The 144,179-nt window shown below is 41.1% G+C and overlaps 6 protein-coding genes, 2 long non-coding RNA genes, 1 pseudogene and 1 gene segment (V, D, J or C); 4 read left to right on the plus strand and 6 right to left on the minus strand.

Annotated features, from left to right (window-relative positions):
- Nucleotides 1-3,074: 3,074 nt before the first annotated feature.
- SALL2 (spalt like transcription factor 2) lies at nt 3,075-17,099 on the minus strand. 3 transcript variants are annotated; one of them, XM_025296049.3, is made up of 3 exons: nt 16,806-17,099; nt 4,869-7,675; nt 3,075-4,425 (listed from the first exon to the last, which is right to left on the minus strand). In XM_025296049.3, the coding sequence occupies exons 1-3, from the start codon at nt 16,876-16,878 to the stop codon at nt 4,012-4,014; spliced, it is 3,294 nt and encodes a 1,097-aa protein (XP_025151834.3). In that variant the 5' UTR covers nt 16,879-17,099; the 3' UTR covers nt 3,075-4,011. The 3 variants fall into 3 exon arrangements, with proteins under 3 accessions (XP_025151834.3, XP_025151835.3, XP_025151836.3); XM_025296050.3 differs by lacking the exon at nt 16,806-17,099 and adding an exon at nt 8,055-8,355; XM_025296051.3 differs by lacking the exon at nt 16,806-17,099 and adding an exon at nt 7,789-7,974.
- Nucleotides 7,278-46,905, plus strand: LOC102404212. Of its 3 annotated transcripts, none has more exons than XR_006542935.1 (3): nt 7,278-7,416; nt 10,375-10,478; nt 46,043-46,905. It is a non-coding gene; the product is annotated as an uncharacterized LOC102404212 (long non-coding RNA). The 3 variants fall into 3 exon arrangements; XR_327866.3 differs by lacking the exon at nt 46,043-46,905 and adding an exon at nt 17,864-18,695; XR_006542936.1 differs by lacking the exon at nt 46,043-46,905 and adding an exon at nt 11,771-12,313.
- On the minus strand, nt 43,458-44,274 carry LOC102404772 (annotated as a pseudogene).
- Nucleotides 46,906-59,168: 12,263 nt separating the features above from the next.
- On the minus strand, nt 59,169-60,196 carry LOC102405094 (olfactory receptor 10G3). The gene has a single exon (XM_006062101.3). The coding sequence runs from the start codon at nt 60,108-60,110 to the stop codon at nt 59,169-59,171; it is 942 nt and encodes a 313-aa protein (XP_006062163.1). The 5' UTR covers nt 60,111-60,196.
- Nucleotides 60,197-70,605: 10,409 nt separating this feature from the next.
- LOC102407041 (olfactory receptor 10G2-like) lies at nt 70,606-71,706 on the minus strand. The gene has a single exon (XM_006062105.3). It carries the CDS (start codon nt 71,704-71,706, stop codon nt 70,750-70,752), a length of 957 nt encoding a protein of 318 aa, XP_006062167.2. The 3' UTR covers nt 70,606-70,749.
- Nucleotides 71,707-75,774: 4,068 nt separating this feature from the next.
- LOC102407342 (olfactory receptor 10G2) lies at nt 75,775-76,841 on the minus strand. Its single transcript, XM_006062106.3, has one exon. It carries the CDS (start codon nt 76,744-76,746, stop codon nt 75,790-75,792), a length of 957 nt encoding a protein of 318 aa, XP_006062168.1. The 5' UTR covers nt 76,747-76,841; the 3' UTR covers nt 75,775-75,789.
- A 15,874-nt stretch (nt 76,842-92,715) lies between these two features.
- Nucleotides 92,716-93,680, plus strand: LOC112588014. The segment is given in 2 exon segments: nt 92,716-92,915; nt 93,219-93,680. Coding segments are annotated over 2 exon segments (432 nt in total).
- A 24,277-nt stretch (nt 93,681-117,957) lies between these two features.
- LOC102390956 (olfactory receptor 1509) lies at nt 117,958-118,902 on the plus strand. The gene has a single exon (XM_025296538.2). It carries the CDS (start codon nt 117,961-117,963, stop codon nt 118,900-118,902), a length of 942 nt encoding a protein of 313 aa, XP_025152323.1. The 5' UTR covers nt 117,958-117,960.
- A 3,822-nt stretch (nt 118,903-122,724) lies between these two features.
- Nucleotides 122,725-123,774, minus strand: LOC102389731 (olfactory receptor 4E1). The gene has a single exon (XM_006053959.4). It carries the CDS (start codon nt 123,772-123,774, stop codon nt 122,827-122,829), a length of 948 nt encoding a protein of 315 aa, XP_006054021.2. The 3' UTR covers nt 122,725-122,826.
- A 5,478-nt stretch (nt 123,775-129,252) lies between these two features.
- Nucleotides 129,253-143,430, plus strand: LOC123328126. The gene is made up of 2 exons (XR_006542937.2): nt 129,253-129,333; nt 142,647-143,430. It is a non-coding gene; the product is annotated as an uncharacterized LOC123328126 (long non-coding RNA).
- Nucleotides 143,431-144,179: the final 749 nt, after the last annotated feature.

The following is a 144,179-nucleotide window of genomic DNA, read 5'->3' on the forward strand; positions in this document are numbered from 1 at the left end:
AGAGAGAGAGAGAAATTCTAGAGATTCAAAGATGTCAAAAAGAGATCCTGGAGAATGAAAGACTCTAAGGAGAGAGGTTCCAGCATTCCAGTCATTCAGCTGAGGGGCCAGAAGTGAGTGAGGCCATCTTGGATCCTCCAGCCCAAATTGAAGCTTCTGAGTGAGCTCAGCCCTCACCACCTGGAACACAAACAAGCCATCCTAGCTGAAGGCTGTTCAGACCCATGGACTCACAAGCTAATACATAATTATTTGTAAGACCCTAAGTTTTGGATGGTTTGTTACATAGCAACGGGTTACTGAATCATCCACCGTATTGACCAAATAGTACACATCCTAACTGGTTCTTTGGCCACATGTTTTCTTTCTTCAGTTTTGTCTTTACTCAGATTTTAAAATTATATAATCAAAAGCATAATGTCCATTGGGGCTAGTAAATCTGTTGTTAAACATTAAGAAAAACAAGGAAATGTAAAGGGAAGTCAAAGCTGGGTCTGAGGGAAAGTCATGTGAGTGAGATCTCTTCTGGGATAGATGTTTACTAAGAAGTTCCAGGGACAGTAAACCAGAATCCTAGGAGCAGAAATTGTGAGAGACGAAAATGTGCCAATAGAATTGAGATCTTTTTGAGGGGTGACACAGGTTGAAAACTGGGAGAAGCTGATGCTGAGACAAAGGAGTGCGGAAGTTTTATTGGGAAGTAACACTTGTTAAAGAAAAAAAGTGAGGAGGAGGGGTGAAGAAAGTGGGATTGGGTTGGGAGAGCTGTCCAAAGCTATCAATGCTGCAGCTGTGATGGTCACTGCCAGACCACTGGGGATTCCATGGTAAGAACTGTTCATTAGTCCCATGTTCCCTGGCAATGGCTAAGCCCTATACCACCCACCACCTTGCTTAATCTTTGACCAGGGGCTGGAGAGGACAACTGGAGGCTGTCCAGGCTCCTTTTTTTGGTCACTCTGTGAAGCTTGTGGGATTTTAGTTCCTTCAACCAGATATCAAACCTGGCCTTTGGCAGTGAGAGCGGAGTCCTCACCAGTGGACTGCCATGGAATTCTCTAACCAGGTTTCTTGAAGCTAGGTAGCCAGTTCTTTCTTGAAGGGACATCTTGGAAGTAGCGCATATCTGTTTCTGCCAAAGGGGACTTGATGTACCTTATATAGGTTTTTACATTGTAACTCCATTTGTCCTTAGGTCGTCATATGGATTCTGTTAATTTATTTCAGCATGGTTATTATGAAAGCTGAATGTAAGAGAACTGTATGTCCCCTCGCCTTTCTCTATCTTTGTATCATCAGTTAGTCATTTCCCTTTCTGGAATCCCACAGGCCACTGTGTCTTAGCACAGTATTTGCTACCACCATATAAAAATGTTTACATTTTCCCTCTTCTTTTACTGAGCTCCCTTTGGGGCGTAAGTATGTCTTCTTTACCTTTGTACCTACCCAATCCTCAAAACTGAACTGAATGAATGAGCTAAGAAACTGTCTCTTGCTTCTTATGATTAAGTCATCTGTTTATCCATCTAGTTCGAATGGAATCCACGATGCCTATTTCAGGTAAAGTGTTTTGCAGGCTGCATTTATTTACATATTTACTGCAGCAGGTTAGAGTTAATTCACTTTCCAAAGAAATGATCAAATGAGAAGTTATTGAGAGTAAGAAAGGATGGGGTTGAGGATGGGGATTGGAGTGGGCTTTGAAGAGGCTCTAAGAGAATAAGATAGAAAAGAAATAAAAGCTGTCAGAGGTCAATGAAAGAAGAAAAAGCAGGGGAGGAAAAGAATGAAAAGTAGATAGAAGGAAAAATAAAGTAGAGCTATGAAGGAGGGTGGGGAGTCAGGCTCAGGGCTGACCTGACCAAGGAAGTATCCATTAGTAGGAGCCTCACTGACAGCTGTTATCATAATGGGAACTGGCATCAAAAGAGAGGGCAAGTCAAGTTTAATTAGTTAAATGGCATTATCTATGTCCAGTGGGGGTGGGGAGGTAAGGGAATAGAAGGATTGGTGACCCACCTCCTTCCATAGGCTGAAAGGAAAAACAGATTTATAAAGCTTTGGTAGGGAATTAAAGAGACAGGAGCTGTTTCTTCCCCAGCCTACTTCACAAGATTGTCATGTCCTATTCACTAGTACCTTTAAAGGGGAATGGGTATGGCTCCAGGAGGCCATTGGAATTAAACCTCCGTTCAGGAACAAGTTTACTCACCTCTTCCCTTCAGTCTTCCAGCCAGCCTCACTTTAGGAGTCCAGTGATGGAACCGGAAGCAAGTACCACCCCTGAAGGTAGCAGCAGTGAAACTGAGTTTCTGCTGACCTGGGTTCTTAATCCACTTCTGCAACTGATTGGCTACATGTCTTCAGGCAAATCATTTTACCAGTCGTATCCCTTTAGCACATGGTTTCAGTGATATCTTACAAAAGCAAAAATTAGAAAAAATTCCAGAGAATGTTTTCTTTAGGAAAGCAAGGGTCTAAGAGTCTGAACCTTACCATATTGTGGAGACAAAACAAAAAAGAAAAAAAAAAAAAAAAAAATCTACACACACACAGACACACCCACCCCCAATGTACTTCCTCTGCTAAAAATTCTCCTTTATATTACCTTGTTGGTAGAAATTATTAGGGTTGAATTATTTTTTTTAATTGTTTATAACATTAGACCAAGGATCATAAAGATGAATTCACCTTCATTCTGCAGATTAACTGATGTCAGCTAGGCTGGCTTAGGTTTCAGGAAAGACTGATAGCGTTCAAACTCCAAACAAAACAAAAAACAAAATAAAATACAAAAGCCTGGTGGTGGAAGCATCTAGGCAAAGAGAAAACCTGGACAACGGCTGTAAACTGTGAGCAAATCCTCTACCTTTTGAGAACACAAACACAATTTCAACAAGGAAATTACATTCAGTGGAGGTTGTTTTAGGACAAGGCTGAGCAAATTAAATACTTCACCACCATATGTTCGGCTTTGGCAGATGTAGGTGGTAAGGGAATCTCAATGTTAGGGAATAACCATATCACACCCCAGCGGGCTATTTAGTCATGAAATAAGGAGAAACACACAAATATTTGGTTAAAACACCTTTAATGAAAAGGGAAAGACACTAGTATCTCCCTTGTCTGGTCTTCACATTTTACTATGTTAGGAAACTCTGGAGCCTACACCTTTGGAGGAGCCATCACTCACATCAGTCAATAGCAGAATCTTCACTCCCTCCTCCTCAGAACTCCTGTTCCAGATGATCCTATGTTAAGAGTAAATACTACATCTCATTACAAGACAGAGGCAGGGAGGACAGCACCTGGGCTCCTCTCCCAAAGTCTGGGACTCTATGAACCAGACAGTGGCAAAGACACAAACCCAGGTCCATGGGCAGGCACAATGGGGAGGAAGTGGACCTTGAGAGAGGAAGATAAGGAAAATACAAGGGGCTAGGGAATAAAGGAGGGAGTTATCTAAAACTAGAAGCACACTAGTGCTAGGAAACCCCTCTGATCCACAGTGCACTGTGGCACACTAAAGTCACCATGAGTCCAAAAGAACATTCATGAGACCCATCGACCCATCCAATCAAGAATTTGAGGTCTCCTCCTTTACATCTCGCCCCTTTATTAATCATATAGGTTTGTGGCAAGCCTTATGCTTTACAACACTCAACTCTCCATTAGTCCTTCAACTACCCTCATGAACAATGCTTGCTAAAGATATGAACTTCACATTTCCTTCCCCCAAATAGCCATCCCATGGGAGACCTCTCAGCAAGAAATCCACTTGTTTGCTAACTGTGAGAGGCAAAGATGAAGGATATGAGAAGCTCAAAATATCTTGGCATATTAAGCAGCCAACACCTTTGCCTTAATGTGACTAAGACACGAGTGCCTTACTAGCAGGAAGAGTGTCCTGTGCCTTTCATTTCTCCCTACCCCCTGGGGCTGGGCCACAAGAGACAGATACCGTTCCGTTTTCATTGTTGGCACGCGGAAGGAGAAGGAATGTACAATGTGCTACTTCTCGTCTAAGATGGGCTTCCCAGGCACTGTCTTGGATGCAAGAGGCCACAAGAAGAAAAGGGGAGCTCTCTTCTCCTTGGCTTCTCTGGATCCCACTGCTGGAGGCAACTTCCCAGCCTCAGTTCCTGGGCCAAACAGCACTGGTGGTGCAGGGCCTGAAGTGGCAGTGGAGATGGAGATGGAACTGGAAGTCTGGGGCTTGGTGGGCAGGTCACTTGACAGGAAGGTTGAGTCCTGGTTCCAAAGAGACAGCGGGCCCACCCTCACCAGCTGGGAAGGAATGCCCTGGGACAAGAAGTCATGCAGGTTGACCTGGTCACCAGAGAGGAGTGGCCCTAGGCCCTCCAGGGACAGGTGCTGCCCCCTTCGGGGTGGGCTGTAATTCCATATGTGGGTGCTCAGGTGCACCTGCCAAAGGGGAGAGGAGAGGGAAGAAGGGTCATTCTCAGGGAAGCTGGAAAGGGTTCTTCTTGGGAATGTAAAAGCTGTAGCGAATCTATTTTCCTCAGGTACAATGAATGAAGAGGGAAGAAAAGTTTCTCAAGGGGCAATTGCCATGAGCTCAGCAATTTCAAAGCTCGGGGATTAGAGAAAAGTCATTAAGGACATCTACAAACTCAGAGAAACAGACAAATAAAGGCTCATACATCTGGGAGGTCCTTCTACAGAGCTCTCACTTCCTGCTCCTTGGGTCAAGGGGCAGCAGGTACAGAAAAACTGGTTCATGGGATGGTGGGGTCATCTTTTCGGGGAAAGGGAGAGAGCCCTGGGGAAGTGATAGAGGGTGAGCAGCCTGGGACCAAGGAAAGAGCAGCAATATTCTGAGGGCCATGGGGGGCAAAGGGCTGTACCTGGTGGTGGGCCAGCAGCATGTGCTTCTTGAGGGTAGCCCGCTCGAGAAAGCCCTGCCTGCAGAAAACACAAGTGAAGAGCAGCCCCTCCTTGGGGTGGGTTTTCTGATGCTCCTCCAGAGCTGCCTGGGTGGGAAAGGTCTGGCCACACACTTCACAGGCCTTTCGGCCACTGCTTTCCCCGGGCTCCTTTCTCATCACTTCCTGCAGGCTCAGCTCCTCCACCAACGGGGTGCTGCTGCCTTCCCCTTCAAGGGCCGGCGCCGACCCTGGGCTGGAGCTCCTCTCAGGCTTTCCCCCTTCTTCCGTGCCTCCGGCAGCATCACTGCCTCCCTGCTCCATTGGCTGCGTCTGATCCAGGGTGTCAGGTGGTGGTGGTGGCAGCAGACACGGCTGTTGAATGGTCTTCTCATTAGTGTCCATCTCCTTCCCAGCTGTGGTCACTGCCGCCACAGTCCCCACTTCCTCCTCAGTGCCAGAGGCCTCTTCTGAATCACCTCGCACGGATATCGCCTTCTCACCTCCGCTTTCAGAGCCTCTTCCGGCCAGAGAATCTTCATCGGTCACATCTTCTTCCTCTTCTTCATCCTCTTCCTCTTCTTCAGACAACTCCTCCTCTGGGGATGGCTGCTGGGATGGCTGCTGGGGGAAGCCCCCGGCTCCGGAGACTGTCGATTGCTCAGAGCCGTTCTCCTGGGCAGCTCCCCCCGCTTCAGGGAGTACAGTGCCGCCATTGGGGATCTGGCCCCCCAGGTGCATCCGAACATGCTGCTGCAGAGTAACAGCGTTGGTGAACTTCTTCTGGCAAATGGGGCAGGAGTTCTGGGCCCGGGCAGCTGGACTAGCCTTATGGCCCACGAAATGTGCACGCAGATTGCCCCGGGTAGAGAAAGCTCTGCCACACACTTTGCATTTGAAGGGCCGCTCACCTCCATGCTGGCCGTAATGCAGGCGCAGTGCCCGAGGACAGCTTAGCACCCGGAGACAAATGACACACTGGTTGGGTCCAGATGAGGCTGATGATGAAGCTGCAGGGGCAGAGGTGGTGGGGGCACCCGAGGCAGTAGAGGCCACTGCCACAGCTCCTTGACGGTCAATCTTTTCTACCAGCTGCTGAAGCTTGGAGGTCTCGGAGGGTGAAGCCCCCAAGGGCTCCAGCACATAAGGGAAAGGGAAGCTACCAGTGGACTTCAAGTGGTTGGTAAGCAGGGCCCAGCTGGGTAGCGATGTCACCAGCTTACTTAGCTGCATTCGGGTTGCTGCGCCACTTTCTGCCACTCCGGCAATGGCTGAGCCCTCACTCCCCGGCGGGGTGTTTTCATCCGCTTTATTCTTTGGCTCTACCGCTTTCATGAGCACAAACTTATTGAAAGCAGGAAGCGCAGGGGCCGTAGTGGTGCCTGCACCAGTGGAGAGCAGTGTGAGGCTCTCTGTGGCACTGAGGGCGGCAGTGGAGGCCACCAGAGGCTTGCGTTCCACACCTCCACCCGGCACAGCTGCCTCCTCCTCGGCCTTTTCTGGTGGCACCGACATACCATAGGGCAGGCCGCTGCTGGTGATAACGTAGTCTAGATGCTCTGGCACCGGGTGAGGGTTCATCTGCACATGTGGGTACTTCTCCCGATGCCGATGGAAATGCACTTTGAGGTTGCCTCGCGTGGTAAAGCGGTTGCCACACACATTACACTTATAGGGTCTCTCACCTGTGTGGGAACGCAGGTGGATCTGCAGGGCACTGTCACTACCAAATACTTTGGCGCAGAAGCGGCACTTGTGCCTCCCACCGGGCTTCTCCAAGGGGCCCATCACTTCCCCATAACCCAACTCTCCACCTCCATTCTTTGGCTTCAGGAGCCCTGGGGAAGCAGCAGCCTCGAGGCCCCGGGCTGCCCCAAGACACTGCGCTGCCAGGAGTCCTGTGGTGCCTGGGAATGCCAGGTGAGGCGAGGCGATCAGCTGATCCGTGCTGCCTGACAGGGCCGGGGAGGGTGCAGGGGTGGGTTTGTGGCTTCGCCCGACCACACCAGCAGAAAAAGGGTGCTGTGACCCCAAGGGGTGGTAAAGGTGGAAGAAAGCCTGCTTGGGTGCTTCTGCCCCTGAGGAGGTGGAGGAAGGTGCCAGTGTTTTGCCAGTTTGGACAGGTTTAATGGGGCTGAAGAGAGGAAGCAGGGGCTTGGTGGAGGAGGCAGTCCCTGTCCCAGGTAGCTCCGAGGGACTGGAAGGGGTGCCCACTGTCTGGCCTAAGGAGCCTAGCAGCAGCACCTGCCGGCAGATTTGCTCAGTCATCTGCATCTGATGAATCTGGCGCTGCTGCAGCACCCGGAGTTCTTCCAAGATCAGAGGGATGTTCAAGTGGCCACTGCCTACCCCTGGGTGGGGAGGAGGAGGCGGAGGAGGAGGGGGTGCAGGGGTGGACTCCGGCGGTAATGGAGTTGCTCCCAGCTTGGGGCTGGCCAAGATCAGGCCCCCACCTCCCCCAGCTGCTGTACCTGTGGCAGCAATGAGGAAGTGCCCGGATGACTCCTCTCCCCTCCGCTCTGGGCCCCAGGTAGGATCTGTGGGTACAGAGGACGCGCAGTCCGAGGGGTTGCTTTGCTCAGCCTCCATGGCCTGCGGACTACTGTGGCCCTCAGGCCGGGGTTCGCAAGAGGTCGAAGAGTTGTTGGGGTTCTCCTGGCCCCCAATTATCACCATTACAGGGGGATCAGTAGAACATGCATTCTGGTGGGCGAGGAATTCAGTTGGGTCAGTGAATTGTGCGCAGCACTTGGCACAGACTTGGGGGTGGTCGTCCTCGCTCACATCACCTGGGGGAGAACACAAGGAGAGAGCGTGGGTGGTGCGGTTGGGATGGGTGTACACAGGCTGTAATTAACAACGAGCCCAGTAACCGCTAGTGGGGGTGGGGAGATGAGCTCACCATCAGGCCGTGCAGAAGGCTAGGGCTCAGGGCTGACCCGCCTGGACACGACACGCCAGCACTGGGGGCCAGGGAGGAGTGGGCATGCACAAGCTACTGTCCCCCTTCCATCCCCTCGCACCCCGGGTCACCGGCGGGCGGAAGGACTAGCTGGGAGGACCGGGTCCTGGGCAGAGAATCGTGCGTTTTATCTCGTCCACCGAAAGTCCTTCCCCCCTCGCCCCGCGCGCCCCCTCCACCCCTACCCCTGCCGGGCCCTACCGCACCTCCAAGCTCCGCCGGCTCCCCGCAGGGCCCCCCGAGACGAGAGCTCCTCCCGGCTTCGTGCGCCATGGTTGTGCGGGAGGTGCAGGGCCGGGTGGAGTGGGAGACAATGGGTATCCGGATTGGGGGAGGCGGCACTGGCCGCCCGGGCTGCAGCAGCCTCTGCACCCAGCGGCCCAGACTGCAGAGATGGAGATCGGCGGCGGGGGCAGGGCGCAGCGGAGGAGGGGGAGGGGAGCAAGGAGACGCGGAGGAGGGGAGGAGCTGGAGCCAGAAAGCTGGGAGAGGGGAGATGGGGGAGGAGCTGCTGGGAAGGGGAGTCTGTGGGGAGGAGCTGCTGGGGAAGGAGGCGGGAGCTGGGGAAGGAGAGGGGGGGCGGGGGATGGGTGTACGGGGGCGGGAGCCCAGAGCACAGGAGGGTTTCCGGTAGGCTCAGTGACAGGTGCTGTGGGGCCTGGTGGGGGTCCACCTATCCTTGCCCTCTGCTAGCTCCCCCCATCTCCAGATGTCTTTGCCCAGACCGGCCCGCCCACCTCCCCAGCAAGCTCAAGGGGGCACAGTAGGAAACAGCCTTGCTCAATAGAGCAGAGCGATAGGCTTCTCTTATTTTCCTTCGGATAAAGGATCCGCTGAGCCTGGAAAACGTGGACTCCAGAGAGGGTGGTCTGACGGCCAGAGTGGGAGGGGGGTCCCAGAAAATCCACCCCTTATCTACACACATTCACACCGCCCCTTCAAATGCCCCAAGTTTTGTCCTGTTTTCTTCACCTCCATTCCCACCCTACCCCCACACCCCCTCTACAATAGAAGCTTCTCAGGGTGGGAGGCTGCGAGGTAGAATTTCCAAGGAAGTCGATTCAGGACCCTTCTCTGCGGAACACTAAGCCCCTTTACTCCCCGCCCCTCCTCCCCCAGAATAATAGCTGAATGCAAGTTATTCCACGGATCACCCGGCCCACACCTCATTTATAGAGTTCATGCTTATTTAAGGAGCCATCTCCTATTTAGTTTCCTCTTCTCTACCCTTCTTCCTCCGTTGTCCTTCTCTAGCAACGCAGACACTATTAAGGACGTGCGGTTTGGGGAGATGCTAGCCTGCAGAGGCCCACCCAGCTTTAACCCTGGGGGGACGGGAACTCCTCCCCAAACAATGGGGAAAATGCAGTAGGAGGGAGCTACCAGGCAGCCTCTTGGGGCCTAAAGCCCCTTTTAGCCCCAGGCTGGGTTGAATGCCTAGAAATGATTTAACACCTGCTCACTGCACACAGGTGGCCTCCTGTTCGGAGAGAGAATTAAGGGGGTAAAATGCCTCCTGGACCAGGTACTCTGCATTCCCTTCCTATCTTGAAATGAGCCTTAATGGCTTTCCCACTTCGTTAAAAGAGCTTATCTTTCTTACAGGAGGTGACAACAAGTCCTTAGTTCTGTGGTTTGCCTGGGCATCAGTAAATCCACCTTGTTCTAATCCCAGTTCCGTTCTTGCCTGGCTGGTAAATTGAGGCCTGGTGGGCAGTCACACCATGACTACACTGCCATTTCCTTTTTTGTAAAGTGGTAATATTGTAGCTATGTTGGCTTCATCAGAGAAATATAGTGGGGATAAAATAATATGTATATATAGGACTTCAAATTTTGGGAGGAGTCCTAAATATTATGAATTAAAGAACTTACAGTTCAGTGGCAAAAAACCCCAAATAAGCTAAAATACATATATATTCAAATTAGGTCTGTTTTCATGTTGCCTATTAATTTCTTTTTATTTATTTATTTTTGGCCAAGCTGTACGGCTTACTCAGGATCTTAGTTCCCTGAACCCAGGTCCTTGGTAGCATAAGTGTGGCATCCTAACCACTGGACTGCCAGGGAATTAGCAATCTTATTCATTTCTGAGGCTAATATCATTGGCTTATATTAAGAGTAGGAAGTCTTTTGGGGTGGGAGCTGTAATAGCCATTTCCTTCTCCAAATATTAATGTTAGTGTAATGTAATATTAATATTAGGCTTTTCAGGTGGCGCTAGTGGTAAAGAATCCATCTGCCAATGCAGGAGAGGCAAGAGACACGGGTTTGATTCTTGGGTTGGGACGATTCCCTGGAGTAGGAAAAGGCAATCCACTCCATTATTCTTGCCTGGAAAATTCTATGGACAGAGGAGCCTGGCAGGCTACAGTCCATGGGGTTGCAAAGAGTCAGACATGACTGAACACACACACTGAGTTGTATATAATATAGACACAGTTGAATATTAATATTAGTATAATATAATATTAATAATGTCCACTTTCATTGAAAACTTTGTACTGAATTGTTTTGAAACTTCAGATAAACACAAGTGTCTTGACACTGTGGACAATGGCTCTGAAACAGAGGAGCTCCAGGCTTCCAAACCTGACCAGAGAGGGAGAGGGAATTCTGTGTCAATTATGGTAAGTCACAGGTTAACTGCAATGTTGTTTATTTTTACAGATAAGGAAGTTGAAGCTTGGAGAGGTTAAGTGACTTTTCCAAGTTCACACAGCAATTCAGTGCAGCAAGCATTCAGAGTTTTGACTCCTGTCCAATACTTTCCCAAGCACATCAACATTGTGTAGCTTCCCTAAGCTAGAGAAAGGGCCTTGTGTGGTTCCTACCTGCCATTTGCTCTGTGGCCTCAGTGAGAGAGAAGGAATCAGATGGACGCTTTCTACTGAGCATTTGTTAATTAGCATTGAACGTTTGATATCAAGTTGCTGTTTTGTCAAGTCTTCCAACAAGAAAAGAAATCCTTTTCTTTTCATCGTCTCCTGGGAAACACTGTCCCCTTTCTTGCTCTTTAATGAAACTTGCTTTCTGATGCGTAATTTGATCTGCACTCTTCTTAAAGGTAAATTCAGTCCCTGTTGAAAGGTGATGGATCAACAGCCACCTGTAAGAGGAGCCCTCTATTTCTCAGCACTTTGCACTCACTGCCTACCCTGAAAAGGGGGGTGGGATTCTTAGGCAGACACGAATGAAATCATAAACACAGGACTAAACAAACCTGGTAATGGTGTCCCTAGATAGCAGATAAGGTGAAGTAAGCTATCCTGGGTCACACGCAAAGTCTGGGATGGACACAGGACTGAGACCTGGATATGCTGGTTTAAATTTATAAAGAGCTGAAATAACAAGGAAAAATGAAATCAGGTGACTCTCTAAATCTGGTGGCTCATCAAACTTGGGAAAGGATGGCTCAGAAAACAGAAAAATCAGTAGGTAGCAGTGACTTGAACAGAGGTTCTCAAACTTTGCTGCCCACTAGAATTACTGGAAGAGCTTTTAAAAATCCCAGTGGCCAGGCTGTGTGTGCATGCATGCTAAGTCTGACGCTTTGTGAAGATATGAACTGTAGCCTGCCAGGCTCCTCTGTCCATGTGATTCTCCAAGCAAGAATACAGGTAGCCATTTCCTCCTCCAGGGAATCTTCCGGACCCAGGGATTGAACCTGCATCTCTTAGGTCTCCTACATTGGCTGGTGGGATCTTTATCACTAGAGGCACCTGGGAAGCCTGGCCAGGGTGGGTCTAGGCATCAATGTTTGTCATGCTCCTTAAGTGATTCCAATGTACAGTCAAAGAGGAGATCCATAGTGTATATCAGGAGTGCCTTTCCCAGCAAACCTTCCACCCTGCTTCTCACAAATCTTCAAAGTGGAAAAGTAGAAAGTGCTGTAATGTCTGACTGTTTTGTGACCCCACAGACTGTAGCCTGCCAGGCTCCTCTGTTCATGAGATTTCACAGGCAAGAATACTGGAGTGGGTTGCCGTGTCCTTCTTCAGGGGATCTTCCCGACCCAGGGATCAAATCCATTTCTCCTGTATTGCTGGTGAACTCTTTACTGCTGAGCCACCGGGGAAGGTCACAAATCTTACCTGTGTTCAACTTTACCAAAATTAGGACGTAAGTAAAATGAGTTGCTCCACGCAAAATAAAATCTGCCTGTCGGGTTCTCTCTCTACTCTGACCACAGGTACATTTTGACTCTCTTGTACCCTGCTTCCATGAACAGAAATTGACATGATATACACTCGACTATGAGTTTAAGTGACTGTATGTGCATCTTGAGCCATACTTCTAATTGTAAAATGAAAGACTTTGTTCTACACAGAGTTCAGGCACCATCCAACCATTAAAGAAATGAGCATACTATGTCAGTTCAGTTCAGTCGCTCAGTCGTGTCCGACCTCTTTGTGACCCCATGAATCGTGGCATGCCAGGCCTCCCTGTCCATCACCAACTCCCAGAGTTCATTCAGACTCACGTGTTGCCATCCAGCCATCTCATCCTCTGTCGTCCCCTTCTTCTCCTGCCCCCAATCCCTCCCAGCATCAGAGTCTTTTCCAATGAGTCAACTCTTCACATGATGTGGCCAAAGTACTGGAGTTTCAGCTTTAGCATCATTCCTTCCAAAGAAATCCCAGGGCTGATCTCCTTCAGAAGGGACTGGTTGCTCTGCCTAAACTTACTGTTAATGTTGGACCAACACCAATTGATAGTGTCCCCAATTATGAGTTGATTCTGTAACTGCTGCTATAGAGGACTTCTAAGGGAGAATAAATGATCTTCTCTTCCTCACTCCTCTCTCCTAAATGCATCCACATACCCCTCTGTCGCTCACACCTAGTAAGTGTACCCTTGACCTGTGCAACGCAGTGGACAAACAGGCACAGGTACATCTGGTGCTAAGTGAGAAAAATATATGTTTCCAGAATAAGAATATCTTAGATCAAACACACAAAAAAAGGGTTTTTTTTAAAACAGGCATTTTTCTGATATCAAAGGACTCGGCACTTAACATGGAATTCATACTGTTTTGAAGCTGGAAGTGACTTTAGAGATCTGACCTCTCACTGAGCACAGTGACTCAGTCACTCTGAATCAGACCTCAGTTAAAGTGCCAGCACTTTCTAATCTTTGTGACCTTGGGAAAAGTTTCTTAATTTCCCTAAGGCTTGGATTTCTTTTTAAAATGGGGGTATAGCAATAAAAAGGTATGAAATTCTTATACAGTGCTACAACATAGATGAGACTTGAAAACATTGTGCTGAGTGAAATAAGCCAGACGGAAATAAGCCACTCAAATGGACACATATTGTATGGTTTCATTATGTGAGATCCCTAGAATTGGTAAATTCACAGAGATGGAAAGTCGAATGGTGATTTCCTGGGGCTGGTGGGGTTGGGTGAAGCAAATGGGGAGTTATTATTTAATGGGTATACAGTTTCAGTTTTGCAAGATGAAAGAGCTCTGAGATGGATGGTAGTGATGGTTGCACAGAATTGTGAATATACTTAATGCCACTGAATTGTATGCTTAAAAATGAAAAATTTTGTTTTGTATCACCATAAATTACAGTCACTTTAATGGAGGTAATAATAGCAGAGAAATAAACAAAAAAATATATAAAGGGCATAGCATAGTACCTGACAAATAGTAAATGCTCTGCAAATATTAGCAATGAGTATTATTCTGTAAAGACTAAAAGCTGAAGCCTGGGAGAAGGCTGGATTTGTCCAAGGTCACAAAACTTCCAAGTCCAAGCTGGACTGAAAACCAGGTTTTGTGTTTCCTTATCCAGTGCTCTATTGTACCCTGCCTGAGTACTTTCCATCTACTCAGAAATGTTTTCTTTTTGACCCAGGAGTGCCTAGGGCTTAAAGGCTCAGGCATCAATACTCCAAGAGAGGATGTTGTAAAGAGAACAGGACCCTCACAACTCTATTTTTGCCTTCTTTCCCCTTTTGCTGCTCTTGATATCTGCCAACTGCCATTTCTCCCCCTAGATCTGTTTGGCTGTTGTCCTGGTTTCTCCTTCTCACTAAATATCTGGGTTTCCGATGGTTTCCTTTATTTCCCAGATGCACTAGTTTACATTTTCCCTATTCACATCCCTTATGTTCTCTATTCCCGACTTCTAACTCTGTAGGGAAGAGAGGAATTTTTTTTTCTCTCCAGAGTTTTTAAGTAAATAGACTATTTCCTTCTCATCACTTATGTGCAATTACTATTCTGTTAGGTTTTTGGTGTTCTGGTCAGGGAAGCTGAACAAAAAGAGGGCTGGAAAACAGGTTTTTCAGACTGTGTCTTGGTGATATCTTAGGTCACTGCAGAGATGAGGCTTTTAAAATGTTCAACAAAGGCTCAGCATTTGCTTGTCACATATGGTAAACATTGCTTAAAGGAAGGCAAAGACTCCTGAAAGCCTTAGTGGCACCCTAGCCTACTAAATAAATGTCTGCTGATGGTCATGATGATGCCCATAGCTCCACAGGTACACCTGTAAAAGGGCACACATAAGAGCCCCCAAATAACAGCCCTCCCTACCTAATCTGGGGGCGTGCAGAACAAAAAAATGTCCCTGGGGTAGAAGGAAAACTCAGGAGCCTGAAGAGCATGGGAGTGAATAGAAACCCTATCTGTATATCTTATGAAAGCATGAAGGAATTTTAGATTTGATCAAATATTAGCCACCTCATCTTACATATGAGACCCCATTACACCCCAGGTCATGCTAGTAGCGCAAGGATCTTTCACTCTCAGGAGAATTCTGAACAGAAAACCCATAGGCTTTCTTAAGGTTAACTACTGCTTTCTTGCTCCTGACATTTATGTTTTTAACTTTTATGGCTCAAAGGGAAAATTTCAACTGAAATTCTTTGCTGCCATTGAGTTCAAGCCTGTACTGTTTCCATGGGGACGGCTTTGCAGCAGCATTCCGCGCCCCCAGGTGTTCACAGCCACAAGTGGGAGCTACAGCTCAAGGGGGCTGGAGAATCCTCTCAGGGCAGGAGTGAAAGAATTTGTAGCTTCCTCCCAGACTCTTCCTCAGCAGTGGTGTAGGGAATGGGTGAGCTGAGGAAGTGGGGAGAGAGGGGAGAGAGGAGAAGAGGAGGACGCCTCTGGGGGGATTCAGTATTGTTCCGCAATCCAACCAGCAGGGGAGCAGGACTGTAAGGCAACTCCGAGGCTCTGGGGGGAAGTCTCCTGTAGAGCAGCGGGAGGAAACATCCGGCCTGCAGCCGCATTAAGGGGGGGCTAATGTGTCCCAGGAGGGAAGGATGCCACCAGCTTGAACCTCTTAATACTGGCACAGTGGGATCCCAGTAGAGCACTGACTTGAAGGGGATGTGTTCTACACAAAAGCCAGTATGTCTGTAGCATGTGGCACACTGACTTGATCTCAAGTCTTTTTTTTTTTTAAGCAGGTGAGAAGGTAAGTTTAATCCATGTTTTAGTTTTAGCCACTACAAATACATTATCCTAGAGGTTTCCATGACACATATCTCATAAAGAAATGCTGAAGTTCACCCAGAGTTCCCAGAGCTTTGGTCTTATTTCAGTATTTGCAGGAAGTGCCACTGTATTCACATATAATAATAATACTCACATATTAAGTACTTATTTATGCTAGGGACTGTACCACATGTATTAAGCACTTATTTATGCTGGTTATTTTTATAAGTGTACTAAAACATGTATTAACTCAATAACCCAATGAGATAGTAGTCAGTATATTCATCTCCATTTTACAGATGAGGAAACTGAGACATAGAAAAGCAAAGTAAATCAACAAAGGCTGCACAGCTAACCAAGAGGTAGAGCCAGGATTTGAATCCTGAAATTCTGCCTTCAGAATCCTTGTGTTTAATCCTATACCACATTGTTGGGTGAATCAGCTGTTTGCTAAATAAATAGTTTATCCCTGAGCCAGTGTGAAATACATAGCCATACCAGATTATCCAAAACTTGCTCAATCCTAAGTAACTGGATATTTGCAAAGATACAGATTCCCAGATGCTAGCCCACATCCACCCACAACCAAGCAAGCTTGGAAAACCCTAATTTAGGTGGAGTGTGTACTGCTAGTTCTGATTATCATGAAATCAAGGTTTCTTTCCTGATTATGCCTGTTTTTGAGACTGAGCAATGTCACTGCTCAGTATCTTAGTTGCTCTCTTGGCTGCCTCTTACTTACTGGAATGTTATAAGAATACATGAAAAGTTCCCCCCTCATAAAGAAAATCTGTTACATAAATGATAATATCCTCATAAAATTATATGCATGTATTAACATGAATGTATGTTAACACATACAGGTTTTTTTTAGCTTGGCTTTCCTTGAAGCACCCACCTAAGCCCCTCATCCAGACCTTTCCTCCAACCTCTACCCCAGGTGACACAGATAGACACTCCAAACCAGGCTGCATCTGACCGACATTAGCTCTCTCCCTCTGGGAGCTCTGATCTGTTCTCTGCTCAGCCCAACAATAAGAAACTTTTTTCTCCTCTCCCTCAGGGGAAACTTCACGTTCATCCAATTCATTCTCTTGCAACCCAACTCTCCAGAAAGAAAAGGGGGGAAAATCCCACCCCTAAGAGACGGGTCTTCAGGTCTGAGAAGGTTACTTAGCAACGGGCACAAAGACCAGTGAGCAAAGGGGGACCTGGGGAGAAAACTCTTGGGTGGGGAGACAGAGCCAGTTTGAAAACTCCATTTCATCCAAAGAAAAGCAACACGGAAAACAAACAGAATCAACCCTGAGAAAAGCCAAGCGGGGCTTCTCTCCAGTGCAGGTCATCATCTCCTTACTGCCTGCAACTCAACTCTTTCAACCCCCTAGTGACCAAGTCTTCCCCCTGGTTTCGCCCATGGCCCGGGTGCCCTCCCCTTGCCCTGGCCTGACCCACACAGGCTTGGACTCGGCCCCCACCCCCACCCCTCCCCGGCACCCACCGTTCTCAGACGCGCTGGGACCTTCGCAGTCCGAGATTAACTGTTGGGGTTTCCGCTGCTTTCGCCGAGACATTCCCGGGTAGAGAGAGGTGGGACAGGGAGGGACAACGCTCACTTAGTCTGAATCGGGGTGACCTGGTCTGGTCTCCCCCCTGGGTCTGAAGCCAACTGATGCCTCTCCCCCAATGCCAATCACTGTGAAGCAGAGATGGTCTCGCTTCCCAGGGACGGACAGACAGACACGCGCGCGCTCTGATTCTCAGTCTCTGACTCTCTCTCAATCTCTGCAAGTCTTTAAAGGGGAGACGCCCCCTTTTTTTTCTTCAGCTTCTTCCCTACGCTTCTGCAGCTCCCATTGTAAAAGCAAAAATCCTAATCTTTCCGCACACTCTTTTCTTTTGTACTGCAGAGGAAAGGATTTAACCCTCTCCTCCCTGCCCGGGTTCCTGGCCTCTCGCTCTGCTGTCTGTTCAGAAAATGTCCCTCGGTTGTTTCTCTAACTCTTCCTCTAAGCTCTTCACAGTGCTTTCTGGTTATTTCATGATTCTGTGCCACCTTGTTGGAAGATGTGACTGCTTCTGGGGTATAAGCTGAAATGAGAACTTTATGGTATATCCTGATTATAAGGCCAAGAACTTAGTTACTTGCCAGTCAAAAATGAGAAAGGCTGACCAAAAAAAAATGATCATTATGTATATGTAGATCTCTTTAAAATTTATAAGATATTTTCGTGTATGGGGCATATTTTGAGAAATACATCTTTGAGGTTAGCACAGCCAGTTTTACTACTCCTATTTATAGATGATCCTCTTTACAGCTGAACCAAAAGGCTCAGGGAGGTTAAGTAACTTGTCCAACATTGCACAGCTGTGATGTAACAGAAACAACCCTGGCAGCCAGGTGGATCTGACAGTAGTCTAGCATTTTTTTTTTTTTTTTCCTCTCTCAATATGCCACCAAACTCCTAGCATGTAAAATGAAAATGATTGATCTTAAGGACTCTCATTTAAAATACCTACAGGGTCAGGGGCTCTTCTGTGTCTCCTACTTCTTTCCAGCTCCCAGAGTTGAAGGGATGCCACCTTTGAGAATATCACACAGAAGAGTTCTGTGGTACTCCAGAGGAGACGTTGGCTTCCCCGGTGGCTCAAGTGGTAAAGAACCCGCCTGCCAATGCAGGAGACACAGGTAGGATCTCTGTGTCAGGAAGATCCCCTGGAAGAGGAAATGGCAACATGCTCCAATATTCTTACCAGGATAATTCCGTGGACAGAGGAGCCTGGTGGGCTACAGTCCATGGGGTCGCAAAGAGTCTGGCACGACTGAAATGACTGAGCATTCAGGCACTACCAGAACAGAAGTTACAAGGAGGCACCTTCAGCTCAGTATAAAGGAACTTTATAAAGTGTGATGGATTCTCCTGTAAATTTGTGAGCTCTTTGTGACATGTTCTCATAGAGACTGAAAACAGTTGTCAAGGATTCTGTGGAAAGAATTTCTTTGTGGATATTAAATTTGATCTTTAAGAACATATCATTTGGTGTACTTGCCCAGTGGTCCAGTGGTTTAAGACTCTGCACATTCAATGCAGGGGATGTGGGTTTGATCCCTGGTCAAGAAACTAAGATGTGATATGGCCAAACAACGATAACAAAAAACCATCGTTGCCAATGAGCCAACCGAGTCTCTCCTGTTCAGATTGCACATTTAAGGGTGATTGCTTTATTGTTCTTTAACTTCTGACGTTGCTGCTCCTCCCTGAATTTTCGGTGCTAATGTTACCACTTTGCATAGACTATCCAGATATGCCCTATCTTCTAGCTATAATGCCTAGGTCCTCTCTTTTAAACTTATTTATCTTTTACTCTACTGGCTAAGATAAGAAAGCATCAGAAACACCATCTGTTAGGAAAGTGGGAATTATTTTGCCCTTTGGAGTTGAGTGATGTAAATCTGATGGCTGTGTCTTCAGAGAAAAGCAAAGTTCACAAAGTGTTGGGTGCACACTTGGAGTTTCCTTCATTTCTTCCCTTACACAAGTGCAACTTAGTTTGGCAGTAATAAGAAAGGGAGAGAGAAAGACAGATGGTAGGGGGGTTGCTGGTGATAAAAGAGGCAGTTACCCCCATCTAAAGAGATTTGGGGAGTACTCTGATCTTTGCTTTGGAGTTCATGGAGTCTCCATTATTTTCCCAGATTTTTGGGGTCAGGACCTTGAGTGGCTCCCTCATGGGCAATCCTCAGAACTCTTGCTAACATTGTCTTATTCATCCTGTTAACCTCCTTGTGGTAGACAGGTGCACTCATCACTAGGTTATTGTGGAGGAAATGGGAACACAGAGGCCAGGAAAGTCCTAATTTCTCAGTGGAATAGACTGGGTTTTGTCACGCTATAATTCCACTGTTTCCATCAGGTACTTCCTCTTTGAGGAAAAGAAATGAGAGAAGGAACATAGCATTCTGCTTTCCTTAGGAGTCTGGAGATCTCCAAGGGCACATCTGGGGGCCCAGAATTCATCTCTTTCCTGAGTCTTGTCTGCCTGGTCTTTCCCTACTTTGGTCCACCCTCTTTCTTGCTGTCCTTATTGTGAAAGGAAGGGCTCTTTCCCCTCCTCTCCTTTCTTCCGCCCTCCCCCATTTACCATTTTTTCCTTTTACCTCTCCACTGTGGCCTCTTGACCTCCCCACAGAGTTACAAAAGTAAAATCCTTGAAGAGATGCTGCTGTGGGAATGTTAATGAGCCTTCCCCACAAAGGGGCAAAGACTTTACTTCACTGAGTTGGAAAAAAGCCCCTTTGAAAAGGGGTTTCTGTGTGTGGTGAAGTGGAGAGGGGAGGAGGAGGAGAGAGAGGGAGGGAGAGGGAGGGAGAGGGAGAAAAGAAGGGAGGGAGAGAAAGAGCAAGAGAATGAAAAGAGAGAGAAATAAGAGAGAGATTGGGAGAAATTTAGTAGAAGAAAACAATATGAAAACAGCACGTTTCCTTCTGTAATTGGTGATTTAATTTTTGGAAAATGTTCCATTGTCATTTGACCTTGTAAACTAAGCATTTAAGTTCCCAAAAAGCTCACGAGGCACACTCGGCATTGAAGATAATGAAGGATGGGAAAAAAGGACTTACCCTAGCACCCTACCCCCAGTTCCTTCCCCTGTGTGGAAACCTGAGAGGCTTTGGGGGTGGGGGGCAGAGTGGGAGGATATTTTGGGCAGGAAGTAGTTGGTGGTGAAGATGGACTCTTTATTCTGGCTTTGTGGTTCCTTTTTATGATATTTGCTAATTTTACCAGTATTTTCTATTTTGGCTTCCCTATTGACTTAAAATTTTTCCTCTCTTAAGGGATAAAATACTGTTGGGAGTTTACGTCATGGAGCCAAAGCAGGACTTTGCTCAGGACTCCTACTTTTCAAGCAGGACACTGTATCCTTCCTTTGTGAGCACAGGTTGCCTCTGAATTAGTTTAAATGGATGTTAGGGTACTCTTATTATCAAAAAATATGTCCTTAAAAAGCAAAGATATGTTGTTGCTTTTGGAAAAAATTGAAGTATACTTGAATATTACTGCTTGATCAAGCCAGTCATTATGTTTGACTCTCAGAGATTTTCCTGCACGTTGTTTTGTGATATCAGCACAATAGTGCAGTCAAAGAAGCCCAGAACTGTGAGAAACAAAGAGAAGGTGATTGGAATGAGATCCTCTGAGGAAGAGAAAGAAGAGGGCCCAGTCAGGGATGCTAATTCCCAGAGCTCTGTAACTCCTCTGGATTCACTGTAATCACAGGTAATCACATGGGGAATTTATGGAGAATTCACATTCCTAGCCTCTACCCCTGATCTCCTTAATCAGTCTCTGAGTCTGAAGCCTAAGATTTAAAAATAAACTCTTAAATGATTCTTTTGCAGTTTGAGACAGTTGAGCTTGACTGTTGCTTTTGAAACCAGGTTGTAGATACCTAGGGGATTACAAGGCAATCCATGTACACATGAAGTGAGTCCAGTGTGTGGTCCCAGTAAACAAGATGCCTCCCAAATATGCGTACTACTGTTGGCCAAATGTTTGTTGATGTGGTTGAGAGTAATACACTTTGAAGTCTCTGAAGAGCGTTTCTAAACTCAGAGTGGCTTTTGCTCTAAAAATACAACCTCAGTCGAATGGGGGTCCAGGAAATTCTTTGGCATTTCATTCAAGGCCTCTTCTCTCAGGACAATACTCTGCTGTTAGCATTCCTCTTTTTCTAGTTTGTAGAAGAGGAGGCATTGTGGAAGCACTTTCTGTACCTTCCTAGGAGTTGGAATCCCATGAGGAATTTGATTTTAATTGCAAGAGAACAAAACTAGGAATCTAGAAACCGTTCTATGATATGACATGTAACCTTTCTATGATAGCCGTAACAATAGCTAATCATAGCTAAGGTGCACTCTGCAGTATCACGCCCTTTGATTGTATCACACTCCTTTAATCCTTTAAATAACTTTGCAAGGGTTGTTGTTGGGTTTCTCAGTCGTGTCTGACTCTTTGTGACCCCATGGACTTCATCATGCCGGGTTTCCCTGTCCATCATCAGCTCCTGGAGCTTGCTTGAACTCATGTCCATCGAGTCGGTGGTCCTGCCTAACCATCTCATCCTCTGTCATCCTCTTGTTCTCCTGCCGTCAATCTTTCCCAGCATTAGGGTTTTTTCTAATGAGACAGTTCTTCGCATCGGGTGGCCAGGGTGTTGGAGCTTCGGCTTCATCATCGGTCCTTCCAGTAACTATTCAGGATTGATTTCCTTTAGGATTGGCAGTTTTGGTCTCCCTGCGGTCCAGGGGACTCTCTGGAGTCTTCTTCAGCACCACAGTTCAAAAGCATCAATTCTTTGACGTTCAGCCTTCTTTATGGTCCAACTCTCACATCCATACATGACTATGGAAAAACCGTAGCTTTGATTATATGGACCTTTGTTGGCAAAGGAAGTATTGATATGTATAAAATCATTTGTTTGGTTTATGGGCACACCAGCATGAAATACAACCTTAGGAAAAATTCTGTTGCAAAAAAAAAAAAAACTTTGCAAGGGAGCATTATATAATCCCCATTTTAGGCAAGCAGAACACCCTATTTTGCAGTAAAGAAACTGAGGCACAAGAGACAAAGTAGCTTTCTTATTCAAGGTCTGATAGCTGATAAGTGGCAGAGTGAAATTTGCCCAAGCAATGCCTGACTTGACAACCCGTGTTTTTCACCACAGTGTGATCATTTATTGCCATCCCCCTGATTTCTGTCTGTTATAGGCCTCACTTTCTGGGTGCAGACCTGTAGTATGACTTGAACTTTCAACTTGCAAGGAAAATTTGAAGACCCACAAGTAAATATCTACAAATTATGATTCTTTTAATTACATATATTACCACATGGTCCAATGGTCTTTCATTAGGGAGTAAGGCAATAAAAAGTAAGGGAAGAGTGCCCTTTGCAGAACTTTATAAAATAAGAAAGCACTGGCAAGCGATCCCTGGTCTTTTCAGCTGATTTCTGCGTGGCCTCTTTCAGGTGACAGTTGCCATGGTGTTTTAGGGGCAGAGGGAGGGAGTGAAGATCAAGGAGGTCATTCAGATTGAGTCCTGTCTGGGGTTTCTTTTCGGAGTTCATTTGGCAAAAGATGGCAGGGATTTAAACATTCATAAGAGAAAGGAGAGAAGTTATTCTTTTTGCTTTCCTTGGTTTTTCAATATTACTCTTGTTAAATAAAGGGGAAATGGAGTTTGTGAAAAGGTCAAGGTTGTGGAACAGGAGCAGGAGGTTGTGGGGGAAGGGCATGAGCCTAGTAGGCAGGGGGAGAAGCCTAGGGTCGGGATTGGTGGGTAGTATATGTGCCTGTGTTTTGAAGGAAAAAATTATAGGAACAATTTGCTAAAGTTCCAGAGAGCCTAAGGTTAGTTGTTTTAAAGAAAATCAGCAAGTCAACAAATGAGGTACAAACAGTGAGACGCAAAGGTGGGGTGGGGAGAATGATGACAAAGGCAAACAAACCAAGCCATGAGAAGGAGCAATTCAGAGTGCTGGGAAAGAAAGAGTCACAGATGAAAATCTTTGGAGGGATAGGAAAAAAGGGATTGAAATTATGTCAGAAAATGTGAATAACTGACAGCTATCATAGAAACATGGTCAGAGCCTTCAGAAGGCAACTTTAAGAACAAGTGGGTTCTCAAGGACTTTGGAGCTAGATGGGGCCATAGGGATCATTTCCAAATCTCTTGCTTTTCAGATAAAGAAACTAAGACCAAGAGAGGTTAAAAGACTTTTCAAAAGATTCTCCAAAACCAGATCTTATCTCAAGGAATTGCCCTTTGCACTATGTAAAGAATAAATGGCTAGAGGCAAGAATGAGAGAGAACCCAAGCAGAAGTAAAACTTGAAAAGATAGCTCTTAATTTCTCCATCTTCTCTAGAATTTATGAACTTTTTTTCTTGTGGGTACCAACGTATTTTAGAAGCCAATTTCATTCTGATAACTTCATACCTTAAGCTATTCAATTAAATAATAATCTATTTCCCACATTGGAGATTATTCCCAGGAATGGGATCCCCCAGTGACTAATTCTAGTATTAAAAAAAAGTGTTGATTATGTCAAATTGATTCCTAATTATATTTTAATTGCAAATCCTTTATATCGTCCCTTATTCATTCACACTCATTCAACAGATTTTTTTTTTTAAATATCTGTTTACACTAAGTACCTATTGCACAACAGAAAATAAAACAAGTGTTTTCCAGTTTATTATTATGCAGCTATTTTGTAATGGTTTGGACTTTAATCTTTTGGTGACAGGTCTTTATTTGTTTTGGACATGATTTCCAGTTCCAAACTATGCCACTGCTTTATCCCTCATCCATAATTCCATAAGTCCATAAGTCACCCAAGATTCATAGGGACTTCTGATGTGGTTCCTCATTTATCCTGGAACTGCTTTTATGGCCTTGAAATGAGCCAGGACACATGGTTCTCGTGGAGTTGATTAGAGCCAGTTTATACAGAAGATAGTTCAAAGTGAGGAGAGCTGATGGGGCAAATCAAAGCCAGAATACTTGAGGAGAACCAGGAAGAGCTGAAGATCCTGAAGGCAACCAGTGAGTCCAAAGGGGCTGGAATAGGAAATGAGTTAACAGAGAGCAAAGTGAAGAACTGGAAGAGTTGCTGTAAATATTGACTTTACTGAACTTGTAGGTTTGAGGTGAATAGCAGCCGGCTTAAACGTGGAAGTTAAGGATACACAGTGTACCTAGAAGAGAACATAGGTGAAACATTCTGGTACGTAAATCTTAGCAATGTGTTCTTAAGTCAGTCTTCCAAGGCAATAGAAATAAAAGCAAAAATAAACAAATGGGACCAATCCGATTTATAGGCTATTGCACAGCAAAGGAAACCATAAGCAAAAATAAACACACAACCTATGGAATGGGAGAAAATGTTTGCAAATGATAAGACTGACAAGCGCATAATTTCCAAAATACACAAACAGCTCATATAGTGAAGTGAAGTCCCTCAGTCGTGTCTGACTCTTTGCTACCCCGTGGAGTATAGCCCACCAGGCTCCTTTGTCCATGGGACTTTCCAGGCAAGAATACTGGAGTGGGTTGCCATTTCCTTCTCCGGGAGATCTTCCCAACCCAGGGATTGAACCCAGCTCCCCCGCATTGCAGGCAGATGCTTTAACCTCTGAGCTACCAGAGAAGCCCACAGCTCATATAACTCAGTAATAAAAACCAAACAACCCAGCTGATAAATGGGATAAGACCTAGACATTTCTCCAAAGAAGTCATACAGATGGCCTGCAGGCACATGAAAAGATACCCAACATTGCTAATTATTAGATGAAAGCAAGTCAAAACTACAATGAGGAATCACCTACTCTGGTCAAAATGACCATCACTAAAAAGTTTACAAATAATAATGCTGGAAAAGGTATGGAGAAAAGGGAACACTCCTATCCTGTTGGTGGTAATGTGAATCGGTACAGCTATTATGGAAAATGGGCTTCCCTCGTGGCTCAGTCAGTAAAGAATCCATCTGCAGTGCAGGAAACCTGGGTTTGATCCCTGGGTCAGGAAGATCTCCTGGAGAAGGAAATGGCAACCCACTCTAGCATTCTTGCCTGGAAAATCCTGTGGATAGAGGAGCCTAGTGGGCTACAGTCCATGGAGTCACAAGAGTCGGACATGACTTATCAAGTAAACCACCACTTGGGAAAATAGTATGAAGTTTACTTTAAAAACTAGAAATAGAGTTACCATGTGATCCAGCAATCCCACTCCCAGGTATATAACCAGAAAAGATGAAAACTCTAACTTGAAAAGACACATGCACCCCAATGTTTATAGAAACACTATTTACAATAGCCAAGACATGGAAGTAACCTAAGTTTCCATCAACACATGAATGGATAAAGAAGATGTGGTATATATACACAATGGAATATTATTCAGCCAAAAAAAGAATGAAATAATGCCATTTGTAGCAAAATGGGTGGGCCTAGAGATTATCATATTAAGATTATCATATCAGAAAGAGAATGACAAATATATGATACTGTTTATATGTGGAATCTAAAATATGATGCAAATGAACTTACAAAACTGCAGTAGACTTACAGACAAGGGAACACATTTAAGATTATCAAAGGGGGAAGGGGGTGGAGGAGGGATGAATTAGGAGTCTAGGATTAGCAGATACATACTACTATATATAAAATAAACAAGTATGTTGTACTGTACAGTACAGGGTACTATATTTAATATCTTTTCATAAACTATAATAGAAAAGTATACGAAGACACATATATATATCTGAATCATTTTGCTGTACAACAGAAACTAACACCACATTGTAAATCAACTAGACTTAAAAAAAATATTCATTGTGTACATTTTGGAGAATTCTGTGCCTCCTTGCAGTCAAGCATTTTTATGAGACTAGATTACTTATATTATAAGATAGTACTTATATTATTTAACAGTTATATACTGTTTGATTCTCTGTTCTTTCTCCATCTTAAAGTGCATTGTACATTTCTTGACCATTGTACATTTCTTGTACAGCTGGACTTAGAAAAGGCAGAAGAACCCGAGATCAAATTGCCAACATCCATTGGATCACAAAAAAGGCAAGAGAACTCCATAAAAATATCTACTTCTGTTTCATTGACTACGCTAAAGCCTTTGACTGTGTGGATCACAACAAACTGTGGAAAATTCTTAAAGAGATGGGAATAACAAACCACCTTACCCGCCTCCTGAGAAATCTGTATGCTGGTCAAGAAGCAACAGTTAGAACCAGACATGGAACAATGGACTGGTTCCAAATTGTGAAAGGAATACGTCAAGGATATATATGGTCACCCTGCTTATTTAATTTATATGCAGAGTACATCATGCAAAATGCCTGGCTGAATGAAGCACAAGCTAGAATCAAGATTTCCGGGAGAAATATCAATACTGGTAGATATGCAGATAACACCACCCTTATGGCAGAAAGCAAAGAGGAACTGAAGAGCCTCTTGATGAGAGTGAAAGAGGAGAGTGAAAAAGTTGACTTAAGACACAACATTCAGAAAATGAAGATCATGGCATCTGGTCCCATCATTTCATGGGAAATAGATGGGGAAACAATGGAAACAGTGACAGACTTAATTTTTTTGGACTCCAAAATTACTGTAGATGGTGACTGCAGCCATGAATTTAAAAGACACTTGCTCCTTGGAAGAAAAGCCGTGACCAACCTACAGCATGTTAAAAAGCAGTACGTACTCCTTTGCCAACAAAGGTCCATCTAGTCAAAGCTATGGTATATATAGTAGTCATAGAAAAGGCAGAGGAACCAGAGATCAAATTGCCAACATCCGCTGGATCATGGAAAAAGCAAGAGAGTTCCAGAAAAGCATCTATTTCTGCTTTATTGACTATACCAAAGCCTTTGACTGTGTGGATCACAATAAACTGTGGAAAATTCTGAAAGAGATGGGAATCCCAGACCACCTGATCTGCCTCTTGAGAAACCTATATGCAGGTCAGGAAGCAACAGTTAGAACTGGACATGGAACAACAGACTGGTTCCAAATAGGAAAAGGAGTTCATCAAGGCTGTATATTGTCACCCTGTTTATTTAACTTATATGCAGAGTACATCATGAGAAACGCTGGGCTAGAGGAAGCACAAGCTGGAATCAAGATTGCCGGGAGAAATATCAATAACCTCAGATAAGCAGATGACACCACCCTTATGGCAGAAAGTGAAGAGGAACTCAAAAGCCTCTTGATGAAAGTGAAAGTGGAGAGTGAAAAAGTTGGCTTAAAGCTCAACATTCAGAAAACAAAGATCATGGCATCTGGTCCCATCACTTCATGGGAAATAGATGGGGAAGCAGTGGAAACAGTGTCAGACTTTATTTTTCTGGGCTCCAAAATCACTGCAGATGGTGACTGCAGCCATGAAATTAAAAGCTGCTTACTCCTTGGAAGGAAAGTTATGACCAACCTAGATAGCATATTCAAAAGCAGAGCCATTACTTTGCCAACAAAGGTTCGTGTAGTCAAGGCTATGGTTTTTCCTGTGGTCATGTATGGATGTGAGAGTTGGACTGTGAAGAAGGCTGAGCGCCGAAGAATTGATGCTTTTGAAGTGTGGTGTTGGAGAAGACTCTTGAGAGTCCCTTGGACTGCAAGGAGATCCAACCAGTCCGTTCTGAAGGAGATCAGCCCTGGGATTTCTTTTGGAAGGAATGATGCTAAAGCTGAAACTCCAGTACTTTGGCCACCTCATGCGAAGAGTTGACTCATTGGAAAAGACGCTGATGCTGGGAGGGATTGGGGGCAAGAGGAGAAGGGAATGACAGAGGATGAGATGGCTGGATGGCATCACTGATTCGATGGACTTGAGTCTGAGTGAACTCCGGGAGTTGGTGATGGACAGGGAGGCCTGGCATGCTGTGATTCATGGGGTCGCAAAGAGTTGGACACAACTGAGCGACTGATCTGATATGATTTAATCTGATGGATATGAGAGTTGGACTATAAAGAAAGCTGAGCACAGAAGAATTGATGCTTTTGACCTATGGTGTTGGAGAAGACTCTTGAGAGTTCTTTGGACTGCAAGGAGATCCAACCAGTCCATTCTAAAGGAAATCAGCCCTGAATATTCATTGGAAGGACTGATGCTAAAGCTGAAGCTCCAATACTTTGGCCACCTGATGCCAAGAACTGACTCATTGGAAAAGACCCTGATGGTGGGAAACATTAAAGGCAGGAGGAGAAGGGGATGACAGAGGATGAGATGGTTGGATGGCATCATCAAGTCGGTGGACATGAGTCTGAGTAAACTCTGGGAGTTGGTGATGGCAGGGAAGCCTGGTGTGCTGTAGTCCATGGGGTTGCAAAGAGTCAGACACGACTGAGTGACTGAACTGAACTGATATATACACAGAGAGAGGTATAAAGGTATATGTCTTTTAAAATGCATATACAAAGATGAGGAAAGGGGATCAGTGGGGTTTGGAGCAGGAATTGGAGATGAGGGAGGATAAACTTAACTACCCAATTCTACTCCATGAGGTTTAGATCTTTCTTTGCACCATCTGGTTCAGTGACCTCTGGTTCCATCCTTTGGTCAAAGGATAAATGTCACCAGGATATGGGTATGTTTCCAAAAGATGAAAGTCTGAGAGAAAAGAGAGTAGAAAAGGAGGATTGGGAGAAACAAGCTTGTTATTCAAGGGGAGTTGTACTTTCCATCACCTACTCCCATCCTTATACCACAAACCTCCTCATCCTTCCATGCACACCATTTCTAAGCTGTCCATCTTTATTCACGCAGCTTGAAATCCCAACTATTAACTTTTTTCTTGAAATCGAAGAAGGAATATTCCCTCCCCCCACAAGATACTGGAAAATAACCTTAGAAAATAAACTCAATAAAATCACATTCAGTTCAGTTCAGTTCAGTTCAGTCACTCAGTCGTGTCCGACTCTTTGCGACCCCATGATTTGCAGCACTCCAGGCCTCCCAGTGTATCACCAACTCCCGGACTTCACTCAAACTCACATCCATCGAGTCAGTGATGCCATCCAGCCATCTCATCCTCTGTCGTCCCCTTCTCCTCCTGCCCCCAATCCCTCCCAGCATCAGGGTCTTTTCCAATGAGTCAACTCTTTGCATGAGGTGGCCAAAGTACTGGAGTTTCAGCCCCAGAATTATTCCTTCCAAAGAACACCCAGGACTGATCTCCTTTAGAATGGACTGGTTGGATCTCCTTGCAGTCCAAGGAACTCTCAAGAGTCTTCTTCAACACCTCAGTTCAAAAGCATCAATTCTTCGGCGCTCAGCTTTCTTCACAGTCCAACTCTCACATCCATACATGACCACAGGAAAAACCATTACCTTGACTAGATGGACCTTTGTTAGCAAAGTAATGTCTCTGCTTTTGAATATGCTATCTAGGTTGGTCATAACTTTCCTTCCAAGGAGTAAGCAGCTTTTAATTTCATGGCTGCAGTCACCATCTGCAGTGATTTTGGAGCCCAAAAAAATACAGTCTGACACTGTTTCCACTGTTTCCCCATCTATTTCCCATGAAGTGATGGGTCCGGATGCCATGATCTTCTTTTTCTGAATGTTGAGCTTTAAGCCAACTTTTTCACTCTCCGCTTTCACTTTCATCAAGAGGCTTTTGAGTTCCTCTTCACTTTCTGCCATAAGGGTGGTGTCATCTGCTTATCTGAGTTATTGATATTTCTCCCAGCAATCTTGATTCCAGCTTGTGCTTCTTCCAGCCCAGCATTTCTCATGATGTACTCTGCATATAAGTTAAATAAGCAGGGTGATAATATACAGCCTTTATGAACTCCTTTTCCTATTTGGAACCAGTCTGTTGTTCCATGTCCAGTTCTAACTGTTGCTTCCTGACCTGCATATAGGTTTCTCAAGAGGCAGATCAGGTGGTCTGGTATTCCCATCTCTTTCAGAATTTTCCACAGTTTATTGTGATCCACACAGTCAAAGGCTTTGGCATAGTCAATAAAGCAGAAATAGATGCTTTTCTGGAACTCTCTTGCTTTTTCCATGATCCAGCGGATGTTGGCAATTTGATCTCTGGTTCCTCTGCCTTTTCTAAAACCAGCTTGAACATCAGGAAGTTCACTGTTCATGTATTGCTGAAGCCTGGCTTGGAGAATTTTGAGCATTACTTTACTAACATGTGAGATGAGTGCAATTGAACGGTAGTTTGAGCATTCTTTGGCATTGCCTTTCTTTGGGATTGGAATGAAAACTGACCTTTTCCAGTCCTGTGGCCACTGCTGAGTTTTCCAAATTTGCGGGCATATTGAGTGCAGCACTTTCACAGCATCATCTTTCAGGATTTGAATTAGGTCAACTGGAATTCCATCACCTCCACTAGCTTTGTTCATAATGATGCTTTCTAAGGCCCACTTGCCTTCACATTCCAGGATATCTGGCTCTAGGTGAGTGATCACACCATCGTGATTATCTGGGTTGTGAAGATCTTTTTTGTACAGTTCTTCTGTGTATTCTTGCCATCTCTTCTTAATATCTTCTGCTTCTGTTAGGTCCATACCATTTCTGTCCTTTATCGAGCCCATCTTTGCATGAAATGTCCCCTTGGTATCTCTAATTTTCTTGAAGAGATCTCTAGCCTTTCCAATTCTGTTGCTTTCCTCTATTTCTTTGCATTGATCACTGAAGAAGGCTTTTTTATCTCTTCTTGCTATTCTTTGAAGCTCTGCATTCAGATGTTTATATCTTTCCTTTTCTCCTTTGCTTTTTGCTTCTCTTCTTTTCACAGCTATTTGTAAGGCCTCCCCAGATAGCCATTTTGCTTTTCTGCATTTCTTTTCCATGGGGTTGGTCTTTATCCCTGTCTCCTGTACAATGTCACGAACCTCATTCCATAGTTCATCAGGCACTCTATCTATCAGATCTAGGCCCTTAAATCTATTTCTCACTTCCACTGTATAATCATAAGGGATTTGATTTAGGTCATACCTGAATGGTCTAGTGATTTTCCCTACTTTCTTCAATTTAAGTCTGAATTTGGCAATAAGGAGTTCACGATCTGAGCCACAGTCAGCTCCTGGTCTTGTTTTTGTTGACCTTATCCACCTTTGGCTGCAAAGAATATAATCAATCTGATTTCGGTGTTGACTATCTGGTGATGTCCATGTGTAGAGTCTTCTCTTGTGTTGTTGGAAGAGGGTGTTTGCTATGACCAGTGCATTTTCTTGGCAAAACTCTATTAGTCTTTGCCCTGCTTCATTCTGTATTCCAAGGCCAAATTAGCCTGTTACTCCAGGTGTTTCTTGACTTCCTACTTTTGCATTCCAGTCCCCTATAATGAAAAGGACATCTTTTTTGGGTGTTAGTACTAAAAGGCCTTGTAGGTCTTCATAGAACCGTTCAGCTTCTTGAGCGTTACTGGTTGGGGCATAGACTTGGATTACTGTGATATTGAATGGTTTACCTTGGAAACGAACAGAGATCATTCTGTCGTTTTTGAGATTGCATCGAAGTACTGCATTTCGGACTCTTTTGTTGACCACCCAAGCCACAGAAATCCTTTCTTTCTTTTGGGACATAAGGACCAAGTGAGTCCTCCTACCTAGTTATAGTCTCAGCAAACATTTATCAAGTTCATTTAATATTTCACTCATCAGACCTGCATTTAGGGAGCAAGTAGAGTTAAAAAAATATATACTTCTCAACATAGAAGAGGGGAGATGTTAAACAAGAAAATTAAAAACAGACAATTCCCTGGTGGTCCAGTGTGTAGGACTTGGCACTTTCACTGCTGTGGCCTGGGTTCAATCCCTGATCAGGAAACTATCATCTATAAGTGTGGTATTAAAAAAAAAAAAAATATATATATATATATATAATACAGTATACATGTACATATATATAATACAGTGTGAGGAAATTTCATAGAGGATGTGTAAAGTTCTAGGGGAAGAAGAAAGGAGATTTGACTTAGATTGTCACCAGCAATAAATTACCCATTAATTCATCCATTCATCCATTCCTTTCTCTCTCCCTCGCTCTCCCATCCCAATATTAAACAGATATTCATGGTGTTTAGTTACTATATATAAAACACTGTGCTAGATGTCACAAAATGCTAAGAGAATAAAAACATCTTTCTGAAAGAATTGTTAACTTGGTATGGGAGACAAAACAGGTGAACAGGTAACGCTTAGTTTATGAGCATTATGAGCAGCTATTCTTTATGGGCCACTTTTTTGTGACAAGGTCATGTGATGCTTTGTCCTGCAGTGATCTTGTGAGGTAGATATTATTATCCCCATTTTACCAACCAGGAAATTGAGGTTTAGAGAGATTAGTAAATTGCTAGGGTCACGCAGCTGTGAATTATGGAGCTGAAACTCTAACACATTTACTTATAACACAGTCTGTATTCCAAAGACTGTATGGATTCCAGAGTGATTTTTTGGGTTTAAATTGCCTTTACCATTTATCAGCTGCATGATTTGGGGCATTTTACTTAACTTCTCTGAGCCTCAGTTTCCTCACACAAAAATGAGGTTAAGGGAATTCCTTGGTAGTCCAGTGGTTAATCTGCCTGGAATGTACAGACCTGGGTTTGATCTCTGGGTTGCAAAGACCCCCTGGAGGAGAGCATGGCAAGACTCCAGTATTCCTGCCTGGAGAATCCCCGTGGACAGAGGAGCCTGCAGTCCATGGGGTCACAAAGAGTCGGACATGACTGAGCGACTAAGTGACTAATCACCAGTGGTTAGGACTCAGCGCTTTCACTGCCCAGAGGCCAGGTTCAGTCCCTGGTGGGGAAACTAAGATTCTGCAAGCCATATAACAGCACCAAAATAAAATAAAAATGAGGTTAATATCATCTGTTTCAAAGGATTGTGGTAGAAGTTTAACAAAACAAGGAATTTGGCCCAGTGCCTGGCCAATCTTTCAAGATCACTACATTTGATGACAATTATGATTATGCTGGCCTGTATAGACAGTAAGTGGTGAGTGTGCTAGGAAATGCAGATCAAATGTGTGCTCATTCAGAGGAAGGAAAGGTCACTTCCAATTGAAGGGTAGGAGGGTGAATAGATTAAAGAATGGTGAAGAATTCACCTAAAATGGAATTTTTTTAAAAAAGTTACGACTTGAGCACTTAGACTCTAAAATTTAGACTCGAAGGCTCTGTGCGGAAAGCAGCAAGGAGCTTGTCACCTGTGGGAGGTGACAAGCCATAAAAATGTGTAAATAAATTAGATAATTATAGAGAGTGGTAATTAAACAGGGTAGTGAGAGAGAAAGCGAGATGGAAAGGTGGGGCTGGAAGGTAAGCCATTAGGAAAGAAAACTTGATTAGCAGAGAAAACCAAGTAGAGAGCTGTTCATATGTAGATCAACTGCTATCTGTGAATGGATTCTGAATAATAGCCCAAACTGACGGAAATGCAAATACTCCTAGAAACAGGGGCTATTAGTAAGACACTTTCCTTTTTTCTGATTAAGCAGAAAATAGCACCCCCCACCCTACAACTGATCTTTGAATGAACACATTCACATCCTCATGATTTTGACAAAAAGACATTTTTTCTTCGTCTTTAGTTTGCCCTGAAGCTAGAGGTAAGTAAAATCAATTAAAAGTAAAGCTATCACATTAAAACAAATTTTTAAAAAATTTTTTTGGCTGTCCTGTGGCTTGGATTTTAGTTCCCCGACCAGAGATGGAACCCAGGCCCTTGATAATTAGAGCATGGAGTCCTAACCACTGGGACCACCAGGGAATTCCCAAAGAGGCCCTATTCTTATTGTTCACTTATTTATTTATCCATTCAGCAAATATTTTACTGAGCGCTTTCCATGTGCCAGGCACTACACATACCTGGGGCATACAGTGGATGGTGTTTCCTTGTAGTGCTCTTCTCTTGCTACAGAGTGCTTTTGGAATAAGACACATAAGCACCTCAGGCAGGTTCTGACACAGGTCTGCTGATATTTTTGGATAGGGGTAGGAGAGGACTTGGTATTATAAGGGGCCGAAATAGTCTATGGTAATAAGACAATTGAAGAGTTTTGGAAAAGATTTTAATGTCCCCAAATTTTATTTGAACTGAAACATAATTTGCCTTTTACATTCCTCTGTGCACCCCATTCCAAGGTTCACCCCATCACTCCTTCTTCTATACCTGTCCTCATCTTTTGCTGTCCAAAGTTAGCAAATAAATCTCCTCCTTTCCACCCATTCCAGCGCCTGCTATTCTTCACAGCCAGTCTCTGGGCTCAGCCCCAAGCCTTGAGGGGCAGTAAATGGATTCAGAGTTGCTGCTTAAACACAGATCCCCATGGAAACCGAACGACTAAGAAAACAAAAAGAGAGGAAGAGGCAGCCACTGCCTGACCTTTTACGCTCTCTCTCCAAATTCTTTTCGCTCTTGGGCGTGAAGGCAAGTGCTTATTTGTATAACTAATGGAACCAAAGAACCTGACCCCTGTCCCCACCCCCAAATGTCTTGTCTTTGATAGTAAGTGAAGAGCAGTGGGACACCTCCACCTGGTGGTAGCAGTATGAAATTACCGCCAAGAAGAGCGAGAAATGAGTGAGAGCCTGCCAAGCAGGCTTAGTTGCAAAAGAGGATGAAAAGATGTAACATGCAGAGGCTACTCCTAGAAGTGTTTAGCATTTTGTATTTGCTCAGAGGTTAAAGCGTCTGCCTGCAATGCGGGAGACTTTGGTTTGATCCCTGGGTTGGGAAGATCCCCTGGAGAAGGAAATGGCAACCCACTCCAGTATTCTTGCCTGGAAAATCGCATGGACAGAGGAGCCTGGTGGGCTGCAGTCCACGGGGTCGCAAAGAGTCGGACACGACTGAGCGACTTCACTCACTTCACTCACATATATTTAAAAAATACTGATATCATCTTTATGTTGATGAGTCAGTTTTTTTTTTTTTTTTTTTTTTTGTATTTGATCCAAATATGGGTACATGAGGTCTAGTCTCACATCTCACAACTCCACAGTAGATATTTCCTACCTGAATGTTTTGTCACCACAAATTCAGCATCTTCCCAAAGCTGGATGGTGCTTTCTCTTCCTTTCCTTTCCCTTCTAGGGGGCAGCCTTTGCTAGTTTACAAAAGGAAGCCGAAAGGTGCTTCTTCCACTGTCTTTGATATATCCTCTCTGGCTGCTCCTTGGGGTGTGATTCTTTCTGCTGCCACTAGAGATAGTCTGTGCCCCCTGTCCCCTAGCACCCACCCAAGGTTGTCTCTCTCTCTCTTTCTCTCCAGGAGCTAGGAGGGAATAGGGATGGGCAGATCCATCTCCTTCCTCTTGTTTCTTGATTCCCTAAGACTTCCCAGGACAAATACAGCAGAGGACCTGTGATGTTCTTAACTGGAAAGTTAGGGCAATTTCAGAAGGGCATTACAACGTAAGAGAGATAAAAACTGAAGTTCTAGCTAGCCTGGATTTTCCTTTTCACTATGCAAGGGAAGGTATCTCAAGACTAGAATCCTTACAGGGGTGTCCCCAAGGGTTCTCCCTTCACTCCTGACCTGCCAGTGAAGTCTTCAGTTTCTGGATTCTTCAAGTCCAATCCTGAGTTCTTTAAATCCAATCTTCCTACCAGTGAGAGCTGTGAGCTTGCTGATTCCTATACAGCTTGACTTGTTAAGTCAGCCCATCTCTCTGGGTCTTTCATTATTACCATTATTAATTAGTTAAGTCAACACAGTCTGAATCTATACTAAAGATACTCTACTTTCTTTTTAGCAAAGCTCTGGTCTTTGCCTTGCATTGAGGATTATATGAGTCTTTCTTACTCTTTTGGGAGGGCCTGGTGATATTGTAGAAACACTTTATTCTTTTTTTTCTGGCCCTTTTTTTTTTTTTTTTGGTTTGGCTTGCATTCCCTGATGCTGGGAAAGATTGAGGGCAAGAGGAGAAGGAGGAAACAGAGGATGAGATGGTTGGATGGCATCACCGACTCAATGGACGTAAGTTTGAGCAAACTCCAGGAGATGGTGAAGGACAGGGAAGCCTGGCTTGCTGCAGTCCATGGGGTTGCAAAGAGTCAGACATGACTTAGCGACTGAACAACAAACAACAAAACCAGGGATCAAACTTGGGCCCCCTGCAGTGGAAGTAAGGAGTTCTAACCACTGGACTACCAGGGAATTCCTGGGTTTCAGTTTTATTTAGGGACTTACTGAGGACTGTAGCCTAGGAGACAGCCTCTCAGGCAGCTCTGAGGAACTGCTGCAAAGAGGTAAGGAGGGTCAGTGTGTCTGTGATTTTGGAGAATGGGGTGGGTACGTGCAATCAGGCGCACATCTTGGTAGAGGGCACAGATATCTTAGTTCATGATTTCAGTGCTTTCCAAGTATGGAAAGATATAAGCACTTGGGTTCATAAAATTTTCTCTTGAAAATATCTAATAATCTGAAGGATATTCTGCCAGTTTTCCCAGAGGATAGAGCGCCTCCTTCCTGAGCTCCATCCTGAACTCCTTTTGGGCTGTGTTGAAGGTCAGCTACTGCAGTGGCTGACTCAGTCCTTGTAGAACTGGGTGGCAAGCAACCGTTTTTATTGGCACTTAAAAAAAAACACACGGTCTTTCTTGAGTTTGTTACAATATTGCTTCTTTTCTATGTTTTGGTATTTTGGCTGTGAGCACTTGGGATCCCAGCTCCCTGACCAGGGTTTGAACCTGCACACCTTGCATTGGAAGGCAAAATCTTAACCACTGGACTGCCAAGAAAGGTCCTTTTCGGCCCTTTTAGTATCTGATTCTCAGTCATAATAGGTGCTAGGCTTGACAAAAGTCTTTTGACAACGAGTCCCTAGGATCAGAAGGGGTGAGAGATTGGAGTAGGAGAGTGACCCGATATTCCCTGCCACTATAACAGCATATCTTTTTGGTTTTGTTTTGTTTAGTTGCTAAGTCGTGTTGGACCTCTTTGAGACCCCATGAACTGTAGCCCACTAGGCTCCTCTGTCCATGGGATTCTCCACTGGAGTGGGTTACCATTTCCTTCTCCAGGGGACCTTCCTGACCAAGGGATGAAACCTGTGTCTCCTTCACTGCAGGTGGATTATTTACCACTGAGTCACCTGGGAAGTCACATCAGCATATCTAAACCACAAATAAACCATATCTAAACCACTGCTTCTCCCTTAAAGCAGTTTTGCCTCCCAACTTAACCTTTGTTGAAGGCACTTGGTTCAATTAATTAATCAGAATTTTCTTCCACTTTCCTTCTTCCTTAAAAACGCAAACAAAATTAGAAACCTGGAAAAAACCAAAACAACAACAACAACAACAGATCTATCCTTTTATTAATACTTCTCATAGTCATGTCTCATAAAATACTGATGAAATAGTCTCTGTGTCCACAGGCGCTTCCTAGTTTAGATCATCAATACTTCCCTGTCAAGAATCACCTCTAATCTTCGCACCCCTATTTTCTTACTTCCCAGCTACCCCATCTCCACCACCTTCCTGTTTTACTCCACCCTACAAATTGTTTGTTAAATATCACACACATAAGGTCCCTTGTCTGTCCCAAATCTTTCATTGTCTCTGAGATTTGCTACTACATGCAGTATAGTTCCCCTAGTGCCTGAGGACTCATCCTTACTGTCCTGCCTCTTCCTCCCGCTTTTGTGGTTTGGTCAGGCTAACTTCTGGCCCCAGAGTCACTTCTACCACTGTACTTCCTCTTGTCTCAGAGGCCTCCTGCCCTCCCTGACTCCTCCAGCTTCTATGGGTCTTTATCTCTTCTGGAAGGCTGCAATACTTTTAGTATCCCACAGTCTAACATGGAACAATGTTTGCTGCTTTTTATAATGTATATTAGCTTTGTCACTCCAACCTAATAGTCAGTCGACATCAGAGAGGAAGTCGGGGCTTTGATGCACCTTCTATAACGCCACAGCTCTGGGCATAGCCTGAGAATACTGTAGGTTCTCATTAAAGTTCCTGCTTGTATGTGAGTCACCTGTGACCTTTCCTTTCTCCATAATAGCACAGCACATTGTTTATACCTTGATTATATCACTTACCAGAGTTTTCCTTTTGTCAAAGGTGGAGCCGGTACTTGTTTCTTTGGCTGCTCTGGGAGTTCCTTAGGGATAGAGACCATATTGTTTTATTCTGCCTGGTTCACAACATTTCGTAGAGTGCTAGAGTAAGAAGAAGCTCAACAATGTTTTTTTCCAGCATAAATACTTCTATATAACTGAGGGAAAAGAAGTCACATATTTGGAAGACAGATCCATTGACAGGATAATAGTAAATTAAAAAAAAAAGATTTCTATAACCAATTAAGTATTCCATTTATATTAAAACACTTATAATTGTAGTTTAAAATTTTATTTTTAAATTTTATGTACAAGGAACTAATGTTTCTTCCAGTGGGTTGATGTTTTGGATAATCTATTTAAGGAAAATCATGTAGTCTAACTTGATGAATCCTCTTTCCTTCTTCTATTGTTATAAACCCTGGCTGCATATACTGAGGCCATATTTTTGGGTCAGGCTATCCCAGTCTGAGCACACTTGGCAAAAGTGAGAACCATGGGTGAATTTCTAAAGGTGGTTTCCATAGAGTTGCTGGTGATCCATCTCACTTTCAGGGGTGCAGTGAGGGAAAAGGTCAATTGCTTTTTTTGAAATTTTTATTTTATACTGGACTTTAGTTGATTCATATATATGGTTGTGTTAATTTCAGGTATAAAGCAAAGTGATTCAGTTATACATAGTGGTGGTTTAGTCACTAAGTCGTGTCTGACTCTCTCCAACCCTATGGACTGTAGCCCGCCAGGCTCCTCTGTCCATGGGATTTCCCAGGCAAGAATACTGGAGTGGACTGCCATGCCTCCTCCAGGGGATCTTCCCAACCCAAGGATCAAACATGTGTCTCTTCTGTCTCCCGCGTTGGCACGTGGGTTTTTTTTTTTACCACTAGTGCCACCTGGGAGCCTTAGCAGCAGCATTCTTTTTAAAATTATTTTCTCATTTAGGTTATTACAGAATATTGAGCAGAGCTCCCTGTGCTGTATAGTAGGTCCTTGTTGTTATCTGTTTTAAATGTAGTAGTGTGTATATGTCAAAACCAAACTCCCAATTTATCCCTCCCTGGCACCTTTCCCCTTTGATAACCATAAGTTTGATTTCTAAGTCTGTGAGTTTGTTTCTTTTTCTGTAAGTAAGTTGATTTGTATCATTTTAAAAAAGATTCCACATATAAGCAATATCATATGATACTTGTCTCTATCTGACATTTCATTTAGTATAATTTCCAGGTCCATCCATGTTGCTGGAAATGGTATTATTTCATTCTTTTTTATGGCTGAGTAGTATTCCATTGTGTGTATATACCATATCTTCTTTATCTATTCATCTGTTGATGGATATTTAGGTTGCTTCCATGTCTTGGTTATTGTAAACAGTGCTGCTATAAACACTTGAGGTGCATGGATCTTTTAGAATTAGAGTTTTTTCAGCTTTATGCCCAAGAATAGGATTGTTAGATCATATGACAACTCTATTTTTTAGTTTTTTAGGGAAACTCCATACTGTTTTCTGTAGTAAGTGTACCAATTTACATTTCTACCAACATTATAGGAAGGTTCCCTTTTCTCCACACCCTCTCCAGCATTTATTATTTATAGACTTTTTAATGATGGCCATTCTGACTGGTGTGAGGTGACACCTCATTGTAGCTTTGATTTGCATTCCCCTAATAATTAGCAATGTTGAGCATCTTTTCATGTGCCTATTGGCCATCTGTATGTCTTTTTTCCCCCTTGCTGCACAGCTTGCTGGATCTTAGTTCCTTGATGAAGGATTGAACCTGTGCCCTTGGCAGTGAAAGTATGGAGTCCTAACCACTGAACCACCAGAGAATTTACTGTATGTCTTCTTAATAAGATCTGTTTTTAAAAGAGAAAGAACTTGGCACCTTTAATCTAAAAGGGATTAATTTCTACTATGACTGTTGTATGTATTCTTTTTTTAATGAATATTTTGTTTTTTTTAAAATAATTTTGTTTATTTATTCATTTTTGGCTGTGCTAGGTCTTCATTGCTGAATGAACTTTTCTCTAGTTGCAGTTAGCTGGGGCTACTCTCTAATTGCGGTGTGCAGGCTTCTCATTAGGGTGACTTCTCTTGTTACGGAGCATAGGCTCAATAGTTGTGGTGCGTGGGCTTCACTGCTCCACAGCATGTAGGATCTTCCCGGACCAGGGACTGAACACGTGTCTCCTCTTACTGGCAGGCAGATCCTTTACTACTGAGCCACCACCAAAGCCCATATGTGTTCTTATTAGATAAGCATTGTTGTTGTTTTGTTGATAAGTTGTGTCCTATCCTTTTGTAACTGGATGGACTGTGGCCTGTCAGGCTCTTCTGACCATGGGATTTCTGAGGCAAGAGCACGGAGTAGTCATTGTTGAAAGTAAGTGTACTCTTTAGGGTTAGATATTAGTGTTTCAATAAGCATGTGATTATATTAAGGTGGTGGTAGCAGGGAGATAATCTTGATTCCATTGGGAATCTTAGGTTTTTGTAAATTTATTGGGAAAATAGTTTTTCCTGTACTGCTGACATTTCTTTTTGGTAAACAGTATCCTTCTAAAAGAAAAGCATGAAGGAGAAACTGAGGTGTGTACATTTCCTCAAATGACCAGCATTGTATTCGTGAATATTGTGTGTCTTCCAATGAATAATGTGGAAGCTGTTCATTTTCAACCTGAAGTAAAATACTTTCAAGAATTAAAAAAAAAATACTGGAGTGGGCTGCCATTTCCTTCTCCAGGGGAATCTTCCTTATGAGAGGGAAATAAGATGCATTAAATCAAAATGAATTAAATATGAATGTCCTTCCTGGTAGAGATTGTTTGTGAGCTAACTGATAACAAAGAACTTGCATGGACTTCCCTGGAGGTACAGTGGATAAAGAATCTGCCTGCCAATGCAGGGGACATGGGTTCAGTCCCTGGTCCAGGAAGATTCAACATGCTGCAGAGCAACTAAGTCCATGAGCCACAACTACTGAAGCCCATGCACCTACAGCCTATGCTCTGCAACAAGAGAGGCCATGCATTGAGAAGCCTGTGCCCTGCAACTAGAGAGTAGCCCCCACTCGCCATGAGTAGAGAAAAACCAGGCATAGCTACAAAGACCCAGTGCAGCTAAAACTAAATAAGTAAAATAAAACCTCTCCTCCACTAAGAAGAAAAAAAAAGAACTTGCATGAAAGTTTAACTGTATTCCAAATTTATGAATAGGTAAGAAGATGGCAGTTCCACAAAACTGCAGGTTGTAAGCACAACTTTAACACTGAAAATGCTTGAAGAAAACATTGTTTAGTGAAACTCATCCCAAAGTTGTTCAAGTCAATAAGGTTATTAAATTTATTGTTGTTTCTTTTTCTTCAAAACTTAAACCTAGTGAAGGAGACAAATACATCTTCAAAATTCACTGCTTTGAACTTAATCCAGGTTATTATTACCCCTTATGCAGGTCAAGAAGCAACAGTTAGAACTGGACATGGGACAACAGACTGGTTTCAAATCAGGAAAGGAGTACGTCAAGGCTGTATATTGTCACCCTGCTTATTTAATTTATATGCAGAGTACATCATGAGAAATGCCAGACTGGATGAAGCACAAGCTTGAATCAAGATTGCCAGGAGAAATATCAAGAACCTCAGATATGCAGATGATACCACACTTATGGCTGAAAGCAAAGAACAAAGGAGCCTCTTGATGAAAGAGGAGAGTGAAAAAAGTTGGCTTAAAACTCAACATTCAGAAAACTAAGATCATGGCATTCGGTCCTATCACTTCATGGCAAATAGATGAGGAAACAAAGGAAACAGTGACAGACTATTTTTTTTGGCTCCAAAATCACTGCAGATGGTGACTGCAGCCATGAAATTAAAAGATGCTTGCTCCTTGGAAGAAAAGCTATGACCAACCTAGATAGCATATTAAAAAGCAGAGACATTACTTTGCCAACAAAGGTCTGTCTAGTCAAAGCTATGGTTTTCCAGTGGTTATGTATGGATGTGAGAGTTGGAGTATAAAGAAAGCTGAGCGTCGAAGAATTGATACTTTTGAACAGTGGTGTTGGAGAAGACTCTTGAGAGTCCCTTGGACTGCAAGGAGATCCAACCAGTCCATCCTAAAGAAAATCAGTCCCAAATATTCACTGAAAGTACTGATGTTGAAGCTGAAACTCCAATACTTTGGCCACCTGATGCCAAGAACTGACTAATTGGAAAAGACCCTGATGCTGCCAGAGATTGAAGGCAGGAGGAGAAGGGGACGACAGAGGATGAGATGATTGGATGGCATCACCGACTCAATGGACATGAGTTTGAATAAGTTCCGGGAGTTGGTGGTGGACAGGGAGGCCTGGCGTGCTGCAGTCCATGGGGTCGCAAAGAGTTGGACATGACTGAGCGACTGAACTGACTGATCACCCCTTAACTGGTTACTGTGTTTTGCCCTCTACAATCCATTCACTATGTAGCAGCAGCAACGACAGTATTAAAACACAAGTTGGATCATGTTGGTGTAAAGCTCTGATTCAGGCTTTGGCATTATGATTAGAATGAAATCCATAGTCCTTACAAAGATCTAAATGATCTGGCCTCACGCTATTTGTCCTATCTTTTCTTATATTCCTGACCATCACTCTCATTAACCGTGCTCTTCTTGCCTAATTCTTTCACTTTCTTCAAGTCTCAGATTAAAAGCCATGTTTTCACAGAAACTTGTACATGAGTGTTCATAGCTGCATTATTCATGATAGCCAAAATTTACAAACAACCCAAGTAATCATCAAATGATGAATGGATAAAGAAAATGTGGTATAGCGATACAATGGAATATCATTCAGTCTTAAAAAAGGCATAATATTCTGATACATGCTAGAACACAGCCATCTGTGTCCTAAAGACATTCTTTAAAATGGAAAGCACTTAGAACAAGTATTGTAGGATTCCACTTATATGACATACCTAGAATAGGCATACTAATTATATGATACAATTCTACATATTTCAAATCTTCATTCTACTCTACTACCCACATACTTTTTCACTGCTAGGTAAATATCTCTTTACTTCAGTGTTGTATATCCTGTGGTCTGGGAATAATGGTTCCTGTGCATTAGCATGTGGAAGGTCAGGTGAGGCCTAAATCACACGAAAAGTTCTGGAGCACAGAGGGAGGCCTAGAAGGACTGAGTGGTCAGGCTGGAAGGATCAACAGGCAGAGAAACAAATACAGTGAGCTACCCAGGAGGGTGACAAAGGCTGCAGAGGTCAGGCAAAGATCAGGCTGCCAAGGCACTGGAGAGCTGTTTTAGTGTGGTTCCGGGGCAAATATTTGGAGAACAGAGCTCTAGCTGTGGGTGGAGAGAGGAGAGGTCTTTGGATGTCTGGATCTTAAGCCACAGTAGCTAAGAGGGCGCTAAAGAGAGCACTTGCCAGCTTCCTGTTTCTTCCATCAGACCTTAGGCCCTGCCATTCTCTTCAACAGTTTGTCAGCTCCTCCTTACTTCTTTTCTTACTGCCTTTTCCTCTCTGGAAAACTGTAAATATTATTATTATTTTTTTGTTTCAATTGTTTATTAACCAGATTACAAAAATAATCCTGGTAGATACCTTAGTTCATCCTTCTAATAAGCCTGTTGATCTGGTCTTCCCTGTTGCCAGTATCTCCACCTTCTACAAAATGGGTGGTCTTTTTCTTCATTCCACCTCGTGGAGAAGACAATTTAAAGGGCCACGGGAAGTTGTTTGCTTCTTTGAAACGTTTTCCAACGGTATAGATCTCATGAATCAGATCCTCCATGCAGATGATTCCATATTTCCCAAGAGATCGAGCAATCAATGCGTTGTCTGTCAGGGCAATTCGCTTTTTGTTGATTTTGCCATAACCACGCTTGTAGATCAATTCATTTACAGACTTCAGATTTGGGTACCCCTATGCAATGTATGGCTCCATAATTCTCAGCATGTTCATTGATGCCTTGTTGAGCTTCACAAAGGTGCCGTTGAAGATCTGCCGGAGGCGAGGGAGCTGCAGCACCTTTCGAACCTTTGGGCTCACACTGTTGATACCTCTGATCCTGATGACAAACCTCAATTGGGTTCTGCGGGTACGTAGAAGTTGCCAGCTTTTCGTGCTGTCCTAGCCATTCGAATTTCAGTTCTGTACATCTGCCTGTATTTGTGGTAATGCTTAGCTTTTTCATAGATAAGCTTCCTCCTTGCCTTTCGAAGCATCTTTTGGGCAAACTTCTTTCTCTGTCGCTTGATCTTAAGCTCTGCGAAATTCTTCCACTTTGTCTTAAGGGTTTCTGGCACAGCAGGAACCTTCTTTTTCTTCTCTTCTGCAGCCTCCATGGTTCCAGCTGGGAAAGAGCTGGAAAACTGTAAATATTATTATCCCTAAAACCTTTGATTGCTAGATTCTCTAGTCTGAGAGCCTACTTAGGGGGTTTATGGTTTGGGGGAGAGAGGTGATGGAGGCTGGTTTGTTGCCTGTGCTGGGCCCAAATTGGCTGAGGAGCTTCTGCTATTGTTGTAGTTTCTTGCCTTTAGAGCTGCCTAGTTCTCCACACAGGGAACAGGGACCCATTCGCTGTATAACTTGTGGCAAAGATAGGACCAGAGAGTGGAGACGAAGGCAAGAGGCCAGGCTCCTTGCCCTTTGCTTCTCTTCATACTTCAGGCTGTGTGAGGTCATCTAATCCCAGAGAAACTCTGCTCCCAGTGTTTGGACTCATTAAATGGAGCGTAGAATGAGGTATGATTTGGGTATCAGGCCAGAAAGTTTCAGCATCTTGCAGCGTCAGAAAGTGATGGGTCAGTACCCGGGTTACTCAACCTCACCCCCTGCAGCCTCCAGCCCCTACAGCTGTGTGCTCTAATAACAGAAGCCAAGAGGAGAGAGGCTCAGAAACCTTTCCAGCCAAGGAACCTCCAGTACCTAACTCTCTAGGAGCATCAACCGGGACCAAGTAAAGGAGCGCACACAGGCTTGAGACTGGGTATGTGAGGCGTCTCACTGAAGAGGTTGAGGTAGTTGTGGTGACCCTTCTTTGGTCCTAGAGAGAGGAGTGGGAAAATAGGAATGTGTAAGGGGCCAAGTGAGGTTCTTATAAGTAGATAGAATGAGCATGAGAGCAAGGTTGTTGAAGCAACCAAAGTTCAATGTTGTTGTTCAAGGTTGTTCAGCAAGCAAAGTTGTTGAAGCTTTTCTCTTATGTAGGTATGAAGTAGGTTTTCAGTGGAAGTACTTTGTATTTGTAGGTAATGCAGTGGTCTACTGGATTGATCTAAATTAGAACAGAACAGAGAATTTTCCTTGGCCCTAGAAGTTCTAAGATTCGTGTTCAGCTTCATGATGTTGTATGACTTTGGGCAATTCACTCAACTGTTCTGAAAGTCATTTAATAAAAATGGGTCACTATAATACCTATCTTACCTTGCAGAGAGGGTGATGACTAATATATATGAGAGTTCTTTGTAAACTCTAAATTCTAAAGCCTTGTTATTTAAAGGATGACCCACGGATAAAAATCATCTGGCAGCTAGTTAGAAATGAAAATCTCAGGTTCCATCCCAAATCTACTGAGTCAGAACCTATATAACAAGGTCCCCAGATAATTGCACATAAAAAATTTACACTTGATCTTAGCCAAAAGGCCGAGAATCGACCCACATAAAAATTTGAAGAGCATCATTGTAAAGAACTTTGTAAGTTAGTGGTACGGCTTGTGTTAAGATCAAGGATCACCTGAGCTTCAGTTTTGCTCTCTTATATAAGACCATTAAGGGGTGTAAGGTGCCCACCTCTCTGAGTGATGGATCCCTCTAGCCCAATTTCTTTAATGAGTGTAGTCTTAAGGAAGATGACTGAGACTATACTGGGCTGTGGCTGTGGGATGAGAGGAAATGAAGGAAGGAGGACTTGGAAAGAAGAAAGGGAAGATGGATGTTGGAAGGAAGAAAGACTACAGAGGTTTTCTGGAAGGAGTTCAAGAAAGCAGTGTTATTGGAGACAAGTAGAGAGCACTTGTAATCCTGGGAGGTGGGGGGTGGACTTCAAGCACGTAAAGATCTGGTGTTCTGAGCTAAGAGAAAGAATTCTCCTTTTTGCTTCCTTTCTCCATTTTTCTAACAGAAAGCATGCTTCTGACATGGACTCTCCTCTTGTTCCTCCTAATGGACCAGCCTTCCTTCTCTGAGGCCCAAGACCTCCTCCATCACCAAACTGACAGGCCGAGAACAAAGATCTCTGCCAACCACAAATACTACTGTGACTTGATGATGAAGGCTCGAGGGCTGGCCACCGATCAGAGCTGTAAGAAGAACAAGACTTTTGTCCACAGTGTGCCACCCGGCACTCGTGGCCTTTGTGAGGGTCCAGCTGTGACGTGTAGGAAGATGTCTGAGGTTTACAACTGCCACCTCATCATTTTCAAAGTCACTCAGTGTAATCTCTACCCAGAGGCTGTGCCCCCGCACTGTTACTATAAAGGTGTCACCTTCCAGATGGATGTGAGAATAGTCTGTGCAGGCAAACGTCCAATTCATTTGGATGAATAGCCTCTGTAGTCTCTCATCAAGGCTGTCTGCTGCTCTGCTTCACCCCATCTCATCCCCTCTGTGATGTCCTGCTCAACCCCAGCTGGTGTGGATTCCTGCAGAGTCTGGGCCCCCACTGTTCCCTGAGTCCTAGCCCCAACGCCTGCTATTTCACTGTCAGTCCTGTGGATTTGTGTTAGAGTGATGGTGGAGGCAGAGGGCAGGTGGACTTGTCATCAGCACCCTTTGGGACTTTTGGTTCTTGTCCTGTTTAATTGCTTTGTCCTGGCTGCAGAGGGAGAGAAAGCTGATGCTAAATTCTTTCCTGGGGCTTGGTTCCTCAATCCCTAGGGTGGAAGAGAAAGTCAGAGCGAGTTGTGGGCAGTTATGCCCCAGGGATCTGCTGAGCCCATTTGCCCCTAAACCTGCTGCTTTAATAAAACTCTCAAGGGCACTGACTATGAATGGCTCTGTGTGTTTGAGTTTCCAGTCCCCTCTCATCCAAGGGGGTGGGTGATAGAGAGGGGTTTGGAGGGAAACCCTCCTGTGCAGAAACAAATCCCAGTAGTGTTAAACACCAGCAGTGGGTAGGTGAAAGTGTGAAAATGGGCATGCATTTACACATATACACATTATATTATGTATAACTGGCTTATCTATTATAATATATGATTATATTCAACACAATGAATTAGGAACATGATTTGGTACAAACTTTTGGGGATGTAACATAATAGTTATCTATTAGTATTAAAACTATGTAACAATATTTTATAATCATCAAACTTGCTAAGAGACTATATCTTAATTATTTCAACCACTAAAAAGAAAGGATAATTATGTGACATGAAAGAGGTGCAGATTATCAATACAATGACAATCATATTATAATATATAAATGTATCAAATCAACATATTGTATACCTTAAATTTACAAATGTTATGTGTCAAATAACACTTTAACAAAAAACTCACAAAACCTCATACGTATCAAGGATGCTTATTTGAGTGTTCTGTGCACTTACTTTAATAAGAATGTCCCTTTAGGGACTGGACATATTAATTATAGCTCTTCTCTAATGGACTTAAAGACCATTTAATAAAGATATTTATAAATAAATAAAAACTATATATCCCCTTTGATATATAAAAAAAAACTTTAAAATCTATCCTTGAATTTCCCTGGTGGCACAGTGGCTAATAATCCACCTGCTAATGCAGGAGACATGAGTTGGATACCTGGTACGGAAAGATCCCACATACCACAGAGCAACTAAGCCTGTGTACCACAAATTATTGAGCCCTCACTCTAGAGCCTGGGAACCGCAAATAATGAGCCCATGTGCCGCAGCTACTGAAGCCTGTGTATCCTAGAACCCATGCTTGCATGCAATGAGAATCCACACACTACAACTAGAGAGTCAGTTCAGTTCAGTCGCTCAGTCATGTCTGACTCTTTGCAACCCCATGGACTGCAACATGCCTGGCTTCCCTGTCCATCACCAACTCCCGGAGCTTACTCAAACTCATGTCCATCGAATCAGTGATGCCATCCAACCATCTCATCCTCTGTCATCCCCTTCTTCACCTGCCCCCAATCCCTCCCAGCATCAGGGTCTTTTCCAATGAGTCAGTTCTTCACATCAGGTGGCCAAAGTATTAGAGTTTCACCTGCAGCATCAGTCCTTCTAGTGATTATTCAGGACTGATTTCCTTTAGGATGGACTGGTTGGATCTCCTTGCAGTCCAAGGGACTCTCAAGAATCTTCTCCAACACCACAGTTCAAAAACATCAATTCTTCAGTGCTCAGCTTTCTTTATAATCCAACTTTCAAATCTATACATGACTACTGGAAAAACCATAGCTTTGACTGGATGGACCTTTGTTAGCAAAGTAATGTCTCTGCTTTTTAATATGCTGTCTAGGTTGGTCATAGCTTTTCTTCCAAGGAGCAAGCATCTTTTAATTTCATGGCTGCAGTCACCATCTGCAGTGATTTTGGAGCCTCCCAAAAAATAGTCTCTCACTGTTTCCATTGTTTTCCTGTCTGTTTGCCATGCAGTGATGGGACTGGATGCCATGATCTTAGTTTTCTGAATGTTGAGCTTAAGCCAACTTTTTCACTCTCCTCTTTCACTTTCATCAAAAGACTCTTTAGTTCTTCTTCACTTTCTGCCATAAGTTTAGTGTCATCTGCCTATCTGATGTTATCGATATTTCTCCTGGCAGTGTTGCCTTCAGCTTGTGCTTCATCCAGCCCAGCATTTTGCATGATGTACTCTGCATAAAAGTTAAAAAAGCAGGGTGACTGTATATACCCTTAATGGACTCCTTTCTTGATTTCGAACCAGTCTGTTGTTCCATGTCCGGTTCTAACTGTTGCTTCTTGACCTGCATACAGATTTCTCAGGAGGCAGGTAAGGTGATCTGATATTCCCATCTGTTTAAGAATTTTCCACAGTTTGTTGTGATCCACACAGTTAAAGGCTTTGGCATAGTCAATAAAGCAAAAGTAGATGTTTTTCTGGAACTCTCTTGCTTTTTTGATGATCCAGCGGATGTTGGTAATTTGGTCTCTGGTTCCTCTGTCTTTTCTAAATCCAGCTTGAACATCTGGAATTTCATGATTCATGTATTGTTGAAGGATGGCTTGGAGAATTTTGAGCATTACTTTGCTAGAGTGAATTTAACTCAGATGACCATTATATCTACTACTGTGGGCAAGAATACCTTAGAAGAAATGGAGTAGACATCAGAGTCAACAAAAGAGTCCAAAATGCAGTACTTGGATGTAATCTCAAAAATGACAGAAGGATCTTTGTTTGTTTCCAAGGCAAACCATTCAGTATCACAGTGATCCAAGTCTATGCTCCAACCAGTAATCTGAAGAAGCTGAACATGAAAAGTTCTATGAAGACCTACAAGACCTTCTAGAACTAACACCCAAAAAAGAAGTCCTCTTCATTATAGGGGACTAGAATGCAAAGGTAGGAAGTCAAGAGCTACCTGGAGTAACAGGCAAATTTGGCCTTGGAGTACAAAATGAAGCTAGTCAAAGGCTAACAGTTTGGTCAAGAGAATGCACTGGTCATAGCAAACACCCTCTTCCAACAACACAAGAGAAGACTCTACACATGAACATCACTAGATGGTCAATACTGAAATCAGATTGATTATATTCTTTGCAGCCAACGATAGAAAAGTTCTATACAGTCAGCAAAAACAAGACCAAGAGCTGACTGTGGCTCAGATGATGAACTCCTTATTGCCAAATTCTAACTTAAATTGAAGAAAGTAGGGAAAACCACTAGATCATTCAAGTGAACGTGAAAGTCAAGTCACTCAGTCATGTCCGATTCTTTGTGACCCCATGGACTGTAGCCTACCAGGCTCCTCTGTCCATAGGATTTTCCAGGCAAGAGTACTGGAGCGGGTTGCATTATACAGTGGAAGTGACAAATAGATTGAAGGGATTAGATCTGATAGACAGAGTGCCTGAAGAACTATGGATGAAGGTTTGTGACATTGTACAGGAGGCAGGGATCAAGACCATCCCTAAGGAAAAGAAATGCAAAAAGGTAAAATGGTTGTGTGACGAGGCCTTACAAATACCTGAGAAAAGAAGAAAAGCAAAAGGCGAAGGAGAAAAGGAAAGATATACTCATTTGAATGCAGAGTTCCAAAGAATAGCAAGGATCTAAGAAAGCCTTCCTCAGTGATCAATGCAAAGAAATAGAGGAAAATGATAGAATGGGAAAGACTAGAGATCTCTTCAAGAAAATCAGAGGTACTAAGGGAACATTTCATGCAAAGATGGGCTCAATAAAGGACAGAAATGTTATGGACTTAACAGAAGCAGAAGATCTTAAGAAGAGGTGGCAAGAATACACAGAAGAACTATACAAAAAAGATATTCATGATCCAGATAACCATGATATGATCACTCACCTAGAGCCAGACATCCTGGAATGCGAAGTCAAGTGGTCCTTAAGAAGCATCACTATGAACAAAGCTAGTGGAAGTGATGGAATTCCGGTTGAGCTCTTTCAAATCCTAAAAGATGATGCTGTGAAAGTGCTGCACTTAATATGCCAGCAAATCTGGAAAACTCAGCAGTGGCCACAGGACTGGAAAAGGTCAGTTTTCATTCCAATCCCAAAGAAAGGCAATGTCAAAGAATGCTCAAACTACTGCACAATTGCACTCATCTCACAACTAGAGAGTAACCCCTGCTATTAAAGAAAACCCTGCGCAGTGAGGAAGACCCAGTCTAGCCAAAAATAAATAAAACCTGTCCGTACTAAAAGTAATAATATGTAAAGGTATTTTTAGATGCATTTAGATATTTATTTCAGCTTTGTTCATAGTGACAAAAACTCAAAACACTCTATAATATTCACAAAGATGAACGATTAAATAAGTTATGAAAATCATCCTGAGTAATATTGTATAGCTATTCAGTAAGAATGAGTTAGAACCATATGTACTGACCTGAAGGAATGAACATTATATTTTATAATGTGGAGGAAAGGAAAGAGAGCTGTCATTCAACAGTTGATTGCTCAAAGAAGTGAAGTGTTAGTTGTTCGGTCGTGTCTGACTCTTCAAGACCTCATGGACTGTAGCCCACCAGGCTCCTCTGTCCATGGAATTCTCTGGGAAGAATACTGGAATGGGTTGCCATTTCCTTCTCCAGGAGACTTCCCAACCCAGGGATTGAACTTGGATGTCCTGTACTACAGGCAGATTTTTTACCATCTGAGCCACCAGGGAAGCCTATAATGTGGAGGGGAGATAGCAAATTGTAGAAAAATGTATATAATAATGTATATAAAATATAAAAGTCACTAGAGGGTATTGCCTCATTTCCCAGTGGTTAGAACTGTCCATTTTAGGGGGCATGGGTTCAATTCCTGGTTGGGGTACTAAGATCCTTTAAACTGTGAGGCCAAAATGGAGGGCAGAGGTCCTCTGGGGACAAAAAGAGAATCCTTTAGACGATATAATGACTGAAAATTTGTAAAAACTCAAGGAGAGAGGCATGAGCAAGAGAATACGAAAGATAACCAATTGCGGTGTGTAGTCACAGCATTCTTAACTGGCCGTATGAGCAATATTTACACAGTCATAATGTAATACCCTTTTCATACTGTTCATGGGATCCTCAAGGCAAGAATACTGAAGCGGTTTGCCATTCCCTTCTCAGTGGACTGCATTTTGTCAGAACTCTCCACCATGACCTGTCTGGTTTGGGTGGCCCTACACTGCGTGGCTCATAGTTGCATTGAGTTAGACAAGGCTGTGGTCCATATGATCAGATTGGTTAGTTTTTTGGGACTGTGGTTTTCAGTCTGTCTGCCCTCTGATGGAGAAGGATAAGAGGCTTATGGAAGCTTCCTGATGGGAGAGATTGAGGGGGGAACTGGGTCTTATTCTGATGGGTGAGGCCATGCTCAGTAAATTTTCAATCCAACTTTCTGTTGATGGGTGGGGCTGTGTTCCCTCCTTGTTATTAATCTGGGGCCAAACTTTGGTGGAGGTAATGAAGATAATGCTACCTCCTTCAAAAGGTCCCAGCACACACTGCTACACTCAATACCCCCAACCCTGCAGCAGGCCATCTGGTCCCATCACTTCATGGCAAATAGATGGGGAAACAATGGAAATAGTGACAGACTTTATTTTTGGGGGCTCCAAAATCACTGCAGATGGTGACTGCAGCCATGAAATTAAAAGACACTTACTCCGTGGAAGAAAAGCTATGCCCAACCTAGACAGCATATTGAAAAGCAAAGACATTACATTGCCAACAAAAGTCTGTCTAGTCAAAGCTATGGTTTTTCCAGTAGTCATATGTGGATGTGAGATTTGGACTATAAAGAAAGCTGAGCACCAAAGACTTGATGTTTTTGAACAGTGGTGTTGGAAAAGACTCTTGAGAGTCCCTTGGTCAGCAAGGAGATCCAACCAGTCCATCCTAAAGGAAATCAGTCCTGAATATTCATTGGAAGGACTGATGCTGAAGCTGAAACTCCAATACTTTGGCCATCTGATGCGAAGAACTGACTCATTTGAAAAGACCCTGATGCTGGGAAAGATTGAAGGCGGGAGGAGAAGGGGACGACAGAGGATGAGATGGTTGGATGGCATCACCGACTCGATGGATGTGAGTTTGAGTAAACTCTGGGAGTTGGTGATGGACAGGGAGGCCTGGCATGCTGAAGTCCATGGGGTCGCAAAGAGTCAGAAACAACTGAGCGACTGAACAGAACTGAATGTAATACTCTTTAGGTAAATTGTTTTTAGTGGTTTTATATATTTGGAATTATCATAAACAGAGTAATGAAGGTCTACTGGTGGTTATGGAATGGAATAAAAATATTATCAACTTTGACAATTAAAAAACACAGATGCCAGAAGTCTGGAGGTGAAGATAGAGAGATGGAGGGAAGGATGGGAGAGGTAATAAGTATTCTTTTATAAAGTGAAGGGGCAAGAGATCTAATTATATTTATTCACTAATTAGAAAAACTTATTGAGCATCTGCTATGTTCTAAGCATTCTTCTTCCCATTAAAAATTCAGTGGTGAACAAAACAGATACAGATCTCTGCCTACTTACCAAGGTGGACAACAGAAGAGTTATAGTTGCAGCCATAGTTTATGTCAACAATGGATGGTAAATTGCTCCACAACACATTCCAAAATTGCAGAATTGGACACATCCTGGGTGTGGCAGTCATGGAGGTGTCACTGGGATCTCCTTTCAAGAAAGAAATAAGCTAGTATATACGTCCCAGTGAGAAAATATACCTTTACCATTCAAGAGAGGGAAGATGACATTGAGGTTTCCACTTGGTATTATTTATTTCCATCTTTCTATATTGTCAGGTATTTTAATTCAGGTTCTCTAGGAAGCTGACTGTTGTGAGTCAGAATAGCAGACCTAGAGGGATAAGGAAGCAAGGCTGGGTAGGAAGAGCGTCAGACTGCCATGCAGTTCTGAGAAAGTCTTAGGCAGCCCAGTGAGAGCTGTGGGGCAGAGGCTGCTTAAAGTAGAGTTGGGCAGAAGCAGCTTGACTCTAGGTGGCCTCACTGCACTTTCACTGGCTGGGGACAGTGCCCTTCCAGTGCTGCAGTATCCCCAGAGATGCCACAGCTGGAGGCGGGTAACTATGCCTCTTGCAGCTGATTTCTAGCAAATCACCCATTTTATCCAATATGAAAATTGAGAAAGTTGAGAAGCTTTTAAGTACCTGGCTAAGATGACCTCCAAGATTTTTGCCCTCTGGTATGTATACTCTCTCCCAGTTATTCAATCAAACACAATCAAAATTTCTTCTAGATGTTGATGTGAAGGGAGTTTGCAGATGCAATTAAGGCTCCAAATGAGTTGATCTTAAAATAGGAAGATTATACCCTTCGGACCTGACTTAATCAGGTAAGCCTTCAGGCAATCAGGACTGCATTCTTCATGGAGAGAGAGAGAGACTCAAAGCATGAGAGGGATTCCAAGTGAGGGTGAGTCTCCATTGCTGGCCTTGAAGATGGAGAGGGCCATGTGGCAAGGGATTCAGGCTGGGGGCTGAGAATGCCCTAGAGGCTGAAAATGTCCTTTAGCTGACAGGTAACAAGGAGACAGGGACCCAAGTCTTATAATTGCCATGAACTGAGTTCTGCTATAACCATGTGAGCTAGGATGACAACCAGGAACTCCACTCAGGAACTCCTTGATTTTAGCCCTGTGACATCCTAAGTAGAGAACCAAGTCCTTCTATGCTTGGATTTGTGACCTATAAAACCATGAGCTAATAAATGGGCTTTGTTTTAAGCTGCTAAAATTGAATTAAATCCAGACTTCCTACATAGTTTCCAAGGCTTTACATGAGCTGACCCTTGTGTAATCATGTACTCTGTCCCCACAGAAACTACAGTTCAACAACATTTGCTTTCCTTTCAAACATGCCAAACTCTTTTCTATCCTGGAGGCTTGTACTAGCTTTCCCCTCAGTTTGGAAACCTTCTTCCTGAGATTTTCAGGGCTATGGCTTAAAAAGCTTTTATTATGAGGATTTCCAAACACACATGACCAACCTAGATGGCATATTAAAAAGCAGAGACATTATTTTGCCAACAAAAGTCTGTCTAGTCAAAGTTATGATTTTTTCAGTAGTCATGTATGGATGTGAGAGTTGGACTGTAAATAAAGCTGAGAGCTGAAGAACTGATGCTTTTGAACAGTGGTGTTGGAGAAGACTCTTGAGAGTCCCTTGGAATGCAAGGAGATCAAACAGTCAATCCTGAAGGAAATCAGTCCTGAATATTCATTGGAAGGACTGATGCTGAAGCTGACACTCCAATACTTTGGCCACCTGATGCAAAGAACTGACTCATTGGAAAAGACCCTGATACTGGGAAAGATAGAAGGTGGGAGGAGAAGGGGACGACAGAGGAAGAGATTGTTGGATGGCATCACTGACTTGATGGACTTGAGTTTGAGCAGGCTCCGGGAGTTGGTGATGGACAGGGAAGCCTGGCGTGCTGCAGTCCATGGAGTCTCAGAGTCTGATATGACTGAGTGACTGAACTGAAACACACATGAGTAAATAGAATGAATTCCTACCTTCAGCTAGCTTCAATGGACACATGGCCTTTCTCATCCATATTCCTCCTCCCGTCTCCTCCTGCCCTCTCCTTAAAAGATTTTACATTTTATTTTTAATTGTAAAATACATATAAAATTTACCAGCTTCCATTTTTAAGTGTTTAGTTCAGTGGTGTTAAGTATATTTACCTTGTACAACCAGTCTCTAGAATTCCTTGCATCTTGCAAAACTGAAATTCCGTTAGCTCTCCATTCCCTCTACCTTCAGGCCCTGGCAACCACCATTCTACTTCTGTCTACATGAATTTCACTACTTTAGGGATCTCATATAAGAGGAATTTATATAGACTCATATAAGAGTCTTGTCACAGGCTTATTTTACTTAGCATAATGCCTTAAAGATTCATCCATGTTGTAACAGGTTTCATAATTTCCTTTTTCTTTTAAAGGCTGAATAATATTCCACTGTGTGTATATATCACATTTTGCTTATCCAAACAAAATCTGTTCAGGGACACAAGGGTTGTTTTCACATTTTGGTGATTGTGAATAATATTGTTATGAACGTGGGTGTACAAATATCTTTGAGGTCCTACTTTCAACTCGTTTAGGTATATACCCAGAAATGGGACCACTGGATCATATGGTAATTCTAGTTTTAATGTTTTTAGTAACTGCCAAACTGTTTTACAAAGCCCCATTGTACACTCCAATGTACAATGGCCAAGTAGCCTACAGTAACCTTAAACTGACTCTTGGCCCCTCCCATGACTACATATTCTAGATAGGAGCCCTCAGAGTCACAAGCAAATTGAAGTTCCTGGTATGATTCCCCCAACACCCTAATGATCGGTCTTGCCTCTAGCACTTTCCCCTTACACGCCCTTTAAATGAAAGAGAACCATATGTGCCTTCCCAAAACTCTGCCCTGTTGGTTTGAATTTATTAGCCTGGCCTTAGCCTGGAACCTCAAACACTCTACACACCAATCTGAATAAAGGCATATGCCCTAGGTCATGTTGTTCTCTATCTGCATTTTGCCTTGCCCTCCCCATATGGCCCCTTGAGTCTTGCTGGGTACTTTCTCCAGGACCTGTGAGTAATAATAAACTTCTCTATTTCAAGCCCTGTGTGTCTGTTGTTGAACCATGGTTTTTTATCTGGCACCTTGTGGTCCACTTAATAAGTGTTATTTTAACAAATTCATAACAGTGTCCAATCTACTTTTTAAACAAATGTTTGCTTCAGTATTAGTTCATGTTGATCAGTATTTTTGTTATACATTTACAGATCACTTTAATGTTATTTTGTTAATTGTTAAGACAACAGCTATGATAGCAATTGTGGTAAGCACCTGGGAAAACAGGAACAAGAGGTATAATAGCCTTGGGAAATTTTTTTAGTTCCTGAGCTATAGATTTAAGCTTATTTTTGTGATGCACAATTCAACCACTTTATTTGTTAATTATTTTGAAGGATTAAGATATTTCACAAATAATATTCTAATTTGAGGGAATTGACCTCAAAGGAATTTGTTTTCAGAACAGAATATTAGGAAATTGTGTGGATCAGCTTCATCTAAGAGATAACAGTTAGTGTTCTGTCTCCTATATGATGTAGATGAATTTGTGAGTCCTTCGGAGATAAACATTAACGTAGCCAAACTGTTGACTCTGTGCTATGACCAAGAGAGTTTGCTTTATATTGATAGATAGCATGATTTCATCACATGGATAAAGAAATCATTCAATACAAAAAGCTGCACAATAAGGCATATTGCATAACAAGTTAAGGAGATGCTACGTGATTGAAACCAGAGATACTGCGCACAGTTTGCCCACACTGCTTAGGTTCTAGCCAGCTCCATGAAATCTTGTCAACTGCATGAATCTAATTTTGATATGAAATACTGATTTGGATAAATTATCCTGCTGCCCTAATTAATTGTCCTATTTTCTTTTAAAAGGAAATTTCATATTGAGCTTTATTTTTTGGTGTGGAGTAATAAGCAAATTTGGAAAACTCAGCAGTGGCCACAGGACTGGAAAAGGTCAGTTTTCATTCCAATCCCAAAGAAAGGCAATGCCAAAGAATGCTCAAACTACCACGCAATTGCACTCATCTCACATGCTAGTAAAGTAATGCTCAAAATTCTCCAAGCCAGGCTTCAGCAATATGTGAACCATGAACTTCAAGATGTTCAAGCTGGTTTTAGAAAAGGCAGAGGAACCAGAGATCAAATTGCCAACATCTGCTAGATCATGGAAAAAGCAAGAGAGTTCCAGAAAAACATCTACTTTTGCTTTATTGATTATGCCAAAGCCTTTGACTGTGTGGATCACAATAAACTGTGGAAAATTCTGAAAGAGATGGGAATACCAGACCACCTGATCTGCCTCCTGAGAAATCTGTATGCAGGTCAGGACGCAACAGTTAGAACTGGACATGGAACAACAGACTGGTTCCAAATAGAAAAAGGAGTACGTCAAGGCTGTATATAGTCATCCTGCTTACTTAACTTCTATGCAGAGTACATCATGAGAAACGTTGGGCTGGAAGAAGCACAAGCTGGAATCAAGATTGCCAGGAGAAATATCAATAACCTCAGATATGAAGATGACACCACCTTTATGGCAGAAAGTGAAGAGGAACTCAAAAGCCTCTTGATGAAAGTGAAAGTGGAGAGTGAAAAAGTTGGCTTAAAGCTCAACACTCAGAAAACGAAGATCATGGCATTTGGTCCCATCACTTCATGGGAAATAGATGGGGAAACAGTGGAAACAGTGTCAGACTTTATTTTTTTGGGCTCCAAAATCACTGCAGATGGTGACTGCAGCCATAAAATTAAAAGACGCTTACTCCTTGGAAGGAAAGTTATGACCAACCTAGATAGCATATTCAAAAGCAGAGACGTTACTTTGCCAACAAAGGTTGTCTAGTCAAGGCTATGGTTTTTCCTGTGGTCATGTATGGATGTGAGAGTTGGACTGTGAAGAAGGCTGAGCACCGAAGAATTGATGCTTTTGAACTGTGGTGTTGGAGAAGACTCTTGAGAGTCCCTTGGACTGCAAGGAGATCCAACCAGTCCATTCTGAAGGAGATCAGCCCTGGGATTTCTTTGGAAGGAACAATGCTGAAGCTGAAACTCCAATACTTTGTCCACCTCATGCGGGTAGTTAACTCGTTGGAAAAGACTCTGATGCTGGGAGGGATTGGGAGCAGGAGGAGAAGGGGATGACAGAGGATGAGATGGCTGGATGACATCACTGATTCGATGCACATGATTTTGGGTGAACTCTGGGAGTTGGTGATAGACAGGGAGGCCTGGTGTGCTACGATTCATGGGGTCGCAAAGAGTCGGACACGACTGAGCGACTGAACTGAACTGAATTATTGAGTCATTTAGACAGACTTAATTGTATTCTTTTTTTGATTTTTACTTTGATTTGGATTGTGAAAGTACCAGTTTAAGAGAAGGTTTATTTCTTCAGCAGGCAAGGAGGGCTAAATAGTTTAGTTCCTCTTCACATCCCATAGGGGCGTCAGGATGTCCTCAAAGTCAGGCCTGTAAAGATGCACAAGGCTCGGAATCTATAGCTTCTTTTTATTTTTTGGTGGCCATGTGTGGGATCTTAGTTCCCTGACCAGGGATCAAACCCACAGCCCCTGTTTAACTACCGGACCACCACAAAATCCCTATAGTTTTTTCCCTAGCACTAGCTCCTAAGATATATATACAGGTGGAACAGAACTGAAGAACATTCTCCTAACAAAAGAACTATGATTCATCTTGTGAGGGGGTAAGCAATGTGCTTATGGGTCAAAAGGCCCATTGGATGCTTTCGGTATGCCAATCCTCTGGATGTCTGAATGTGCCAGGCTACCTTCTAATAGCCTTAGCCTCACTCCCCACTCTTGGAGCAGCTGAAGGTTGTTTATCTGAAAGAAAGACACTGAGGAACTGCTACAAAGTATTTTACTTTTAACTGTACTTAATCCTGTTGTACTGGTGTTATATGGCTACATACAAGAGAAAAAGGAAAAAAAAACTCACTGAAATCTAAACATTAGAATAAATTGTAAATGTGAAGGGTCCTCCAGTGGGGGAACGATCCTTTCAAACCTCACTCTTAGCCCCTTGGCCGCCTATCATTCTCTTCAGGGCCAGCTTCACCTCTTGGTTCCGCAGAGTGTAGATGAGGGGGTTGAGGAAAGGAGTGATGGCTGTGGGGAAGAGGGCAGCTGCCCCATCCAGGGGGCTGTTGGTTTCAGGCCTCAGGTAGATGAAGGCACACGGCACATAGTACACAGTTACCATGGTTACATGGGCTCCACAGGTTGAAAAGGCGCGGCGCCGCCCATCAGCTGTGCGGATTCTCAGGATGGCCTGAATGATCTGTATGTAGGAGAGGAGGATCAGCAAGAAGCAGCTGGCAACTACCACCCCAATGTCCACAAAGGTCACAAGCTCATTGACTGATGTATCAGCACAGGCCAGTCTCAGAACTGCAGGGATGTCACAGAAGAAGTAATCTACCTGGTTGGGCCCACAGTAGGGCAGACGGAAGGTTAGGATGGTCTGGAGAGCCCCATGCATGGATCCTGCCGCCCAAGCTCCAGCCAAAAGCAAGGTACTAAGCTTAGCATTCATGAGCGTGGGGTAGTGCAGGGGCCGGCATATTGCCAGATACCGATCATAGGCCATCAAGGTATAGAGGAAGCACTGGGTGGAGCCCAGAAAGTGATAGAAATAGAGTTGGGTGACGCAGCCACCAAATGGGATAGGTTTGAGGCCTAAAGTGAAGTTCATCATGAGGCGAGGGACAATGATAGAGGAGATGCCCATGTCAATGATGGAGAGAACACCAAGGAAGATGTACATGGGATGGGCATGGAGCTGTGGGTCTACATAGACAGTGATTAGAATGAGCAGGTTTCCCAGCTGAGTCAGGATGTAGATCAGCAGGAAGAACCCAAAGAGAAACGTCCTTAGCTGAGGTGGGTAGGGAATTCCTGTCAGAATGAACTCAGTCAACAATGTGCTATTGATTCTTTCCATCCTCTGCAGAGATCTTACCTAGAGAACGGACAAAACAGGAGTTAGAATGGACAAAACAGGAGTTATCATGGAAGTAAGAGAGAAGTGAGGAGGAATAAGAGAAAGAAATGATAGAAATGCAGCACAGTGGCAGGGAAGTTTCTCTCATGTGGAGAGATGACAAATAGGGAGAAGTTCTATGGCACTGGTTGGCCTGTTTTGTAAATAGTTTCTTTGGAGCACAGCCATGCTCATTTACTTACGTTATTGTCTGTAGCTGCTTAGGTGCTATGATGACAGAGTTGAGTAGATGTGTTTGGACTGCAAAGCCTAAAGTATTTACTCTCTGGATCTTTACAGAAAGAGTTTGCTTGTAGGTGCTTGCATCTGGAACACTTAGGTCAAAGATTAAGGGTTAACTGAAAACAACACATGTGGGAAAGGATATTTGTTTTGTTAGATGGTCTGCCAGTTGAGAAACTTCCAGAAGCCATGGATTCATTCTTATCTCTTCCAGGACATAAACTTACATAGACTGGGGAGTATGCAAATAGGAAATGTCTCTTCCCTTTGTAGGAGAGACAATAGAATAGATTGATTAAATGGCTAGTTGAGTGTAACAGTGCTGGATATTACACAAGTCTACTCTCTAAGTTGTTTTCAATTAAAGGAAAAGAATGCTTATGAGGCTGTAAGCATATAAGAAAAGGTGTGGTTGGTTCTTGGCCCTATGTATTTCAGTCTCCTTGTATATTATAATTTTGCTTTGGCATGCGGTAAAGGAAGAGAAGAGAGCAGGAAACAAAGAGGCATGGCTGTAGTGAGATATCAGATTAAAGAAGAAGTGAGGATGACAAGCAAGAATGAGAGGAGCAGGCTGAGAACATAACGGCTAGAACAGAGAAAATGATCCTCATTGTGGAAGAGTTATTTCAAGTTTTCAGTCCAACCCCTTGATTGGCATTTCCCCACCTGAAGAAAAGGGTTGGATTAATAAGTTTTAGTTTGCAGGGCAGGAATAGAGACACAGAATTTGAGGACAGATTTGTGGACACAGCAGGGGAAGGAAAGGGTGGGACTAATTGAGAGAGGAGCACTGAAACTTATACATTACCATATGTGAAATAGACAGCCAGTGGGAAGTTGCTGTATAACACAGGGAGCTCAGCCTAGAGGGGTGGGATGGGGTAGGGGGTGGGAAGGAGTTTCAAGAGGGAGGGGACATATGTATATTTAAGACTGATTCCTGCTGTTGTATGGCAGAAACCAACACAACATTGTAAAGCAATTATCCTCTCGGTTCAGTTCAGTTCGGTTACTCAGTCTTGTCCGACTCTTTGAGACCCCATGAACCACAGCACACCAGGCCTCCCTGTCCATCATCAACTCCCAGAGTCCACCCAAACCCATGTCCATTGAGTCGGTGATGCCCTCTAATTAAAAAATTTTTAAAAATTAAAAGAAAACCTCTCCATAGTTGTATGATTCTCTTGTAATCTAAACTCATGGGTTGAGGTTAGGTGTCAAACAAATTGAAGTGAGGGACTTTTCTGACAGTCCAGTGGTTAATATTGCACTCCCAATGCAGGGGGCACGGGTTCAATCCCTGGTCGAGGAATTAGGATCCTGCGTGCCTCATAGGGTAACCAAAAAAAAAAAAAAGAAAGAAATGGAAATGAGTTGGTTGATTTTGATCTGGAGCAATAGAAAGGGAGTTTGATTAACAGGGATTGTCAGGAGTTCTCTGATTAACAGTCCCCTGACCTTCACACCTGTGCTCCAGTTCCTGTGAATACAAAGAGCTGAGAAGTGGCAACCCTTGAATAAGACATCATGGACAGATAGTCCTGCTGCTGAAAGAAAACCCTGAAAGTGAATACAGTATTATAATGCATCTGGGTCATCAGTTTGCCTCTTGGTTTTGAGCATGTTTGATTGCTCCTCTTTGTTTTCATTTCTCTACTGAAGCTACTAAGATGGGGAGTGAAACTCAAGATCCAATTCTGACAATGATAAATAATGGGTAGTTACACTCAAAAATCTTTTCAATGAAATGTTTGACCTTAAACCTGTCATATCTATGCTCTATCAAAGGTTAACCCTCATTATTTAACTTTCCTTTATAGAATTTAAGAAAAGAAGCAGGAAATCCTTCTACTCCATTTTTCCCAAGTGACTGGAATAGTAGTTGTGACTTTTTAAATATTTTAGTTGCAGGAAAGCAGTGAGGTTGAACTTCAAAAAGTCAACCACAGAACTCTTCTAGATGCCAAGGTTACAAGTATGCCCCCTCTTCCCAATTCCCAACTTCAGAAAGTGCAGAAAGTTTAAGTTACTAGTGACATCCTTGAAAAATTCACGACTGTGCCCAACAGTAGTCTTGGTTTGAATAAGCTTGGGCAGCTGCTCTGGTCTGGTTGTCATAGGATATTATAGTTTCCTGGCATATGACATCAACATTTTGATGTTAAACTCTCCAGATTTAGAAACCTGATTTGGTCAGGTCTTTTGAGAGGAATCAGGCATTGGGAAATCAGTTGATGCTATTTAAATGCTTGAGAGAATGACTTGTAAATCAAAGAATAAGTTTGTTAGTTTATAACAGGAGATCTCACTCCCATGACTGAAATGGTTTACTTACCAATCAGAGTAACTACTTACTAATACCAAGGCCTCTGGAAACCAAGTTAGGAATCAAATGTACAGTATATTTCTAAGTTTTGAATCAGAGCAAGAATTTGATGGAGCACACTTATCCTGCAATAGGTCTCACTGAATTACACCTAGTAAATTACATAGTCCCTTTACTTAAGGGAATGCTTTAATCTTTTCTTCAGACACAACAGTTTTTTTTTCTGGGCAGAGTGAAGTTTTTTTTTCTGGGCAGAGTGAAGATATATCAAGAAAGTTTTACTCTAATTATTCTCTTCCTGAGTCTGTATCTCTTTTAGATTGCCTTTATTATTTCCAATGGCTCCCTTCTTTTCAACACATTTTCCTAACTTAGAGTTCCCTAGTCATTTTTTCCTCATTTGTTTTCTATATCATTTTCCTGTTTGCATTAGGGACCATTATCTGTTCTCTGAATTATTCTCTAGGAACTGTTATTTCTTTGGGGATTTCCTGTAGATAGGGAATTCCAGTCCACATATACTGTGATGATTCTTGTTTAACTGAACTAGAAAGAATCATATTTCCTAATCTTACTCTTAGATTTTAGGGCCATTTCAATGGGAGGGATGAGGGGAAGGGATGTAGCCTTGTTTGTAATAAATGTGATTTCATTCCAGTTGCAACTAAGCTTTGCTCTTTGATTCTTTAACACTTTTTCTTTTGCATTTAGTCACAAAGATTAATAGAAAAGCTTCTTTTTGCCTCTGGTATGTCATGACCTTCTTCCCTGTGCCACTGCCAGTTATCATAGGTCTCAAAGCATGAACTTGGTGTCCATTGGGTGAATACCCCTCTACTTATTCTGATTCATTAATATCCCAGATGGGGGTCCAAGATGCCTTAAAGTCTTTCAGACTTGAAGAATTGGAGAGAAAGAGAGAGATGAAGGATGGGAGAGAGAAAAAGGTGGGGAAGGGTAGGAGAAAGAGAGGGAAAGGGGAGAGAGAGAGAAAGGGGAGAGAGCCAGAGAGACAGAGATAGAGAAAGAGACAGAGAGATGAATACAGTGCAAACAGAAAAAACATGGCACTGATGAAACCTCAGAGGATTAGGGTGATATGAACTCAGAATAGTGATGGTATTTTATATCTCTGTGATGTCCTCATGATCCTTTGAGGCGTTAAATGACAAAGGATCCCCATAGTTGGATAGTGCTAAGTACTCCAAGAAAATTTTATACTTTTCAGTCTAGTACTTATTTCTACATTTTACTTTACATTCCTTCCCACAAATAAGCCAAAATATTTTAGTAAATCATGTTATTTAAGATTGCTAAATCATTAAGAGTTTAAAAAATTCATTTGTAACATCAACCCTCAGTGTCCTGAAGCCAGAGACTTGTCTGTGATCTAAATAACAGTTTTAAGAGTTTGAAGGTTCATTCTGTCAAAGATTCTAACCTGGTGTTACTGCTCTGTTTCTAAAACTAGATGTAGTAGAATTAAGTGCAAGTTCTAAAACTAAACAAGTCAAATTTTGTTAACCCGAATCCGTGAATCCATCTTCTTGTCCATCTTCTTTCATTGTCTGGCATTCTATTACACTGAGCAATTCTTTAAAAAGTAGACCATTCCCTGCGGGGGTTGGCAATATTTTCATTTCATAGAGACCTAGACTGTGAAGATATTGATGCAATGTATTTTTGAATTGTGGCCTGGTTGAAATGCAGATGTCATCTAGTACAAACATGTTTGAAAAAATTATAGGAATCATTAGGGACCACAAACTGACTATAAATCTGTAATATTGATCATTTAAAAAAATTGTTAGTGGCTGATTTGCCCAGAGGGTAGACTTCTTTTTAAATTAGGCAAAGGCACAAGCTTGACCCCATTTCAATAAATGAATTTTTCTTAATTATGGTCCCAAATTACATATTTAAGTCCAGTCACCATGTCTCAAATGGCCACAAAGAAATGACCATTCAAAAACCCATCATTTTTTGAAAATCAACTCAAGGAAATTTTTTAGTCTATGAAAATCATTCCAAATACTTGGAAAACATATAATCTATTGTCATTTTCTGAATTTTACAATAAGACATATAAAACTGAAAATAATATAAAGAGGAATAACATTGGAATGAATATATACATATATACAATGAGATGAGAAAATTTGAGTTATCGTCTGAGAAATGAAACTAAAATATAACACTTGTATGAGCAATGAATTTAAAATGTCTGTTTAAAATAGTCACTATCACAGAAATCAGGTTATAGTTTTATTCAACATCCATTTTTCAGTCTTCAAATTTTAGGTAAAGTATCTATCTTACGGGTGGGAGAAGGTACTTGACAAGGACTAAAGAGCAAGGAGCAAAGATGGAACCACCAGAGAACTCCAAGATACTCTTACCTTCTCTGGTTGGCATTGAGTGTAGGCAGTGAATGAGCTTCTGAAGGGTAGCTTTGGAGAAAGACATAGCTAATAGAGGCTTGGGGAGACTTATCCTGATATAAAAAGGCTTATGTGGTAACTGTATAGTTAGACTTGTGTGTGTGTGTGTGTGTGCGCGCGCGCATGTTTAGTCACTAAGTCATGTTTGACTCTTTGGACACCATGGGTTGAAGCCTGCCAGGCTCCTCTGTCCATGGGATTTTCCAGGCAAGAATACTGGAATAGGTTGCCATTCCCTTCTCCAGGGGATATTCCTGACTCAGGGATCAAATCTGTGTCTTCTGCATTGGCAGGCGGATTCTGTACCACTGAGTCACCTAGGAAGCCCACAGTTAGACTTAACAGGCAGTAAAGAAAATTTCTAAAAGAGAAAAGAGAGATGAAAGAGAAGAATACTGACTAATGAAGCAAGGAAAGACAATAAGAAGTAAAGTGACATAGATGGAGAAACCCCTTACACAGTGCTTGGACCAAGGATTTATCTATATCTGAAACTAACTTTGCAGTCATTTGTATTTGGAAATAGCTTCCTCTTTTTTTTTAGCACTTCAGTGATCAAGTCTTGTAGGTGACATTTAACTCTGGGAAATTGGATAGGACTAGGGCAGGTGCTATTTGGTGGAGAGAGAATCACCTTTACCTGGAGGTGTCAGCATCTACAGAAAATTATTTTTCAACCCGGAAGAAGAGATATAAATCTGTTCCGAGACAGATTTCAATGGCTTTGGATCCAAGGTTCAGCAGGAGTTATTGTGAAGAGCTTATGGTGGAAGACCCAATTAGTTAGTTCTGGCTGGATCAAAATGAAGGATCAAACTATTGAACTTGATTTATTATTTGCCTGGTAATATGTAGACATCCTCTTCCAGTCTCCATATAAACTTGGGGAAGAGTTGTTGCTCCCGCTGAAGGTAATTGCTGAAGTTGGTCTATTGTGTCTGTTACTTCTTTTATTTTCCCCAGGGTTAATTAATGTGTGTGAGACCTCTGGCTTAGGGAATATTGTAATAGCACCCCTGTGATAAGACAAAATCAGTATCCATGGTTTGTTTCCTGGGGAACTCCCTTAGTTTCTAGCTTTTTCCTGTTTTTGTTTTTAAAAGTTTTTTCCAGCTTTGTAACATCAGGTGGAACAAAGGCAATGGGGCTTAACAGGGCTTGTCGATAACTTAACATCTGTGATTTCTTTTCTCTTCCAAAAACAAATTTGAAAAAAAGGAAGGAAAAACTAATGTAGTTGTTACAGGTCAAAAATGTTTTCATAGTGGTACATTCACATTTTGTGAACTCATACTTCATAAACACTAAGGTGCTCAGATAAAACCACATAGAAGAAGCACAGAATCTCAGGGTTAGAGGAACATGAGAAGTCATCCAATCTAGTTGTTATCTCTAATACTTTGTCATACTCTCTGGGCAGTGATTTTTTAGAAAACTTATGTATAATTGACATATAATGTTACATTTGTTTCAAAGTTGTTCAATATTTATATAAATCAGGAGGCAATTACCATGTTGTCTATTTTCTATCTGTCATCTTTTAAAATTATTACAATATTTATTGGTTATATTCCCTATTCTGTGCTTTTCATCCCCATGACTTATTTATTTTATTAACTGGCTATTCTATCCATTATCATGAGTGGGGTCTTGGAGACTCCACCTATCATTGTAGAACAGAGTATCTCTCCCTTCAGCTTTGTTAGGTTTGCTTCATATATTCTGATGATCTGTTATCAGGCATGTAAATGTTTATAACTGTTATATGTTCTTGCTGTACTGAAACTTTTATTACTATGTGATGTCTTCCTTGTCTCTGGCATCTTTTGCCACCCTTTCACCTTCAACTTGTTTGTGTCTTTGTCTCTCAAGTGAGTCTCTTGCCCATAGCATATCGTTTGATAATGTGTTTAATCTATTCTGTCAATTCTGACTTTGACTTGGCAGTTTAATCCACTTGTATAGAACAGCCAGAGAGGAGATAATGAAATGGAGGACTCAGCACACTAAACCAACTAAATCTAACAGAGATACACAGAATATTCTCTAAAGAGGATATACGAATGGCCAAAAAGCACATGAAAATATGCTAAGCATCACTAATAATTAGAGAAATGCAAACCCAAACTATAGTGAGATATCACTTCACATTCATGAGGATGGCTACTATCAGAAAAACAGAAAACAACAGGTGCTGGTATGGATGTGGAGAAATAGGAACTCTTGTGCAGTGTTAGGCGGAAATGAAAAATAGTACAACCCTTGTGGAAAAAAGCATGGTGGTTCCTCAAGAAATTAAAAATACAATAACCATATGATCCATCAATTTGACTCCTGGCGTATACCCCAAAGAACTGAAAGCAGAGTCTCAAAGAGATATTTGAGGACCCATATTCAGAGTAGCATTATACACAATAGCTACAGTGTGGAAACAATTTCAGAGTCCATCAACGGGAATACAAATATGGCCTATACACACAACAGAATATTATTTTGCCTTAAAATTGAAGAAAGTTCCACAATATGCCACAGCATGGATGAGCCTGGAAGACATTATAATAAATGAAATAAGCCAATCACAAAAAGACAAACACTGTATGAGGTATTTAGGAAAGTCAAAATCATAGAGACAGAATGTGTAAAGATGATCGCCAGGGGCTTGTGGAAGGGGAGAAAAGGAGTTATTGTTTGATGGGTGTTGAGTTTCCATTTTATAGAGTGAAAAGAGTTATGGACATGGGTGGTCATGATGGTTGCACAGTGATGTGAATGTATTTCATGCCACTGAACCATACACTTAAAAATTATTAAGATGGTAATGGTTATACAATATGTACCTCACTGAAGCAAAATAAAAAATCTCCCCTCAAATTGGCTTACTATGACCTCACACATCTAAATGGGTGAAAAAACTGTCAGCAAATGGAAGAACATATTTATCTGGTCCTTCATTTTCTGGAAGGAGTTATTGACACCTGCTCATATACTGCCCTGTATTTCTTATTCCTCCAGATAAGAGCAGGACAGATCATAAAGGATAAATCAAGGTCATTTATATCACCCTGACCTGGTCAGAAGGACATTGCTTGATTAACTGACTGGCCCACTGAATGATGGAACAGGTGGACTCCAGATCTATGGCTATTGGGCATTATAGTAATTGGCCAAAAAGTTTTCTGGGCGCTTTGGATAATTTAAATGAAGTTCAAAAGACTTTCCCAGTGCTGTTTTAATTTTTAGTTAAAAATTATTGATTGAATAAAGTATTACTTAGGATAAGATGAAACTGCTAACAAAGTAACTCAGTAAGAAATCAGTGGATTAAAGAAGTTAGAGGTCTATTTTCCTTTCACTTAAAATTCTTAAGTGAACGCTCCAAGTTGGCAGGTGATTCATTTCCACTTGGTTACAAGGTTCTGCTGATGAAGCTGGGTCCCTGTTGTATGCCAGTTTCAGCTCAGAGTAGGAAAAATCATGGGAAAGTTCCTGTGCCAGGTTTGAGGGCCAGACCTGGAAGGATTACACATACACATAAACTCTTCTCTTACTCAGTTTGGGAGAACTCTGAAATATGACCATACCTGGAAGCGCTGCTCCATCTACAGTTATCTGGCTAGGGAAGAAGGAGAGACTGGATTCTGGTGGGCAGGTAGCTATCTCTACCACAGTGCCAGTTAGTAGATATTAGGGAAAAGGGGGCTGTGGCACAAACACCAGTGAAATGCCCTTTCTCTTCTCCAAAGACTCCGATTTGAATACAACACGTGCCAGCCTGTGATTATTGTTTCAGGCTTCCCTGCTGGCTCAAAGAATCTGCCTGCAGTGCAGGAGACCCGGATTCAATGCCTGGGTTGGGAAGATTTCCTGGAGAAGGGAATGGCTACCCACTCCAGTATTCTTGCCTGGAAAATGCCATGGACAGAGGAGCCTGATAAGTGCTATTATAAAATACAAAGGACTATGGGAATACAAGTCCTTGTATACAAGGAGAATATAAGTTTTCACTGGGAAAATCAGAGAAAGCTTCCTGTAGAAATAAAGACCCTCCCCATCCTCCTATGCCTTGTAGGAAGCATAAGACATCAGTTTATCAATGTGGCGAGGGAAGAAAGGTATTTCTCACACAGGAATAAGTAAAAGCTCAGAAACAGGAAAGTACAGTCATCCCCGGTACCTGCAGGGGGTTGGTTCCAGGAGTCCCCCTATACCAAATCCCCTGATGCTCAAGTCCCTATATAAGATGGTGTAGTACTCTGAATATGATGGCATCCATAGCCACAGGTTTCACATTTTCAGATTCAATCAACTTTGGATGTGGAGGGCTAACTGGATAGGGAATGTTTAAGGAATAGCAGGGAAATTAAGGAGAAGGCAATGGCACCCCATTCCAGTACTCCTGCCTGGAGAATCCCATGGACGGAGGAGCCTGGAAGGCTGCAGTCCATAGGGTCGCTGAGGGTCGGACACGACTGAGCGACTTCACTTTTACTTTTCACTTTCATGCATTGGAGAAGGGAATGGCAACCCACTCCAGTGTTCTTGCCTGGAGAATCCCAGGGACGGGGGAGCCTGGTGGGCTGCCGTCTATGGGGTCGCACAGAGTCGGACACGACTGAAGCGACTTAGCAGCAGGGAAATTAATGGGAGTAGGAGAGAAAGGGGAGGTGGAGGGACCTTGGGAGATGAGGTATATTGGGATCAGATTGCAGGGGACTAAATTCCAAGCTGAGGTCTGGCTTTATCTATATATGTTAGAGAGCTAGTGAATGTTTACAAGGAAAGAAATGACGTATTTAGTTCTACGTTTCAGAAAGTAGAACTTATTCTAGTGGTGTGGATGAAGATGAGGATGACAAGGAGAGAGACCACTTAGGAAGGCAGAGAGATATTCCTGAAGCAGAGCAAACAGAATTAGGTGAATTGCCGTATGGTGAAGAGGGGCTGGAAGGAAGGAGACAGTCTGTGCAGAGATCGCACCAAGTGCTTGGATGGATGGATTTGCCTTGAGATGAGCAAAACAATCCTCAATGCCCAGAGGCTTGGGAAACCAGGAGTGAAGAAAGGGGATGAAGAGTAGATGGGCAGCATTATGCTGGATTTTCTCAAATTTGGCTTGTGTAATCCCCCTTTCTACATAGAGCATTTATTCCTCGTATTCAACCTTTGTTTGTAGACTATGCTTTTCCCCAGAAAAGTGCAAAAAAGTGACGAATAATTTAATGAGATTAAATACAGCACTAGCAGGGCTTCCCAGGTGCCTCAGTGGTAAAGAATCCACCTGCCAATGCAGGAGATGTGGGTTCCATGCCTGGACTGAGAAGATCCCCTGAAGGAGGAAATGGCAACTCATTCCAGTATTCTTGTGGGGAGAATCCCATGATGGAGGAGCCTGATAGGCTACAGTACGTTGAGTCACAAAGAGTCAGACACAACTGAGCATGTACACAGCATAGCATTAGAAGCTTCTTCCTAATAGAATTACACTCTATTCAGCTTAAACCAAAACTACTTTTGAACATCTGCCACATGCAGCAGTTGCTGAAAAGAGCTGTAGCAATGATGATGTAGGTAGTCCCTGAGCCTCTAGTTACTTATTTTCACTCCCAGCCCCTCTACCTGAGGCTAGTCTCTTCAGAGCCGACTTCACTTCCTGGTTCCTCAGTGTGTAGATGAGGGGGTTCAATAATGGAGTGACAACAGTGTAAAACACAGCCACTGCCCCATCCAGGGGACTCTTGGAGCCAGCCCGAAGGTAGATGAAAATACAGGGGACATAGTAGACTGTGACCACGGTTAGGTGGGAGCCACAGGTGGAGAAGGCTCGGCGCCGCCCATCAGCAGTGTGAATCTGCAGGATGGCGTGGACTATGTTGGCATAGGAGAGCAGAATTAGCATGAAGCAACTGGTGGCCACTACCCCAATGTCCACAAAAGTCACAAGCTCATTGACAGTCGTGTCTGCACAGGCCAGTCTCAATACTGCAGGGATGTCACAGAAAAAATAATCCACCTGGTTGGGCCCACAGTAGGGCAGGCGGAATGTCAGGGTGGCCTGGATGGACCCATGAACGGAGCCAGCCATCCAAGCTCCAGCCACAAGGATGGTGCATAACCTCCCATTCATGAGCGTGGGGTAGCGCAGGGGCTGGCATATTGCCAGGTACCTGTCATAGGCCATCAAGGTGTAGAGGAAGCACTGAGTGCTGCCCAGGAAATGAAAGAAATACAGTTGAGCCACACAGCTGCCAAACGGGATTCTCTTGCTGGCGGGAGTAAAGTTTAGAATAATCCGAGGAACGATGACGGAGGAGAGCCACATGTCCAGGAATGAGAGCACGCCCAGGAGAATGTACATGGGGCGAGTGTGGAGCTTTGGGTCAGCCCACACAGTGAGCAAAATGAGGAGGTTGCCCAGCTGAGTCAGGATGTAAATGATGAAGAAGAGCAAGAAGAGGAGAGTCCTCAGCCTCGGGGGGTGAGATAAGCCCAGGAGAATGAAATCTGTCACCACAGTGTCCAGGGATGTGTTTCTGGTCTTTCCCATGTTCTTCTGTAGTCTGCTAAGATGAATGATGCAGTCAGGCAAGGGAAATACAACACAGAGATGTGATGGGAGAATACTTTTGTCTGATGACCAGAGTCTAGGAGGTAAACAGAACACATCTACATTTTATATAGAAAGTATTTTTGGCGTGGCATTCAAGGGAGAGGCTACTGGGCATGGAATGTAAGAAGGTGGCAATGAAAAAGCAAAGTCAGGGAGAAATGAGACCTTCTTACTAGGTCAGGTAGGAAGTCATAGGATAAACTGTTGTCTTGGCTCCCCTTCGCCCAGAGGCTCAATCACTTTGAGCCCTTTGCTAGCAATGTCTCTTTCACTTTGAAAGAAATCAGATTATCTCAAAGGATTGGCCTCTTTCTGGCATGTCTACAACGAACTGGGGTTTTGTGTGGGACTTTTTGGGTTGGGACTCTTCCTGTCAAGAGATGATATAAATCACTAGGACTGAAGGATGTGGAAGGACCCGTCACTGGGTCTTTTAATCTTGCTAATCTTTTGGACAAGACTCAGATCACAGCCCTTTCAGGCTGTGAGGCAGCATGAGCAGAGAGGTAAAGCAAGGACAGTGAACAGTGTTTGGATTCAGTCGGGAGGCAGAATCCATATTTTATCGCTCTGATTATCCTGTCAGTGTCTTTGTTCCGCGCATTAAAAAAATCTTGCTTAAGAAAAGGTGCTTTAAGGAGAAATATCATACGACATCTCTTATATGTGGAATCTAAAAAGAAATGATAGAAATGAACTTACAAAACAGAAAGAGACAGACTTAGAGAATGAACTTACGGTTGCTGGTGGGAATGATGGAAGAAGGGATAGTTAGGGAGTTTGGGATGGACATGTACACATTCCTATATTTAAAATGGATAACAAACATGGACCTACTGTATAGTATATGGAACTCTGCTCAATATTATATAGCAGTCTAAATGGGAGGGGAGTTTGGGGAAGGATGGATACATGTATATGTATGGCTGAATCCCTTTACTGTTCACCTGAAACTATCACAACATTGTTAATTGGCTGTACCACAATACAAAAGAAAAAGTTTTTCTTTTTTTTTAAAGGAAAGGTACTTGAAATGGAAGGCCTTCCAAACTTCAATTACGTTCACCCAGTGTACTCATCCCTGGGGGAAGAAGGGTTAGGGAACTTGTTCTGTGTTTGCTCTGTAATACTGAGTCTGTTGCATCATTTATGCTGCTTTCCTTTCTCCCCTAAATAGAGAAAATAAAAGAAAAGTGCTAAAATGTTCAAAGAAGAAAGTTCCCAAATCTGGAGAGAGGCTCATTTAGTTCAGACTTGATACATTTATCGTATGAACTCTGTGAGCAGAGGTTGAAGTAAGGAAAAAAGATAAGGAAAAGAGACAACCTAAATATGATTTTTGACAAAGTTCCTGAAACTTTTGTGATTTCTAAACTATGTCTTTGCTCCTATTGTGAACTGACCTGACTTTAGAAAGGCTTTCCGGTTTGAACTCACATGAACACAGCACCAAAATCTTGGTGGAGGCTGGCCTTTCTTGGGTAGAACGGCCCTGCAGGTGAGGACAGCCTCCTCCAGAGCATCTTCTGGGCTTGTGGTGATGGCTCCCTGGATCTTTGCTTTGGAATGGAATTGACACCCTGACTCTATTAATTATCTGTGAGACCTCCTGCTCTTGGAGGCTCTTTGTAGATTGTGACTTCTCTACTTAAATGTCTTGGATTTTATGTTGGTTAAATTATTAGCTGGATCTCCTTTGACTGAGGTATTTTTTTTTTTTTTTTAACAAAACACTGTCAAGAGATTTGTAGAAAATTATTTACCTCTTGGGAATTCTAACCAAAACATTTCCCTCAAGAGAACTGCAGTCCCCTGATCCTCATTATTTTTTTTTTTGCTGTGACAGCAAGCAGAAATCATTTCTACATTATCTAGAAAGTGAACTATGGAGAACAACACTATCTGTTGGATGAAAGACATAATCTCTAATTTCTGTGATCTTTTTTTTTTTGAAGTGTTGTTGGACCACACATTTACCCACTTTCTACTCGAAAAATGCATTGAAAATGCACTTAATTTTCAATGGTTGAACTAATCTTCGTTACATGGCTTCCAACACATTTGTTATCCATTGACTGTTGGACAAGTCTGCTGGTATACAAGAGGGTGGATTCAGCTGTAAGTGAGGAATTAATACATACTCATGAAAGCCAAGGAAAGCCTGACTTTCCCATGGGCCCAGAGTAGCTTCAACATTCTTGATTCCACAGGCCTTCCATGAGGGGAGATGATGCTGACTTTGCATGACAAAAATGAACAATAAAGATTCAAAATCCCAGTCAGACAACAGGTTGCAAAACAGGACTGTGTCCACAGCAAAGCTCAATAAATAGTTTTTTTTTTTTTTTTCCAAAATGTATTGATTTTAACTATAGTGAATTCTCCAGTATGTATCAACATTGATTTAAACAAGTTAAAAAAGAATAGCTTTATTGAAGTTAATACAAATGTTGTAGAGTTCACCCTTTCAATCTGTACAGTTCGGTTGTTCTTGGTATATTTACAAAGTCGTGGATTGATCACTCCTGTCTAACTCTTGAATAACTTTATTTGTCCCAAAACCCTCCTCCACCCCACTCCTGGTGAACACTAATCTGCTTTCTGTTTCTATGGATTTGCCTATTCTGAACATTTCATATAAGTGAAATCATGTAATATGTGACCTTTTGTGTCTGGTCACTTTGACTTGGCATAGCATTTCCAAGTTTCATCCATGTAGTTGCATGTATCGGAACTCCATTCCTTTTTCTGGCTGATTGCTATTCCATTTTATAGCTATACCACATTTTGTTTATCTTTTTATTAGTTGAGGGACATTTTATTTGGTTACATATTTAGGCTGTTTTAGTGCTGCTATGAACACTCATGTACAAGTTTTTCTTTTGTGTTTGTAAGCATATGGTTTCATTTCTTTTGGAATATACCTAGGAGTAGAATACGGAAATTCTATGTTTAACATTTTGAACAATTGCCAAGTTGTTTTTTGAATGGCTCTGCCATTTTATATTGCCAAATTTCTTCACAGATAGACAACACTTGTCATTGTCTGTCTTTTTTTATTGTAGCTGCCTTTGATGGTAAATTGTATTAATCAGAGACTGGTGGGTATTAAAACATATATATCAGAGATCATAGGAAACTCTTTTCTGGAATGTCTTAATATATAGTTTAAGATATGTTTGAGGCTTTCCTTTTTTACTCTTTTTTCTTTTGTTCTTTTCTTTCTTCCTCTTTTTTCCATCTCTTTCTTCTTCTTGTGTCTCTCTTCTTTCAAGTCTCATCTGCTTTTAGTTTCTTTTAAATATAATAACAAAACTTGTTCATTTTAACGTTGAGTAGCACAGAGATGTACAAGAAATAAAATCCCCTTACTCCACTTTCCCATTGCAATCCCTAATGTAAACAATGTTGAAATTCATCCTATATATGCCTACACTTTAAAGAAGTTATACATATATACATGTGACTAGTTAGGTATTAAGAGAGACTTCCTAAAGATGGACAGAATTTGATGTCTTAGCACATGGGGAGAGTAAGGGACAGGAAGGAAATACAGATGATCCAGTATTTCTGGGTTGAAGTGCTTGGGAATGCTAATGCCATGAATAAGCAAAGAAATACAGAATTTACAGAAGTCTAGGTTTAGGGGCAAAGAGGATGAAAAAGGGGCTATGGTAGCATTATGTCTTATTTTTTTCCTTTCACATTTTCTGGCGTAATTTACCTCAAAGAAGTTGACATCCTATTTAACCTTTGAAAGACATTTTCTTATCTCACAAGGTAATCAAAAGGTGGTAGAAGGAGTGTATCCATTTATTTCCAAACAAATAATGTAAAGCCAATTTGGCCGAGTTTAATGAAATGAAAAGATTATGAATCCAAAGAATTCAGAAGTTTCTTCTAAAGAGAACTAAATTCAGTACAGTTTAGATCATGATCAGCTTTTGAACATCTGCAATACGCAGCAACTTCTGAAAAGAAAGGTATTAATGGTGATGTAGGTAGCCCCTGAGCCTCTAGTTACTTATTTTCACTCCCAGCCCCTCTACCTGAGGCTAGTCTCTTCAGAGCAGACTTCACTTCCTGGTTCCTCAGTGTGTAGATGAGGGGGTTCAATAATGGAGTGACAACAGTGTAAAACACAGCCACTGCCCCATCCAGGGGACTCTTGGAGCCAGCCCGAAGGTAGATGAAAATACAGGGGACATAGTAGACTGTGACCACGGTTAGGTGGGAGCCACAGGTGGAGAAGGCTCGGCGCCGCCCATCAGCAGTGTGAATCTGCAGGATGGCGTGGACTATGTTGGCATAGGAGAGCAGAATTAGCATGAAGCAACTGGTGGCCACTACCCCAATGTCCACAAAAGTCACAAGCTCATTGACAGTCGTGTCTGCACAGGCCAGTCTCAATACTGCAGGGATGTCACAGATAAAGTAATCCACCTGGTTGGGCCCACAGTAGGGCAGGCGGAATGTCAGGGTGGCCTGGATGGACCCATGAACGGAGCCAGCCATCCAAGCTCCAGCCACAAGGATGGTGCATAACCTCCCATTCATGAGTGTGGGGTAGCGCAGGGGCTGGCATATTGCCAAGTACCTGTCATAGGCCATCAAGGTGTAGAGGAAGCACTGAGTGCTGCCCAGGAAATGAAAGAAATACAGTTGAGCCACACAGCCGCCAAACGGGATTCTCTTGCTGGCGGGAGTAAAGTTTAGAATAATCCGAGGAACGATGACGGAGGAGAGCCACATGTCCAGGAATGAGAGCACGCCCAGGAGAATGTACATGGGGCGAGTGTGGAGCTTTGGGTCAGCCCACACAGTGAGCAAAATGAGGAGGTTGCCCAGCTGAGTCAGGATGTAAATGATGAAGAAGAGCAAGAAGAGGAGAGTCCTCAGCCTCGGGGGGTGAGATAAGCCCAGGAGAATGAAATCTGTCACCACAGTGTCCAGGGATGTGTTTCTGGTCTTTCCCATGTTCTTCTGTAGTCTGCTAAGATGAATGATGCAGTCAGGCAAGGGAAATACAACACAGAGATGTGATGGGAGAATGCTTTTTCCTGATGATTAATGCCAGAGAGTTATGAGATAAACTGAATACTATTAAATTTTTTTCTAAAAGGAGAGGTGGCATTGTCATTAGTCATTTTGGTTTACTTGATAAGATAAATCACCCACAGGCTGGTTAGTATTCTAGATGAATGGAAACTCTTATCTACTGAGAAGCATAATTTGGCAGATCAAGAAACAGAAGAGCGTGTGAATGATAGGCAGTATCATTAACTTCAAGCAAAAAGAATGTTCACCAAAGAGGAGCTAAGGCTGAGACAGAGGAGTGTGGAATGTATACCCCAGAATTACCTCATCTACTTGTTCCTCCACTTACCATCATTGCCATGCCCCCTCTTTGTCCTCAGCTGAAATCCCATCTCCTCACCATAGCGTGCAAAAATACTCATTTTCTGGTCCTTGTTTGCCACTCCATCATACTCACTGTAATCCCTTCTTGATGTTCAGATGCACAGACTTCCTCAGTGCTCTCACAGTTCAGTGCTCCAGCCTGGAACATGTGCACCCACTGCCCCTCTGCCCCCTTCACCTATGTAATGCCCACTTTTGTTTCAGGACTGTGTTTGGAGGGCCTCATCTTCAAAAGGACTTTCCTGTTTTCCAAGGACCATGCTTACACTTTCAGAACACATATCACATTATATTGCTGTTGCCTAAGTTGTCTAATGTCTCTTCCATTAGTCATCCTCTCTAGTAGAGTAAAGGTGATAATTATTTTCTGAATAGCTGATTGAATGAAAGTGAAAGAAAGTCACTCAGTAGTGTCTGACTCTTTGTGACCCCGTGGACTGTAGCCCACCAGGCTCCTCTATTCATGGAATTCTCCAGGCAAGAATACTAGAGTGGGTTGCCATGCTCTTCTCCAGGAGATCTTACCGACCCAGCGATCGAACCCAGGTCTCCTGCACTGCGGGCAGATTCTTTACCATTTAAGCTACCTAGGAAACTGATTGAATAAATGTTGCCAAATCCTACTGATAGGACACAGTGCTTCTTTCTCTGACTCATGGGCCCTCCCCCTGGCTGGCAAGGGACCATCTCATTCTGATGCATTATGGGTCTAGTTTTGTTATAAAAAACTCCAAAGACCTTTCACATTTTTTATTGCTCCAGGATATCATTTAGATTTATTAGTTGATTTATGTGGTTCATTGGTTTGGGATTGGATTTTTTTGGTAAAGTGTTTCAGAGGAATTCTTACTGTTTATTGTACAAGCTTTGATTAATGCAGGACTTAATCTTCAGTTTGTACATATATATAGAATTATAGCTAGATCTTGGTCTAGATATATTGTTGACTTTTGAACAACATGAGGGTTAGAGGCACTGACCCCTATGCTGTTAAAAATTGAGTATTGCTATCTCTGCCTCACAAACAAACAAACTGATTAATAGCTTGTGATAAATCATAATGGAAAGATAATGGAAAGAGATATAAAAAAATGTATATATATGTATGTATAACTGAATCATTTTGCTGTACAGCACAATTTAACATAACATTGTAAATCAACTGTACTTCAATTAAAAAAACAACCCCCCCAAAAAAAAACAACCCCCAAAACCCCACAAAGAAATTGATAAGTGTGTTACCAAGAGGTGGGAAGCATAAACACTTTGGATAGAATCAGGACTGGACCTTTTGATTCCACATGTTGTGATCTCTAATGGAACAAACTTTTCATGACTTTCCCTCTAACGTAATTAATTAAAATCTCTGTAAATTGAAAATACAGGTACTATATTGAAAAAAATCCAGTTATAAGTGAATCTACATAGCTCAAACCTGTGCTGTTCATGGATCTATTATATGTTGCCATTTACCATACAATAACACTCTCTGAAAACCTGAAAAGAATTTGAAGTACCTAATCCACAGGATAAGAAAAAACAGAGCGATGACATATGCTTGTTTCATTTATTTTCTCAAATATTCTATTTGAGATTTTTTTCCCCCTACTAGGGTTTGAGTGCTATCATCTGTCATTTTCCAATAAATTAACTTTGTTACTTAAATGTCTATTTTCAAGAAGGAATTAATGTAATAGAGATTAATTATAAATTATGTGGGAGTATTAGTAGATTTAACCATTTACTCTCCATCAGGAAAGTCATCAAGGTATTTTATCATGGTTATTTTATAAAATAACATAATTCATATATTAACATTTAAGAGATATTAATAGTAATAATGATACATAATAAACCTGGTTCTTCAGAAGCCATAGAAAATATTAAGCATACCCTTCTGCTTGCAGAGAAAGAAGAAACACCAGGTTTTTACTGTCTGAGTTTCAGGAAGACACTCCGATTTATTTGACAACTAATTGGATGACTATTTGGCTAGAATACAGTGAAGGGATAGAAAGAGTTGAATTAAGATTATGTTTAAAATGCAAATAATGAGCCAAGGTAATTTTTATTTTTGTCAATATATATGTGTAATACCAGTGTGCTTCCATTTAGGCAAGCAATACAGTCCTGAAGTGTTTTATGAAAATCAATTGTATATCAAATCAGACAGAACTGTAGCACTGGGAGAATTGTTTGGAGGATTTCCATAATATGTATTTATGTATAGTGAAAAAATTCTCCCTAATTTATCTGCTTTTCAAGTCTGATTTTTCCCATTTGTTGTGCATAAATCTGGTTCCACCTCTCCCAGATGCCCTGTTATATGAAAGCTTCCTTTACCTCTATGTTCTGGGAGAGGATGGTGGCTTTGACTTGGGGTATGGTGTTCCGGGGCTGCATAGGAGGGCAATCTGTGATTTAGAGAGATGGGCAGAGTAGATTTCCAGAAGGTGGATTTGGAAGAAACAGGTAATGTGTTTGATGAGGATTAAATCTCTCCATGAGAGAAACAGTCTGCCCCCACCGCCCCACCCCTCCCTGGCCCCTCTGCTGCAGTTTCATGTGTCTTTTTGTTTTAGGTCTGCTCCTGTTCTTTAGCTATGGAAACTTAGTATATTTAAAGCAAAGGAATAGACAGACTTAAAGAATTTCAAAAAATGAAAAACAATTTTAGTTTAGCCAATCAGGTAACAAACTAAACATTTCCCAAGTTTTAGACTTTTTGATGTTGCTAAAATCATGCGGTAAAATAGAAATGAAATATAAAGCCCATAAAAATAGCAAAGTGTTAAAATTCAGTATAAAAAAACACCTGAAAATAAGGGCCTAGTGATATTAGAGAATAAACAATACACACTTGAAAATCAATTATCCTGGAAACTCTAGGGAAAGGCTGTGGGGGGTGGTAGTGAAAAAGCGACACTGAGAAGATAAGGACAGGTTGGGGGAGAACACGGGCACCTTCTAGAGAGCTCTATGGACCCACAGGATCATGGGCTGGGCTGCTTTCTGAGCCTCCCATCCCTCCACTACCCATCCCCAAATCAGGCCAGTTTGTTTTGAGCACATCTCTTGCAGTAACCTTCCCATTTAGAAAGACTTAGAGGAGAGCAGTCTTCCATCAAACTGTTTGAAACTTTGAATTTCCTTTTTTTTTGAAACTTTGAATTTCTACAGCTAAATTTTGGGAGCTGGGCTATTGGGAACAGTTATAAAATCCTGAAGAGGAGGAATGAAGACTGGTCTAGTGTTGTGTTAGACACACTGGGATCAGAGGACTTCTGTATTTACCCCTAGGACAAGGCCCACCCCAAAACTGTTTCTGGAGAGTATATTCTCTTTTCTTCATTATCCATTCAGTAACTAAACATCCTGGTAGAGCTAGGGCAGAGCAGGGAAAATGGATCAGAAAAGGAAGTGGCAATCCACTCCAGTATTCCTGCAGGGAGAATCCCACAGACAGAGGAGCCTGGCAGGCTACAGTCCATAGGGTCCCAAAGAGTTGGACAGACTGAGTGACCGAGCACACGAAGGGAAATGGATAGAGTTTGCGGTGGCCTAGACATATTTTATCTCTTTTCAGAAAAAGAGGCTCTTGTCCTTCTGTGTGCGCTGTGTGCTAAGTCGCTTCAATCATGTCCTACTCTTTGTGACTCTGTGGACTGTAGCCCATCAGGCTCCTCTGTCCACGGGATTCTCCAGGCAAGAATACTGGAGTTGGTTGCCCTGCCCCCCTCTCCAGGATCTTCCCGAAGGTTAAAAAGAATGAGCTTGCTTGTAGACTGCTACTCTGTATCCTCTTCATTGGAGAAAGGAAAGACTAAGAATCTGGCCTATTTATGTTTGCATAATTACCAAAGAATTTTTTTCACAAAATCTATTACTTTATCACTGCCCAGCTCTGTTCTTTGTGACTGCCAGAGAGAGAGATAGAAAGATGCAGATGAGAGATGAGAGAAAGAGAAATGAAAATAAAATAGCATTTTCTTTTGAACCACTTCTCAACCCAAAAAAGAAATTCCCTAAGTTTGGAAAGAAAGAACTTAATGCTAGTAGTTTGAGAAAGAGTTGAGGAAAAAGATGGGGAAAAGAGACTAATTAACATTTTGGGAAAAACAACAGAATGTCTGAAGTTTCCATAGTTAGTTTGTGGCCTTATTCTGAAAGGAGCTGGTTTCAGGATTGCTTTCCCATCCTTGTAGACTCACATGTACAGACCTGCAAAATTGTGGAGGAGGCTGGGTGTCCTTGAGTTGAATGGTCCAGCGCATGGAGAGATGTCCTTCAGAGAATCAGTCTAACCTGTTGTAAAGGGCTCCCATATATGTGTTGGGAACCTTTAGGATTCTTTTAGGAGTTCTGCCTGGCAAATAAATATTTAGAATCTTTGCGAGCATCTGCCTTTCAGGGCTCTTTGATGAGTGTGACTTCCATATCTCTTGAGTCATACTTTACATTGCCTTTCATCAGCTGTTGCCTCTCTCACTCTGAATAAAAGGGGAAAAAAAACTGTCAAGAGATTTGAAGAAATATTCTAGCCTCAGAAGAATTTTACTACTCTAATGTGTTTCCCTAATGAGATTGTCCCTCCCCAAATCCTCGTTATTTTGTTTTGAGGGAAGAGAGCAGGAAATGTTTCTCGTAGACCTCCAGAAATAGGACTGTGGGGGATTACCTCGCCAGTATAGTTTTGGATGATTTCCAGGTTCTTAGAGGTGTTATAATCTCTCAGTGGATTACTTTCTTTCCCCATATACCCATCAGGGATCCTCCATCATTTCTTTTTTTTTTTTTTTTTAAGACTTCCTCCTGGTGATTTTTTTTTCCTTTTTTTTTTTTAAATTTTATTTTATTTTTAAACTTTACATAATTGTATTAGTTTTGCCAAATATCAAAATGAATCCACCACAGGTATACATGTGTTCCCCATCCTGAACCCTCCTCCCTCCTCCCTCCCCATACCATCCCTCTGGGTCATCCCAGTGCACCAGCCCCAAGCATCCAGTATCATGCATCGAACCTGGACTGGCAACTCGTTTCATACATGATATTTTACAAGTTTCAATGCCATTCTCCCAAATCTTCCCACCCTCTCCCTCTCTCACAGAGTCCATAAGACTGTTCTATACATCAGTGTCTCTTTTGCTGTCTCGTACACAGGGTTATTGTTACCATCTTTCTAAATTCCATATATATGCGTTAGTATACTGTATTGGTGTTTTTCTTTCTGGCTTACTTCACTCTGTATAATAGGCCCCAGTTTCATCCACCCCATTAGAACTGATTCAAATGTATTCTTTTTAATGGCTGAGTAATACTCCATTGTGTATATGTACCACTGCTTTCTTATCCATTCATCTGCTGATGGACATCTAGGTTGCTTCCATGTCCTGGCTATTATAAACAGTGCCGCGATGAACATTGGGGTACACGTGTCTCTTTCCCTTCTGGTTTCCTCAGTGTGTATGCCCAGCAGTGGGATTGCTGGATCATAAGGCAGGTCTATTTCCAGTTTTTTAAGGAATCTCCACACTGTTCTCCATAGTGGCTGTACTAGTTTGCATTCCCACCAACAGTGTAAGAGGGTTCCCTTTTCTCCACACCCTCTCCAGCATTTATTACTTGTAGACTTTTGGATCGCAGCCATTCTGATGGCATGAAATGGTACCTCATAGTGGTTTTGATTTGCATTTCTCTGATAAGGAGTGATGTTGAGCATCTTCTCATGTGTTTGTTAGCCATCTGTATGTCTTCTTTGGAGAAATGTCTATTTAGTTCTTTGGCACATTTTTTGATTGGGTCATTTATTTTTCTGCAGTTGAGCTGTAGGAGTTGCTTGTATATTCTCGAGATTAGTTGTTTGTCAGTTGCTTCATTTGCTATTATCTTCTCCCATTCTGAAGGCTGTCTTTTCACCTTGCTAATAGTTTCCTTTGATGTGCAGAAGCTTTTAAGGTTAATTAGGTCCCATTTGTTTATTTTTGCTTTTATTTCCAATATTCTGGGAGGTGGGTCATAGAGGATCCTGCTGTGATGTATGTCAGAGAGTGTTTTGCCTATGTTCTCCTCTAGGAGTTTTATAGTTTCTGGTCTTACGTTGAGATCTTTAATCCATTTTGAGTTTATTTTTGTGTATGGTGTTAGAAAGTGTTCTAGTTTCATTCTTTTACAAGTGGTTGACCAGATTTCCCAGCACCACTTGTTAAAGAGATTGTTTTTAATCCATTGTATATTCTTGCCTCCTTTGTCAAAGATAAGGTGTCCATATGTGCGTGGATTTATCTCTGGGCTTTCTATTTTGTTCCATTGATCTCTATTTCTGTCTTTGTGCCAGTACCATACTGTCTTGATAACTGTGGCTTTGTAGTAGAGCCTGAAGTCAGGTAGGTTGATTCCTCCAGTTCCATTCTTCTTTCTCAAGATCGCTTTGGCTATTCGAGGTTTTTTGTATTTCCATACAAATTGTGAAATTATTTGTTCTAGCTCTGTGAAGAATGCTGTTGGTAGCTTGATAGGGATTGCATTGAATCTGTAGATTGCTTTGGGTAGTATACTCATTTTCACTATATTGATTCTTCCAATGCATGAACATGGTATATTTCTCCATCTGTTAGTGTCCTCTTTGATTTCTTTCACCAGTGTTTTATAGTTTTCTATATATAGGTCTTTAGTTTCTTTAGGTAGATATATTCCTAAGTATTTTATTCTTTCCTTTGCAACAGTGAATGGAATTGTTTCCTTAATTTCTCTTTCTGTTTTCTCATTATTAGTGTATAGGAATGCAAGGGATTTCTGTGTGTTGATTTTATATCCTGCAACTTTACTATAGTCATTGATTAGTTCTAGTAATTTTCTGGTGGAGTCTTTAGGGTTTTCTATGTAGAGGATCATGTCATCTGCAAACAGTGAGAGCTTTACTTTTTCTTTTCCAATTTGGATTCCTTTTATTTCTTTTTCTGCTCTGATTGCTGTGGCCAAAACTTCCAAAACTATGTTGAATAGTAATGGTGAAAGTGGGCACCCTTGTCTTGTTCCTGACTTTAGAGGAAATGCTTTCAATTTTTCACCATTGAGGATAATGTTTGCTGTGGGTTTGTCATATATAGCTTTGATTATGTTGAGGTATGTTCCTTCTATTCCTGCTTTCTGGAGAGTTTTTATCATAAATGGATGTTGAATTTTGTCAAAGGCTTTCTCTGCATCTATTGAGATAATCTTATGGTTTTTATTTTTCAGTTTGTTAATGTGGTGTCTCACATTGATTGATTTGCAGATATTGAAGAATCCTTGCATCCCTGGGATAAAGCCCACTTGGTCATGGTGTATGATCTTTTTAATGTGTTGTTGGATTCTGATTGCTAGAATTTTGTTATGGATTTTTGCATCTGTATTCATCAGTAATATTGGCCTGTAGTTTTCTTTTTTTGTGGGATCTTTGTCAGGTTTTGGTATTAGGGTGATGGTGGCCTCATAGAATGAGTTTGGAAGTTTACCATCCTCTGCAATTTTCTGTAAGAGTTTGAGCAGGATAGGTGTTAGCTCTTCTCTAAATTTTTGGTAGAATTCAGCTGTGAAACCGTCTGGACCTGGGCTTTTGTTTGCTGGAAGATTTTTGATTACAGTTTCAATTTCCGTGCTTGTGATGGGTCTGTTAAGATTTTCTATTTCTTCCTGGTCGAGTTTTGGAAAGTTGTACTTTTCTAAGAATTTGTCCATTTCTTCCACGTTGTCCATTTTATTGGCATATAATTGTTGATAGTACTCTCTTATGATCCTTTGTATTTCTGTGTTGTCTGTTGTGATCTCTCCATTTTCATTTCTAATTTTATTGATTTGATTTTTCTCCCTTTGTTTCTTGATGAGTCTGGCTAATGGTTTGTCAATTTTATTTATCCTTTCAAAAAACCAGCTTTTGGTTTTGTTGATTTTTGCTATGATCTCTTTTGTTTCTTTTGCATTTATTTCTGCTCTAAGTTTTAAGATTTCTTTCCTTCTACTAACCCTGGGGTTCTTCATTTCTTCCTTTTCTAGTTGCTTTAGGTGTAGAGTTAGGTTATTTATTTGACTTTTTTCTTGTTTCTTGAGGTGTGCCTGTATTGCTATGAACTTTCCCCTTAGGACTGCTTTTACCGTGTCCCACAGGTTTTGGGTTGTTGTGTGTTCATTTTCATTCGTTTCTATGCAAATTTTGATTTCTTTTTTGATTTCTTCTGTGATTTGTTGGTTATTCAGCAGTGTGTTGTTCAGCCTCCATATGTTGGATTTTTTAATAGTTTTTCTCTTGTAATTGAGATCTAATCTTACTGCATTGTGGTCAGAAAAGATGCTTGGAATGATTTCTATTTTTTTGAATTTACCAAGGCTAGCTTTATGGCCCAGGATGTGATCTATCCTGGAGAAGGTTCCATGTGCACTTGAGAAAAAGGTGAAATTCATTGTTTTGGGATGAAATGTCCTATAGATATCAATTAGGTCTAACTGGTCTATTGTATCGTTTAAAGTTTGTGTTTCCTTGTTAATTTTCTGTTTAGTTAATCTATCCATAGGTGTGAGTAGGGTATTAAAGTCTCCCACTATTATTGTGTTATTGTTAATTTCTCCTTTCATACTTGTTAGCATTTGTCTTACGTACTGCGGTGCTGCCGTGTTGGGTGCATATATATTTATAATTGTTATATCTTCTTCTTGGATTGATCCTTTGATCATTATGTAGTGACCATCTTTGTCTCTTTTCACAGTCTTTGTTTTAAAGTCTATTTTATCTGATATGAGTATTGCTACTCCTGCTTTCTTTTGGTCCCTATTTGCATGGAAAATCTTTTTCCAGCCCTTCACTTTCAGTCTGTATGTGTCCCCTGTTTTGAGGTGGGTCTCTTGTAGACAACATATGTAGGGGTCTTGTTTTTGTATCCATTCAGCCAGTCTTTGTCTTTTGGTTGGGGCATTCAACCCATTTACGTTTAAGGTAATTACTGATAAGTATGATCCCGTTGCCATTTACTTTATTGTTTTGGGTTCGAATTTATACACCGTTTTTGTGTTTCCTGTCTAGAGAATATCCTTTAGTATTTGTTGGAGAGCTGGTTTGGTGGTGCAGAATTCTCTCAGCTTTTGCTTGTCTGAAAAGCTTTTGATTTCTCCTTCATACTTGAATGAGATCCTTGCTGGGTACAATAATTTGGGCTGTAGGTTATTTTCTTTCATCATTTTAAGTATGTCTTGCCATTCCCTCCTGGCTTGAAGAGTTTCTATTGAAAGATCAGCTGTTATCCCTTTGGGAATTCCCTTGTGTGTTATTTGTTGTTTTTCCCTTGCTGCTTTTAATATTTGTTCTTTGTGTTTGATCTTTGTTAATTTGATTAATATGTGTCTTGGGGTGTTTTGCCTTGGGTTTATCCTGTTTGGGACTCTCTGGGTTTCTTGGACTTGGGTGATTATTTCCTTCCCCATTTTAGGGAAGTTTTCAACTATTATCTCCTCAAGTATTTTCTCATGGTCTTTCTTTTTGTCTTCTTCTTCTGGGACCCCTATGATTCGAATGTTGTAGCATTTAATATTGTCCTGGAGTTCTCTGAGATTGTCCTCATTTCTTTTAATTCGTTTTTCTTTTATCCTCTCTGATTCATTTATTTCTACCATTCTATCTTCTAATTCACTAATCCTGTCTTCTGCCTCTGTTATTCTACGATTTGTTGCCTCCAGAGTGTTTTTAATTTCACTTATTGCATTATTCATTATATATTGACTCTTTTTTATTTCTTCTAAGTCCTTGTTAAACCTTTCTTGCATCTTCTCAATCCTTGCCTCCAGGCTATTTATCTGTGATTCCATTTTAATTTCAAGATTTTGGATCAATTTTACTATCATTATTCGGAATTCTTTATCAGGTAGATTCCCTATGTCTTCCTCTTTTGTTTGGTTTGGTGGGCATTTATCCTGTTCCTTTATCTGCTGGCTATTCCTCTGTCTCTTCATCTTGTTTAAATTGCTGAGTTTGGGGTGTCCTTTCTGTATTCTGGCAGTTTGTGGAGTTCTCTTTATTGTGGCGTTTCCTCACTGTGTGTGGGTTTGTACAGGTGGCTTGTCAAGGTTTCCTGGTTAGGGAAGCTTGTGTCGATGTTCTGGTGGATGGAGCTGTATTTCTTCTCTCTGGAGTGTAATTTAGAAATGTCCAGTAATGAGGTATGAGATGTCTATGGATTTGGGGTGACTTTGGGCAGCCTGTATCTTGAAGCTCGGGGCTGTGTTCCTTTGTTGCTGGAGAATTTGCTTGGTATGTCTTGCCCTGGAACTTGTTGGCCCTTGTGTGGTGCTTGGTTTCAGTGTCGGTATGGAGGCGTTTGATGAGCTCCTGTCAATTAATGTTCCTTGGAGTCAGGAGTTCCTTGGAGTCAGGATTTGGACTTAAGCCTCCTACTTCCAGTTATCGGTCTTATTTTTACAGTAGTTTCAAAACTTCTCCTTCTATACAGCACCATTGATAAAACATCTACATTAAAGATGAAAAGTTTCTCTACTGTGAGGGTCACTCAGAGAGGTTCACAGCGTTACATGGAGAAGAGAAGTGGAAGGAGGGAGTTAGAGGTGACCCAAATGAGATGAGGTGGAATCAGTAGTGGAGAGAGTGGGCTAGCCAATAGTCACTTCCTTATGTGCACTCCACAACTGGACCGCTCAGAGATGTTCACGGAGTTATACAGAGAAGAGAAGAAGGAGGCAGGAGACAGAGGTGGCCAGAAGGATAAAAGGGGGAAATGAAAAGGAGGGAGACAGATCTAGCCAGTAATCAGTTCCCTAAGTGTTCTCCACAGTCTGGAACACACAGAAATTCACAGAGTTGGGTAGAGTAGAGAGGGGTTAGGGAGGAGATACAGGCAACCTGGTGGAGAAAACGGAGAGTCCAAAGGGAGAGAGAGCAGTCAAGCCAGTAATCTCGTTCCCTAGTGAAAAATGGGTCCTGAAGATTGGGTTCTTAAAGGTACAAAATTGGTAACAAATACATAAAAGCAAAAATTAAAAATCTAGAGTAGAGTTTGGAATTTCAAAAATGTGATGTTAATGGAAAGAAGAAGGAAAAGAAAGAGAGAAAAAACGAACAAAGGAAAACAAACAAGGTCACGAAAATTAAAAAGAAACTACAGGTACAAAATTGATAACTAATACCAAAAAGCAAAAATTAAAAATCTAGAGTAGAGTTTGGAATTTCAAAAATACAATGTTAAAAAAAAAAAAAAGAAGAAGAAAAATAAAGAGAGAAAACAAACAAACCAACAAAAACAATGTTGCAAATATTATAAAGAAAATACAGGTACAAAATTGATATCAAATACCAAAAAGCATAAATTAAAAATCTAGAGTAGAGTTTGGAATTTCAAAAATACAATGTTAAAAAAACAAAAGAAGAAGAAAAATAAAGAGAGAAAACAAACAAACCAACAAAAACAATGTCGCAAATATTATAAAGAAAATACAGGTACAAAATTGATATCAAATACCAAAAAGCATAAATTAAAAATCTTGAGTAGAGTTTGGAATTGCAGATATACGATGTTATACAAAAGAGGAAGAGAAAGAAACAGAGGAAAAAAAAAAGTCACAGAAATTATGAAAAAAACTATAGGTACAAAATTGATAACATATACCAAAAGGCTAAAATTAAAAATCTAGAGTAGAGTTTGGAATTTCAAAAATACAATGTTAAAGAAAAGAAGAAAAAGAAAAAAAAAAAGAAAAACAAAAACACGGTCAAAAAATTATAAAATATATATATGAAGTTTGCTGAAGAAGAAAAAAAAATAGGGTCTTTTTTTTTTTTTGCAAAGTAATAGTTATAAAAGTGAAAATTAAAGGACAATAGAGGACTTAAAATTTTTTTAAAAAAATTAAAAAAAAAAAGAAAAAAAGAAAGAAAGATTGATCGTAAAAATAGTAATAATATATCTAGGTCTTTCTCTGGTTTTGTTGTGAGTATTGTGGGTTCAGTTCATTTCTGGCTAGTTCCTTGGTCTGACTTATATTTCTCAAGATCTATAGGCCCCTTCCTATGTAGTCCGTAGTAATCACAGGGTTTTAATCTATGGCCTGTAGCTTCCAAGGCGTTTCCCTCTGTTATAGCTTCTTCTGTTTGCTGGTCTCTTCAGTCTCTGGTTCCCGCCCTGACACAAAGGGGACGGTGGAGGACACTATTTTTTTAATTTTATTTAGGCTCACTTGTTCAGTCGCGCTGTGGGGAGGGAGGGAGGGATGCTGCAAACAGATAACACTGGCGTGTGCTTGCAGTGCCTCAGCCACACTGGGTCTGCCCCCGCTCACGGAGCTTGTAGCCTCCCTGCCCACACTGCTCGGGCTCTAGGTTGTTCCGCCGGGAACAATCAAAGGCCGGCCCTGGGCTGAGCTCCCAAGTCCAAGCCGCTCAGGTTCAGGCACTCAGGTAGTCCTCAGAGGCGCAGACTCGGTTGGGCCTGCGTTTTGTGCTCTTCCCAGATCCAAGCAGCTCAGGTGATGAGGTGTTTGGCGGGCGCCAATGCTGCGACTTATCGCCTCCCCGCCACTCGGTTATCTGGGTGTAAAACCAGCGCACCTTCTCAGTCAGATGTTGACCGTCCAGACCTCCAAGAAGTTTTAGTTAGCAAAGAAGCCTGCTTACAGTTTTATTGATAGTGTCTCTCTTGGGCTGCGATTGCCCCCTTCCGGCTCTGGCTGCCTGTCACCGGAGGGGGAAGGTCTGCAGCCGGCTATCTCTGTTCAGTCCTTTGTTCTGTGCACGGGCCTGGCGGTGTCTTAGGTTAGGGCTGGTTTTTCGCGTGGTGGATATCCCACAGTCTGGTTTGCTAGCCCAAATTATTTCGCTCAGATAGCGCTCAGGACATTCGGGCCCGATTCTTACTCTAAGGGACACAGCCTGCGCTGCGCTTCCCTGCCCAGCCCCCGCTGGCTAATGCCGTGTGCTGGCCTCTGCGCTGCTTCTCCGCTGGGGGAGTTACCGTAGAGCTCACAATCTGCGATTTTTAATTGTTTATTTATTTTTTTTTCTCCCTGTTATGTTGCCCTCTGTGCTTCCAAAGCTTGGCACAGATTCGGCAGTGAGAAGGTTTCCTGGTGTTTGGAAACTTCTCTCTTTTTAAGACTCCCTTCCCGGGACGGAACTCCATCCCTCCCTCTTTTGTCTCTTTTTTTGTCTTTTATATTTTTTCCTACCTCCTTTCGAAGAGTTGGGTTGCTTTTCTGGGTGCCTGATGTCCTCTGCCAGCATTCAGAAGTTGTTTTGTGAAATTTACTCGACGTTTAAATGCTCTTTTGATGAATTTGTGGGGGAGAAAGTGTTCTCCCCATCCTACTCCTTGGCCATCTTGGCTCCTGCCCCTCCTCCATCATTTCTTCCGGTTTCTCTTCACATGTGACCTGATCATTGAGGGTCTCTTGACTCTCTCACTCCCCCCCTCCACTTAGCATCATATGACAAATTATATTTTACTTTTTTACTTGTTTATTGTCTCCACTCACTAGAACGTAGGCTCCATGAGAGGAGGGAGTTTTTCTCACCAAGGAATCCCCAACACACACACATTGCCTGACATATAGTAAGTTCTCAATAAATACTTTTGAATGAATGAATGAGTAGGTGAAACTGTTACACATATTAAATGCTGTGGGCAGAAAAAAGCATTACTTTCAAATGTGAACCTCAAATTTAAAGTTACCAGGGGTTGATTTGGCCTCAAATTGATTCTCACATGCATGTGCAGGTCTAGGCAGCATATGCCGGTGTAAGTGGCTTTGGATATTCATTTGTTTATTTTACAAAAGAGTCCCTTAGGCTGCAAGGAGATCAAACCAGTCAATCTTAAAGGAAATCAACCCTGAATATTCATAGGAAGGACTGATGCTGAAGCTGAAGCTGAAGCTCCAATACTTTGGCCATCTGAGGCAAAGAACTGACCCATTGGAAAAGACCCTGATGCTGGGAAAGACTGAAGGCAGGAGGTGAGGATGACAGAGGATGAGATGGCTGGATGGCATCACCGACTTGATGGGCATGAATTTGAGAAGCTCCGGGTGTTGGTGATGGACAGGGAAGCCTGGTGTGCTGCAGTCCATGGGGTCACAAAGAGTCGGACACGACTGAGCAACTGAACTGAATTGAACTGAATTTTAATCTGAGTAACGTTAGGAAACTGGCTAGAAATGAAGAAATGAAGCTTGGAGTGTGATATAAGCTTCAGGAGCCTCCATTGTAAAACAACAAAGCTGTATAAAGATAGGATGATTTCTAAGATTCATTTAAATTGTTGTTACCAAAGTTGCAGTGCTACATCTGGCCACAAGATGACAGTGTTGTTTTTTTTTTATTATTAAAACCAAGTGCTGTGTCTGCTGCTGCTGCTGCAAAGTCTCTTCAGTTGTATCCCACTCTGTGTGACCCCATAGACGGCAGCCCACCAGGCTCCCCCGTCCCTGGGATTCTCCAGGCAAGAACACTGGAGTGGGTTGCCATTTTCTTCTCCAATGCATGAAAGTGAAAAGTGAAAGTGAAGTGGCTCAGTCGTGTCTGACTTAGCGACCCCATGGACTGCAGCCTACCAGGCTCCTCAGTCCGTGGGATTTTCCAGGCAAGAGTACTGGAGTGGGTTGCCATTGTCTGCTAGGTGGAGTAAATAGAAATAAATCCAGAGGACTCATGAGAGGTATACATTTCTTTAGCAAAGATACTGTATTATCTTTATATTAACTTGGGATACATTAGCTTGGGAAAACTATGTATTGAAGAGATAATTTCCTTTTGTGACAATTGGGAAGTAGTTTGAAATATAGCTTTCCCTCTCCTTGTCTCCCTCCTCCCTCCCTCTTTTCTTCCTTCCTTCCTTCCCTCCATCCTTCCCTCTCTCGGTGCCTTCCTTCCTTTCCTTTCTAGCCTTCTTCTCTTTCTCCTTTTCTCTCGATTTCTTTCAACTTCTCACTTTATTACATAAAAATTACCAGTCAAAACAGAAGCGTATGAGAACAGGTTAATATTCTCACCATTTCCTTTTAATCCCAACTTTCTGAAGTAACTTAAGTGAATAATTTCCTTTCTTTTTCCATCTCTTCTTCTATATTCATACATATGTACAGATAGATATCTTATATTTCTTTAGATCTTTAAAAAATATCTCATTGCCTCTTTGTTGGGAGACAGATTTAGACGGTAGAAAAACATGTCCATCTCTTCTTTGTTGTCACAAATACCACCACCACACCGTGTGCATAACCTGCCTCTAATCTCACTCCCGTTTCTATTTTCTCTTGCCTTCAGAAAGACAAATTCTCCGTATTGTCAAATTGACCATTTCTGCCTTTGCCTTTCTTCTTATTTGCCATCTCTGTTCTTTATACACAATTTTATTGTTTAATATTCACAAAATCACATAGATTAATACCTGTGGATTGATCAGTAGAAAATGTTCACGTGAAAACACTCCTGAAAGGAAACCCACAGCTGCTCCCATGGAAACTTAAACCCACAGCTGCTCCCACGGAAGCTCAGTCCTTCAAGAAAGCTCCACCCGCTGCATTTTCTTCTGGGTTTTGCATCCAGATTGAGATTTCCTCCCTCAACCACAGGGAGGGAACCCGCCTTCTTTTGGCTCCAGGGGCACAGGTGCGGAGGATGCAGTGCCTGGTTTGCGGTGTCCTGCAGCAGATGTGGAATTTTTTCCTTCTTTATGTTTCCCTGACAGTGAGAGGTGAGTCTCAAATTATTAGCAAACATTGCCAGGAACTTTCAGAATAATTTTCTTCCAGATAAATGATGGCAACTCTTAACTTTTGTAATGAAAGAGTCTTTCCCCATACATATTAGTGGTGCTAATTGTCCTTGTCCCCATCCTCATCCTTGTCCCATGTCTTTCTACCAGCATTTATTTCCACCTAAGGAACTCCTCTGTCAAAGGCAGTGTTTTTTTATGACCATGTGAGAACTATCCTCTTTAATAATGATGTGGTTTCCTGGAGTGCTACCCTGATAATGGTCATGGATGTTCTCATAGGCTCTGCAGGAAAAGGCGTTGAGCAGCCCACTGAGTTGATGGCTATAGAAGGAGCCTCTACCCAGGTCAACTGCACCTACCAGACATCTGGTTTCAATGGACTGTTCTGGTACCAGCAACACGATGGTGGAGCACCTGTGTTTCTCTCTTACAATGTTCTGGATGGTTGGGAGACGAGAGGTCATTTTTCTTCATTCCTTAGACGCTCTGATGCACAGGGTTACCTCCTTCTGAAGGAACTCCACATGAAAGACTTTGCCTCTTACCTCTGTGCTGTGATAGACACGGTGACTGTGAGGGCTTTCCAGCTGCTCCAAAACTCAGGCAACCACACCAGTACAACAAACCTCGAATAGCCAAAGCAATCTTGAGAAAGAAGAATGGAATCAACCTGCCTGACTTCAGGCTCTACTACAAAGCCACAGTCATCAAGACAGTATGGTACAAAGACAGAAAATTAGATCAATGAAACAGAATAGAAAGTCCAGAGGTAAATCCACGCACCTATGGACACCTTATCTTTGACAAAGAAGGCAAGAATATACAATGGAGAAAAGACAATCTCTTTAACAAGTGGTGCTGGGAAAACTGGTCAACCGCTTGTAAAAGAATGAAACTAGAACACTTTCTAATACCATACACAAAAATAAACTCAAAATGGATTAAAGATCTAAACACAAGACCATAAACTATAAAACTCCTAGAGGAGAACATAGGCAAAACACTCTCTAACATAAATCACAGCAGGATCCTCTGTGACCCACCTCCCAGAATATTGGAAATAAAAGCAAAAATAAACAAATGGGACCTAATTAAAATTAAAAGCTTGGGCACAACAAAGGAAACTATAAGCAAGGTGAAAAGACAGCCTTCAGAATGGGAGAAAATAATAGCAAATGAAGCAAATGACAAAGAACTAATCTCAAAAATATACAAGCAACTCCTGCGGCTCAATTCCAGAAAAATAAGTGACCCAATCAAAAAATGGGCCAAAGAACTAAATAGACATTTCTCCAAAGAAGACATACAGATGGCTAACAAACACATGAAAAGATGCTCAACATCACTCATTATCAGAGAAATGCAAATCAAAACCACTATGAGGTACCATTTCACGCCAGTCAGAATGGCTGCGATCCAAAAGTCTACAAGTAATAAATGCTGGAGAGGGTGTGGAGAAAAGGGAACCCTCTTACACTGTTGGTGGGAATGCAAACTAGTACAGCCACTATGGAGAACAGTGTGGAGATTCCTTAAAAAACTGGAAATAGAACTGCCTTATGACCCAGCAATCTCACTACTGGGCATACACACTGAGGAAACCAGAATTGAAAGAGACACGTGTACCCCAATGTTCATCGCAGCACTGTTTATAATAGCCAGGACATGGAAGCAACCTAGATGTTCATCAGCAGATGAATGGATAAGAAAGCAGTGGTACATATACACAATGGAGTATTACTCAGCCGTTAAAAAGAATATATTTGAATCAGTTCTAATGAGGTGGATGAAACTGGAGCCTATTATACAGAGTGAAGTAAGCCAGAAAGAAAAACACCAATACAGTATACTAACGCATATATATGGAATTTAGAAAGATGGTAACAATAACCCTGTGTACGAGACAGCAAAAGAGACACTGATGTGTAGAACAGTCTTTTGGACTCTGTGGAAGAGGGAGAGGGGTGGATGATTTGGGAGAATGGAATTGAAATATGTATAATATCATATATGAAATGAGCGGCCAGTCCAGGTTTGATGCATGATACAGGATGCTTGGGGCTGGATGACCTAGAGGGATGGCACTGGGAGGGAGGTGGGAGGGGGGTTCAGGATAGGGAACACACGTATACCCGTGGCAGATTCATGTTGATGTATGGCAAAACAATACAATATTGTAAAGTAATTAGCATCCAATTAAAATAAAAAATATGAGACAGCAAAAAGAAAAAAAGAAGTTGTACTTCCTGAGTGTACACTTTCTATAAGTTGAGAGCAGGGGACTTTGCAACCAGACTTTTAAATTTTCAAAGCTTTGTTAAATGTTACACCAATACAGTATACTAAAGCATATATATGGAATATAGAAAGATAATAACGATAACCCTGTATGCGAGACAGCAAAAGAGACACAGATGTATAGAACAGTCTTTTGGACTCTGTGGAAGAGGGCGAGGGTGGGATGATTTAGGAGAATGGCATTGAAACATGTATAATATCATATATGAAACGAATCGCCAGTCCAGGTTCGATGCAGGATACTGGATGCTTGGGGCTGGTGCACTGGGATGACCCAGAGGGATGGTACAGGGAGGGAGGTGGGAGGGGGGTTCAGGATGGGGAACACGTGTACACCTGTAGCGGATTCATGTTGATGTATGGCAAAACCAATACAATATTTTAAAGTAATTAGCCTCCAATTAAAATAAATAAATTTATATTAAAAAAAAAAGACTGTTGACAGCCTGAGTTCTTATCTGGAGCTCAGGTCCTTCTTCAAAGTTCATTTCTGTTGTCAGAATTCTGTTCCTTGCTCTTGTAGGACTGAGATCTCCGTTTCCTTGCTGTCTCTTGGTGGGGAAGTCTTCAGCTCCTTAAGCTCACTTGCATTTCTTCTCACATGATCCATTCCATTTTCAAACCAGCAATAGCATTTCAAGTCCTTCTTATACTGAGCTTCTTACTTTATAGTCTGCCTTTCTTCTCTGCCACCAGAGAAAGTTAATGTGCTTTAAAGGTCTCATGTAATTAGGTTAGGCTTGCCTAGGTATCTCCCCCTTGTAAGGTGAGCTGTGGTATTTAATACAACACAGTCACCACAAGTGGTATTCTCTCACTTTCAAGGTTCTGGAGATTAGAGCATGGAATCTTGGTGACATTGTTTGAAATTCTACCTACCTCAGAGCCAATAAAAGACAGTTATAGAAACTGCATTAAAAACTTTTAGCTGTTTATGATACAATAATGAATCAAGTAGAGCAAAGTATATAGTTAAATACATAGAATAATTATAGCTGTGTAAAAATCCACAGACATAGAAAAAGATGGGAAAGAATACCCTCTCTCCAGCTTGTCCCTTACCTAAAGTCTTACTGTATATATGTTTTCTTCTCTCTCTCTCTTTGTGATCTATATCTATTTTTAAAGAGCTTAAACAACAGAGTTATGTAGGACAAATATTGATCTTGCAGTTGGTTCTAAGACCATAATTGTTATCGATCGTCTTTTTCTATCACTCATTCTAAATTCCCCCACACTGTCACTCAGCATTCCTGCTTGTCTGGGTTTCTTGCTCAGTGAGTGACCCAGACCTTCCTCTCTGAGGGGTTTAAGCCCTTGGGTACCTTAACTTTGTTACTGTTATTGCCTGCACACTATTATCACCAGATGTGGAAACACTGAGGTATGTTCCAGTGAACCTCTAAGTTCATTCATACTTCTCTGTCCCCGTTGCAAAGTGGGCAACTCTATCTTCTGTGCTTATACAGCATTTCTCTGTGATAATAGTCAATTATTTCTGCTGGTATAGTTTTGCCAAGTTTGGGAGGTTTTCAGTGATTATTTCTTTGAATACTTTCAAATCCAGCAATGAGCTGAGCCCCTACTCTTTCATGACCTTTTCCCTGCCTCTTCCCTCTCCTCCTTCTTCCCCTTCTTCTAGGATTCCAATGATATGCGTGTTAAACGATTTGCTATTGTCCCATAGGTCTTTGAGACTCTGTTCATTTTTTTCTCCAGTCTCTTTCTTCCCTTGCTGTTGTTCAGACTGGGTAAAGTCTATTGATCTGGTCTCAAGTTCAGATATTCTATCCCTTGTCATCTCCATGTTCCTACTGAACCCATCCAAAGAGCTTTGAGCTTCAGTTACTGAATCCCTCAGTTCTTTAATTTGTGCTTACTTCTTTATATAACTTTATTTTTGCTAAGATTTTTATCTTTTTTTCCCCATTTATTTCAAGAGAATTTATAGTTGTCTGTGGAAGCATTTTTATGATAGCTATTTTAAAATCTTTGTCCCAAATTTTAACATCTGATTCATTTTGGTGTTCACATTGATTGACTGTCTTTTCTCATTCATGTTACAGACTGGACTAATTGTCCAATCAGCCCTGAAATAAAAAGTAAGCCAACAGAATCTGTCTTCCTCCTCACTTTAATTTCCTCCTTTTTATCCTCTGATTCACTCTCAGGTAGCAAACTCCTACTGTGATACCAAGTTCTAGAAGCAATTTTTGTGTTGTGTTTTGGTCACAGTATGTATCACACTGGTTTATAAATGTGGCAGATATTGCCTGTAAATGAGTTTCTTATTTAATGTAAAAGATTTTTGTTTCCAGTATCATACTCTATGCAATATTACTCAACTTTAAAAAGAAATAGGAAACTTTAGATTTCAATCACAGATCAGTACTGGAAAGGAATTTTAAGTATGGGAGTTATATATTAGAAGATCTGGATACTCCTCATAGCTTGTGAGATCTGTGTTGATAACTGTTTTTGTGTTTATTTTTTAAAAAATAATTTGATTATTTATGGCTGTGCTCAGTCATCATTACTGTGAGGGCTTTTCTCTAGGTGCTGTGAGTAGGGACTACTCTAATTGCGGAGCACAGGCTCTCGGGCGCTCCCGCTTCAGCAGCTGCGGCAGGTGGGCTCAGTAGTTGCGGTTCCTGGGCTCTAGAGCGTAGGCTCAATAGTTGTGCTGCATGGGCTTAGCTGCTCCACCTCTGTGGGATCGTGCGGGATCAAGGATTGAACCTGTGTCGCCTGCATTGGCAGGCGAATTCTTTACCACTGAGCCACCAGGGATGTCCCTTCTGTTTGCTTCTAAACTTGAACACAACATATTGTTTTTTAAAATGAAATTTATTGAGGTATAATTTACAAAGAATACAATGCAGCCATTCTATTTTAATGACTTGACATTTTTATACATTGTGAAATGATCACCACAATGAATCTAGTCAACACCTGTCACCATATATAGTTATAGATTTTTCCTTATGATAAATCCTTTTAAGATTTACTCTTTTTAGCAATTTTCAAATATGCAATACAGTATTATTAGCTATAGTCATTATGCTGTACATTACATCCCATGACTTATTTATTTTACAACTGAAAGTTGTATTGTTGACCCCCTTCATTCATTTTGCCTACCCTCCACCTCTGGCAGCCACCGATGTGTTCTTTGTATCTATAGCTTGGTCATGTGTGTGTGTGTTTAGATTTTACATATAGGTGAGATCATACAGTATTTGTCTTTCTCTGTCTGATTTATTTCCCTTATAAGAATGCCCTCAAGTTCCATCCATGTTGTTGCAAGTGGTTAGATTTCATTCTTCTTTATGGCTAAATAATATTTCTCTGTATATACATTTATACACCACATCTTTATCCATCCATCCATTGGTGGACATAGGTCTTTAACATATCTTGGCTACTGTACATATTGAAAACACAGTCATTTTAACTGTACAGTTCCATATGTTCTGGCAAGTAAATATATCTGGATTTCTACCTCTACAATAAAAATATATGACATTTTCATCATCCCAAAAGGTCTCTTAGTTCTTTCTCTCAGTTAATCCTCCTTATTCTTAGCTCCTACCCACAACTTCAGCTCCTGGAAATCACTGATCTATTTTCTAATAGTTTTGTCTGCTCTAAAATTTTATATAAAAGGAATTATATAACATACCTTTCTGTGTTTGACTGTTTGACTTTTTTCACCCAGCACAATCCACTGTGTCTTGGTATTAGTAGTTTTATTAAGTAGTATAATATTGTATGCATGTACCCCAGATTGTTTAGCCACTCCTCTGGTAATTATATTTGACTTGCTTTCAGTTTTTTGCCATTATGGATAAGCTGCAAGGAATGTTTGTGTTCAAGTCTTGTATGAACATATACTCTCATTTCTCTTGGGTAAAGTTTCTGGAGTAGAACTGTTTGGACATATGGTAAGTATATGTTTAGTTTTATAAGAAATTGCCACTATCTTCCACAGTGATTGTAACATTTAAAATTCACACTAGCAATGTGTATGTAAATCACTATTGTTAAATGGCGTATTCACATGTCTAGCACCACAAATTGGTTGATAGAATGAGGTTATTATATCCTAGCTGATTTTCTGTTTAATCATTCTACCAATTACTAAAAGAAGGGTGATGAAATTAACTATGATAACCATTAATTTGCCTTTTCTCTTTCAGTTCTATCATCTTTGCTTCATGTACTTTGGACCTTTGTTATATGGTGAATATACATTTATGATGCTAAATCCTCTTGATAAACTGACTGTATTCTCTGGAAATGATCTCTTTTCCCACTGGCAATATGCTTGCCCTGAAGTATAGTCTTCTGATATTGACTAACCACATCAGCTTTAAAAAATATGATTATTTGTGACCCCTTTGAACAGGCAGATACTTACAGTTGTTGATTAAGATTTTGATACAAATTCTGATGTGTGTGTGTATATGTTTTTCTCACACCGCCAAACAAGGTGTCCTATAATTAAGCTCAATTATGATATTCTCTACCAGAGATAATGTCAAATTCCAAAGATTGAGGGCTTGGTCCTATAAGACTACATTCCACTTCAGATGTTACCTGGACTTCTGACTACACATTGGGGTCCCAGATCCTCTCCTTGGATTAGTTTGCTAGTTAGTTAGGCTAACAGGACTCAAGAAAACAGTTTGTGCGCTAGATTATAGATTTACTATGACAAGATAGAACTCAGGAGCAGCCAGATAGAAGAGATGCACAGGGCAAGGTATGAGGGAACAGTGTGGCTCTTCCTTCCATGCCTTCCTCGGGCTGCCACTCTCCCCAGATCTCTAAGGGTTTACCAACCTGGAAGCTCTCAGAACTCTGTCTGTTTGGATTTTTATGGAGGAACCATTACGCACGCGTTATTGATTACATCATTGGTTATTGGTGGTTGATTCAACCCCCAGCTGCTATCCCCTCCCTGGTGAGGGGTGTGTGAGTTTGGGTGGCACTGAATGTTCCAATCCTCTAATCTTATGGTTGAGACGGCAACTAGCTCTCATCTTTAGGTGCTTTCCAAAGGTCACCTCATCACCATAATGAAAGACCCCTTAATGACTCTCAGGAAACGAAATTCCAAGGGTTTTAGGAGTGTCGACTTATAAAAAAAATCGTGAGAGTTGCAAGTTAAGTTTTACTGGGGGCAAAATGAGGAGTGCAGCCCATGAGACAGCACCTCAGATGGCTCTGAGAAACAGCTCCTAAGAGGCAGAGGGGAAAGATCAATATATATATGATTTTGGTAAAGGGGGAATACATGAAATCAGGCACCTATTTTTCTAAATGATGTCTACTAGTCTGGTGGAGCTTTTTGCTAGTCATGAGGAACAGTCATCACTATGGAGGATTTTAGTGCTTTTCTAGATATGGGGAGATACAAGAATTAGGCTCATAAAATTGGCTCCTGAAAATATCTAACTATCTGAAGACTTGTCCTGCCAGTTTTTCCCCCAAGCACAGAATGCCTCATTTCTGCTTTCCACCCTGAACTCCTTTCAGGGGATGTTGAAGGTCAGCAACTGAAACAGCACATGATTTAATGCTTGTAGAGGTAGATGCCAAGTGCCCACAGTAAGTGCAAATATGTAGTTGACAGGAGCTCTGTGCCAGAAAAGGAGATGAAAACTAAGTATGAATTTACTGTAAATCAGATTATCACAATTGACTTTAAAAATCAAGTCATAAAATTGTATTACAAATTAAAAATGAGCTTCTTAAAAAGTTCAGCTTGACTAGATATGAAACAATTAAAAAACCCTTAAAGGTGTATCAAGAAAAACAGGCTTAAAAAAAAAAAACCTTACATTTGTTAGTATCCAAAAGATAGATCTTGTTGATCTGATATAAATAGACTACCAGATGTTTCTCCAGCAAAGATGGGTTTATTTGAGACAAGTGGAAAATTGCAATTTGGCGTCTGCAACCATTCATCCATGTGCAAGTCTCCACAAGGCACTAGAAGGAGGATGTTTTTATAGAGGAGAAGGAAGTTGGGAAAGCCCCAAGAAAGAAGACGTTTTCTTCTTCCTGTTGAACTCTGCTATTGTCACAGGGCACGAGAGCTCCCCATTCTAGTCTCTCAACTCTATTTCATGGAAATTTCCATTTACTAATATTAAAGTCTATGTTAAAAGTATTAAAAACCCTAAGCTGCATAGGTAATGCAGATACTTCTAATTATCTGCTCAGTGGGCAACAACCAAGCACTGGAGGGCGTTAGCTCCAACCTCTTGCCCATTTTTTACTGCTGAAATTCCATATTTATTTCTTCTTATTGGATGACTAAATAGTAAAGCTAATCTTTACTTAGGCCAGCTCTACTTAGCCTTAGGAACAGATGAGGGCTGGTTGCCCTCACAACCGTAAGAATAGAGGATTGAAACTTTCAGTGCTACCTCCACTCACACTTAGGGTCAGCTACTTTTGTCTCTTTGCCATGTCATGGTTTAGGGTCTTCTGGGCATCAGCAGAGGTAACTAAGGGCTTCTCTGATGGCTCAGATGGTAAAGAATCCGCCCGCAATGCAGGACACCTGGCTTTGATTCCTAGATTGGGAAGATCCCCTGGAAGAGGGCATGGCAACCCACTCCAGTATTCTTGCCTGGAGAGTCCCCATGGATAGAGGAGCCTGGTGGGCTACAGTCCATGGGGTTGCAAAGAGTTGGACATGACTGAGTGACTAAGCACAGCACAGAGGTAACTGAATCTCTGCCAACCTTGAGGTGGCTGTTGACCTTGGACTCATCTCTTTGATTTTCCTTCACCTTTTTTTGCTGTCTTTTCTATGCTGTCTTTGGTGAGGAGGGTCCCTAAGAAATCATAATCTACAACTGCAATGCATATTCTGTCTCACTGCTATTAAAAAAACAAAGTTTAAGTTTAAAGATCAAATTGGCTTTATTCAATGATTCATGATTCAGGCAGCATCCCACCTAGTGAATAGAAAAGCTGCTGAATAGGAAAGATTTTTGTAGACAGAAGGGGGCTGCTGCTGCTGCTAAGTCACTTCAGTCGTGTCCGACTCTGTGCGACCCCGTAGACGGCAGCCTACCAGGCTCCTCCGTCCATGGGATTTTCCAGGCAAGGACACTGGAGTGGGTTGCCATTTCCTTCTTCAATGCATGAAAGTGAAAAGTGAAAGTGAAGCCACTCAGTCATATCTGACTCTTAGCGATCCCATGGACTGCAGCCTACCAGGCTCCTCTGTCCATGGGATTTTCCAGGCAAGAGTACTGGAGTGGAGTGCCATTGCCTTCTCCGACAGAAGCGGGCAGGCAGGGGAAAAAAGTAGATTACCTAATCTTTCTTTGGGGGATGGAAGGGGTCTCTCAGGCAGGATTACCTCATTACCACTGACCAGGAAATTCCAGACTGACCAGTTAAGATCACATTCCTGTGGAAGACTGAAATTACAATTTGGTTTGGTATTAAGTTTTGGCTTGGTGAGGTCGGCTTAGCACAAGTGACTCCATTTTGGGTCTGATGTTTCTTTTAAAACATTAGTCGACCTTGATCTCCTATCTCCTGGTTATCAGCACACTCCTCTGTTTTTTCCTGCACCAGAGGGTTAGAAGACTGTGGCTGTTGCTCATGGGGTCTCCATGTGTAGTACAGTGGGAGCTATGGCCTGAGGTTGGGCTGGCACTGTTGGGCCTGGTCTTCTGGACCATGCTCCCATGCCTTGGTCTCTTCCCTTTTCTTCTGTTTTGGTAATTCTGGTAATTGGCAGAGAACCCCATGTGGGTAGCATCTATAGTGGTTATCGTCTGCTGCATGTTTACTGCCTTGCGCTGAAACTCCAGTAAGGCCTATAACATTGGCTGCCTCCATACCCTTTTCTCCTCAACACCACCAAATTCCACCATGTTTCCATCTCCTACACTGCAAATCTGGATGCATGTTGTATCATGTATTACTACCTCATTCCTTTCTATTACTGAAATATTTAATTTTATGGCTATTCTACACTTTGTTTACCTATTTGTCATTTGGTAGACATTTTGTTTTTTCCACTTTTGGGCTATTATGAATAGTACTACAATTAATATTTATAGAAAAATATTTATATGGATATACAGTTCCAGTTTTCTAGGGTATAGGAGTAGATTTGCTGGGTTATGATATCTCTGTGTTTAACATTTTGAGAAGCTGCCAAATTGTTTTCCAAAGTGTGTGCATCAATTTACATTCCTGCAGGTTAATTATGTTGAAAAAAATTTTTGTGGGCTTATTGGACTATTATATACCTTCTTTGGAGAAATGTCTAGTTAAATCCTTTGTCTAGCTACCATATGACACTGTAATCCCACTTCTGGGCATATATCTGGAGAAAAACGTGATCCAAAAGGATACCTGCACCCCACTGTTCATTGCAGTGCTGTTTACAACAGCCAAGACATGGAAGCAGCCTAAATGTCCATAGTTAATCAGCTATACCCCAATACTAAATAAAAAGTTTAAAGTTCTGGGAAAAAAATCCTTTGTCTATTTTTAAGTTTGATTGTCTTTTGTTGTTGTTTTCTTTATATATTCTGGATATGAGCTAGACCATTTATATTTAACATGACTATTGATGGGGTTTGGTTGATTTGGATTTTGCTATTTGTTTCCTATTCTCACTTTTCCTCTTTTTCTTTTTTTTTCATGTGGATTAATTGAGTTTTAAAAAATATTTTATTTTATCGTCACTATTACCTTATTAACTATACCACTTTATCTGTAGCTGTTTCTCTAGCATTTATAGTATACATCTTTAATGTAGCATGTCATCAAATAACATAATACCACTGGCTGTACTTATCTTCTTGGACTCCAAAATCACTGCAGATGGTGGCTGAAGTCATGAAATTAAAATGCTTGCTCTTTGGGAAAAAAGCTATGACAAATCTAAATAGCATATTTAAAAGCAGAGACATTACTTTGTCAACAAAGGTCTGTATAGTCAAAGTTGTGGTTTTTCCAGTAGTCATGTATGGATGTGAGAGTTGGACCATAAACAAGGCTGAGCACCGAAGAATTGGTGCTTTCAAATTGTAGTGCTGAAGATTCTTGAGAGTCCCTTGGACAGCAAGATCAAACCAGCCAATCCTAAAGGAAATCAACCCTGAATATTCATTGAAAGGACTGATGCTGAAGCTGAAGCTCCAATACTTTGGGCACCTGATTCAAGGAGCCGATGCATTGGAAAAGACCCTGATGCTGGGAAAGATTGAGGGCAGGAGGAGAAGGAGGCGACAGAGGTTGAGATGGCTGGATGGCATCATTGACTCAATGGACATGAGTTTGAGCAAGCTCTGAGAGATAGTGAAGGACAGAGAAGCCTGGCGTGCTGCTTCCATGGGATCACAAAGAGTCAGTCTTGACTTAGTGACTGAACAACAAGAACTGACTGTATGGTATAAGAATCTTTCAAACTTACATTTTTTTCTCCTCCCAGCTTTTTGTTATTATTTTCATGTATTTCACTCCTGCATGCCACAAATGCCACAACGCATCATTATTATCTTTGCTTTGAGTAGTCAAAAAAATTTTAAGTATTTTAAAAAATTAGCTGGTTACAAAGTATCTTGGTTATATTTTGCTTGTTTAAAGTGATTACTTCATGTAGGCAATCTGTGAAGTGATCTGTACTTTTTTTCTTTTGGCTCTAAACTTTTACTTAAGCAATAGAAAAAGCAGGCGTTGAGTCAGATAATTCTGGAAACTAAGTTCCAAGCTGTTTACTGGGCATTTTGGGAGCCCATGGATTGATACATCTTAGTAATCATGGGTGAACTTTCACCTGTCAGCAGACGTTGAATCCCTGGTGTGTATTGTAAATTGCCAAAGGTTTGGAACTCTTCCATATTTGAAGGTGCTAGTTTTATTGTCCATTTATTAAATTGCTAAGTGGATGGAACTAATAACAGGAAATTCATTGAAATAGAAAACTTAATAATACCCCTGAGGATTCATTGGTAGCAAGTTCAATTATAGTCATGCAATGATCACTTCAAAATCCTATGTCAGATAGATAAAAATCACAAAGCTTTCAAGCATGAGATCCACCTTGTACAGAATTTTGTGCTCTGTGATTTTACATCCTAGACTTCTGTAACAGAGTGTAAGAAGAGAACTGAGTCATATAGGAATAGATGGTAAGTGTTTGATATCAGAGGAAAATCTATTTTAAACAAGCAATGTAAGTTGGTAAACAAATGTTACCTATTAAACATTGAAAAATGTTATTTTGGCCTATAAAAGAGAGTCCAGCATTTAGCAGAGCTTCTGGGTCAATTGATTTGACTTGATGACACAGAGTTTTCCTATTTTCTTTTTGTCTCACCTTTATAAAGTGGTAATGATAATTGCTACTTATTTAAAGAGGATATTGAGGTGGGGAAGAGAGGAGATAATAAGATCTTTAAGAGAAGTTTAACTTCCTAGAGTGGTAAATGAATAGTGGTCTTTCTGTATACCTAAATTTTCCTAAACCTAAGCCACATTGCCACGTTTAAAATCATTGCAAGGAAGGTAATTGTATTAGTTAGGGTTCTCTAAAGAAACATAATCAATAGGCTCTCAGTTTATATATATCAGTTTATTATCTATCTATCTTAAATAAATTTTATATATAAGGAGAGAGAGGGAGAGAAGGAGAGAGAGACTTATCTTAAGGAATTGACTGGTGAGTTTCTGGGGCCTGACAGATCTGAAGTCTGCAGCACAGGCTGCAGACGGGATATTCTTCAGGAGTCAGTCTTTCAGTCTTGAGTCTAAAGACAGTCTGGAGGCCAAATTCCTTCTTTTGGGGTTCTTAATCTTTTGAGAATTTCCATTGATTGTATTAGACCTATCCACATTATTAAGGGTAATCTGTTTTACCCAAAGCCTACTGATTTAAAAGTTAATCACATTCTGAAAACATTGTCATAACAACATCTAGATGATACTTGACTGCACAACTGGGTATGATGGCCTTGCCAAACTGATGTATAAAATTAACTGTCAGAATAATTAAAGGTGTAAAATTGTTACCTACTTTCCAGATAATGAATATAAAGTCAAGTGACTTGCCCAAGTGAGAGATAAGTTGATTAAAGGAGTAAAAAGAAGAATTGAAATTTTTAGATACATTAATGCATGAAATAGGTCATCACTTTTTTTTTTTAATTCACCCTTTAAAATTATTTATTTATTTATTTATTTATTTTTGGCTGTACTGTATCTTCATTGCTCAGTGGGCTTTTCTCTAGTTGTCATGAGTGGTAGCTATTCTTTTAGTTGTGGTGCATGGGCTTCTCAGTGAAGTGGTTTCTTTTGTTGTGGAAGGTGGGCTCTAAGGCATATGGGCTTCAGTAGTTGCTAATCTTGGGCTCTAGAACACAGGCTCAGTAGTCGCCACGTATGGGCTTGGTAAAGAATCTGCCTGCAATGCTGGAGACCCGGGTTCAATCTCTGGGTGGAGAAGATCCCCCTGGAGAAGGAAGTGGCAACCTGCTCCAGTATTCTTGCTTGGAGAATCCCACAGACAGAGGAGCCTGGTGGACTACAGTCCATGAGATTGCAGAGTCGGACATGACTTAACAACTAAACCACCACCATTGGCTTAGTTGCTCTGTGGTATGTGGGATCCTGAGCCACCAGGGAAGTGCAGGTCTTCACTTGATAATGTTTTTAATTCAGCAGGGCAATAGTAGAACCTAAAATTAACTGGATTTGATTTGACACAACTCCTTAAAAACTTTTATGTTTTCTTCCCCAGCTTTACTGAAGTATAACTGACAGATAAAAAGTATATATATTTAAGGTGACAATGTGGTGATTTGCTGCATATATATGTTGTGACATGATTACTAAAATCAAAACACTTTTACATATTCTTGACACAAAATTTCAAGCCTAAAGTTAATATCATGTCATATTTCATAAAATATGCAATTTATTTATATTAACTAAAGACAAATACTGTCTATAATAAATGTTTGTTGAATGAATGAACAGCCTTTGAGTAACAGATTCTGAGACTTATTCAAATATAGTTTAAATGGTTCTCATAGTAGTTAATGATTGAAACGGAATGGCAAATAGGCTTAGTTTTACCTTTCTTGGCCAGAAGAAGGCAAGGGTATTGAAAAGGAGAAATGCAAAATTTATAGAGAAGGAAGGGGATTAACAAATTCAGAGACCAATATTAAAAGGGTGAAACTATTTAAATAGAAAACCATTTATTAATGTCCAAATCATAATGTTTAAACAGAAATGATATTGTAACAGATTCAATAAAGACTTTAAAAATGGTTCACATCAAAAATATCTAAAAAAATGAGTCTATGGCATTAAAAAAATAATGCAGTATGCTGTGAAGAATAAAATCTTTAAAAAGGAAACTGCTGCTGCTGCTGCTGCTGCTGCTAAGTCGCTTCAGTCGTGTCCAACTCTGTGCGACCCCATAGACGGCAGCCCACCAGGCTCCCCCATCCCTGGGATTCTCCAGGCAAGAACACTGGAGTGGGTTGCCATTTCCTTCTCCAATGCATGTAAGTGAAAAGTGAAAGTGAAGTTGCTCAGTCATGTCTGACTCTTTGCGACCCCATGGACTGTAGCTTACCAGGCTCCTCCATCCATGGGATTTTCCAGGCAAGAGTATTGGAGTGGGGTGCCATGGCCTTCTCCGAAAAAGGAAACTAAGTAAAATATATTAATACTAAAAGATTTAGGAGTTCACCTAGCTCAGCTCTCTGGAGGCAACTGCTGAGTAGTGGAAAAATCCAAGGGCAGGGGAACTGGGACAGTCTCAATTCTGCCATGCAAAAGCTGGGCAAGCCACAAACCATCTCTGAACTTAGCTGCACCCCACTTTATTAGAGAGATAAAGCTGTCAAAGTTTAGAGTGTCCCTAGGAGCTTCTGCTTTCTCTCTTCTTTAGGGTTTAAGCCCCTGGCTTTCAACTGACACAGGCACTTCTTTCATACAAGATGGCTCCAAGAAAGATCAGAGAAGGAGATATATCATATAACATCCCTTATATGTGGAATCTAAAAAGAAATGACACAAATGAACTCACAAAGCAGAAAGAGACTCACAGACTTAGAAGACAAACTTATGGTTGCTGGGGGAAGGGATAGTTAGGGAGTTCGGGAAGGTCATGTACACACTGCTATATTCAAAATGGATAACCAACAAAGATCTATTGTATGGCATATGGAACTCTATCTACTCAATGTTATGTGCCAGCCTGGTTGACGGAGGGTGGGGTGGGTGGAGGTTTGCGGGAGAATGGATACATGTATATGTATGGCTGAGTCCCTTCGCTGTTCACCTAAAACAACCACAACATTGTTCATTGGCTATGCATGCATGCGTGCTAAATCACTTCAGTCCTGTCTGACTGTGACACTATGGATGTAGCCTGCCAGGCTCCTCTGTACATGGAATTTTTCAGGCAAAAATACTGGAGTCGATTGCCATTCCCTTCTTCAGGGGATCTTCCCAACCCATATCTCTTACGTCTCCTGCATTGGTAGGTGGATTCTTTACCACTAGCAACACCTGGGAAGCCCGTATACCCTAACACAACATAAAAAGTTAAAATAAAAGATCGTGGCAACTCAGGGTTTTACAAATTCCCTTTTGAAGCTAAAATGATAATAGTCTACTGCGATGGAGCTCAGTTTCCCCTTGGCAAAGGGAGTCGTCGCTAAGTGTATCTTTGCCAAGGCTTGAGCCTGTAGTGCTGAACTAGATCGGGTGGGAACAAAGAGAGAAGAGGCAGGTAAAGATGGGGTTTGGAGTATCTCTGAGCAAACAGTAAAGATAACTGGACTGAAACTGGGGATTCATGAGTTACAGGAGGCTGCTGCTTACAATGTTTGATCCCTGACAATTCACTATACTCCTGAGAAGAGTGATTTCAAATATGGGAAAATTCTTACTGTCTCCATTGCAGAGCTGGTGTGGGAACTGTGGAGCTCTTGGGAGAAAGGCAGATGGCAGGGAAAGGATAGGAAGGGACAGATTTTTATTTTCTTGTAGCATTTTATGAAGAATACCAATAACATCAACATAACAACAGTGATATCCAGTGGGGACTCTAGTCCTTTTTGTTCAGTTGCCCCTTTGTAGATAAGATTTTTATGGTTTTCCTTAAAAATCTAGGCAAATATTTTAATGCACAGATCAACTTCCTCCCAAATTTTGAAACTTCATTTCAGTGTTACTTTACAAATATTTTTTTCAGTTAGTTCATGGAATATTTGGCGAGTTTCTCCTTTGTGCCACATACTTTACTATGTGGGTAGAAAAATGAATGAGATATTTACCTTCCTTCAGGAGGTGCATACTTGCACTTTCTTCCTCCTCAAAGGACATTTTATATTTTTTGCTTTTAAGCAGCATGGCACAGAGGCTGAGAGTGTAGGCTTTTGGAAATAGGAAAATCTTTTGAACAGGAAACTCAAATCCTATTTCAATCATCTGCTAACTGAGTGACCATGAATACATAAATTAACTCAACCCTGACAACATTTTGGAAAGCAGTTTGACAGCACTGTATTTTGAGTCACAATTTTTGAGCTAGTAAATTCATTTCTAATAATTTCTCAAAGTAATAATTTAAAATATTGGAGAGTTTATAATCATGCAAAAGTATTTGTTGAGCTAACACTGTTGTTCTATGTTTCTACACTTAAAGGTCCCCATCTGCAAAATTATTTATGGGTCGGTCCATCTGTGAGTTTACTGAATGACTCAAGGAAGGAGTGAAACTTAATGTGTTTACAGCAAGATAGCACTAATCATGTGTCACCAAAAACTAAGAAGAACAATGCTTTTTGTGTACATTTCGTCCCTGCAGGTATATTGGTCATTTCAATGTGCCTCACTTCTCCAACTTTTTGATTATAGTTCCTCAGCCCTCCAGACTTTTTTATTTTCAGGCAGAAGAGAAAATATAGAACAGATATAAAATATAATATAAATATAAAACAGATCAGCATGATGGTGGACAAAGAGTGCAAAGGTTGAAGAGAAGCAGAGAAAGAGGTAATGGGATGGTTGAAGGAGGTGCTCTGCATCTTTTCAGAAGAATGAAATCTTTAAAAACCAGGAGATTGTTAAAATATACTTTCAACTGGCAGTGTATACTTGTTGTTATTTTTTATCTTATATGTTTTTATTTTTATGGACTCTTTAGGGCAGAAATGGCTTAGCATTTCTTCAGGGGCTTCTGTAGTCTTAGTCTAAGGCATGGAAGTCTTAGTCACTGCTGAACTTATTATGGCTGGGAGTTGGTATCTCATTCACTGCTGAACAAAATTTTTGGGGATGTAGTCATAAACAAAAGAGATCTAGTCTTTGTCCTCGAAGGGTTTATATTTGGAAAAGCAGACAGTAGATATGAATGCAAATAATTTAGATAATTTCAAGTCTTTATAAGTGCTACAAAAAAGATGGACTAGGATATTGTGTAAGTGAGGGGTTGTTCTTTTGGTTGTAGTTGTCTGCAGGGCCTCCATGAGAGGGTCATATTTGAGATAAGACCTTAAAAATGAGAAAGATAGAGCCCTGGGAAGTCTGGGGAAAGAATATTCCTTGGGCACAGATACTGTTGGGGCATTCACTAAATATTGTTTGATTAATCAATGAGCCCTCTCTCTTTTTCTTTCTCTCTCTTTCATATTTATTTATTTCGCTGCGTGCAAATAAATGATCCTGCATGCAAGAAAAGATCCTGCACGCAGGCTCTTTAGTTGCAGCATATGAACTCTTAGTTGCAGTATGTGGGATCTAGTTCCCCAACTAGGGATTGAACACAGGCCGCCTACACTTGGGGCCTGTAGTCTTAGCCCACTGGTCCACCAGGGAAGTCCCTCTCACTTTTTTTCACCTACTTTTTTGTGGTTCTTGTTTTAGGCTACTAAATACATGGCCTACATTTTCTCTCTTAGGGATTTCTGGGATGGTTTTTTGCAGATATCTCTTAGTTATAATAAAAAGAACAGATTTTTATGCATTACAAGTGCCAGGCTATATGTTAGCCACTTGAATAACAGTTTGTGTGCGTTCGTGCCTATGTGCTAAGTTACTTCAGTCGTGTCTGATTATATGGACTATAGCCTGCCTGGCTCCTCTATCTGTGGCATTCTCCAGGCAAGAATATTGGAGCGGGTTGCCATTTCTTCCTCCAGGGGATCTTCCTGACCCAGGGATTGATTTGTATATATGAGGAAACTGGACTGGAAGAAGTACAAGCTGGAATCAAGATTTCCAGGAGAAATATCCATAACCTCAGATATGCAGACGACACCACCCTTATGGCAGAAAGGGAAGAGGAACTAAAGAGCCCCTTGATGAAAGTGAAAGAAGAGAGTGAAAAAGTTGGCTTAAAGCTCAACATTCAGAAAACTAAGATCATGGCATTCAGTCCCATCACTTCATGGCCAATAGTTGGGGAAACAGTGGAAACAGTGGCTGACTTTATTTTCTTGGTCTCCAAAATCTGCAGATGGTGCAGATGGTGATTGCAACCATGAAATAAAAAGACACTTACTCCTTGGAAGGAAAGTTATGACCAACCTAGACATCATATTAAAAAGCAGAGAAATTACTTTGTCAACAAAGGTCCATCTAGTCAAGGCTATGATTTTTCCAGTAGTCATGTATGGATTTGAGAGTTGGACTATAAAGAAAGCTGAGTGCCGAAGAACTGATGCTTTTGAAATGTGGTGTTGGAGAAGACTCTTGAGAGTCCAAGGGAGATCTATCCAGTCCATCCTAAAGGAGATCAGTCCTGGGTGTTCATTGGAAGGGCTGATGTTGACACTGAAACTCCAATACTTTGGCCACCTGATGTGAAAAGCTGACTCATTTGAAAAGATCCTGATGCTGGGAAAGATTAAGGGCAGGAGGAGAAGGGGACGACAGAGAATGAGATGGTTAGATGGCATCACCGACTCAATGGACATGGGTTTGGGTGGACTCCGGGAGTTGGTGATGGACAGGGAGGCCTGGCATGCTGCAGTTCATGGGGTTGCAAAGAGTCAGACATGACTGAGCGACTGAACTGAACTGAAGCTCAGAGAGGCTACGTAATTTTTCTAAAGTGACCTTTTTTCAAAGTCTCAGCCCACCTCTTTTTAAAACCAGAGCAAAAACTCTGTTTACTAATGGTAAATAAATTTCTCTGGAGCTAAAGAAGCAATAACTACCATCTGGTGCCCCTGGGAACAGCCTAAGGACATAAAAGAAACTACCTTGGCTTTGAAAATTTCAGCCAATCCCAAAGTTTAGTGCTTTTCATTACATTTTTTTAAATTTATTTTTTAATTGAAGGATAATTGCTTTAAAGAATTTCGTTGTTTTCTGTCAAACCTCAACATGAATCAGCCATCAGTCAGTTCAGTTGCTCAGTTGTGTCCGACTCTTTGTGACCCCATGAATCGCAGCACGCCAGGCCTCCCTGTCCATCACCAACTACCGGAGTTCACTTAAACTCACGTCCATCGAGTTGGTGATGCCATCCAGCCATCTCATCCTTTGTTGTCTCCTTCTCCTCTTGCCCCCAATCCCTCCCAGCATCAGAGTCTCTTCCAATGAGTCAACTCTTTGCATGAGGTGGCCAAAGTACTGGAGTTTCAGCTTTAGCATCATTCCTTCCAAAGAACACCCAGGGCTGATCTCCTTCAGAATGGACTAGTTGGATCTCCTTGCAGTCCAAGGGACTCTCAAGAGTCTTCTCCAACACCACAGTTCAAAAGCATCAATTCTTTGGCGCTTAGCCTTCTTCACAGTCCAACTCTCACATCCATACATGACCACAGGAAAAACCATAGCCTTGACTAGACGGACCTTTGTTGGCAAAGTAATGTCTCTTTTGAATATGCTATCTAGGTTGGTCATAACTTTCTTTCCAAGGAGTAAGCATCTTTTAATTTCATGGCTGCAATCACCATCTGCAGTGATTTTTGAGCCCCCAAAAATAAAGACTGACACTGTTTCCATGGTTTCCCCATCTATTTCCCATGAAGTGATGGGACCAGATGCCATGATCTTCGTTTTCTGAATGTTGAGCTTTAAGCCAACTTTTTCCCTCTCCTCTTTCACTTTCATCAAGAGGCTTTTTAGCTCCTCTTCACTTTCTGCCCTAAGGGTGGTGTCATCTGCATATCTGAGGTTATTGACATTTCTCCCAGCAATCTTGATTCCAGCTTGTGCTTCCTCCAGTCCAACGTTTCTCATGATGTACTCTGCATAGAAGTTAAATAAGCAGGGTGACAATATACAGCCTTGATGTACTCCTTTTCCTATTTGGAACCAGTCTATTGATCCATGTCCAGTTCTAACTGTTGATTTCTGATCTGTATATAGATTTCTGAAGAGGCAGGCCAAGTGGTCTGGTATTCCCATCTCTTTCAGAATTTTCCACAGTTCATTGTGATCCACACAGTCAAAGGCTTTGGCATAGTCAATAAAGCAGAAATAGATATTTTTCTGGAACTCTTGCTTTTTCCATGATCCAGCGGATGTTGGCAATTTGATCTCTGGTTCCTCTGCCTTTTCTAAAACCAGCTTGAACATCTGCCATAGATATACATATATCCCTCCCTTTTAAACCTCCCTCGCATCTCCCTCCCTACCCCAGCCCTCTAGGTTGATTCAGAGCCTCTGTTTGAGTTTCCTGAGCCATACAGCCAATTCCCGTTGGCTATCTATTTTTAAATATGGTAATGTAAGTTTCCATATTACTCTTTCCTTACATCTCACCCTCTCCTCCCCTCTCCCCATGTCCATAAGTCTATTTTCCATGTCTGTTTCTCCATTGCTGCCCTGAAAATAAATTATTCAGTACCATTTGTCTAGATTCCATATATATGTGTTAGAATATGATATTTATCTTTCTCTTTCTGACTCACTTAACTCTGTATAATAGGTTCTAGTTCATCTACCTCATCAGAACTGACTCAAATGCATTCCTTTTATGGCTGAGTAATATTCCATTGTGTATATGTACCACAACTTCTTTATCCATGCATCTGTTGATGGACATCTAGGTTCTAGCTATTGTAAATAGTGCTGCAAGGAATAATGGGATACATGTGTCTTTTTCAATTTTGGTTTCTTCAGGGTATATGCATAAGAGTGAGATTGCTGGGTCATATGGTGGTTTTATTCCTAGTTTTTTAAGGAATCTCCATACTGTCTTCACAGTGGCTGTTCCTATTTACATTCCCACAAAGTGCAAGAGCATTTCCTTTTCTCCACATTCTCTCCAGCATTTATTGTTTTTAGACTTTTTGATGATGGCCATTCTGACTGATGTGAGGTGATATCTCATTGTGGTTTTGATTTGCATTTCTCTAATAATGAGCAATGTTGAGCATCTTTTCATGTGTTTGTTAGCCATCTGCATGTCTTCTTTGGAGAAATGTCTGTTTAGGTCTTTTTACCACTTTTTGATTGGGTTGTTTGTTTTTCTGGTATTGAGCTGTATGAGCTGCTTGCATATTTTGGAAATTAATCTTTTGTCAGTTGTTTAGATTTTTTCTTAAACATGAATATGGGCTTCAATTTTTTATGATATCCTTCAAAGTCAGAAATTCTTCCCATACCCTGGCTTCTCTCTTGATCTTTTTTGACAGAAAACTTAGACATCTGCTACAACTAATCACATAGAAAAGATGTCTAGTTCCTATGCTACAGTTCAGAAAACTGAGGCTTAGGGAAGTGAAGGCCAAACGTTATAGTTTTATGAATTCACCACATGTGCTCTTATGAAGAGCCTTCTACCTTCTCCTTCTTAGTTGAAAGCAAAACAACTCTTGGCTCTTTTCTATGAATGCATTGCTGACCAGGAGTTTATGAGAACAGGCCTCCCTATCATAGAATTTGCATCATAAGAAATATAACCATATTAGACTTGACCTAGAGAAGGAAAAATGTACTCATAATCCCACAAAGTCAGCATTTACATTTCCTTTCTGTATGCACCCACCCCCCCATGCATGGTTTTAATACTTTGTTTTAAAATAAAGTAGTTAAAAAAAAAAAAACAAAGTAGTTCATGCTTATGGACAAATTTGAATAATTACAGAGTGTAATATAAAAATTTAAAATGCTGCTAGTATTTTAAATTTAAAGTTGAAATCTAAAATGCACTAGTATTTCCACAGGCAACTAGTGTTAAAATAAGTGTGTAGTCTTCAACACATATCATCTTTCCTTTTAGGAATAAATACATAAAAACAGAATTCATGAATATATATGTTTCAATATGTTCATATTCACATATATATACATAAATATTTTTTGATTCCTTCCTTTGTTCGTTCTTATGACTTCCCTGGTGGCTCAGAGGTTAAAGCATCTGCCTGCAATGACGGAGACCTGGGTTCAATCCCTGGGTTGGGAAGATCCCCTGGAGAGGGAAATGGCAACCCACTCTCGTATTCCTGCCTGGAGAATCCCATGGACGGAGGAGCCTGGTGGGCTACAGTCCACGGAGTCGCAAAGAGTCAGACACGACTGAGCGACTTCACTCACTCACTCACTCACTTTGTTTGTTTATTCCTTCCTTCCCTCCCCCGCTCCTTTCCTCCTCATTCACAATATGTTTATTTATTTAAACTTATTTTTAATTGGAGGATAATTGCTTTTCAATATTGTGTTAGTTTCTGCTGTAGAGCAACATGACTCAACCATAGGTATACATACAGCCCCTTCCTCTTGAACCTTCCTCCCACCCTTACCCCCACCCCACCTCTCTCGGTTGCTACAGAGCATTGGGTTGAACTCCCTGTGTTATAGAGCAAAAATATATTTATAATATGCTCTTTTCACTTAATAATGTATGGTTGACATTTTTTGAATTTAATAGTTTGCCATCTTGGCTGTATGTTGTAGTCACCAGAGAACTTTAAAAGTACTGATAGGTCCAAACTCCAGAGACTCTGAATTAATTTTCTGAGATGAGGCCTGAGCAGCAAAATTTAGAAACCCCAACTATATGGTTTTCAAGGGCAGCTACATTGAAAACCACCATTTAAATCAATAAACATAGATTGTACTCATTCTTATTAATGGCTATATAATATTCCACACTGTGGCTGTACTAAAATTTATTCCCCTATTCCTCTTTAGATAAACATTCAGATTATGTCCGGTACTTCATTTTGCTAAATGTTTTAATAAAATGTATCACCCTGACCCAGGGATTGAACCTGTCTCTCGTATCTCCTGTATTGTAGGCGGATTCTTGAGCCACTGAGCAACCTGCAAAGTCCCAAATCATATTACAGAATAAAAAATTAAGTTTTAAGGTCACTTTTTAAGTCCATTGTGAAGGACTGGATTCTTTCGCAGGTTACCTGACAAGTTAGCTTCAGTTCAAATAAAAGTATTTTTTGCATACCTTCAGTTCAGTTCAGTTCAATACTTACTGTGTGCCAGAAGCCATGTTACGTGCTGCAAGGGATAAGTTATATGTGACCATTGCTCTTCAAGAAAATCTTGATTTAATGGGGAGCAGAAACAGATATCTTATTTTATACTTTCTTTTAGATAAAAGAAGTATGAAGGGAAGTGATAAGATTTGATTGCATCAGTTGTGTTTTCCTAAAGGTACTGCTCTTTGAGGTAATTTTAGAGGATGAATAGTATTTTAAGAGTCAGCAATGAAGAGAGTACAGTTGATTAAATGGTTATGTTTTCTGAGCAGAGGGAACAACATAAATAACAAACAAGGATTTTGGAAAGTAACAAGATGGAGGTAGCAAATAAATGTAGCAGACAGTTGCAGGCTTTGAAGGTATTTTTGATAGGAAGAGTGAAGTAGTGAATGATTTTAGCTGGGAGTTGTATTTTAGAATTCTAAATTGGTGTTGCCTGTGGGTTAGACTGAAATGAAAAAATCACCCAACTAGTGGCTAAGGGTTTTGGGCAATTTATTTATTCTTGTAGAGCTCGCTTACCTGCAAGACAGGAACAATAATGCTTATGCAATGGTGCGTTTATTCGTGCTAAGTTGCTTCAGTTCTGTCTGACTATCAGTGACCCTATGGACTGTAGCCTGCCAGGCTCCTCTATCCATGGGATTCTCCAGGAAAGAATACTGAGGTGGTTGCCATGCTCTGCTCCAGGGGATCTTCCCCACCCAGGGATCAAGCTCACATCTCTTGTGGTTCCTGCATTGCAGGCAGATTCTTTATTGCTGAGCCAGTGCGGAAGCCCATGCAATGGTACAGTTATGGCTAAACAGAATGGTGTATATAAATTGCATGGAATGGCTCCTGATAGATACTGGGTATAATATGTAGTTTAGTTGCCAAGTCGTGTCTGACTCTTGCAACCCCATGGACTGCAGCCCGTCAGGCTTCTGTATCGATGGGATTTTTCAGGCAAGAATACTGGAATGGGTTGTCATCCTTCTCCAGGGATCTTCCTGACCCAGGGATCAAACCTGGGTCTCCTACATTGCAAGCAGTCTCCTGCATTGCAGGCAGATTCTTTACCGACTAAGTCACCAAGGAAGATTGGATATTATAACAATTGTAATTAAAATTGATCTTATACTCTACATACCATGATAATAAATAAGCAACCCAGATAGAAATTCAGAGTCACTTCTGTTAGTTCCACTCCTATAACATTAAGGCTAAATTACTGTTCATATTTTTTTTCCCCACAAGGTCCTTTGGAAGCTTATCGGATGGATGCTCTAAACCAAACAAGAGTGACTCAATTTGTCTTCTTGGGACTCACTGATAACTGGGTACTGGAGATATTACTTTTCATGGCATTCTCAGTCATGTATGTGCTAACCCTTTTGGGGAACATTCTGATCATGGTTACCATAGTCTTAACTCCACGTCTTCATATCCCCATGTATTTCTTCCTGAGCAATCTGTCCTTTATTGACATCTGCCACTCATCTGTCACAGTGCCCAAGATGCTGGAGGGTTTGCTTTTGGAGAGGAAGACCGTTTCCTTTGACAATTGCATTGCACAGCTCTTCTTCCTACATCTGTTTGCCTGTGCTGAGATCTTTCTGCTGACCGTTATGGCCTATGATCGTTATGTAGCCATCTGTGCGCCATTACACTACCCCAATGTGATGGACATGAGGGTCTGCGTACAGCTTGTTTTTGCTCTCTGGTTGGGGGGTACCATTCACTCACTGGTGCAGACCTTCTTGACCATTCGCCTACCTTACTGTGGCCCTAATGTAATTGATAGCTACTTCTGTGATGTTCCTTCTGTCATCAAGCTGGCCTGCACAGATACATATCTCACAGGAATGCTGATTGTATCCAATAGTGGAACCATCTCCCTCTTCTGTTTTCTGGCTTTGGTCACCTCCTACATGGTCATCTTGGTTTCTCTTAGAAAACAGTCAGCTGAAGGGCACAGGAAAGCCCTGTCTACCTGCTCAGCCCACTTCATGGTGGTTGCCCTCTTCTTTGGGCCATGTATATTCCTCTACACTCACCCAGACACCAACTTCTTCAGTGACAAGGTGGTATCTGTCTTCTACACGATAGTCACCCCTGTGCTGAATCCCCTCATTTACACCTTGAGGAATGAGGAAGTAAAAAATGCCATGAAGCATCTCCGACAGAGGCAGGTTTTTTCCATGAAATCGTGTACATGATGGACTTGGAATTATAGATATTATTTTGGTCATATCTTTAATGAGTGACTAAGAGTAAGAAATCAAAGTTATTAGGTGAAATGACCTGGAGAGTCATTTCAGGTCAGACTTCTGTACTAAAGAGGGGGACTTATCAACTATTGCTTAAATAAAGGAAAAGGTACTTGTAACATGTAAGGGAAAAGGATTGGGACAAGTTTAAAGAAAACTTCTAGTTTCACCAGTAAAAGAACACACAGACTTTGGGGCATAGTCTTAGTTTCAGGAACAGGTAGAGTTCTGAGAGAACCTACTTTTTTGATTTGTACAGTTCTGTAGGTTATTACCTCTGGGAAGCTGTACATTACACCTGTGTTTTACACATTATAGGGATCCTGCTTTCAAATGTATTTTCAAGGTGTTTATTTAAGGTTTATATGGTATTTATTGGTTTCCCTGGTTGCTCAGAGATAAAGAATCCATTTGCCAATGCAGGGAGATGTGAGTTCAATCCCTGGGTTGGGAAGATTCCCTTGAGAAGGGAATGGCAATCCACTCCAGTATTCTTGCCTGGGAAATTCCATGGGCAGAGGAGGTCCAGGGGTCTCAAAGAGTTGGACATGACTTAGCAGTTAAAACTATAACAGCAACATATTTATATTGAATTAAACTTTGGCACTTTGAAAGTAATTCTCTTATTTATCTCTACACACATTCTGTACTTTTGGTAGTACTTTATTTTTTACAAAATCAAGGTGGAGATCTATTGGAACTTACTTTAAAATAAACTTTGTTAAGGTAGAAATTAATTACATAAAAGGTACTCATTTAAATTGTACAGTTTGATAAAATGTGACAAAGGTTCACTTATGCAACTATCTCCCTAGTCAAGATATAGAACATTTCTATCCCCCCCCAAAATTTCTTCAGAACCTTCCCAGCCAATAATCTTATCCCCACCCAAGCACCCAAGCATCTGATTTTTTCTTGCTGTAAACTAAATTTGTCTTTCCTAGAGTTTCATGTAAATTGAATCATACAGTATGTACACTTTTATGCTTGACTTCTTTGCTCTGTTGGGATAAACTTTATATAGTCATAATGAATTATTTTTTTAAAAACATTACTGATTGTTGTTTTCACATATTGCTATTCTGTGAAGAATGTTTGAATCTACATTGTGGTGGTTATTGGTCTGAAATTGTTCCTTTTCTATTTTATAAAAATGTGATTTATGGTAGCTTTTAATATCAAAATTTAAGAAATATTAATGTTCAATAAAAGAGAAATCAGAATTTATAAGAAGTAATTACATGTACCAGGAAATAGTGATGAGTTAGTTATTACATTTAATACTAAATTTAGTTAGAGCTTTTTGGAATTTGTGACAAAGGAAAGAATAAAGGGTTACAGGTGATGTGGTAAACAAAGTGAGAGTCCCCCAAAGATGTTTGCATCCAGTCTCTGGAACCTGTTAATATTTTAGGTTGAACAGCAAACAGGGATTAAGGTTTGCTAGTCAGTTGACTTTGAGATAGAAATAGTAGCCTAGATTATCCAGGTAGACCTAATGTAATCCCAAATGTTCTTAAAGATAGAAGAGGGAAACAAAGGAGAATCAGAGGGAGATATGACTACAAAAGTCAGAGAGATTCGATATTGCTGGCTTTAAAGACAGAGAAGCGGGTTACTAACTTAGGATCTGGGTGGTCTCTAGAAACTGAAAAAGGGAAGGAAATGGATTCTCTTCTATTGCCTTCAGAAAATAATTCAGCCAAACTTTCAGTTGTAAGATAAATAAGTTCTGGGGATTTAATGTATAGCACGATAACAATAGTTAATAATACTCTATTGTATACTTGAAAATTGTTGAGAGAGCAGATCCTAAGTATCCTCACCAGACAGACAGGCAGATGCATGGTAACTGTGTGAGGTGACGGATGTGTTAATTAGAATTGATTGTGGTAATAATGAAATTATCATGTTGTACACTTTAAATATATTCAATTTTTGTCAATTCAGTTCAGTTCAGTCACTCAGTCGTGTCTGACTCTTTGTGACCCCATGAATTGCAGCACACCAGGCCTCCCTGTCCATCACCAACTCCCGGAGTTCACTCAAACTCACGTCCATCGAGTCGGTGATGCCATCCAGCCATCTCATCCGCTGTCGTCCCCTTCTCCTCCCGCCCCCAATCCCTCCCAGCATCAGGGTCTTTTCCAATGAGTCAACTCTTCACATAAGGTGGCCAAAGTACTAGAGTTTCAGCTTTAGCATCATTCCTTCCAAAGAACAACCAGGGCTGATCTCTTTTAGAATGGACTGGTTGGATCTCCTTGCAGTCTAAGGGACTCTCAAGAGTCTTCTCCAACACCACAGTTCAAAAGCATCAATTCTTTGGTGCTCAGCTCTCTTCTCAGTCCAACTCTCACATCCATACATGACCACAGGAAAAACCATAGCCTTGACTAGACAGATTTTTGTTGGCAAAGTAATGTCTCTGCTTTTGAACATGCTATCCAGGTTGGTCACAACTCTCCTTCCAAGGAGTAAGCGTCTTTTAATTTCATGGCTGCAGTCACCATCCGCAGTGATTTTGAAGCCCAAAAAGATAAAGTCTGACACTATTTCCACTGTTTCCCCATCTATTTCCCATGAAGTTATGGGACCAGATGCCATGATGTTAGTTTTCTGAATGTTGAGCTTGAAGCCAACTTTTTCACTCTCCACTTTTACTTTCATCAAGAGGCTTTTTAGTTCCTCTTCACTTTCTGCCATAGGGTGGTGTCCACATTGGTCTTTTATTTCTTGGAACAGGCCAAGTTCTTTCTAAACATCGATCTTTACATCTGCCATTTCCTCTGCCTAGAGAGTTCATCACCTTTCTTTTCTTGTGGTTGGCTCTTTTTTCATCTTCCAGATTTTAGTGTAAATGGCATTTCCTCAGAGAGGCCCTTCTTAACCAAGCAATCTAGAGACAGTCTCTTCCATAACTCTCTAACATCATTGTATTTCATGGCATTTGTCATGATCTGTAATTGAAATTTGCTTATATTTTGTTTTCTTTTTTTAAAAACCTTTTTATTTTGTATTGGAGTATAGCTGATTAACAGACAATGTTGTGATAGTTTCAGTTGAACACTAAGGGACTCAGCAATACATATGCATGTATCCATTCTTCCCCAAATTCTCTTCCCACATATTTTTGTCTTCTATTTTCACTAAACTCTAAACAGCATAAAAGGAGGACTATGTATTTTATTTATGATTACTAACCTAGTACTCAGCACATAATAGATGCTCGGTAAATATTTGTCAGATGAATGGATAATAAGATATCCCCATTGTATTGTCTTAATGGAAGAGTTTTTCCTGAACACTTGAGGATATCAACTTCAGTGGTTCAAAGTCTTCCTTCTGCATTACTGAAGTCATTTGCAAAGTTACTTTGTCTGCTTTACAAGTGTTTGCAAAGCTATTGAGGCAAGTGTATGAGTGAATGATGTTGGCAAGTGCTGCCCAGAAATCTGAACATTTGTTTAGACTTTGGTTATCAGCCTAACACAAAAGCAGGGATAGGAACCATGATGTAAGGAAAATAACATGTTTGTGTTGATACATTTGGCTTAACATCCTACCTTCATCATTTCCTAGCTGGGTGACCTTGGGCACGCCGTTTGCTTTTTTGAGCTTTGGCTTCTTCATGTGTAAACAAGCTTATACATACCTCACAGGGTTGTTGTAAGAATTAAGTAATTGCACAATGCCTAGAACAATTTCCAGCCTGTGGAAGATTTAAAAATCGTAGTAATTGCTATGATTGTCAGATATTGGACTGGAATATAGTTTCACAAGTCATATAGTTTGATAAATGTGGCTTGTAACATATCTTTGCTAGGCATTTCCTTAATTGGAACTCCAAGCACCATAAGGGCTTAGACATTTTCATTTTTTTTCTCTTCCCTTCACCCTCCCCATTAACTTGTTCAAGGCATTTTTCATGTCTTCATTCCGAAGGGTGTAGATGATAGGGTTCAGCAGGGGTGTGACAGCGGTGAAAAACACAGACACCACCTTGTCCTCTGGGAGGCTGGTGGATGGACGGGAATAGATGAAGATGCAGTGTCCCAGAAAGAGTGTGACCACAGTGAGGTGGGCTGCACAGGTGGACAGGGCCTTCCGCCGGCCTTCTGAGATTTGCTGCCTCAGACTCACCAGGATGACTGCGTAGGACACCACAAGGACCACAAAACAGACCACGGAGATCAGCCCACTGTTGGAGACGATGAGCATCTCAATGATGTGGGTATCAGTGCAGGCCAGTTTGATCACCTGAGGCACATCACAGAAGAAATTGTCTATCTCATCAGGATCACAGTAGGGCAGCTTGATGGTGAGCGAGGTCAGCGCTATGGAGTGGATGGTACCCCCTGTCCAGAGGGCCACAACCAGCAGCACACACACTTTCCAGCTCATCACTGTCATGTACTGCAGGGGCTTGCAAATAGCCACATACCCATCATAAGCCATGACAGTGAGGAGAAAGATCTCTGTGCAGGCGAAGAGGTGCAGGAAGAACATCTGAGTTACACAGGCATCAAAGGAGATGAGCTTCTCCTCTGACCAGGTGTCTATCAGCATCTTGGGGACAGTGACAGTGGAGTGGCACACATCGATAAAGGATAGGTTGCTGAGAAAGAAATACATGGGGGTATGGAGATGATGGTCATCGATAATAGTTATGACGATGAGGATGTTTCCAATCAGTGTCAGGACATAGAAAACAAGGAACATGGCAAATGCAGCCATCTGCACATTCTGATTGATAGATAAACCTCTGAGCCGAAAATATGTCACTACAGTTGTTTGATTGAGTAGAACAGCCTCTTCCATTCTCACTGTTGGACACTCCTGTCAAAAATTAGAAATAAAAAACCACTTAATATCTGCATCAATCATTTGGCCATTTAGGTTCTTCTGTGTTTATGACTTCTCTCCATCTATAATTTCTAGTGACGTATCTCATTTTAAAATCCCCATTCAGCATCTTAAATTATGCTGGACACATAGTAGTTGCTAAACACACACTTTTGGAGCAAAATCAATTTTAGAAAAAATTGATTCACTAAGATGTAAGACAATCTTTGACAGTTCAGTTCAGTTCAGTCACCAGTCGTGTCCGACTCTTTGCGCCTCCATGAACCACAGCATGCCAGGCCTCCCTGTCCATCACCAACTCCCGGAGTCCACCCAAACCCATGTCCATTGTGTCGGTGATGGCATCCAACCATCTCATCCTCTGTCGTCCCCTTCTCCTGCCCTTAGTCTTTCCCAGCATCAGGGTCTTTTCAAATGAGTCAGTTCTTCTCATCAGGTAGGGAGAAATCAAATAACTTATTTCTCCCTTATTGTATAAAATATCAGTGTTTAGCTTTAGGTTACAGTTTTATAGGAGAAGAAATGAAGGTTCTTCTTAACCTCAATAAGTAATTTTTCCAGGGTTATACAAATTCTGACCTCGAACATAGTTTTCTTTATTGTCCTGTTGACCACATGTTCACTAACCCACACCCTTACTTCCTTGTTTGCTCTGCCATCATACCCTGAGACTGTAATTTCAGTGATCTAGATTTCAGAAGGCAGAAGATTTTCACCAAGCTGCTGGCAATGTGGCTGAGATGTTCTTTGAACAATACTTTAGAGGAGGCTGGATAGAACCAGGAAAACTTGGGAAATCTAGAGAGGGTGCAGGGAGGCTTGCTTCTTCTCCACCTCTGAGTTGCGGACAGACTTGCTCATTCTTAATCTGGAGGTCAAAGTCCAGGCCTAACAGCATCACTGTTTTGGCTAGATTATCCTCAGTTCTTTTAAATTCCAACTCTCATCTGACTTACTGGACCATGGTAAATCAACAGTAGTTGCTTTTAAAAAAGATTAGCCTACTTTTGACCCAAGCATCACTAATTTAGTAAAAAATGTATATATTGGGACTTTCCTGGTGGTCCAGTGGCTAAGACTCCACATTCCCACTGCAGGGGGCCCAGGTTCGATTCCTGTCAGAGAATTAGGTCCCACATGCTGCAACTAAGACCTGGTGGTCTTAAATTAATAAACAAATATTAAAAAAAGAAATGTATATATTATATAGAGTCACAAGGTCTCAGTTCTTAATGGGATCTGAGAGTTTACCTAATCTTTTTTTTTTTTTTAATAAATAGATAAAACAAAACACAGAGAGGTAAAGCAACTGGCCCAAGTTTATAAAAAACTGCAGTAATAACTGGGTCTAGAGCTTGGGCCTCCTGACTTTTGGTCCAGACTTTCTTTACTATCTCTCTGATCTGAATTTTTGTGGTAATTGACATAATGGTGGTATAAAGTACAGTATGTCTCAGTGACAACCTCTCTTTTACTCTCCTAGGTTCATGGGGCAGGTTGGGTGGGCATCTGTGGGAAGCCTCTTTTCTCAGGCTTGCCTCTCATGTGCCACTGCCTGGAAGTGTAGCCTTTCAGGGATGGCCCACCCAAGTAAGCTGTTCTCCTGGTTCCTCAGGTATTATTATCCTATCCCGGGTGGTGCAGTGGTAAAGTATCTGCCTGTCAATGCAGGAGACATAGGAGACACTAATTCAATCCCAGAGCAGAAAGATCCCCTGGAGGAGGAAATGGCAACCCACTCTAGTATTCTTGCTGGGAAATCCCATGGACAGAGAAGCCTGGCTACAGTCCATGGGGTGGCAAAGAGTTGGACACCACTGAGCACGCATGATTATCTCATCCTATCCTGCTTTCTTCCTTGATGACTACAGGTTCTTTATTTTGTCCTCAAGATCAGGCTTTCTGTCAGTCAAATGAATCACTTCACACTGCTTATGAAAAGAGAATAGAGGAAGCATTTCTCTTCTACTCCATTGCCCTTTCTTCTCAAATATTTCCTATGCCTCATTATGATGCTCTGCTGCAGACAATGCCTTTTTTTGTTGTCTGTATCAGAGGAAAGACTAATGGCAGTGTCAAATCAAGGAACTAGCAAAGCAGATCTGTCACAAGGATGGTATTTTGGAGGGCAGAGAAGTCTTTCAGTCATCATTACACAGTATCTAGTGCTTGAATTAATATTTACAGTTACATCTTAATAGCTATGGATTGATTTTACTATTTAAAACTTTTTCTTAGAGTGTCCACTTAAAGTTTTTCCTCCAGAAAACTATTTTAAATGTTTGATGATTTATATGTTATCTTTACAATTTATTACGTTCTAAAAGGATAATTGCAAAATTGAAAGCTGAAGAACTAGCCAAGAATGGAGCCAGGGGTTTATTTTAAAATCAATAAGAAAAATTTTACCAGCACAGATAGAGAAGAATGTGCAGTCTGAGAACTAGGTTTGAAATAAAGACTGTTCCCTCACCAGATGATATGGATATTCATTTTTAACTAAACTTTTCCCATTGCCATCGTTTTTTTTTTCCTATTTCTGTGGAGCCACAGGAAAAAATGTTTTGAGAAATGGATGTGTTCAATCATAGTAGGAATTTGTTATTAGCTTATATCAAAAGTATGATTCACACATCAAAAATCTAGTGCCTATTGCATACATTTCAGGAAAACAGGAAAAAACAATTAAAAGCAGAGACATAAAAAAATGAAAAAGTCTATAAAACTCACCTTGGCTTGTTTCTGACGTTCTCAGCACCTCCAAAAAGAACTGAATTGTTAGTCTTGTATTTTCAATATTAAGAGTATTATTTTCTGGTACTTTGTGACGAGCTAGAGGGGTGGGATGGATTGGGAGGTGAGAGGGAGGTTCAAGAGAGAGGGGAAATATGTAGACCTACAGCTGATTCATGTTGATGTATAGCAGAAACAAACAGTGTTGTAAAGCAATTACCATTCAAATAAAAATAAATAAATTAAAAAATAATCATTAGAAATTTTTTTAAAAAGGAGGCATGGGTTTTAAAAGATTGAACAATACTGTGCGCAGTCCTCCTGAACTGCCAAGTCAACTGTGGAATGATTTATCAGTTGTGAATTTTCACATAAATATTCAAGTGCTATGCCTCTGAATGTACATGCAATTCCATCTGACTTAATAAAACAGTTGCCAAAAAAAGAGAGTATTATTTTCCAGTAGAAATAGAAATTTATTTTTAAGTTTGACTAATCAAATAGCCCCACTTACCTTGACTTTTTTACAAGGAAGATCAGAGCCCTTGAAGTTCCCTTGGTTCTTATTCACAGTTTTTGGCAATAAGTCACAGTAGATATATTTGGTGATATTTTACCAGAGGTACTTCAGCATTTCTGCAAAATCAGACCTTTGTACCTACATTATTATCATGCTTTTCAATGTGTAGAGAATACAGCTCTGCTCTAAGATTTTCTGGAATTGGTTTTCAGTCAGTTGACTATGTGGTATAAGCATGATATCTTGTTTGTACTTTGTCAGGCTGTAGTGATGAGCAGAAGGGATGGAAAGCCACTCCAACCTCTTTTGCAGGCCCACTAGTTTACCAGGACATGTCTACACAAAACTCGACCTAACTGTTCAGAACCAGTGTAACTGAAGCAACTTGTGTTCTTTGCAGCACACTCTCTAGGTAGAAAGTTTGTCTTGCTAGTTTTAGGTGGGTTATGCTACCTTCAAGTACTGAAGGGAAATCTGTAGAGATAGCAAGCAGCTGCGAAGGGCAGCTGCAGTGTTGGTGGTGTTCTACCTGACTTATGTAGACTTCATGGGAACTCTTAAGCAATGACATCAGCTTCCCCTAGTCACCAGTTAGAAAAAGTTAACTCTGTGGGGACTGAAGTTATGGGCTTTGCAGTCATCACTAAGGGCATTTAATGAGAAAGCAGGACTAACACCTAAATCTTTAGGACGTGTTAACATGTGATTAAATGAACTATTATTTTAGCGATTACTTACTGTGTGCTCCCGGATGGCTCAAGTGGTAAAGAATTCGCCTGCTATGCAGGAGATATAGGAGATACGGCTTCAATTCTTGGGTAGGGAAGACCCCCTGGAGGAGGAAATGCCAACCCACTGCAATAGTCTTGCCTGGGAAATCCCACGGATAGAGGAGCTTGAAGGACTACAGTCCATGGGATTGCAAAGAGTCGAACACGACTGAGAGGCGATGGATGGATACTATGTGCTAAGTATTAGGTTAGGGGCTTTCCGGTTTTTTTAATCCATAAAAAACATACAGCTGAGGAATGGACAATGGAGTTAAAAATTTAATCAGTTCTCTGCAGAGAGGTCAAGTGTTGGAATTCTAGAGTCAGATTGCTTGAATACAGATTACAACATTCTAAGTGTAAATTTGGGTAAGTTATTTAACCTGGAGGCCTCCTTTTCTCATCCATTAAATATGAATAAAAATGGTAACTTATTTTTAGAGCTCTTAAAATCTTTACAAAGTGTTATCTACATTAATATAATTATATGACATATAATTCAAAGAAACAAACCCAAAAGCCACCACTAATTAGCCAATCCCCCCTCCCCCCATCACGTATTCATTACTTTAGATAAAGAAAATTTAGAATCTCTTGCTCTAATTCCCATTTTGCTTTCTCTGCTTAGATACATGTTTGGTATTACACAGTAGTAAAAGAAGAATCCAAAGCGGAGGGATGAAGGTTATACTTTGAATTTCAAGATTGAAGAGTTTTGTGATTAGGATGTCCAAAATAAAGGGTATGGAGCTAGGAGCAAGCATTTAGCTGACCCTCCATGTGGAAGAGAAGATGGTAAAAGAGGAAAAGGATTAGAAGTGACTGAAAATTCGGTCTTGTGGCTTGGGTTCCTTTTCCCCAGTTTTCTTGTTGGATTCATTACCACTAATCAGAGGCCAGACTTGACTATATTGAAAAACCCAGTGCTTTCAGAACTTACAGATAATGCTTCTTGGCTAACACAGGACTTGTATTGTTACTTTGGCAATCAGTGTATACATGAGGAAGAGAGAGATGCAGACCACGCTAATCTTCTGAACATTTGGAATTGAGATACTTTATCACAGGCATAATACACCAAGAGCAATATAGAAAATGATGTTCAATTGATTGTAGGCCAGTTACTATTATCAGTTATTGGTAAAATGCAAGGTTGAGAAATTAATCTTCAAAATCTTTATAATTTCTATTTCTCTTGTAATCCTCTCCCCTGGCCTGCTACTTCCCTCTGACTGTACACAGACAGCCACATAGATTATTCCACTCAGGCTTTCCATCCCTGAAAATCCCTTATGCTCCAAAATTGTGTGTCCCTATTTCCTTCACAGAATAAATGAAAGCAATTGTTTAAACTTGAACTGCACTTCAGCGTTTGAAAAACTCCTTCATGGTTATTGTTTATTTGGTCTTCACAGCACCCCTGTAAGGAAGAGAGCACTATAGAAAAATTGGACTTGATGTCAAGTGATTTTCACAGAGTTCACACGTCGGGTAAGCCCCTGAACCAGGGCTGGAACACAGGCAATCTGCTGTTGAATCCAGTGTTTAGTCTCTTACTTCATGTGGATTCATTTATAAAGGAGCAATAACTTTTATCTTACCACCTCTAGGAGATGTGTACTTAAAAGTGTTGCTTGTTCATTTATATGTTGAATCTGAATAAAAAGAAACTCAACCAATCAACCAACCAACCAACCAAACAAAAACCCCCAAACCAAAAAAACAAAAAAATGATCTCAGAGAAACAGAGAATAGATTGGCAGTTGTCATAAGCGGTGAGTGGAGAGTGGGCAAAATGGGGTGAAGGGGGTTGAAAAGTATGAACTTCCAGCTGTAAAATAAATAATTTATGGGGATACAAAGCATAGCATGGTGACTGTAGTTGCCAAGAGAGTAGATCTTAAAAGTTCTCCTCACACACACAAAATATTGTACCTATGTATGGTGATGGATGTTATTGTGATGATCATTTTGAATCATACACAAACATTAAATCATTAATTGTATATCTGAAACTAATATAATGTTATGTGTTAATTATATCTCAATTTTAAGAGTTGCTTATTAAGTTAAATAGAATTTTTTCATAGGTATAGGGAAGAGATAATTTTTTATTATTCTTTGGCTTCACTGATTCTTTGGTATTCCTTGACTCTTTCCTACTTGCCATTCTATTCTCTCCATTTAAAAAGATCAAAGTGACATGGTCACTTCTGAAAAGTTACTGACCCTCTACTAAAATCACTAAATCAGCCGGCAATAATTTAAAAATTTTATTGAAGTGTAGTTGATTTACAATGTTGTGTTAATTTCTTCCATACAGTCATAGTTGAATTTTTAACATGACAGTGCATTTGCAATAACATATAAGAATATTAACAGTATACACTGATTAATGGGTTTCCCCTGTTGGGTCAGTGGTAGAAAATCCATCTGCAGTGCAGGAGGTATAAGAGACATGAGTTTAATTCCTGGGTTGGGAAGATCCCCTGGAGAAGAAAATGCAACCCACTCTAGTATTCTTGCCTGGGAAATCCCATGGACAGAGGAGCCTGGCAGGCTACAGCCCATGGGGTTGCAAAAGAGTTGGACACAACTTATAACTGCTAAACAGCAATAACAACACTGGTTAATGGCAACACAGGCAATTGCCAGGAATAGGATAATTATTAGTCCTTGTAATAAATCCTGAGGACAAGAGCTTAGGTGATTAAACTCAGGCAATAGAAACTTAACCAAATGACAAGTTGGTCTTTTCTAGAGAGCCAGAGGCTTTTATCTAGCTTACTCATAAACTGTTTTACTTGACCACCTATTATTTATATAGATTTATCAGGAAGAGTTTGCTGTAGCATAAAGTTTTTCTTGTCTAGCTAAGAGAAAATTGAGTTATGTGTTTATCCATGAAAACTCTAGCTAATGAATTGAAACTGACTTTTGGGATTCCAAAGCATAAGTTGTATTTTCATAAATGGTATTGACTCCGTAAGACAGAGACTCTATTGGGAAGATAAGCATTATTCAACTCAACAGGAGTGAGACAATTTTCGGTTCATCTTAAGGAAGGTAGATTTTTAAAAAAGTGGCGTTAAACAACCCCTGCAAAATAAGCTGGAAGGTCTTAGTTTTATAATACTCAGAACAAACTGAGTATTACCTCAAAGATAGACCCAATATTAGCTTCCATTTCTGATCAATTACTTTTGTGGTTAGGATTATAATGACTCCAGAAGAAGATTCTGTTGTCAAAATCGAATTTTTACAAGACCAAAACTTGAGACTAATTATGTGAGAAAAACCTAAGTACGAAGGATTTCTTGGGTAGTCCATGGTTAAGATTCTGTGCTGCCAATGGAGAGGGCCTGGGTTTGATCCCTGGTCAGGGAACTAGATCCCACATGCTGTAACTAAGACCCAATGCAACCAAATAAAATAAATAAACTATATTAAGGAAAAAAAAGACAAGTATGATAGCAGATATGTAGAAGGAAATTTACTTTCTGAAGTGTTTAAAGGAACAGCTATTATGTTTTTGTCAGTAAGATTAGCTGAGGGATTACAAATCTGGTAATCAGTTGAACCTATAATTGTGGTCTGAGAAAGACACATAGGAGAATTATGTTTTTTCCCTAAGTGGTAGAAGACCATCAACATTATGAAGATACGAGAGATCACGTTGATAAACCTGTTAGTCAAGAAATAGAAGGGATTAGAATACAATAATAAACAAGATTAGTGATAGAGCAAAGGAAAAGAAAAAGGGTGAAGAATCAGATAATTAATGTTATTGTTTTCTTTGGTGCCTTCCCTGGTGGCTCAGCTGGTAAAGAATCCGCCTGAAAAGTGGGAAACCTGGATTCGATCCCTGGGTGGGAAGATCCCCTGGAGGAGGGCATGGAAACCCACTCAAGTGTTCTTGCCTGGAAAATCCCATGGACAGAGGAGCCTGACGGGCTACTGTCCATGGGGTCACAAAGAATCGACATAACTGAGTTTTCTTTTTTTTTTTTTTTTTGATGTTTGATTTTGTTTTATTTATTTATTTTCTTTTTTTGTTACTTATAAAATAATATTTTTATTTATTATTTTTTTTACTTTACTATATTGTATTGGTTTTGTCATACATCAACATGAATCTGCCATGGGTCTACACGTGTTCCCTATCCTGAAACCCCCTCCCACCTCCCTCCCCATACCATCTCTCTGGGTCATCCCAGTGCACCAGCCCCGAGCATCCTGTATCATGCATTGAACCTGGACTGGTGATTTGTTTCACATATGATAATATACATGTTTCAATGCCATTCTCCCAAATCATCCCACCCTCGCCCTCTCCCACAGAGTCCAAAAGACTGCTCTATACGTCTGTGTCTCTTTTGCTGTCTCTCATAGAGGGTTATTGTTACCATCTTTCTAAATTCCATATATATGCATTGGTATACTGTATTGGTGTTTTTCTTTCTGACTTACTTCACTCTGTATAATAGGCTCCAGTTTCATCCACCTCATTAGAACTGATTCAAATGTATTCTTTCTAATGGCTGAGTAATACTCCATTGTATATGTACCACAGCTTTCTTATCCATTTGTCTGCTGATGGACATCTAGGTTGCTTCCATGTCCTGGCTATTATAAACAGCGATGAACATTGGGGTACATGTGTCTCTTTCAGTTCTGGTTTCCTTGGTGTATATGCCCAGCAGTGGGATTGCTGGGTCGTATGGCAGGTCTATTTCCAATTTTTTAAGAAATCTCCACACTGTTCTCCGTAGTGGCTGTACTAGTTTGCATTCCCACCAACAGTGTAAGAGGGTTCCCTTTTCTCCACACCCTCTCCAGCATTTATTGCTTGTAGACTTTTGGATCGCAGCCATTCTGACTGGCGTGAAATGGTACCTCATTGTGGTTTTGATTTGCATTTCTCTGATAATGAGTGGCAGAGAAGCCTGACAGGCTACTGTCCATGGAGTCACAAAGAATAGACACAACTGAGTTTTCTTTTGTAGACGTTTCTTTACTTCAGCAATTAGTACCTGTTCTCTTGCTTTGGGAAGAAGCCACTCATTTCTGCAGTCATTAGTTTCTGGAGAAATTGATAAAACTCCTCAATTTGAGGTCTCAACAGAATTAATTTCCAGAGTCATAAGAAACTGATATGTCTTTTCAGGAAGCAGGACTCCAAGGATAAACACCTTGAGATTTTATTGTTGTGTCAGTAAATAGTCTCTGACAAGGAGCTCTTCACTGAGACTCCAGGACAGTTTTCTCTGATGTTTTTTCCAGAAGGCTAACTAAATATACAGAGTTCAGACTAAGCAATGGGTGTTTTGTTAATGCAGTTGCTACTTGTTGATGATAAACCTGGAGGTATTCACTTGATGTTGTGTGATGTTTAGTCATATGAACCTGTAATAGTGTAAAGTCGTCGCACATGCACTATGTACAGAAGTAAGATTTTTCAAATCAATGGAGTTGCTCATTATTAACTTAAAAGAAGGCTACCAGAATAGGTTGTAAGGAGGTCCCAGAATAGATCTTATTGCTTGCAGAGGAACATGTTTTAGGTGGGGAAGGTTATCTTTGAAAAATCCTGGAAAATAAGGTACATGTGAGATTATTGTAGAATTGGAAGCTATCTTATAGTTCAAAAAAGTTAGAAATTTTAACCATGAAGCCACAGATAATTAGTTTGATATCAATCTTTTCCGTATTTCTATAATGGATACACTGGATGAAGATTTGTGATTATTAGCAAATTAAGTACTGACTGCTGGCCAAGGAGACAATAAAACAAAATGAAAAAGAGGATGTGTGTTTGGAGTCAGGATTGATTCTGGAACTGAGTTCAAAATATGTATTTGTTAGTTAGGCTTTTTTTTGTTTTTTTTTTTTTAAACAGCAGTCTAGAACAGTGGATCTCAAATTTTAGCATGCATTTGAATTAACTGGAGGACGTGTTAAAACACAGAGTTCTGATTCAGTACATCTAAGGTGGGGCCTGAGAATGTATATGTCTAGCAAGTTCCCAAGTAATTCTAGTGGAAAATATACGTGATCCTATACAATTCAATGGCACCCCACTCCAGTACTCTTGCCTGGAAAATCCCATGGATGGAGGAGCCTGGTGGGCTGCAGTCCATGAGGTCGCTGAGAGTTGGACACGACTGAGCAACTTCACTTTCACTTTTCACTTTCATGCATTGGAGAAGGAAATGCCAACCCACTCCAGTATTCTTGCCTGGAGAATCCCAGGGACGGTGGAGCCTGTTGGGCTGCCGTCTGTGGGGTCGCACAGAGTTGGACACGACTGAAGCGACTTAGCAGCAGCCGCAGCATACAATTTGTATGTCATAAATTAATCTTTCACAGTCCAAAAGGAGAATGTTTCCCCATCAGTTTACTTACAAATTCTGAAATTCTACTGGGGGAAACCAGAATGATGAAGGAGTTGGAAATTAGGCAACGTAAAAAGTGATTTCCTACAAAGGTTCACAGAGTTAATGGTAAAAAATATTTTGAAGTTTCTCCTATTAAGGAGAGATTAGACAAAGGGTTACAAGTTCAGATGCTTCATATGCATCAGTGGCCAGGCAGGTAATATAAATGAATCAAGAGTAGGGACTATGGTGAACCAGAGAGTGAATGTGTCTTCTAAAATGAATGGCCACTACTTAAAAAAACTAACCATTGCTACGTGGGCATGTAGGTCCAGTACCGCTAGATCAAAAGGAGGTGGAAATCTTGAGATGCTTGAAAAATAACCCAATTAAAAAACATTGTTAACTGAAAGAAAACATTTAAAATCCATTACATTAGACACGCAGTATACATCTATACTCTCAATCTGGCCCTTGGTACTATGGTTTGCTACCTTGGGTATTTATTCAGTATTAACTCCAGAAGGGAGACATAGGAGGGAGACTATAGCTAAATGTTAAAATAAAAACTAGCACCATGATAAGAGTCAAATGTGATCAAAATGTGGATCCAAGCCCTGACTCCACCATTTACTCTCAGTGTGACCTTGAGCATATTACTTAATGCTTTTCCACTTTAGTTTCCTCATGTGCAAACTGGGTGTAATAATAATGCCTATCATGGGCTTGTAGTTAAGATGAATAGTTAACGAATGTAAAATCTCAGCACATACTAAGCTTTCAAAGAAGGCTGAGCACCCAAGAATTGATGCCTTTAAATTGTGGTGCTGAAGAAGACTTTTGAGAGTCCCTTGGACTGCAAGGAGATCAAATCAGTCAATCCTAAAGGAAATCAACCCACAATATTTATTGGAAGGATTGATGATGAAACGCCAATACTCTGGGCAATTGATGTGAATTGATGCTGACTCTTTGGAAAAGACTCTCATGCTGGGAAGGATTGAAGGCAAAAGGAGAAGAGGGCATCAGAGGATGAGATGGTTAGATAGCATCATTGACTCAGTGAACATGAATCTGAGCAAACTTAGGTTGATAGTGAAGGACAGGGAAGCCTGGCGTGCTGCATGCACTCCATGGAGTCACAAAGAGTCAGACACAACTGAACAAAAAGAACATTAAACTCTCAACAAATGTTAGCTTTGAAAAGTTAGACATGGAAGATGCAGAATAAAGACTTATCTGCCTATTAACTTTCTCTCTGAAATCAACTGAGGACAACAAGGAAAATGAGAAAAAAAAGAAGGGGGAAGTGAAATTAAGAAAATAATTTCATGTGTAATAGTATAAAAATGTTTAGTAAAATATTTAACCAAGGAAGTACAAGACTTGTACACTGAAAACTACAAAACATTGCTGAGCAAAATTAAAAATTTCAATAAATGTAAAGACATCATGTGTTCATGGATTTGAGGACTTTTGTTAAGATGGCAATACTACTCAAAATAGTTGACAAACTCAATGCAATTCTATCTAGAAATTGAAAAGTAAATCCTAAAGTTCATGTGGAATTGTAAGGAACACAGAACAGCCAAAATAATCTTGAAAAAGAAAAATGAAGTTGGAAGACTCACATTATCAGATTTCAACTCTTCTTGCAAAGTCAGAGTAATCAAATCAGTGGGTTAATGGTGTAAGAATAAACATGTAGGTCAATGGGATAGAACTGAGAGTCCAGACATAAGCTCATACATCTATAGTCAACCAATTTTCAGCAAAGGTGCCAGGACCTTTCAGTGAGGGAAACAATAGTCTCTTTGACAAATGATTCTAGGATAACTAGATATCTATATACAAAAGACTGAAGTCAGACCCCCACCTCATATCATATACAAAAATTAACTCAAAATAAACCAAAAACCTAAATGGAAAAGTTAAAACTATGAAACTCTTAGAAGAAAACACAGGAGTAAATCTTCATGATCTTGGATTTAGCAATGGATTCTTAGAAATGACACCAAAAGCACACACACACACACACAAAAAAAGAAATAAAATAGATACATTGGATTTCTTTAAAATTAAAAAGTTTTTGTGTTTCAGAAGACACCATCAATAAAATAAAATGAAAGGCAACCTACAAAATGGGAGAAATATTTGCAAGTCATATATCTGACATGGGATTTGTATCTAGAGTATACAAAGAACTCTTAGAACTCAATAATGAAAGGAAAAATAATCTAATTAAAAATGGGCAAAGGATCCGAATAGATATTTCTATAGAAGAGATATACAAATGGCACATGAAATGATGCCCATCATGTTTAGTCATCAGGGAAAGATGTATCAAAACTATAAGATAACACTTCAAACCCACTGGGATGGCGATAATAAAACAGACAATAACTAGTATTGGTGCAATGTGGAGAAATTAGAATTCATCCATTATCTTGGACATGGTTGGTTCTAAGCAGTTTATGTTGTGTCTTCAGTTGTGTTTATTGTCATTGTCAGTGTCATGCCCCTGTCCTGTCTCACATCTAGAACTCTGATTCACCATCTGTGGACCTTATCCATGTTGCCCAAGATGGCTGCTAGAGCTCCAGCCATTACATCCATACTGATGCTGAATTTAAAAACCTTTGTTGTTTAATGTTATGATATGGACAATAGAATATGTTATATTTTGTGTTGCTTTTCTTCCAGTTTAGTTCACACGTGTTCAAATCTTAATGAATGTTTTTGAAAACTTAATATATAATTGGAATTTGCTTGATTGTATATGATAGTGAGATGATAAGATATAAACATCAGGTCAGATAAATGAAGAAGTGGAACTTCATATTATTTTATGGGACATAGGATGTTACTGCCTTTTCTACAGAAGAGGTGAAATCATTCATCTCATTCATTGTTATAGAAATGAGAATTTATTCTTTATTAGCTTCACAAATTTCAGACTAATTATATACAGGCTGACCTTCTCATTCATAGGTGTAGTTTGTCTAGCTCTCTGTCATTTATTCTCCTTCTCCTTCTTTCTCTTTCACGTATATACCACTATCAGCTCCACCACCGCCACACAGCCAATATTACTCTAAAAATCCATCAGATTAAATCTGGCTTTCGTTTTCTGTAAAGTGCTTAGGAGAAGGATGACGAAGAAAATGAGATGGATTAGAATCTTTCAAGTTTTAACAACATCCTATGATTTTAAATTGTAGCTTTTAGAAATTATAAAGATTTTAGAGATTATATTCTGACCTAAGTTGTCAAAAATTGGACTTCAAAAACAATGCAAGCATGCTTAGATGTATCTCTGCTTCCTTCCCCCCCAACACCGGTGGGAATAGGCTCTGTGACACAAAACTATGACCAGTTTCAAAAGCACATGTTCACTTTGTAGAGAAACTTGCTCTAGGTTTTGTAGCCTAAAATTCGACCTCTGAAAACCATTATATTATTGAATCTCAGGGACAAGAGTTTTGGGTGAAGTAGAAAAGGATAGCTTTATAGCTTTGCCAGGCAAAGGGGGCCACAATAGGCTAGTGCCCTCAAAACTGTGTCCCAACCTGGGGTTGCAGGAGACCTGTGAGGAGTCCTATAGTTGGGGGTGGGGTTGGGGGGAAAGGCGGAGTTTGCTGATCAGGATCAGGGTGTGTGCAGGGTCTGGATTCCTTCAGTCCAGAGATCATCTGGAAATGTGATGATGGGCAAACTGTGATTTTCTCTGGAATGAAGAGAGCTTCATCAAGTCTTCTATTTGCTGGGGGTTTTAGTTCTGCCTCCGGACACCGGCATCTCGTCCAAGGCCATGGGAATCATGAACTCCTTCGTCAAGGACATTTTCGAGCGCATCGCTGGCGAGGCATCATGCCTGGCACATTACAACAAGCGCTCGACTATCACATCCAGGGAGATCCACACCGCCGTGCGCTTGCTGCTACCTGGGGAGCTGGCCAAGCACGCCATGTCTGAGGGCACTAAGGCTGTCACCAAGTATACCAGCTCCAAGTAAACATAATATGCCTAGCTGCTGTTAACGGAGAAGGCAATGGCTCCCCACTCCAGTACTCTTGCCTGGAAAATCCCATGGATGGAGGGCCTGGTGGGCTGTAGTCCATGGGGTCGTGAAGAGTCGGACACGACTGAGCGACTTCACTTTCACTTAGTTCTGCAGGGAATTCCCAGGTGGTGCTAGTGGAAGAGCTCAAAGACACTGTTCTGTATATCCCTTGAGAGGAAACCAGGACCCTGTCCCCAAGGCTGTGCTATTGTTTCTTGACTGCTCCTCCCTTGTCTCTGCATCCCTTCCTTTCCCTGATTTGTTCAGTCGCTCAGCTGAGTCCAACTCTTTGCAACACCATGGACGACAGGCTTCCCTGTCCTTCACTATCTCTCGGAGTTTGCTCAAACTCATGTCCATTGAGTTGATGATGCCATCCAACCATCTCTTCCTCGGTTGACCCCTTCTTCCCCTGCCTTCAATCTTTCCCAGCATCAGGGTCTTTTCCAATGAGTCAGTTCTTTGCATCAGGTGGTCAAAGTACTGGAGCTTCAGCTTCAGCATCAGTCCTTCCAGTGAATATTCAGGGTTGATTTCCTTTAGGATGGACTTGAATATGAAGGAACTGGTTCAGTTTGGAATTTTTATCACCCATGGACAAAGTGAGCCCATGAACCTGAGGAGGGATCTTTTTCTCTCCCTTTTTAGTGTAAATAAAAAGCCTTGTGTCTCTGTGGAATCATCACTTCTAGTTGGTTTCCCATGATGAAAGGATCTGCCTCCCTCCAGAATAAGACAGATGAGAACCAGAATTAGGAGAAAATAATGTGATGGAGCTGCTCTCTGGGTGTTAGATGAGTTTGGTTGCTAGACATTCACTTTCTTGTTAATGTGGCAATTACTCTATTTATAGAGATATAATTGCACATAAAAATGTAAATAAAGTGAGGAGTGTTAACAAATAAGCAATAACAATTGTGCTGTATGCTTTTGATCCTCATCCAGGAGGTATCTAAACAACTAATACACTATTAATAGAGACCACCAATGTCCCGGGGTGGTCATCACTCTCAAAGACATCACTCTGAAAATTATATACACTATTGAATATATACATATAATATATATTTTAATTAGCATCTATAGTTTTAAAAACACTTATGTAGGGCTTATCTGCAGCAGCCATGGAAACAGAAGCAAATTAAGGTATATATTCTAGTCTATTCCCTAGAACTGCCAACCCCCTCCCATGTTCCTATCCTAAGACAGATTATCAAACTGATTTGAAAACAAACTCATTAGCAACTAAAAAAATTTCTTTCATTAGTTTTACCACCTGGACACTGACAAACATATACAGGATTTGTTGATACAAATATTAATTCCAATATAAGTCATGTACTTACAGATAAGAATGATAATGCTGCGTATATGGGAGAAAATGGCAGTGTGGAAGAGGCAAGAGCATAGAAGCTGATACCACAAAGAGCTGGTTTCAAATCGTGATTCTGCCTATTACTAACTGAGTGATCTTGGAAATTTGCAGAACTTTTCTAATCTTCATTTTTCCTGCTGGAAATTGAAAATAGTAATATATACTTCATAGGACTGATGTGAAAATCTTCTTGTTGTTTAGTTGCTAAGTGGTGTCTGACAGGCTCCTCTATCCATGGGATTTCTCAGGCAAGAATACTAGGGTGGGTTGCCATTTCCTATTCCAGATATGAAAATAAATGCATTAATAAAACTATATGTGTAGTTAGTATCAGTTCAGTTCAGTCACTCAGTCGTGTCTGACTCTTTGCGACCCCATGAATCGCAGCTAGCCAGGCCTCTGTGTCCATCACCAACTCCTGGTATTCACCCAGACTCATGTCCATCGAGTCGGTGATGCCATCCAGCCATCTCATCCTCTGTCGTCCCCTTCTCCTCCTGCCCCCAATCCCTCCCAGCATCACAGTCTTTTCCAATGAGTCAACTCTTCACACGAAGTGGCCAAAGTATTGGAGTTTCAGCCTCAGCATCAGTCCTTCCAATGAACACCCAGGACTGGTCTCCTTTAGGATGGACTGGTTGGATCTCCTTGCAGTCCAAGGGACTCTCAAGAGTCTTTTCCAGCACCACAGTTCAAAATCATCAATTCTTAGGTGCTCAGCTTTCTTCAGTAGTTAGTATACATAATTACAAATATATTCAAATTAAATTGATTAGGTTATTTAAATAGGTAACTTAGTTATAATTAAATATAGATCTTGTTTTTAGTAGATATTCAATAAATGAAGGGTTTATCAGAATTTACTGTGTGAAATGTTGATGAGTACATAGAAGATTGTAATGAGAAAGTTACACTAATTTATTCATCTGAATATCTTACTGGATTTAGTGAGAGTTCTTGAAATTAGGTTAGAAATAACAAAGTTGTGATGAGGACAGAGCTCCTGACTGTGACTGGTTTTGGAGTCTGGTATGGTCAAGAGATCTGAGTTCTAGCCTGCCATTCACTCCGTGTGTGATTTTGATGGATTGACTTTACCTTTTTGCTCTCAGTATCTCTGTTTATAAAACCAGAAAGTTGTATTAAATATACTCTAAGAAAATTAGAGATACCAAGGGAACATTTCATGCAAAGATGGGCTCGATAAAGGACAGAAATGGTATGGACCTAACAGAAGCAGAAGATATTAAGAAGAGATGGCAAGAATACACAGAAGAACTGTACAAAAAAGAGCTTCACGACCCAGATAATCACGATGATGTGATCACTGACCTAGAGCCAGACATCCTGGAATGTGAAGTCAGTGGAGGTGATGGAATTCCAGTTGAGCTATTTCAAAGCCTGGAAGATGATGCTGTGAAAGTGCTGCACTCAATATGCCAGCAAATTTGGAAAACTCAGCAGTGGCCACAGGACTGGAAAAGGTCAGTTTTCATTCTAATCCCAAAGAAAGGCAATGCCAAAGAATGCTCAAACTGCCACACAATTGCACTCATCTCACACACTAGTAAAGTGATGCTCAAAATTCTCCAAGCCAGGCTTCAGCAATATGTGAACTGTGAACTTCCAGATGTTCAAGCTGGTTTTAGAAAAGGCAGAGGAACCAGAGACCAAATTGCCAACATCCACTGGATCATGGAAAAAGGGAGAGAGTTCCAGAAAAACATCTATTTCTGCTTTATTGACTATGCCAAAGCCTTTGACTATGTGGATCACAATGAACTGTGGAAAAATTCTGAAAGAGATGGGAATACCAGACCACCTGACCTGTCTCTTGAGAAATTTGTATGCAGGTCAGGAAGCAACAGCTAGAACTGGACATGGAACAACAGACTGGTTCCAAATAGGAAAAGGAGTACGTCAAGGCTGGATATTGTCATCCTGCTTATTTAACTTATATGCAGAGTACATCATGAGAAATGCTGGGCTGGAAGAAGCACAAGCTGGAATCAAGATTGCTGGGAGAAATATCAATAACCTCAGATATGCAGATGACACCACCCTTATGGCAGAGAGTGAAGAGGAACTAAAAGACCTCTTGATGAAAGTGAAAGAGGAGAGTGAAAAAGTTGGCTTAAAGCTCAACATTCAGAAAACTAAGATCATGGCATCCAGTCCCATCACTTCATGGGAAATAGATGGGGAAACAGTGGAAACAGTGTCAGACTTTATTTTTTTGGGCTCCAAAATCACTGCAGATGGTGATTGCAGCCATGAAATTAAAAGACGCTTACTCCTTGGAAGAAAAGTTATGACCAACCTAGATAGCATATTAAAAAGCAGAGACATTACTTTGCCAACAAAGATCTGTCTAGTCAAGGCTATGGTTTTTCCAGTGGTCAAGAATGGATGTGAGAGTTGGACTGTGAAGAAAGCTGAGCACCGAAGAATTGATGCTTTTGAACTGTGGTGTTGGAGAAGACTCTTGAGAGTCCCTTGGACTGCAAGGAGATCCAACCAGTCCATTCCAAAGGAGATCAGCCCTGGGTATTCTTTGGAAGGAATGATGCTAAAGCTGAAACTCCAGTACTTTGGCCACCTCATGCGAAGAGTTGACTCATTGGAAAAGATTGATGCTGGGAGGGATTGGAGGCAGGAGCAGAAGGGGACGACAGAGGATGAGATGGCTGGATGGCATCACTGACTCGATGGAGGTAAGTTTGGGTGAATTCCGGGAGTTGATGATGGACAGGGAGGCCTGGCATGCTGTGATTCATGGGGTTGCAAAGAGTCGGACAAGACTGAGTGACTGAACTGAACTGAAGTTATTATCCAGCTCTAATATTGTATGTTTTTATGAAGACGAGATGCTGAATGCAGACTTAAATATGCTAAAATTTTCACATTCTATTTGGCTGCCTTTCAACTCATGAACATTCTTTTGTATGAAAGTCATAGGCTAATCCTTCCTTTATTTCTCTTCCTTCAGTGGTGTGCAGACCTGAAATTTTTCAAGCTCTATGGTGCTCCTTGATGATGATGCTTCAGGAAATGGAGAAAGTTTGAATCTCCTGCAGCTTCAGTTCCATCATCCATGCTTTGATACCAGAAATCCAAAGGACGTTGGGGAACAGAACTCCATTTTCTGGGGAATTCAATTTATGGACATATAGTATGTGGAATTTTTCTCATGAAAACTAGAATGTCCCCTAAGATACCTATTGTATCCTGGGTAAGGCAGAAAAGAGAGTGGAAAATAATTCTGTGCTGTAATAGATACTATGAAAAGAACTCAGAGAACAATGTGTGGAAAACCCTTTGCTTCAAATGTACAGCAAGGTGGCTGAAGTTAGCTAAGCTGGGTTTAGAGCTGAGAAATTTGACTGGGTTTTATCACCCAAAAGCAGTCTATGTTCAAAGAGTTTAGTAAGATCGTGTGTTAAACTGAAGTTTCTGAAAATTGGAGTCATTTTTGGAAAACATCCCAGAGGTAGAATAGGTCTTAAAGACACCTGGGCAAATCCAAGTAGATTTCAAAGTTGCTAAGGAGACTTGTGGGGATATATCTGTATCTTATATTTCTGGGGTTGTCTCCCAATTATTTGTGTGAGGGAGATGCTGAGTTTTTGTGGGATCTTCCATTCTCCCTTGGGACTGTACTACATCATTAACTACCTCCTCACTGACACCTTCAATTTTATTCCCACTGAGTCAATCCCCTCAGCCTGTAAACATGCTTAGATCTTTCCTATAATTAAACAATTTCTAACTGTGGTTCTGTTGCCTGACTGAGCTCTTATCCTATTTTTTCTTTACTTCATTAACAAATTATTTGCTTCCAGTACTAGCTATGCACTCACTCTTCTTGCAGTTGGGTTTCTATATCTGTTAATCTGTTTTGTCTGCTATAAAAAATAGACTAGATGACTTAAACATGAAACATTTATTTCTCACATTTTTAGAAGTCCAAGACTGAGATGCTGGTGGATTTATGTCTGGTGAGAGCCCACTACCTGGTTTTCAGATGATCATTTTCTCATCATATTTTCAGACGGTGGATAGACGACAGAGAAATCCTGTGTTTTCTCAACTTTTTATAAGAGCATTCCTCTTATCATGAGGGCACCACCCTCATGACCTAGTCTAACTCTAATTACTTCCCAAAGACTCTACCTCCAAACACCGTCATATTGGGTTTAAGATTTCAGAGTATGAGTTTTGGGAAGACATAAATCTTCAGTCCACAGACCTACTTGATAGGGCCTATGTAGGGGCTCATGGTTAAAATGGCTCATTATGTTGACCTTGCAAACAAAGAATGAAGTCACAGTGACCCTTGAGACTGATCACATTGCCCAAGCGATATTCTGTTTTTCCTCTGGCGCCTGCTTTCTCAAGGCTACTCAACCACCGGATTCCAGCTGCAGGCTAAAAATTAACCACCCTCTCAGAGAATTTTCCACTGGTTGGATATAAGAAGGACCCTGTCAGAAAGGGAGGGCACTGGTTCTTCTTGAGGGCC

Source organism: Bubalus bubalis, chromosome 11, assembly GCF_019923935.1.
Source record: "Bubalus bubalis isolate 160015118507 breed Murrah chromosome 11, NDDB_SH_1, whole genome shotgun sequence".
NCBI lineage: Eukaryota > Metazoa > Chordata > Mammalia > Artiodactyla > Bovidae > Bubalus > Bubalus bubalis.

Coding starts and splice junctions, on each gene's coding strand:
- LOC102407041 (XM_006062105.3), bottom strand. CDS start 71,706: ATGGGAAAGACCAGAAACACATCCCTGGACACTGTGGTGACAGATTTC.
- LOC102407342 (XM_006062106.3), bottom strand. CDS start 76,746: ATGGGAAAGACCAGAAACACATCCCTGGACACTGTGGTGACAGATTTC.
- SALL2 (XM_025296049.3), bottom strand. CDS start 16,878: ATGTCTCGGCGAAAGCAGCGGAAACCCCAACAGTTAATCTCGGACTGC. Junction 7,676..16,805: donor TCCCAGCGCGTCTGAGAACG/GTGGGTGCCGGG, acceptor GTTCTCCCCCAG/GTGATGTGAGCGAGGACGAC. Junction 4,426..4,868: donor TGCTGCTGGCCCACCACCAG/GTACAGCCCTTT, acceptor CCCCTTTGGCAG/GTGCACCTGAGCACCCACAT.
- LOC102390956 (XM_025296538.2), top strand. CDS start 117,961: ATGGATGCTCTAAACCAAACAAGAGTGACTCAATTTGTCTTCTTGGGA.
- LOC102405094 (XM_006062101.3), bottom strand. CDS start 60,110: ATGGAAAGAATCAATAGCACATTGTTGACTGAGTTCATTCTGACAGGA.
- LOC102389731 (XM_006053959.4), bottom strand. CDS start 123,774: ATGGAAGAGGCTGTTCTACTCAATCAAACAACTGTAGTGACATATTTT.